The sequence below is a fragment of the Sinohyriopsis cumingii genome, chromosome 17 (assembly GCF_028554795.1).
Source record: "Sinohyriopsis cumingii isolate HCF-2022 chromosome 17, ASM2855479v2, whole genome shotgun sequence".
In the NCBI taxonomy this organism is placed as follows: domain Eukaryota; kingdom Metazoa; phylum Mollusca; class Bivalvia; order Unionida; family Unionidae; genus Sinohyriopsis; species Sinohyriopsis cumingii.
The window spans coordinates 112,341,895-112,486,073 of NC_142977.1; the positions used below are offsets into that span (position 1 = coordinate 112,341,895).

Consider the following 144,179-nt stretch of genomic DNA (forward strand, 5'->3'; position numbering starts at 1 on the left):
TCGTCTTTGATGTCAGAGAGTAGTAATTAGGTCAGCATTCCGATGGTGCATTTATTCTGTTTGATGGATCTCAACAGCCTTTTAAAGAAACTATGAATATCTTGCAAAACGTTTGTTCTATTATCTGAACTTAATTATAACATAACAAAAACAAATGCTATTTGGATTAGAATCAAGAAAGTTTCCAATGAAAGACTATGTCTAGATATGAAACTAAAATGGTCTTCTTCCAACTTTTCATTCCTTGGCATCGATTTTTCTCTGGACACACAACAAATGGTGGACATTAATTATAGTTAGAAAGTAATGAAGGGAAACGATTTCTGGCACGCTGGGCTCAAATACATCTTTCGGTAGTTGGTAATGTAATTGTTGTGAAAACTATCGTTCTGCCCATATTCATACATCGTTTTTAGCCCTTCAAAATCCATCAGCAAAAATGGAAGTATAACTAAATTGTACCATATTTAAGTTTGTATGGGGTAGAAAAGTAGAAATAATTAAACGTGATATACTTGTAACCCCGGTGAAAGAGGGAGGGTTAAATATGATACACATTTATTCATGCGTTAGATATATTAAGGTACGATGGGTAAAAAGATTGCTGTAAAACGAGGTTAGACTGCTTCAAAACCTGGTTAACATAACTGTATTTAGAAATATTAAGGATATCTAGGATTTATTGCGAAGAAAATTAGAAGAAATAGGCAAGCTCATTAAAACCAATTTTTGGAGAGATGTAATTTTGGCAGTATCGAATTGGAAAAAGAATCCGCAAAATCCAAATGACTATTGATCCGCGAGTTTAAAAATTTCTTCTACCTAGAAAGTTCCTACAAATCCTGGAAAGATTAACACTTAATGATTGATTTGATACCTTTTGCAATGTCGCAAAAAACCCGAGGATAACATTATTTTTTAAATACTTTTCATAATATCCAAAATTCCAAAATCTTGGATTAATGCAATCAAGAACCATTTGTCTCACAATATGTTTGATAATCAGGAGGATAAAATAATGAAACTCATTGAAGTTTCTTTACAAAGATAGTTGTTTTTAGAAAGGAAAAGAGGCAACACACTGCAAGAAACGTGGATACAACTATTAAATAAAAATATGAGTAGTGAGGAGTGGTCTAAGATTTATAGCCGGGCTAAATTTGGTCCAAGGGATATAAAGTTGATACCTTTTAATTTTAAGTTAATTCATAGAATATTGTCAATAATAAATGTCTGAAAAGATTTAACATATTAGATAATGACAAACACACTTTTGTTAAGAGTGACAACGAAAGTATTGAACATGTAAGATTGCAATATTACTTAATAATTTTGGTACCTTTTACTAAACGTGTTGCAAATCGTTATCCATATATAGTTGTCCAAAAATATTGTACGTTTGTCAAATTTTTTTTCAAGAAGTAGCAGCAGAGAGGACGAACAGACCCAAGAATTCCGACAAAAAACAAATAAACAAAAATAAAATCATCTCGTAGAAAGGTCCAGATTTTTACAAATAAACGTTTCCTGGGAGGTTTTTATTTTTGTTGAAACCAGCCCCATCAATAAAACCTTAGTTCGAAAAGGTAGCTGAAAAATAAAGTACTCTACGTGTTTATTTATTTTTTGTTTAATTTCCACGGACGACCAACGTTGGTAGGCGCCCTCTCTGCTGCTATTAATTTTAAAAATCAGAAACGTTTAAAGATTTTATCAAGACCCACACGATATCTTGTTCTTGGATCATGTAGATTTATTGTTATAAATCCATGCGGAGTAGCTTGCGCTCGTGAAAAGAAATTTCTGAATTTATTATAATCCATGTCACCACCACACCAAGTTTGATGAATATTTCTAAGTGTGTGTGTGTCTACACCATTAAACACAACTAAAATATTGCAGTTGTCTCTGATCACTTTTGGTATTTTTGTATACCGTTGAGTAACATAGATCACATCTGTATGTTTATGTCTGCCGCGAGAAAATATTCTGGCTGGATTTGATTGTTTATCTAGCATCACATCGTCGTATACAACTAAATTATTAATAAATCCGTCTAAAACATCTACGGATGGTGCTTCATCAATATCGGTTATAAACTCTATAACATCATTACCTTCATCCAGTAATCTTGCATTTTCGTTAAAATCTTTAAGTACATCATAACACCTCTGATCATCAACGGATGCTGCTACCAAATACAGTTTATCCCATTTTAACCATCTCATCATCAAATTAAGTAATAATTGCGTCTTACCCGATCCAGATGGTCCTATGATAATCATTCTGATGGAATTGGGTAACGCAGGGTGGTGTTTAACAGGTTCTCGTCGCCGAGTTGCTGAGAAATCAATTATACCCATATATTTTATATCATAAATTTATATTGTTTACGCTGTAGAGTTAAAACTCCAACTACTGATTTAGCTACGGTTACAACAAAAAACAAAAAGATAGCGTGTGGTGGAAAATGTTCTGTATGCGGTAGAAAGAAATTTTCGTTTTTACCTAATAAGCGCGGTGGTGATATTGCTAATTTGATGTCAAAGTTTCCAGGTGCTCCATGGGCTAAATACCCAGGAGAAAAAACATCTACCAGGATATAATTATTGCGGTCCTGGTACCAGACTTGATATCAGACTTGATAATCAGGATCAACCAAAACCAGGCGAGGAACCAGTAAACGCTATTGATCGAGCTTGTCACGCTCATGATGTAGCTTATAAAAGTGAAAATCTACAAGATAGGCATATTGCAGATGTAAAATTAATTCATGCGCTAGATTCTATAAAAAATAAAAATGTCAAAGAAAAATTAGCTAATTGGTTGGTAAGATCTGCAATGAAAGGTAAACTCGTATTAGGGTCTGGTAATATATAATGGAATTAATTTATTATTCACCAAGAGGATACTGGAGAGGCAAAGCAGCAATTAGTAAACTTGCAGATGCAGCAGCGGTTAAACATTCTACTGCTAAAGCGTGGTTATCCAAACTGGCAATATGGCAAATTTATCTACCACCACCGAAACGAATTCAATACGCGTATTTCGATGTTAATGTTCCTAATGAAGTTCATCAAGCTGATATTTTATTTTTACCACATGATACTGTACGCAGAAAAACATACAAATACGCGTTAACTGTAGTTGATGTTTCAAGTAGGTATAAAGAGGCAGAGCCGCTATCAACGAAAACATCATCTGAAGTAGCCGATGCGTTTGAACGAATTTATCAACGAGGACCATTACGATGGCCACAATTATTACAGGTTGATCCTGGTAAGGAATTTATTGGTCCAGTATCATCGTTGATAAACAACATAATACCAAAATACGACGAGGGCATACTGCAATTCATCGTGATCAGGCAATTGTTGAACGATTTAATCGAACACTCGCTGAGCGGTTATTTGGATATCAATACGCGAGGGAATTTATTCAAGATAAAAGATCTAGCGAATGGGTTGCAAGATTGCCAAGCGTGATAGCTGCATTAAATAATGAGATTACACCAACAACCAACATGAAACCCATTAATGCAATAACAAAAAAAAGTATACCAACACAACGAAAAGATATTGAAAAACAAAAAATATTGGATGATGTTACAGTTAGATATTTATATGAACCGGGTGAACTTGAAGGTGGTAAAGCGAGAGCGACTGATCCTATTTGGAGTGTTACCACACACAAAATATCCACGGTGACAAGATCCTCAGGTAGACCTGCAATCTACAGACTAGATTCAGCTGTTCCTCAACGTGGATTTACACGTGAACAACTACAAATAATTCCCGAGGATATACAGTTACCACCGCGATCACTTAACTAGCACCCAAGGCGCTGGCGCCTCTACGTCGATTACACTCAAGACAGGTCAACATGGTATTTTCTCGTGTATGACCGCGACTATTATCTTTTCTGTCTACGGTAAATTGGGTTGAATCATTACTCGAATACCACCATAACATTATACAATTACAACTTGCACAATGATTATTCTGCTATTGTTTAACTCAATAATAAATTCAACATCAAGATCAAAGTCACGTTTATTTTTTTTATCAGATTGTTTGTATCCGATTAATTTTTTCTTATTATATCATCGTCGATGATGTTAAATTTATCAACGATTTCAGGAATTATAATTTTCCGTAATTGATATTTTTTTTTGACCCTCGATACCGCTAAATAGACTAAATTTGACCACTCGATACGATCGTCTACAATCCAGACTCGTGTATCAGAAATAGTTAATCCCTGGGACGAGTGGATCGTCATAGCGTATCCCAATACCCATGGAAATTTGTCAGCGCGTAATGCATCTTCAACTACACTGATATCAACGGCGACAATATCATTTAATACGAGATTCTGTTTTTCAGTCTGTCCTGGAATATCAACATTAATATTCTGTTTTCGTGTATCTGATGGTCTATAACATAACAGAACAGGCAATTCTGAGTATTTTTCTTTATGCAGTTGAAATAACTGCTGTTGTAAAGCGTCTCTGATTATTTTTCTGCTTGCTACTATCAAATCGGTGGGTCTCCATAAATTTAAAAAATCACTAATTGAGGTCTCTGAGATTACTCCGCGTATTATTTCACACTGAATTTTGTTTGATTGTAATCTGATTAGTTATTTAAACTCCTTTAAATTTGCATCGAGAGCTCTATGATCATCATCTATTTCTTCGTAATAATCAACGAAATTTTTTAACCAATCATGTGGAGATGGTCCAACAAAAGGCGGCGGTTGACCATGATCGCCACACATTATTATAGCGGCATTTTTCGTCAACAACCAATCAAGAAACGTTTTTAATGTATCCAATGATACCGTACATATCTCGTCCCAAATAATTATTTTAGGTATATATATTTTTCTCCCATTCGTTCAGGAGTCCATGTATCCCCGCGCCACCGAAAGAAACTATGATACGTGCATGATTGTACTTGCCGTTGTTTCATCTCGCGTGCAAGTCTATGTGTGGGTGTCAGCACGATCATATCTGAATTTCTAAAAACATTAATTGCTCGAGTCGTTTTGCCGCATCCACCAGGTCCATTGAGATATACTGTCTTATAACTAGTTATTGGATCACTCACCGACGGCGCTTTCGACATTTCTGATATTTTATTACCCTTACGATAAAAATCTCTCATTGGAACATCTGCTGATTCTATATAATTGTGTAATATTTCCTTTTTTGTTCTCCACGAACCCCATCGTTCATCATTACTTGTAAATTTCATAACAGATTCTAAATATTTACTCGAAATATAAATCGAATCTGTTGCGACTCTGACTGCGGTCTCAGGAAATTTATTAATCATCGATAATAAATTTATAGAAACATAAGCCAACATGGAAGATCTTAGATGAGTATACTGCGGGGAGATATCATTTATATATCTAACGATAGTAGCCAATTTTGTTCCGTCGGATAAATAAACACTTTCTCGATTTACAAATATATTTCTCGCTGTTGTATCAGCGATTATAAAATCGTACTCGGCATCATCTAGAATTAATCGTGCGTGATGTCTTTTATGATCATATGCACCACTTTGAGTAAATTTACCAATAATTTTTCTACCGAGATCTTTTGCGGTTTTGAGTTTAATCTCGAGAATTTTAGGAGCCACTTTGATAATATCATCTTCGGAAACACCAGGACATTTTTCCTTAAATTCCTTAATAACTTCATCGAGATTGATAGAATCTGGCATGGGCAACCAAACTTCGGTCTGCGCATGAAATGATATAATTGCCTCACTGACAACCAACGATGTCAGCACCGCACAATCTAGCATATATCGTAATAAAACTATAGGCGCCCAACGTTTTTCACAACAATGTCTGCCAAACAAAACATAACAAATCTTGTGAAGATTTTCGTTAAGCTTGAATGATTCAACACAAGCAAATCCAGTCAGATCAAAATCAGGTAATGATCCATTAATTGCCACTCGCGTTATCTCGTTTGTGGGGTGACCGAATCTTTTAAAGTACACAGAACAATCTCCGTATCCTAGAAAACTTCCTGGATAACATGCAACCATATCAACCGAAATGACATCATTGTAATTATATTTGGTATTCCATAATCCGCCGTGTCCGCATTCGACGCAACTTGCGCGTACGTCCTCGTGTAAATCAAATCGTGTTGGTTTCCATGAATTTTTTTCTCTAGCGAAATGAGGCGCAACAGATGGAACGGTAAAGCAGTTAGTTAGTAATTTGTCAGTATTTTCCGCCTGTTTGCACTCTAAAAACTTCTCCGCAAGATTTTTCATCTCGTCGTGGAGATATTCTGTTCGATATATTTCACCGTTTGGTTTAAGAAGTTGATCAAATCCACCTTCCTCATCACTTTTAAATAACCATACAGGATCGTTTTTACTTATTTCGTTAATAAAATCAAACAGACTCATATCTGAGAGGTAAAATCTAACAGTTCGATTACGTGGAAATATTATTACTGCGCTGGTCCATGCGTGCGCGTTATGATCAATAATATTTATTGGAGCTCCTTTCGATTTATATTTTGATTCGTACAGTACTTCTCCCGTTATTGTCGCTACGGTTATTGGAAATTTTAATAGTTTTCCTAATTCAGCAACATCTTTTATTGTAGCTCCGGTATCCTTAATTGAATCAGCTCATGAGTTAATTTTTTCACGCCTTAAATCAGTTAATCCGTTTCCACGCATCGCGTTTGTAAAGTGTTTTATTACTCGTTCGGCTACACAATTTAACCTTGAAAATTTCATGGGTGCCAGTTTATCAACGTTGGGTTTTTTATTTATCTCATAGATTCCATAAAAAGCCACTGTTACAGGATACGCTCGCTCATAATACGGTTTGTCAATACCCGTCAATAGACCCGGTCTGGAATTTTTACTTAATATGGCAATTTTATTATTACCAAGGACAGGAAAAAATTTGTCACGGATAATCCAACTACCTGTTTCTGTTAGTACAATAAATTTTACTCTGAAGAAATATTTTTGATTGCCCTCGTACTCAGCGATGTAGTTAATGATAGTTGCCGCTCGCTTGTCATTCATTGTGGCGTCCTTGACAGTATTGCGTATAGTCTTGAACGTTGACCATACATGAGATGCACCATCCGTGTAAAATTCTTTCTTGGCGTCGTGAATTTTCGAGATCAAACTTTTATTTTTCGGATCAACCAGATCTTGTACTGGTAAGTCAGAAGATAATCTGTCGAGATTAAATTTATATTTAGAAGGCCTAGTTTGGGATAATCTCTCAAACTCGTTCATATAATTAAAACAAATATTTAAATAAAAAATATTATATATACAATGTCTCAATGCAGATGGTTGATGATCGGTTCAGTAAATCGATGCAATAAATCCTGCAGAAAGGAATTTTGTTGGATGCACTTACAAAGTATACGACGAGGAAGTCTCTGACAATACCGTGTCTGCGATGTGGTATTGGGGTGCGAGGAAAAACAGAATTATGTGGAAAGTGCGCTGGAAAACGGTTCAGAGAACTTAAAAGATATTATGACAAAAAAAAAATAATAGTGAAAACGCTATAAAATCCGTGGAGGATTATATATCAAGATTTCAGACAAACAATGATTCAAACAAATAATATTATTGTATAAATGGAGCAAAATAAATTTGTCCCACATCCCACAATAACAAGCTATGAATCAAATATTAATGGTGTTATCAGACACTGTTGGTTGAAGAGACCGGTTGGTGTTGTTTCTAATACTGGCTATCTAGGGTTCAACGCTGGAGGAAAGAAACATTATTTATGTCATCGATTTACGTATGAGTGTTTCTTCGGAGTGATCAAAGATGGTCTTGTGATCGATCATATTGACGGGGATCCTCAGAACAATAGTTTATCCAATCTGAGGGTTGTCACGCAAAGTCAGAACTCTGCACGTATTAATACTGGAAGATGTAAGACAGTTTCTAGAAGGGTGATTAAGGTTACAAACACAGAAACTGGCGAAGAAATTATATTTCGTTCGATATGTTCTGCTGCGAAATATTTTGATATTCACCCGTATTCAGTACAAAAAGTTGCAGAAAATATATATAAAACCGCTTTCTCAAAACAATATAAGCAGAAAATCACCTTCCAATATCAATAATTATCATCACGTCATTGAATTATTTTTTTTGGTCAGAAATTACTACTTACCTGAAGGGGGATAACTCCGTTGAGCATATTCATGTAACTGAGTTACTTCCCCTTGACCGTATTCACGATCGTAATACATCTATTTCAAACTTGCGATGTATTTTTAAGCATCTACGTCGTAATTAATTACTCGTAGAAAGATATTTCTAACTTACAAACAGAAAAAATAACTGTAGTTACATTGTGTAACAGTAGATCCGTTGCAAAGATTGTTGATGGGGAAAAACCCAGGAAAAATCCCCCAATTATGGGTTTTTCTGGGTTTCTCCACTATATATACTGGCCTCATACGCTGTGTTTTGCCCCTAACTTGCTAGTGTGCGGTCGTGGACTAGGAGTTATGGGGCCGCCTCTAAACTTGCTAGTGTGCGGTGGCAGACTAGGAGTTATTGGGTTTAAATATTGTGTTTTGCCTCTAAACTTGCTAGTGTGCGGTGGCAGACTAGGAGTCATGGGTTGTGCTGTCCTTACATGTTCTGTGTGTCCTCTAAACTTAGTAGAATGCGGTGGCAATCTGCGTGTTTAATGAGGATTGTCTTTACCCTCTTGGGCCTCTAGACCGTTGTTTGACGGGTTAGGGGCTCTCATGAGGTACTGTTTCGTATGCCCGTTGAACTAGGTAGAATGCGGTGGCAAGCTACGAGTTCTGGGTTGTGTTGTCCTTAATTAAGATTTCATTCATTTTATATATTTCATGTCATTCATATATATGTTGTGTTTATTCGTGTTAACATATTATTGTGACACCGCAGGTACACTGGATTAGTTGGTTCTTGCACGATTAAACTTCCAGGGGAAACTTGTGGTGTAAATGTATATAAAATATATCCTTGTTGAACCTGATTTGATTTTCCGAGATCTTTTTGATAGATGCCATCGACTACGTCACAAACCAGATTGACCACGATCGTGCTGGTTATATTAACGATTCCCGGAGATACATGTCTGCCGCCGCCATGTGGATCATTATTATATCTTAAAACAGCTGAAGGTGGTGGCAGTTTTCTCCACGCATCGAGTATTTTAGGAACGTTTTCGTTGATAAGATCACTGAGATTTTTTTTTAGCTCAGTTGTGTCAAATTCTGGTAATGTAAATTTTAATAATTCCTCGGCGGTTTTTTTGTAATGATTGGTAAATAGATCATTAAAAGAATAATTTAATCTTACACCTGTTAATTTACCTCCAGATGTAATTCTTGTGACCGATCTACCAACAATTACTGCATTAGCATCACGAAAATCTGATATAACTTTATTTAAATGTTGTATTGACTCAATTATTTGTTGTTTTACATCATCGCTGTAAAATTGTGTAATAATAGAAAATAAATTCTGTAAAATTTTAAATCGAGCTTGATATTCATCCTTAAATTTTTTACTTATTGATTCAATTACTTCTTTGGTAATTATTTTATTGGAAATTTCATAATTAAAAATAATTCTACCAACGTGATCATTAGCGCGGTTTCCATTAAGATAATTTAATCCGCTTGCATAATTACTCACATTCGTTAGAAAATCATTTAATTTTGGTTCTGGTGATCCTTCATACACCGGGGGAACATCCGGCCAACCTAGTACGGATCTTATCGTGGACTGATAAATATCAACGGCATAATCGGGAGAATGTATCTCAACCGTGGAGGATAGCGTCGGCTCATGAACGTTAATCGATATTATTGCTTCTTTTCCGGTTATTGATTTTATTCTACGTTGAAATTCCTCATTGATTTGTTCGATCTCATAACCACCATTGGGTATTCCAACATCTATCCAGTCAGGAGTACCATCTGGTTTGTTCTTGTTAGCAAATATAAGCGAATTATTTGCTAGTGTACCATTAAATGATTTTGATTTAATATTTGGCCAGCTGTAATATACCCGTAATTGAGCTAATGCTATTTCTTTAACTGGAATTGCAGTAGGAAAATTAATACTAAATTCAGGATTAGTTGAACTTACCGAGATCATCATTATCTTTGGCGGGGTTGTGTTAGTCACGATCTGCTGGAGTAATTCTGTCATTATTAATACTTGTATCTTTAATACCGATACCTTCATGTTATATTTTAGTTATCATTGAAAACTCGAAATCAGATATAATTCCATCACTGAGACTCGCTGATAACAACGAGGATAATTTCGAGTATGCTACCGTCGCTGTGTGTAATTTTATTATGTAATCGGATAATTTTTCGTTCGTGCAAGTACATATTTTTTTGCGATAATATTAAGCACACCTGCAATAGTTGTTGCTGCTGAAATACAAATAGTTACGGCTACTGGTGCCATCATTGTCACCGCTGATAATATAACACCGGTTCCAGCAACAACAGCGGATACTGAATAAACAATCACATCAACGATAACTAATCGTCGTCGATATTTATTTTACTTGTACTGTATATTGTTCGACTTGATCTCTTAGCACTGCCTGCCATTCACGCGCTTGATGGTACCTGTACTGTGCACCGTCCATATATTTTTATGCAGTAACCAATTGAGGTGTTTCAGCTACAAATTCCAAACACCACGAGTAAGATGTTGCTGTTAATTTCTTATCAGCTGCTTCCAGAATAAATATTTCTTCGGTTCCGCTATTTAATATAACAGATACAACCCCGGAAAACCTATCCGTTGAATGACGCCATTTATACGTTGTAAATATTTCAAATTTTGCAGCACTGAACACAGACAACCTGTACACGCCAGTGACTGTTGCGGTATATTTGATAATTTTATTTTGCTGCGACCATGTTGCAAATCCCGATGATACCGTGTATACGATGTTTGTGATATGCCCAGAAGTTGTTCCGGCTGAAATTTTAATCAAATTGGTTTTATTAACGATCTCAGGAATCCCCGCTACGATGTCTTGCTGTGTTCGTTTGATCGTGTCTAGGTTAGTTTTGATATCAACGAGTTTTATGTCAGCGACCAACGGATTACCAAAAAATTCCTCTGCGGTTTCATTAATTTTTCTAAAATTTCTGCGAAGATTTGTGAACGCAGCGTGGATAATTTACCATCTACGGTGTCGACGTATGTTTTTGTTGCTGCGTCTTCGTCGGATGTTGGATCTCTTAAAACTACTATTTTATTTCCGTTCATGCTGAGTTCACCCGTCATTGTGTCGCCGGTGTTTCTCACACGATTAGCAACACTTTTTGCAATTTCATATCTGATGGTTGTAAACGATATACTTGAATCCTTTGATTCTACCACCGTCAGTAAACACAGGAATATTATCTGTAACCGCACCAAGTACTCGTCGAACTATATCATACCATCTGATGTTGCTCGTTTTTAGTTTACCATATCGATCCTGAAAAATAACAACCTCATCTGGGTCAACTCCAGCAAGATTCATGATATCAGCAAGTTCATCTTTAGTTGCGTACTTCGACAGATCAACGTCGCCGGTTTTTTTCTCAACGCGTGAAGATCTTCTTCCGTAAATATCAACCATTATATAAGATCCTTCGGAACCAAGATCTGTTTAAAACGCTTTACGCGCAACAAAGCGGTTGCTTGTATAATCATGCACGACTTTATGTGGCGGTTTGGATGATTTTGATATAGCGTTAAGTACATTAATTGACTCACGGCCACATATTGGCGGATCTGTCATTGTTTGTGTGGGTAGCGTTGAATGCCAAACTTTTGAACCAAAGGTTCTTGCGTGAAGTGGTGCGACATACTTGATAAATTCAACAGGTGGAGCTAACCCGTACGAATCAAAATAAACGATTCCACGTGGATCAACCGCGTATGATACCCAGTGAGTACCGGGTCCTGAATTCGAGTCTAGATTAATAATACCTGTTCCGAGATTGTTTGGTCGGTCAGGCAAATGATCTCGCATAAAAACACCTCTAAAGGCTTTTATTTTTAATTTTTTAGCAACATCAAGTAAATCAAAATTTGATGCTGAAATATCTACCGTGGAAGCCTCAGACCTCTTCCCCAGCGAGATCCCGGTAATCTTAGACCGCGTCCCTTTTTTTTTGTATCCATTTCCAGTTGCTTTCTTTAGAGCCATTCCAGCAGCTGTTCCAACAGCACCTAACGCGGCTGCTTTTGCTACGGCTGGAGCAGCAGCAGCTATTAACGCTGGAATAGCCGCAAGAAGTGGAAATATACCACCTGTTTTAACCATGTCCGTGATGGCACTCGGAGAAAGATGAAATTGAACTCCGGTTTTTGATTCTACGGCTTGATTGAAATGTTTAATCTGATTATTTTTCAACGATAATTTGTTTGGACCACCACCAATCTGATCTCGTTTTAGTGATATTTTAGTTCCGCATTTGTTGGCGGTTTTTGATTGAAGCTTTTTTACCTGACCAGGAGTCAGAGTAACATTAACATGACCATACGACATTTTTATATAAAATATATTTTTCTGAATAATTAAAGATTTTCCACTGGTGCATCAACGACCCTCATCCGACCACTACCACCTTCAAGTAACATGGCTTTATCGCTAAGTATGACCGCGATTGCTCTGTAAGAACCATAAACAACTGGTGGACCAGCCGCGATTTGTGGCAGGGTATTAACACGAGTTCGAAAATGTATATCAACGACAGACTGTTTGGACAAATCAAGATGTTCCAGTGAAAAATAATAAATCGGATATAATGTTGTAAAATCTAATTGTGATATTTGCAGCCCAGTATCGACGTTTTGATCATGTCCCATGAATGACATTAAACGATGATATGCACGCGCTACGTGATTTTGACCAAAATTTAACAATATATCTTCAGCTGGTTCTTGATGTCCATTTATCCGCAAGGAAACTTCATTAACTTCAAGTGTGTCAAATATCACATGTGAATGTTCTTGATTATTTATCCTAGCATTATCTTGTAGCGCAATAAAAATATGTCGTGGTGCAGAAACACCTTGTTGTGATTCTATATGCCATGTAAATAAACCAACAACAGAACTTTGAATAGCATCTGTGGTTACTGTTAACCATGATAACAATGATTTACCGCCTTGATCCATAAAAGAAATTAATTTTTGTTCTTCAGTAATAGATGGAGTCATTACTGGCATCCACAGTGAAAGTTTTGATATATTTACTTTACCAGCATAAGCAACACCAGCACCTCGAAAGATTGCATCATTATCATCACCTTTTCTTACGAGCACAACTGTGTGTTTAGCTCCAAAGATGACCTTTCTAACATTTCTGCAAAATCCAAAGATGTGAGACAATGGAATTGCACATGAAAAATTTCTATTTCCTGACAACGCTGCTTGGCGTGTTGCAAACCCTAGGTTGTAAGTTGCATTAACACTTTTTATGATTTCAAAATAACCTGCTGGTCTACCTTCACGGTCTGGGTTGGCAGCTTCTTGCTGATTATCAACTGCAGTAGCCCGTGGTGTGAGTAACTTGATATATTGATAATTGTTGGCGTTGTCGGTGATATCTTTAGCAAACATCATTGTTGGACCAGCTGATGTTGTAAAGTCGTCAGAATATCTCGCTAGACCAATTATTGTTGTAGCAACATCAACATCCTTCTGAATTGATTCAATATTTTTTCCGTCAATCATATATGTGGCGCTATCAAACAACGCCATAATTCCGTTGTTGACAAAACCAACACGCAGATTGGCACCATATGGCGTATCATCCCCCTTTACAAGTTCACCTTCTACTTCAATAAACGCCTCAGCGGGCAAGAAATATCTACTTGTATCCTGAACCTGTAATTCGATTCTCCCCCGCTGATTTGGTTGTCTTGCGTCATATGAATAAAACTGATAATCACGTACCGATTCATAATTAAGGACAGGTGCCTCCATATCAAATGCTGTGTCTGATTCGCGCTTGGACATTTTATTATAATTACCATTTTTCCAAATGGTGATCTAAATTATTGTCGACGAAGACCGCTTCCTGCTATTAAATTTGCTGTTATATTTTTTTCTGCTTCTTCAGATAATTCTGCAAATTTTGGTTTGCAGCCTGATTTATTATTTTACTGACATCTGCTGACATCACCTCAGTACTTTGTAATTTTACTGGTGGTTGTTGTTTTCGTCGCAATAATCGTGCTAGTCTTTCTTTGATTGCCGAAAACGCCTTACCAGCAACATTGACAATTGCTCCAGGGGCTTTATCACGAACAATATCAATAGCTTTCATTGATAATTGTTTTGCAACGGGTGCCACTTTTGGAGCTATCCTCGTGAATAATCCCTGTATGACATCACCAAGTCCATCTCTGTAAGTAGCTCTATAAATTGGTAATCGTGAGTTCACCGCTCTGACCTGTACAGGTTTGCGATGATTATTATGTATGATCATCTTATGTTATTTGCTATTTATCTAACAACTAGTCATCAACAAGTTCATCGATAAGTTCTCGGTAAACGCCGATATCCATGATACCACCTTGAAATAATCGTCGACAAATATCAGATGCTTCATTAATTAATGTCTGGTGAATTATTTCCGGCACGTTTTCCTCCTACGAGAACGTCTAACCGTGACACATCATTAATGATATTATCAGGACAAACAAAATTATTTCCCAGACCACTTCCAGTTACTTCTTCTTCTGCTGTTTTCTTAAATAACCTTAAGGGTGATCTTTTTTTTGCTGATTTTTTAAGTAGCTCTTTAGACTTTTTTTTAAGTTCCGACCTAAACTTTTCCTGCGGCGAAGAAGATTGCTGTTGTTCTATTTGTTGCAGAGGTGGAGGAAGTTGATACTGGGAGAATTCTTCTTGTTCTAGTTGTTTCAGTCTCTCTCTATAAAGTCTTTTTATTTCTTTATCAAGATTTTTGTATTCTTGACCTTTAGCTTGTTTTGTGTTGTGATATACGCGATATATATATATATATATATATATATATATATATATATATATATATATATATATATATAATAAGATTATCATCACTTACTTTTTCATGACGAGGTTTTAAAATGCCAGATTTATTAAATATACTATTTAATATTACTTCGGGTAATTGTACTTCTTCAATATTTCTAATTTCTTCAACAAACCCTTTCCTAAATTTTGCAATCAATTCTACGTTTTTTTCTACTAGTTCGGGTTCAGGTGCATGTTCTTTTTGCACGTCGGCGACATCAGCACGAAGTTTTCCAATACTTTCAAGTATTTCTTCGCCGACAGGTGTAGGTTGAGCCGCAGCTATATCAACTGGAAGATCTCGTAAAATCTTCTTTGTTTGTTTAGTTCTTTTTGCTATTTTTTCGGTTTGTGCCGCAGTTTGTTCTAATACCGGAAAAATACCCTTTTTCCTCTTCTCATCTTCCTCCGCAATATCCCCCCATATAGTTTTTTCAACAACCGCTGAAGCTTTCTCAGTAGCTGCAGTGACAGGTTTAAACAGTTTTTTAGTGTCCTCTTCATATTCAACTTGTGCTTCTTGCTGAGCTTGCAAGTTTTTTCTAAATGAGTCTCTGACAGGAAGAAATTTTGTAATTGCTTCTAATCGTTCTCGTACTATTCTTGCAGTATGAGATTCTGGATATATCATTATTTTGATATAACAATTTTTTAATTAATATAGCAGCAGAGAGGGCCGCCTACCAACGTTGGTCGTCCGTGGAAATTAAACAAAAAGTAAATAAACACGTAGAGTACTTTATTTTTCAGCTACCTTTTCGAACTGGGGTTTTATTGATGGGGTTGGTTTCAACAAAAATAAAAACCTCCCAGGAAACGTTTATTTGTAAAATTCTGGACCTTTCTACGAGATGATTTTATTTTTGTTTATTTTTTTTTGTCGGAATTCTTGGGTCTGTTCGCCCTCTCTGCTGCTGAAGTGAACAATTGGACATTTAGTGTAATCTCTTGCTTATTTTGGCTAAATATTGCATTTACACTTGCAGATTCAACATGCAAAATAATTCGTTTTATGCTTATAAGCAAATAGTTGTAGCGCGTTTGAACATTGAACAATAAGTTGCTAAGGTAAATAAAAAAGAGGACCAATTTCTTCAAAAATGAAACTCAGTCATGAACATATAACTTGTGCAATGCGGTAAATAGGAACCAATACTGTAATATTGCGAAGTTTGTGGAATATATACACTCTATACTTGTGTCAGCCTATCTAATTTGGGTCAGGAGAGATTGCGTGCAATACGCATGTATGTTTGCGTGTGTGTGTGTGCGTGCGTGTCGTTTCTATTTTTGTGGATGATATTTATTGTACCTGTATTAATTGATAACCAGAAATGTTTAATTGTAAGGTTACCTTGGGATAGTGTTCCCCGACCCAGCTGTCGACCGATTACGGGGATAGTAAAACATTCATTCTTGTTGCAAATGTTGTAGTATACAAAATTTTACATTGGTAGTATCAATGAATGTATTAACTTATGGAGGATATAATTATATATTTCATTTAGAAGAAAAACGTTATGTATATAAAGTAAAATAAATAGAGGTTGAAAATAATCCACTGAGGTATTACACTCTGTAATCGCGTGTCACTAGTACAATATGTTAAACCACCAAGGTATCGCATTGTGAAATGGAGTGTCACTCGTACAATATGTTAAATCACCAAGGTATCGCACTGTGAAATCGCGTGTCACTAGTACAATATGTTAAACCACCAAGTTATCGCATTGTGAAATGTCGTGTAACAAATGGTGCTAATGATAATATGTTATTATTACTAATAGAAATTAGTCATAAAACGATGGTGTAATCGATGTTGAATGTCGACACGACAAATTGCACAACCATACTATAAACTTCATGCCAAGATATAATTACTTAGTATAAAGTTTAATTTGTATTTTATTCTCTCTTAAATTAGAGTGGTGTATAGTTTTTTTTTATAACAATTTTGGTTGAAAAGGAATGTTAAAGATATCAAATACTTTGTGAATATGTAAAAAGACATAATCGCTTTTTTCTTGGAGATTTAGGATGGATTTGCTTATGCATATTTTATATTTCTGTTCTGGTTTCAAGATCAGTAAAAGTTTCATTATATGTGTCACAAGTAAATAACACATTTCGCAACACAATACCTGACATGATAAACACGATTTGGAAGTATGTTTGTAATTATCACAATAATTGATGTTCTTGTTAGCATAATTACAACCATGATTAGATTACAATTTATGCAGATGTAACCAACGTCAAATAATTACATATGAGGCTATTTTGGCACAATTTACTCAAATTATCATGATTATCCTTTCTAAATTCATTTTTTACAAAATAAAATTAACTATAAATGTTTCACGTTGATTGTAGTATAACTAAGAACAAACAAAAGGAAACAAAGGAAAAGAAAATAAAACAAAGAAACAAACAAAAATACCTGAAGAATTGTTCGGCAAGCAAACATCGCCCAGCTTGTAGAGAAGTCAGTTAGAAATTCAATTGGGAACTGCAAGCAGAAGAAGATAAAAAGCAAAATTACTTAAAACAAAAAAATTAGGAGAAAAACAAAACCAGTTGAAACATCATTACTTCAACACCAAATAGAACATGATAGATTTCGAAAAAGAATTCTACGACACAAATTGATTAATTTTCATAAAATAAGTCAAACGTATAATGTTATTGCTTCTGGCTACGCAGGCAAATATCAGGAAGATATATCCTACTTAGATCTATGCAGATTAAACAGTACATATTTACAAGAACTAAGACATTGGTTTCATGTGACATTGTCAGGCTGAGACGCTCTGGATGATTGAATAAATTTGAAAACAGAATTTATACATAGACAAATGACAAGACAAAAGTTCAAGCAACTGGTAAAAGAGCACATAAAGATTTTGAGGTTGAGAAAAAGAACTTCTGTTGTTAGATTAATGAATAAATTAAACCACTTCACTATTACAAAAACATTCAAGAATCTATATGGGTAATCAGATATCACGTCTTTACGAAAAACAAAATAAAAAAGAACGAATAAAAAAAATGATTATAAAAACAAGGAATAAACAAACACAACATAAAAATAATCATCGACTAGACAAAATAAAGAATTATTAGAGAAGAAGAACAATTAAACGTAACTAAAAATTCAAATCTCTAAGAATTCTTAAAAGAACGAATGAGTGAGAGACCAGCTTTGAATAAAAGACAAAGAATGAATGATGAGAAGAAATAAATAGAACAATGAATAAATCAACTACTTCTAGTAACTCGTAACAGAGACAAAATATGTAAAGAGGGACCTCTGAAAAGAAGGTGAAAGATGAGAATCAGAACACAACCTGCATATTGAAATTGATCTGCATTGATCATACAAATTGAAATCTATATCGATTTTCATAAGTTTCAAATTATCAAACATATTATTATTATTATTATTATTATTATTATTATTATTATAAATTTTATTATTAATTACTAAACAAATTATTTAAATTAAGATTAGATGCTTACAGTGACAATAAAAATAAGTTATTTCGTAACGTAGGTTGCGATTTCATTGATGGAAATATAACATCAAAACAGCTAAGATTAGTAATCGCTGGAAATCTGTTAAAACTCGATAGAGTTAGTGGCATGTCCTAGCGAAGAAAGGTGAAAATAAACAAACAAAACTAAATGGTAATAAAGAAAAGAAATGATAATGCAATTATAGCTATAAATAAATATACATTAATATTGGAAAAGTGCATATAGTTAATCATTACGTAGATAATATTAAATATTACAATACTCTTGATAGCGGAATTATTACTTATTGCATAGCACGCAATTTTTTCAACATCGATTTCATCCCCAGTTGTTCTGAGTAAAACAAACTATATACAATATCATGCACCGGCTAAAACAATTGGTATAGCTGGTTTATTTTTACATGAATGAATAATAATTTAAAATATATGCATGGTAATAATTGGATAAATTAACGCCACTATATTCATATAACGTCATAGACATAAATCCAGTAATGCAAGGTTTACTTGGAAATAAAAATTGCAGGATAATTAAACCACGACAACACAGTAAGATAAAATGTTATGATTTCAAATATAATCTGACAACATATATAATTAAACAAGGTGGTGCCATCTTTCTTGCTATTATAACTTTTGTAAAAGCGCTTGTTCTAACAATATTTAGAACATTAGGAAATATACTGGCAGTATTAGGATTGTTAGAGCCACTGGAACAGTTAACTGTGCAAAATGAAAACCAGTTCATGGTTCTTGTTTATCTAAAAGTGAAGCTCATAGAAAAGAATTTTAGCATAATATAATACCATTAGATGAGAAAACATTGAACTTGTAACTCATTATACCATTAGCAAAATATACAGATTTGTTTCCCATTGAATATGACTCTTGGCTAGAGAGCATACCTGAACTAGCATATGCAAAACACGTGATTATCATACGCTATATAATAGTCAATATATAGGTCTCCAGCTTTTTAATCAGATTTTATCTTGTAAACACTGCGAAATGTTCACTACGTAAATTACGTAATAGTGTTTTTGATGTAAACAAACAATGCTATTTGTGACCTAAGGTCAAATAGAGGACTATATAATCTTCTTTATCTAGAAATTATTAATTCGTGCTTCAAGATCGGAGCAGAATCAGTTATATTATTGTTGTGTCTGATAGTTTTTGTGCTGGAATGTATTTATTAAAATGATTTTTAATCATTTTATTTTTCTCTGGAACTGCAAAGTGCTCCAAAATAACATATTTGGAAATATAGACCTGGATTTGTAGTGAATTACAAATAAGGATATATTCTTGGACTGGAAATATCGTGATTAAACAGAAATATGTTGGCACATCAATACGACACAGGCCATCACATGCACATCAACAGTTCCAGGGATTGGATATACTTTGGAATACCAATCATGTTAATTCAGAACTTTAATAACAAAACTAGTCTTATAAACAGTAGGATTATTTGGGATTTAATTCACAATATCGTAAGTTCTTTTTACATTTTTTAAATACATTTTTCATTTTTGTATTCTAGGGAGATAAATTATTTGTTGAATTTTACAAAACGTGATAGTTTTCGCTGTTTTATATTACCTTGTTTAGAACCATATAGTCTTAATAGTACAGTCATAACACCTTCTGCCTCCACTCCTTCTAATTTTATGCTAAGTTGGTGAGGCGTTTAAAGTTTTGTGATCCATAAGTACGATGACTATCAGACAGTAGCGGTTGAACAGGCTGATATTCATTGAAATGCTTGATTTAAATACAGAAAACTACAATATATTTAAGGTTACATTTTATGGTTTTTATTTGCATTTCGAAATTTATTTTAATTTTCTGCAAGAAAATTTGGTGTCTAAGGGGACTGGAGTTGTCGCAATCCAGACTGTCAGTTTTTCTTTGTAAAATGAACTCAAAGTATGACTTATGTTGTTTATCAGTCTTTCCGACGTCATATACGCACTCAGCAACACATATGTTTATGACATTCCCACTTAATGCACGGGCAGTCAGGACAGGATAGATTGTGCATGTGTGTGTGTGTGCTGTAGGTTTTAAAGTAGCTTTAACAATTCATATCACTACGCTGTCGGCAGTGTGGCAGTTTATATATAGGTCTAGCTCTGGGGCATCGTGCCGCAGACTTGTGGCATCATGTCTCACCCATTCACATTATCTCACTGTATTTCATATATCATAGTAGACAGATTTATAATAACTTTGTACCATTAGTTTTTTGTAGCCGAGTACATGTATCATTGTTAGGAAAAAGGGGCAATTGTACTTCAAGAAATCAGTTCTCAGGTGTCTGAGCTATGTATCTACACATATCTTACCCATTGCCATCATATATAAAATCATTTAACCTATATACAGACTTTATGTATCTAACCCTATGATATGAGATATAAAGTCAGTATATATATATATATATATATATATATATATATATATATATATATATATATATATATATATATATATATATTCTAAGTCTATTTAACTAATTCATGAAAAGGTCTTTGGATTGATTTATTTGGCTGGTTTTGTTTGAGCGCTGTGTGCATGAGCTGGTCTAATATATAACTTATATCATTCTAAGTTTGCAAAATAACAGGTTAGATAATGTACTGTGTGACGGTTAAAATACATTTACTCCGACTACGCATCAGATCCACAAGCTTGAGACGTGTTGTGCTACACAAACACACACACACACACACACACACACACACACACACACATATATATATATATATATATATATATATATATATATATATATATATATATATATATATATATATATATATATAGTTGTGATTAGTCAGTTTAGTGTTGATATTCCATAGGGAAATAACCCTTATAAAGTGCATGGGAACTGATATAGGTGACGAATTTTGTATGTGCAACTTGTCTTCGTTTTGTTGTGATGGTCCTGATAGTTAGTAGACATCAACATAAAGATGTGCGTATTTCTTTAATTGTGCTAAATTTGTGATTTTCAACAGACTTACACATTTATATGATCTAAGCCAAAATTCCGTGTTTGCGACTAGTCTTTGAAGTACAAGTTTAAAGCTATCAGTTCCTTTCTGAGACATTATCAAAATGTAAAGATGTAAAATTTTTAGTTAAATTGTTCCTTGGATCCTTCAGTGGTATGGAATGTTGTCTGCGCACCGTGTGCTTGCCTTTTATAATGGCAACGAACTTGTAAGGTCTTCCGAACTCTTTCCTATCATTTTGCAGTTATATTACTTTTAAAGCAGTAAAATATATTTCTACTCAACTAAACGTGATGTGTAAATGATTTAAATTTTATTCTCCAGTTATATTGCCAAAGTTTTTTCTTTTCAGTTCTTGTTTAAACGTTTATACAATATATGACAAATGTTGGTGTAAAATTGGATTAATGTAGCCTTTGAACTCACTCTTTAAAATTAGTAAACATGTATGGTCTGAAAAGGCTATCATTTAATTTTAGAACTTCAGTAGTTATTTAACACTAGATATGAAACACTAGCAACGGAACAGTTTATTGAACATTAGAGGGATGAAACAAAATGTTGAACACTAAATAAGACGGAATAGTTTTTTGAAAACTAGAGGAGATGAAAAAATGTATTAATAAATATGTCCAGTTGAAATGTGGTAAGTTATTGTTTTAAGGTCAATATTTCTGTCAAAATATTAATACGCTTTGTACATGACTTTGCCAGTCGGAATGTAGATATTCTCATTAGTGTGATGTGAAATTTGTGAGCACTGTACTTGAGTACTACAAAAAATGCATATATTATTGAATATCAAATGAAGCTTTGGTGATATACGCTACATATATGATGGATTTGACGTTACGGATTTCTGATCCATAGGTGGAAGTAACGTGGATACCAGTAAACGAATACATAAAAAGATCATCTCTTGTTGTGGAAGTTCTCTAACGGGTATAAAACCACCTTTAACCATCAAACGTGTGAAGTTCTTCATAGTAAAGAGACATGACGAGAAATAATCGAAACCAACTGAGTAATATAACATCATGTAATACATGATAAGTCACAAACTGCAATGCAGGAAAGATCCACAGAAACGTACACATACAAGCAGATGGAAATATATATAGTTAGAGGTTATTTATAGGATAAGCCAGAAAGTGAAAGGCAAGTAATCTTCACCCAACTCCCATCCACCAATGAGCACAAACTCATTCGCAGGTGGAAATATGTACACGAGGAAGTAAAAGTCTAATAACCATTATGACGCCTTTATACCTCGATCGTACATGAATATCCCAAACGATCGAGGAACGTTTTGTATCGGAAACAGAGAACCGTATCTACTAGCGGTAAAGCATCTCGATGATATAATGTTGATCTCTGACATATTCTTTAGATAATAAATACTTTTATATATAATTTCATTTTTTTTATATAAAAATTTAATGAAATGCTAACGGTTTATCACCAAACTGCTAGAAAACATTGATATAACGATTACAACAATGGCCATAAATATTATCATATACAAGTGAACTTCGAAGCTGCTGCGGTGTAATGGTTGAACAGAATAAATTATTCATATCTTGTCAGAATAAAAAAATATATGCAACGCTCAAAACCATTTTTATGTTTAAATCTGCAGAACCAGGTTTGCATATATTATCTGAAACATTTAATCTATCGTTTACTGTTTTGGCTTGCTTATCAGAGGATAACGTCATTACTTTACATTATGGTCAAACACAGTTTTCGAGAAAACCTTGAATTATTCCGTGCATCATCACACTGTATTTCTCATTGGCACCTCTCCAGTATATGTCTGTATACATACATTAGCAGTTTTTGGGCACCTCAGCGGAATCATGGCTATGTGGTGCCATTTAAATGTATTAATAGATGTAAAAATGACAGCTGCACAACAAATTTAGGATGACAACGTCCTTAGTACAATACAATATACATTTTATAAAAGATAAGCTGAATATACACACTGGGGTTAGCGGTGTATAAAGTTTTGCATTTTTATGGTGATTAAATCTCATTTTTTTCTTTTTAAGTATAAAGCTAGGTATTAGAGGTATTTAAGGATTTATGTATTTCCGCTAGCACCACTGAGTGAAACCATTATGTACCTTCGTATGTTATTAACGTGCTGGCCAAATACTCCACCGCTTTTTATCAGAACTAGTTTACCCTCAAGTCTTCTTTCGTAAGAACCAGTCGTTGAGGTTGAACTTTTCTGATTCCGGATGAAGGCCCTGCATTCATAGTTTGCTTGTGTAGGTGAAGAAAGAATTGACTTTCCGGAAACGTTTCCGTTACTATATATTCTAGATGCTTCATAAATGACGTTTCTTGCTTTAGGGGAGAATAAGGCCGCACTCTCATTCTCCTGTGCGCTGCAAATTAGTGGGAATCAGTGGGATTCTAGGTAGGAGTCTTGTATCTAGACCGTTCCAGTTAATGGAACAGGTTGCCTAAGCTTTTGCCTCCAAGAAAAGAGATGCAAAGGCACGTAGTGTACATTCCACCTCGTCGACGTCCTGTCAAATATATAGAATCCTGCTCAAACAGATTTGCTGGAAACCAAGTGATACCATATTTCGCTGAGGCCTTGAGTCCGGTAATGCACTAGGTCATGTTCTGAAGTGGATTTGTCGTTGATGACACCACCTGAGAATATTTCAGAAGGCAGATATCTTGGAGTTGGGTTCATACCTGTCTCCTGGTATAATTTGCCAGTGTTTTCCGATATAATAAGAGCGATCTTTCCAGACAGGGTGTCCAGCCGTGTTGCATTCACTATAGTTATCATGTACAGGAGACTCACGAGTAAAGCATGTGAATACCCCAGATTGCAGAACTTATATCCGTACAGTTCATAATTCCCTGCGGCTGAAGCCTCAAGGGAATAGACACTGGGGCACGATAAACATTTGCAATGGATTCTGGCGGCCCGGGACCAACAGATACGCTGTTGTACTGAGCACACTGAAATGGCAAAGAAAGTATAGGGCTGAAAATAAAAGTGATAGGGAGACGACTGTGAAGGCACTTACTTGAGAGAGGCCATTCTTAGACACGTTTTCATCTCCATGCTCAAAGAATGCAAGACGGAGCAAACGTGAAACAAGGTATTCTATGTTTCGATCTAGAATATAGCGCACCTGCTACTTTTGCAGGATGTCATCAGGAGAATTGTTGGTATCAGATGTGCATGTGGCTCTGAAGTGTGAAATGACACTGTCCATTATTCTTGGAAAGACTCTTGAGAAGACTAATATTAGGCCCGAAATCGATTCCCTTGAATTGATATACCGTATCTCTGAAGGCAAATCTCAGGAATTTCGAAGACAGCTTGTGAATTGTAATAAGGAGACATGCATCTTGAAATTCTAAACTTACTGCAAATTGTCTTTCCCAAACGGCGTTGGTGCCAGTGTCGTTGGTTCCATTTTGGAACTATGGTGACCTAATAAAGCAATTAGAGATCTTAGGTCTAGGACAAGGAGAACGGTATCTTTGGTTTCTTGCATCGAAAAAGATTTATACGATGATGATGGTCTTAAATTTTAGACGTGTGCGGCCATTCGACCATGTACGTCCACTTGAAGGATGGGAAAGGAGACACCATCCAACAAGATTTGACCCTTAATCTGAGTGTAAGAACACTCATTAGGGTTATTTGAAAGTGCGCACTGCGCATTGCTTATTTACTCATCGAGTGGAAACAAGAGCTACCACTCGATGTTTTTCAGCTTGGTCTTCATGTCTGGTTGTTGCAAGGGCGGAACGAGTCACTCAGTTGAAGGACTCCAGAGATCCTAGTTTGTCGATTTGCACTTAATAATTTTGAATTGATGTTAGAAGCTCTGTGCCATTAGTAACTAAATGAGGGTTTTACTAGTTCTAGGATTTTAATCATTGTCACCTTTTGCGACCTGATGGTTTGGGATTTTACAGAACTTATAGTGCCTAGACTATTGAAGGGTTGTTGTAAGTTTCCTTCCGGTTATTGTGGAGTGATATTTTAAGTCAAGTTGGTTACCACCATGTACGGTGGACTCTGATGGTCTGGGCTTATGACCATCTTATATAACTGAGTAGCGATATGACTGAAAATTGTTAAAGCTACGTTAATCCTAATCACACATACACACACAAACACACACACACACACGCACATTTAAATTATTGGGGTAGTCAGTTGGTTCAGGTCCTATTGCTAGTTGCTTTAGGTGCACCAAGCATTGACACCTTTTGTGGCGGTGCCTGATGATCTGGGCTTAGGACCACCTTATATTATCTAAGTTTACTTGAGGTTGGGATATTTGTTCGTATACGTTTTCTCCTGTGATGGTGAAGGAAGAAATGCAAAATGTTACGGGAATGTTAGTTGTTAGTTGGTGAAGGATCGTCTGGTTAGTTTCTGTTTTGTAAATTTTGCATTTGGGTTGACTGATTTTCCCTAGCCAGTGTTAGTTTTATGGCGCTTACACCAGTCTGGACTGTTGTAACTAGGGTGGGGATGTTTTATGGGGTATTCTTAAAGCACAATCTTTGTAAGGCATATTTATTAGATTGCTAAATTTCCCCAGCTACTGTCTAAGTTGGTGCTATACAGCTAGGTTTTTTAATTTAAAACTTTCTGATTGTCGGGATCTGTAGCTAGTGATTTATTTTAAGTGTTGTGTTTCTTTTTTATACGGGATTTTAGTTTAATAATTTATATACCCTCTCCACATTTGTATTTGTTGTCGTAGCTATTAAGGAGGGTCGTAACGACCTCTTCGATTAATTGTTATTTTGTGGCTCGGGTGTTGACGTAAGCATTGCGGATTGCTGCATTTGGATTGACTGATTATTCCTAGTCAGTGTTAGGTTTAAGGCGTTTCCGCCAGTCTGGACTGTTGTAGCTAGGGAGGGGGTGGGTTGTGGGTCATGCATAAACCCGATTTTGCTATGAGGTGTAGTTATTCGATTGTGAAAGTTCCCCAGCTACTGTTTAAGTCGCTGCTATACAGCTAGGCTTGTTATTGAAAACCCTTACGACTGTCGTGAGCTTGCAGCTGGGGAGTTATTTGACGTGTGATGTTTTTGATTGTTTTTTTATTATGTTGCATTTTGTTCTCCTGTTTATACGGGTTTTTGGTTCAATAATTTATATACCCATGCCACATATTTATTTATTGTTGTAGCTATAAAGCAGGGTCTTACAACTTCTCCGACTTATTGCTTGTTGTGACTCGAGTGGTGAAGTGGGCGTTGTGGACCGCTACAGTTACTTTATATGTTGGTAGCTAGGCTTTATATATTTCCTCTTTTCCCAATGGCGCAAAAAAATCCATGATGTTTTTGTATGTGGAGTTGATGTTTCTGTTTCCTGGTAACATCATTTCTGGATATGTTGTGGGAACTTGTAAGCTTTTTTGTTTGCTCTGGAATTGGCGGCATTGTTCGGTGTAACTCGAGTACTCATTAATTTATGTTGTAAGGTTTCTGGTGTGGTGCAGTATGGGCAGTTTATGCACTGTTTGTGACTCAGGCAGATATTAGCCAAAGCTGCAAGCTAGAAGTGTTTTCAACGTTTTAATCTGGTAGCGATTTGAGAATCGTGTAGATTTGGTAGCACTGGAGGGGGATGTTTTTGCTAACTTCGTTTTGGATTAGGTATAGCTTTCGACGCTTCTTGGTCCGCCATTTCGTTACCAGGTATGTGTATATGTAATGGGACGTACATAACTTTATAATTATGTTTTTGCCCATGGGTCTTGAGGTGAAGTAGTATATTTTAAGGCATATTTACCAGAGGAATTTCCCGATTCCAGGTATCGGAGTACGCTGCGGACGACGCTAATGATAACCGCTTTTTGGGTGTTGAAGTCTGTCACCCACTGAGAGCCAGACTGATTTCCATACTGTATAGATGGATTAGTTATCAGTAAGTCCCAGCGTAGTTCCCTTCCCTGGTATCACCGCTGCGGCTGAAGTTTTTTTCTTGTGTGGTTGGAGGTTTTTGAGCCGTCCGTATAGACAGCGTTATAACCCTTGTAACTTTCATGAATTCCAGAGAGAACTTCGACCCTTAGTTCTATGGGTTGGACCTGTTTATTGCCATATTTGAGGGCATTGAAGTTTATTTTCTAGATATTACACTTCCATTGTTCTAGGTCCGGGAATTGTATACTATCTGCTTGGAGATCCGCTAGTTCAAGTTACTTTTGAAGGTCGAGTCTTTTCCTCTCCCTGGTTTAAACGGGGCCAGTTTGTGTCTAAAGGGTTTCTTGCATTTTTCATTGACATCTGTTGTGGTGTGCGATTCATCGCGTATTGATAACCTAGTTGCGTATCGCAGTATTAGTTTTTCCCTTCGAAGTCTGAAGAGCAGTTCCTCTACTAGTATTTTTTGCTCCTCCCTAGAGGTTGTTTTTGAGATCCCCATCACAGAAAGGTAACTATTGGTTCTGAATCCGATCCAGTTTTTTAACATATAGGCGCCAGCCGAGGCATAAACTTGGCACCCATAATCAATTTTTAATCGGATTAGGGTCTTAAAGAACAAGAGTAGAGTGGACTGATCAAATCGGTTTCCTTAAGGTACCTCAAGAAGTTCTGGTCCCTTCCAAATCTAGTTTCTAGCTCAGCGTTGTGTTTGCCCCATGTGAGGTGCTCATCAAAATACATCCCTACAAATTTCGCTACCTATTCGAATTCGATTTCTAAGTTAAGTAACATTCAGGTGGTTTTGTGTTTTCTGTTTACTGGAGAGAACATAACGGCTACTGTTTTGCCTGGGTATTTTAAAACTCCACATATCGGCCTATTTTCCTATCGCGCTTAGTCCCATCTGCAATCCGTTTACGACTAGTGGGGTTGCCGGCTTTGCAGATTCCGTTGTCGTCCGCGAAATGCGATAGGTCCACGCGCGATAAGTTTATTGACTGTTCTTAACGTATTTTTCCTCATCGTGGGTTCTTCCTGGTTATTTGTTTTCCTTATTCGTGTGTAATTTCAGGGGTGTTAGGGTGCCTCGAGGTGAGTAATTTGTCCAGTATTTTACCATGTAGGTGTAAACGTGTAGCTGTTTGTGAATAATGTGTTTGATGACCTCATCTATTACATCTCGGATATCTAATAGTAATTGTGTGAACAGGTTAGTTGGGTTGATGCGGTGGGTCTTAATAGTTTGGCTTTTTATTTCTATGGCTTGATGGCTTGGCGTTCAGTTGTTATTGCTTGCAGGTGAGTTAGGTTTGGATATTGATTCTGGTTTATCTGAGTTGTGCTGGATTGCCTCTGCGTTTTTTATGAAGGGTTCTGTAATGGTATTTGTTTTTTTTATGATGGGTTCTGTAATGGTATTATTTTTCATGATGGGTTCTGTGATGGTATTATTTGTTTTTTTATGACGGGTTCTGAAATGGTATTATTTGTTTTCTTATGACAGGTTCTGTAATGGTATTATTTTTTATCACGGGTTCGGTAATGGTATTTTTTGTTTCTTAAGACATGTTCTGTCATGGTATTATTTGTTTTTTTATGACGGGTTCTGTAATAGTATTAATTGTTTTTTATGACAGGTTATGTAATGGTATTATTTGTTTCCTATGACGGGTTATGTAATGTTATTATTTGAAGGGGTTGTGGAATCTGTCTTGATATTGGTTTTAGCCCATGATTTGGCCCTTGGGTATAGTACGTTATTTTTATCTATGTAGTTTATCATTTCCTGTTCCAGCCTTTCTTTATGGTATTCCCGTGACCAAGTCGAATGGGGTCGCAAAGAGTTGGAGCATTTAAAACGTTTAAATTTACATTCCTGGTTGTGGTGACCCCCACATTTGCTGTATCTTGATTTGAATCTACATTTATTTTTTAAATGCCCCCATGCTTGGCACATGTTACAGAAGCGAATTTGGTTCCTGTAATCTTGTAACCGTAGGCGTATTCCATTTTCTAACTTGATCAATGTTTTGGGTGGCAGATGATTGAATTTTATTAGTACCGAGTAAATTATCTCCCCTTCTCCCCTTTTGTTTTTATTACGTTAACTACATCTAAACTGGTTTTTCTCTCTCCAAGAATGATTAGATGGTTTGATTGTCTAATTCTTTGCTGATGTGGATAATGTATTTGTGGTGTGCTTCCGATGTGGTTGAGATGTTTTGACCTGTAACCAATTTGGTGGACTTGTGAGATGTTATTTTTACTCGGTATGGTTCAATCTGTTGTATTTCCAGGTATTGTGCTACTTGTTACGATGTTGCGCATTGAATGATGATGTAATTTGCTTTCATGTTTACAATTTTAAAGTGCCATCTTTGTTGGTTAGTAGTGTTGATGTTATTCGTCTTTTGCTGATGTTATTAATGTTTTTCCCTATGGTTTTGATGAAAAGTTTGAGTTCTTTGCCTTTCTTTACGTACGGTATTTATTTGTTTTGGTTTTCCCTGAGCGTTACATTGAATTAGCCTATAGAGTGATCTCCCACTGGGGCTGGGTCTGTTGATTCCACTCAAGAATGTGTTGTTGTAATTTTCCCTTTGGGACAGCGATATTGCAGTTGTGATCCTTTGCCTTTTGTACGTGGGCGGTGCTGGTTTGTTTTTGGTATTGTTTTTGGTTGGAATGGTTAGCGCATGTTTGTGATGATTGCGTAGAATTCTTTTCAATGGCCCTGAGTCCTGGTTGATATGAATTGATGTGGCTTTTGTTGTTGTAGTGGTTATGTGATTTTGAGCTTGTGTTTGTCCCTGAGTGCATTTTGTGTTAGTCGTGAGTCTCTTGGTCGTTTGCTTGGTGTTGTTTGGTTCTCCCCACTCGCCCGGTAATGACTGAATAAGTTGGGTGGAGAAGGGGTGGGTCTTTTGGCATTCCTTCGTTAGGAAGTGTGGGACGGGAATTCCCAGGGTTTATCCATGCTCATATATAGCTCTCTCATTTTGGAGTTAGGTGTTGAATGTTCAAATATTATTCCTTCTATCGATCCTTTTTTGTGTGTGTTCTGTGGATGGGGATAGCATTGGGAGGGTGTTGCTCATGTTAGATACTAATTCACCTTTGGTTTGGCTGAGATCCCTGAATATTACTTCGGGGTCATAGTTGTTGACCCTGCCTGTGTAATTTGGTGAGAACGTTATGGGTTATGTGTCGTGTAAGTTTGGAGTGATGTTGCTTTTTGAATGATTCCTACGAAATGTTGCTTCTGATTTGGTTGAGTCCAATGGTGAGGTTGGTGAGTCAAGTCTTTGTTTGTTCGCACTAATTTAATTTTCCTCGAGTCAGTAATTCCGATTGTCAGCGGTGTGACGGGATTATGGATTGCTTCTAAGTATTCGTTGTTTGGGGGCCTTTTCTGCTTAATCATTTTAATATTGTTCATAATGTAGCGATGGCGGATTAAAACGGTTAGTTGTTATGTTGCATTTATGCTAGGATTAGTGTGCACAATTGATCAGGGGTTTTCTTTAACTTTTCTTAATATTTGGATATCTGAACCTTTGTTGAGCTTGCAAGGATTCTACCCTGGTTAGTCTGTGTGTGCAGCAAGACCCCAGTGCTTATTATAACAGACAATCTTACAGTGTTATGCTATACATAAGGATTATGTTCAGGCGTATGCTAGTATGAGTCCTAGCACCTGTTTCTAAGCGAGGCAGAAAATCACACAATACGCACAGGTCCAATTTATTGGAAACAAAGGAATTATATTGGGAACAAATTGGCTCACGGTATGCTAGCAAGAAATATTGCGTCTAAAACATACATCCGCAGAGGGGGTGAACAGACCAATAGTCGAAAAGTGTCGAAAAAATAAAAATAACCCTTCCTACGACGATCGAAAAAATAAAAAGCGTCGACACAAATTTAACCAAAAGCGTCGACACAAATTGAAGCAAAAATAAATCTTCCAAAAGATTTCTCAGATTGGTGTTACTTTACCGTCGTTGTCTTTTTTTGTGCGTAGAATGGTTTATTTTACCACGTGAACAATTTATTGAGGTCGCGCACTCTCTGCTGCTATTAATTTATCCAAATATTTTATCAAGACCCACACGATATCTTGTTCTTGGATCATGTAAATTTATCGTTATAAATCCGTGTGCAACTTGAGCTCGTGAAAAGAAATTTCTGAATTTATTATAATCCATGTCACCACCACATCAAGTTTGATGAATATTTCGCAGCGTATACGTGTCTACGCCATTAAACACAACTAAAATATTACAGTTATCTCTAATCACTTTCGGAATTTGTGTATACCTCTGAGTAACATAGATCACATCTGTATTTTTATGTCTGCCACGAGAAAATATCCTGGCTGGATTTGATTGTTTGTCTAGCATCACATCATTATATACAACTAAATTATTAATAAACCCATCAAGATCATCTACAGACGGTGCTTCATCAATATCTGTTATAAAATCAATAAAATTATTTTTTCTTCATTTATTAATCTTGCATTTTCGTTAAAGTCTTTTAATACTTCATAACACCTCTGATCATCAACGGATGGTGCTACCAAATATAATTTGTCCCATTTCAACCATCTCATTATCAAATTAAGTAATAATTGCGTCTTACTCGATCCAGATGGTCCTATGATAATCATTCTGATGGAATTTGGTAACGCAGGGTGGTGTTTAACTGGCTCTCGTCGTCGAGTTGCTGAGAAATCATATATATACATATATTTTAGAACATGAATTTATATTGTTTACGTTGTAAATCTGAAACTCCAATTACTGATTTAGCTACGGTTACAACAAAAAATAAAAAATAGCGTATGGTGGAAAATGTTCTGTATGCGGTAGAAAGAAATTTTCGTTTTTACCTAATAAGCGCTGTGGTGATATTGCTAAATTGATGTCAAAGTTTCCAGGTGCTCCATGGGCTAAATTCCCAGGAGAAAAAACATCTACCAGGATATAATTATTGCGGTCCTGGTACCAGACTTGATATCAGACTTGATAATCAGGATCAACCAAAACCAGGCGAGGAACCAATAAACGCTATTGATCGAGCTTGTCACGCTCATGATGTAGCTTATAAAAGTCAAAATCTACAAGATAGACATATTGCAGATGTGAAATTAATTCATGCATTAAATTCTATAAAAAATAAAAATATTAGAGAATCATTAGCTAATTGGTTAGTAAGATCCGCGATGAAAGGTAAATTAGCTCTTGGGTCTGGTAATATATAATGGAATCAATTTATCATAGTCCAAGAGGATACTGGAGAGGCAGAGCAGCAATTAGTAAACTTGCTGATGCAGCAGCGGTTAAACATTCTACTGCTCAAGCGTGGTTATCCAGGCAAGCGATATGGCAAATTTACCTACCACCACCGAAACGAATTCAGTACGCGTATTTCGATGTTAGTGTTCCTAATGAAGTTCATCAAGCAGATATTTTATTTTTACCACATGATACTGTACGTAGAAAAAACATACAAGTACGCGCTAACTGTTGTTGATGTTGCAAGTAGGTATAAAGAGGCAGAGCCGCTATCAACTAAAACATCTTCTGAAGTATCTGATGCATTTGAACGAATTTATCAACGAGGTGGTCTGCGATGGCCACAGCTGCTACATGTTGATCCTGGTAAGGAATTTCTTGGTCCAGTATCATCGTTGATGAAACGACATGATGTAAAATACGACGAGGGCATACTGCAATTCACCGTGATCAGGCAATTGTTGAACGATTTAATCGAACACTTGCTGAGCGGTTATTTGGATATCAATACGCGAAGGAATTTATTCAAGATAAAAGATCTCGCGAATGGGTTGCAAGATTACCAAGCGTGATAGCTGCATTAAATAATGAGATTACACGAACAACCAACATGAAACTCATTAATGCAATTGCAAAAAAAATATACCAATACAACGAAAGGATATTGAAAAACAAAAAGTACTGGGTTACAGTTAGATATTTATATGAACCGGGTGAACTTGAAGGTGGTAAAGCGAGAGCGACTGATCCTATTTGGAGTGTTACCACACACAAAATATCCACCGTGACTAGATCCTCAGGTAGACCTGCAATCTACAGATTAGATTTAACTGATCCTCAACGTGGATTTACACGTGAACAACTACAGGTGATTCCCGAGGATACACAACTACCACCGCGATCACTTAACTAGCACCCCGACGCCGATTACACTCGAGACAGGTCAACATCACATTTTCTCGTGTATGACCGCGACTACTATCTTTTCTGTCTACGGTAAATTGTCTTGAATCATTATTCGAATACCTCCACAGCATTATACAATTACAACTTGCGCAATGATTGTTCTGCTGCTGTTTTAACTCAATAATAAATTCAACATCAAGATCAACGTCGCGTTTATTTTTTTTATCAGATTGTTTGTATCCGGTTAATTTTTTTCTTATTATATCACCGTCGATGATGATGCTGGTTTTATTAACGATTTCAGGGATTATAATTCTCCGTAACTGAGACATTTTTCTAATCCTTGATACCGCTAAATAAGCTAAATTTGACCACTCGAAACGATCGTCTACAATCCAAACTCGTGTATCAGAAATAGTTAATCCCTGAGAAGAGTGGATCGTCATAGCGTATCACAAAACCCATGGAGATTTGTCAGCGCGTAATGCATCTTCGACAACATTGATATCAACAGCGATAATATCATTTAATACGAGATTTTGTTTCTCAGTCTGCCCTGGAATATCAACATATTCTGTTTTCGTGTATCTGATGGTCTATAACATAACGGTACGGGCATTTCTGAGTATTTTTCTTTATGCAGCTGAAATAACTGCTGTTGTAAAGCGTCTCTGATTATTTTTCTGCTTGCTACTGTCAAATCGTCGGGTCTCCATAAATTCAAAAAATCGTTCATTGAAGTCTCTGAGATCACTCCGCGTATTATTTCACACTGAATTTTGTTTGATTGTAATCTGATTAATTTTTTAAACTCCTTTAAATTTGCATCAAGAGCTCTATGATCATCATGTATTTCTTCGTAATAATCAACAAATTTTTTTAACCAATCATGTGGAGATGGTCCAACAAAAGGCGGCGGCTGACCATGATCGCCACACATTATTATAGCGGTATTTTTCGTCAACAACCAATCAAGAAACGTTTTTAATGTATCCAATGATACCGTACATATCTCGTCCCAAATAATTATTTTAGGTATATATTTTTCTCCCATTCGTTCAGGAGTCCATGTATCCCCGCGCCACCGAAAGAAACTATGATACGTGCACGATTGTACTTGCCGTTGTCACATCTCTCGTGCAAGTCTATGTGTGGGTGTCAGCACGATCATATCTGAATTTCTAAAAACATTAATTGCTCGAGTCGTCTTGCCGCATCCACCACGTCCATTGAGATATACTGCCTTATATCTAGTTATTGGATCACTCACCGACGGCGCTTTCGACATTTCTGATATTTTATTACACTTACGATAAAAATCTCTCATCGGAACATCTGCTGATTCTATATAATTGTGTAATATTTCCTTTTTTTTCTCACTCCATCGTTCATCACTACTTATAAATTCCATAACAGACTCTAAATATTTACTCGAAATATAAAACGAATCCGTTGCGACTCTGACTGCGGTCTCAAGAAATCTATTAATCATCGATAATAAATTTATAGAAACATAAGCCAACATGGAAGATCTTAGATGAGTATACTGTGGAAAGACATCATTTATGTAACTAACGATCGTACCCAATTTTGTTCCGTCGGATAAATAAACACTTTCTCGATTTACAAATATGTCTCTCGCTGTTGTATCAGCGATTTTAAAATCGTATTAGGCATCATCTAGAATTAATCGTGCGTAATGTCTTTTATGATCGTATGCACCACCCTGAGTAAATTTACCTATAATTCTTCTACCGAGATCTTTTGCGGTTTTTTCGTTATTTTTAAGTTTAATCTCGAGAATTTTAGGAGCTTCTTTGATAATATCATCTTCGGAAACACCAGGACATTTTTCCTTAACTTCCTTAATAACTTCATCGAGACTGATAGAATCTGGCATGAGCAACCAAACTTCGGTCTGCGCGTGATATAATATAATTGCCTCACTGACAACCAACGATGTCAGTATCGCACAATCTAGCATATATTGTAATAAAACTATAGGCGCCCAATGTTTTTCACAAAAATGTCTACCAAACCAAACATAACAAATTTGGTGGAGATTTTCGTTAAACTCGAAGATTCAACACAAGCGAATCCAGTCAGATCAAAATCAGGTAATGGTCCATTAATTGCCACTCGCGTCATCTCGTTTGTAGGGTGACCAAATCTAGCAAAATATCTAGAACAATCTCCGTATCCTAGAAAACTTCCCGGATAACATGCAACCATATCAACTGAAATAACCTCGTTGTAGTTATACTTGGTATTCCACAATCCGCCGTGTCCGTATTCGACGCAACTTGCGCGTACGTCCTCGAGTAAATCAAATCGTGTTGGTTTCCATGAATTTTTTTCTCTAGCAAAATGAGCCGCAACAGATGGAACGGTAAAACAATTAGTTAGTAATTTGTCAGTATTTTCCGCGTGCTTGTACTTGAAAAACTTTTCCGCGAGATTTTTCATCTCGTGGTGGAGAGATTCTGTTCGATATATTTCACCGTTTGGTTTAACAAACTGATCAAATCCACCTTCCTCATCACTTTTAAATAACCATACTGACACAGGATCGTTTTTACTTATTTTGTTAATAAAATCAAACATGTCTCCGCGGTAAAATCTAACAGTTCGATCACGTGGAAATATTGTTGCTGCGCTGGTCCATGCGTGCGCATTATGATCAATAATATTTATTGGAGCTCCTTTCGATTTATATTTTGATTCGTATAATATTTCTCCTGTTATCGTTGATACTATTATTGGAAATTTTAATATTTTTCCTAATTCAGCAACATATTTTATTGTAGCACCGGTATCCTTAACTGAATCAGCCCACGAGTTTATTTTTTCACGTCTTAAATCAGTTAATCCGTTTCCACGCATCGCGTTTGTAAAGTGTTCTATTACTCGTTCGGCCACACAATTTAACCTTGAAAATTTCATGGGTGCCAGTTTATCAACGCTGTTTTTTTTATTTATCTCATAGTTTCCATAAATAACTGCTATTACAGGGTACGCTCGCTCATAATACGGTTTATCAATACCAGTCAACAGACCCGGTCTGGAACTTTTACTTAATATGGCAATTTTGTTATTACCAAGGACAGGATCATATTTGTCACGGATAATCCAACTATCTGTTTCTGTTAACACAATAAATTTTACTCTGAAGAAATATTTTTGATCGCCCTCGTACTCAGCGATGTAGTTAATGATAGTTGCCGCTCGTTTGTCATTCATTGTAGCATCAACTTTGTCCTTGACAGAGTCAAGGCGTATAATCTTGAACGTTGACCATACATGAGATGCACCATCCGTGTAAAATTCTTTCTTGGCGTCATGAATTTTCGAGATCAAACTTTTATTTTTCTGATTAACCAAATCTCGTACTGGTAAGTCAGGAGATAATCTGTCGAGATTAAATTTATATTTAGAAGGCCTAGTTTGGGATAATCTCTCGAATTCGTTCATATAATTAAAACAAATATTTAAATAAAGAATATTATATATATATATATATATATATATATATATATATATATATATATATATATATATATATATATATATATGATGAGTCAGTGCATTTGGCTCATGATCGGCAAAGTAACTCGCTGCAGCAAATCCTGTAGAGGCGAATTTTGTTGGATGCACTTAAAAAGTATACGGCGGGAGAGTCTAGGACCAATACCGTGTCTGCGATGTGGTGTTGGAGTACGAGAAAAAACAGGATTATGTGCAAATTGTGGTGGAAAACGGTTCAGAGAACTTAAGAGATATTATGACAAAAACAAAATAAGAGTGAAAACGCTATAAAATCCGTGGAGGATTATATATCAAGATTTCAGACAAACAATAATTTAAACAAATGATATTATTATATAATGGAGCAAGATGAGTTTGTGAGACATCCTGTTATAACAAACTACGAGGCAAATCGTAATGGTGTCATTAGGCACTGTAGGTTAAAAAGACCGGTTGGTACTGTTACTAATACTGGTTATCTTAGAGTTACTGTTGGGGAGAAAAGATATCTCTGTCATCGATTCACGTACGAGTGTTTCTTCGGAGTGATCAAAGTTGGTCTTGTGATCGATCATATTGATTCAAATCCTCAGAACGACTCCTTATCCAATTTACAAGCTATCTCACCGAGTGAGAATAATACACGTGGTAATAATGGTAAATACTAAAAAATTGCAAGATCAGTTAAGTCTACAAATACGGAGACCAGAGAAAAAATAATATTTCAGTCTACGAGTGCTGCTGGCAAGTATTTTGATATGTGCATGCCTTCAGTACAAAAAGTCGCAGAAAATATAACCAGATCTGCTTTCTCAAAAAATTATAAACATAAAATCACCTTCCGATATCAATAATTATCATCACTAGCAAGTATTATATTTATTAACTATTTATTTAATTATTTATCTTTTTTGTCAGAAATTCTCATTATTATGCTACTTATTTTTCGACTTGAACGATATATTCCTTTTCTCGGTATATGGTCATAATTAGTTCGTTAATCATCTACATAGTAACTGTATCCGTAGAAAGATATTTATGGTTTCTAACTCACAAAATATACGGTTATATGTTTAGATCTGCTACGGTATATCCGTGTATTTTCTGCTCTATTCGTGAAAGATTTAGAACAGCGTACATTTATATATAGACAGCACATAAAATGCATGTATATTTCAACTAAAATACAGAAAACCGAGCGCAGTATGACATGTATATTTCAGCTTACTGAGTGCAGAAACCAGCGTACAACTGTATGTACTCACCGTCTAGAAGTATCGATCGTGGCGGGTTAATTTTAGATCCACAGTGCAGGGATCCTACATATAATTTATTAGTGACTCGATTACAGAAATACGTGCATAATAGTGTTTGGAATTAAAAATCAGTTGCATTTTCCTTGTTCAGTGCAGAAATATATATATATAATATATGTTTGTGTACGTATGTGTGTTTATTTATTTTTCTTTTTTTATCGAGTAATATTTACAACTAAATACTCCCTTTGACTGTGTTTTTCACGGATACATATTTACGAGTGGGAAATCTCGTAATATATATTTCTGATACTTTCTCCCTTCATGATTTCAGGAACAGTTATAGGGAGGATGGAAAAATCTAGCAGTTAATTTAGTATAAGAGGAGTATTGTAAGATCTAGACCGGATTGTTCTATCATAGATGGCGTGGATCATAAGCGGCATAGTAAATAGGGAATTCCCTAATTATTTTTATTATCCAGAAAAATATTAGCTTTATAAATCTAACTTGTTTGGTGAAAATATATTGTATAAACGTATTTCCTTAGTTCAGAATTGTATTTTGAACAAAAATACTTGAAATCAGTTCCTTTTCAATGATTATTAGCTATGTATTAATTTCTAAAACATATGTTTGTAAGAAGGTTCGATAGCTCCGTTAGTAACGTATGGGACTGTGACGCTCGCGGCCCAGGATCGAATCCCATGACTGACAACTGTTCGGTGGATTACGCATAATTGCGATTTTTATAATAATTGGGGGCTCCGCCAAACCCCCCCCCGCTCAACAGAGCAACCTCCTACCATGTCAAACGTTGTATATACATGTTTTTGTATTTCCCACGGGTGATTATTGTGGGTGGGTGTTTCTGTTGAGCGTATATGTTTGTACTGTCCTTAATTAACTTCTATGTTTGTGCCGTCCTTCATTCATTGTATATACTCATTCATTGGATGTATTATAAATACTACGTGTTGTGCCGTCCTTAATTAAGTTATATGTTTGTGCCGCCCTTCATTCATTGTATATATAATCTGAGCTCGCTAAAAAACTCGATTAGGGCTCGTCATTCATAATATATGTTGTGCCGTCCTGAATTGCTCCGTGTATCCTCTAAACTTAGTAGAATGCGGTGGCAAGCTACAAGTTATGGGGTTGTAAATGTGTAAATACTACGTGTTGTGTTCCGTGTATCCTCTAAACTTAGCAGAATGCGGTGGCAAGCTGCGAGTTTAATAGGGATTGTCTTCACCAAACACACCTCTCTTGGGCCTCTAGACCGTTGTTTGACGGGTTAGGGCTCTCATAGGGGTAGTGTTCCGTGTGCCCGTTGAACTTTGGTAGAATGCGGTGGCAAGCTACGAGTTCTGGGTTGTAAATATGTAAATACTATATGTTGTGCAGAGGGATATATTTTTTTCTTTTAAAGATTTATATATTATATAATATATTATATAATGAACCATGAAAATATCAAAGACATTATTTCTGCTATTAAAAAACTAGAAGAAAACGGAATTAATATATCTGATGAACTAAATCCTGAAAAAATAATATCTGATTTTGAAACGTTAGAGGAACTTAAAAATGAAAATAAGCATGTTCTATCATCTCAATATAAGTTCATAAAGCGGATACAGGCAGCTATGTTTCAGTCACTAGCTATGGTGAACGATAATCAAGTAAATGAATTTGTTACTCTTTCTGTTGCAGTAGAAAAAGTCAGATCGGGATTATCCAACGAGTACGAAACGAAAAAAACAATCAGTACCCGCATAAGATACTTAAGAAAAATTATGTCAGCAAAGCAACCCTGAGTAGCAATATTCTGAAATATTATTTTTTTTCTGAAATATTATTTTTATCATAAAATCTGATTGATTGACATAATTTTGAGCACCAAACTACAAATCAGAGACACAATCTGATTGATTTATATACTTTTGAGGAGTACCAATCACTGTATCAGAATTACAAATCTGATTGATTGGCATAATTTTGAGTACCAATCACCCTATCAATAATAAAAGAAATAAAATATTTCACAATAATAATAAAAATATTTCAGAATAATAATAAAATATTTTTTGTAGTATTTTTTGGAAAACTGATTGATTTACACGAATTAGAGTACCAATCACCCCATCAGAATTAATAAATTGATTGATTTACACGAATTTGAGTACCAATCACCCCATCAGAATTAATAAATTGATTGATTTGTATAATTTTGAATACCAACCACCCCGACAGAATTACAAAACAGATTGATTTACACGAATTTGAGTACCAATCACCCCATCAGAATTAACAAATTGATTAATTTGTATAAAAAATAAAATATTTCTGAATAAAATCATATTTCAGAATAATAATAAGATATTTTTTTGTAGTATTTTTTGCAAAGGTGATCAATTTGAGCACCAAACTACAAATCAGAGACACAATCTGATCAATTTGAGTACTAAACTACCCATCAGAGATACAAACTGATCGAATTCATAAAAATAAAATATTTCAGAATAAAAATAAAATATTTCAGAATAATAATAAAATATTTCTTTCCTGAATAAATTGTTTCAGATTATAATAATTATTTACAAAACTGATTGATTTGTATAATTTTAAGTATCATTTACCCCATCAGAATCAACAATCTGATTAATTTACACGATTTGAAGTACCAATAACCCTATCAGACACACAATCTCATTAATTTGTATAATTATGAGTATCAATCACCCTATAAACAATAAAAAATATTTTTATTTATTTTGAAATATTTTATTTAGTCTGAAATATTTTATTTATTCTGAAATATTTTATTTAGTTTGAAATATTTTATTTATTTAGAAATATTTTATTTATTCTGAAATATTTTATTTATTTTGAAATATTATTTTTTTAAGTTGATCGAGTTTAATACAGGAGTGTGCATAATTTAGAATCTGATCTCTGTTACAAATAATCGCGACAATATGTTCTCGACGGAGCTCATCCAACTGTCCTTGTGTTAATAAGAAATCCTCGTTCCCGTATTCATTGATAACTAAATTAACGTTAAATTGCTCTGTGTCTGGAGGTTGTGAAAACGCTGTTCTGATGACGTTTTCAAGTACTTCTTTGTCATGTATAAAAACCCTCACGTGCTGGTACATTATATAATATTTACTTGATAATTCATGGATCTTTAAGATCAAAGATCTACGATACAAGTCCTTAAGATTTCACATACAGATTTATTACAAGCTCTTCTCCACGTAGGTCAATTAAGCGATTAAGGTGGTCTGTGAGCTTAAAGTTTATTCGTCTTAACATATTATTGTGACACCGCAGATACACATGATTAGTTGGTTCTTGCACGATTAAACTTCCAGGGGATACTTGTGGTGTAAATGTATATAAAATATATCCCTGTTGAGCCTGATTTGATTTTCCGAGATCTATTTGATAGCTACCATCGATTACGTCACAAACCAGATTGACCACAATCGTGCTTGTTATATTAACTATTCCCGGAGATACGTGTCTACCGTCTCCGTGTTGATCGTTATTGTATCTGAGAAAAGTTGGAGGTGGTGCTAGTTTTCTCCATGCATCGAGTATTTTAGGAAAAAACTCATTGATTATGTCATTGACAGATTTTCTCCGAGCGTCTGGGTTAAAATCGGGAAATTTGAACGTCGGTATATCAGATATCTTGATTTTATATTTATCAATTAAAAACTTTTTTGAAGCAGGAGATGATTTTAAAATTAGATCTATAATTTTGTTGTGACTGCGTTCCATAGCTTCTGCAATATAATTCAGAATTTCTGTTTGTTTGATAATTTCCCCTCGTGTCTAGTGGGATGTTATATCGAAAAGATACTCAGTGAGGCGTTCACGTAGTTTATTTAGTTGATCTTTATGATCAAGATTGGAAATGTCGATAGTTTTTTTAATTTCTTCTTCATTAATATGGTCACGGAGTTTACCTCCTGGTAAAGATATGGTACCACCATAACCAATTAAATCATCCAAACTAATATCCCAAGTTCGATGTCCACGCCACCACCACCAAATATCTGTCATTGTAACTTAGTAACGAGAGCTATTTGTTGACGTAAAATCAGCTCGTTTTGGTTCAGGTGGTCCTTCATGCACTGGGGGAACATCCGGCCAACCTAGTACAGATCTTATCGTGGACTGATAAATATCAACGACGTAATCAGGAGAATGTATCTCAACCGTAGAAGATAGCGTCGGCTCACGAACGTTAATCGATATTTTTGATTCTTTTCCTGTTTTTGATTTTATTCTACGTTGAAATTCCTCATTGATCTCTTCAATCTCATAACTACCAGTTGGTATTCCAACAACGACCCAGTCAGGTGTTCCATCGGGTTTATTTTTATTAGCAAATACAAGCGAATTATTTGCTGGTGTACCATTAAATGATTTAGATTTGATATTGGGCCAGCTGTAATATACCCGTAATTGAGCCAGTGCTATTTCCTTTACTGAAATTGCAGTAGGAAACTTAATACTAAATTCAGGATTAGTTGAACTTACCGAGATCATTGTTATCTTTGGCGGAGTTGTGTTAGTCGCGATCTGCAGGAGCAATTCCGTCATTATTAGTACTTGTATCTTTAATACCGATACCTTTGTGATATATTTTAGTTATCATTGAAAACTCAAAGTCAGATATAATTCCATCACTGAGACTCGCTGATAACAACGAAGACAATTTCGAGTATGCTACCGTCGTTGTGTGTAATTTTATTATGTAATCGGATATTTTTTCTTTCATGCAGGTGCATATTTTTTTTGTGATGATATTGAAAACACCTGTAATTGTTGTTGCTGCTGAAATACATATTGTTACGGCTACTGGTGAGATCATTGTCACCGCTGATAATATAATACCGGTTCCAGCAACAACAGCGGATACTGAATAAACGATCACGTCGACGATAACTAGTCGTCGTCGATATGTTTTTACTTTTACCGTGTATTTTTCGTCTCGATCTTTTAACGCTGCCTGCCATTCACGCGCTTGATTATACCTGTATTGAGATGCATCGCCGATTGAGGTACTCATTATATTTTTATGCAGTAACCAATTGAGGTGTTTCAGCTACAAATTCCAAACACCACCAGTAAGATGTTGCGGTTAATTTCTTATCAGCTGCTTCCAGAATAAACATTTCTTCGGTTCCGCTATTTAATATAACAGATACAACCCCGAAAAACTTATCAGTTGAATGACGCCATGGATACGTTGTAAATATTTCAAATTTTGCAGCACTAAACACAGACAACCGGTACACGCCAGTGACCGTTGCGGTATATTTGATAGTTTTATTTTGCTGCGACCAGGTTGCGAATCCCGATGATACTGTGTATACGATGGTGGTAATATGTCCGGGAGTTATTCCGGCTGAAATTTTAATCAAATTGGTTTTATTAACGATCTCAGGAATCCCCGCTACGATGTTTTGCTGTGTTTGTTTGATCGTGTCGATGTTCGTCTTGATATCAACGAGTTTTATGTCAACGGTGTGCGAAGCGCCGAATAAGTCTTCTGCGGTTTCTTGATGGCTTCTGCGAAATCTTGCAAAAGAGCTCACATGAACGTCATACTCGGCCCGCAACGTGGATAGTTTACCATCTACGGTGTTGTAGTTGACGTCGACGTATTTTTTTTGTTGCTGCGTCTTCGTCGGATGTTGGATCTCTTAAAACTACTATCTTATTCCGGTTCATGTTGAGTTTACCCGTCATTGTGTCATCGGTACTTTTTTACGCGATTAGCAACACTTCTTGCAATTTCATTTGTGATGGTTGCAAACGACATACTTGAATCCATGTTTTTTCCGCTGTCAGTAAACACAGGGATATTATCCGTGACCGCACCGAGTACTCGTCGAACTATATCATTCCATTTGATATTGCTGGTTTTTAGTTTACCATATCGATCCTGAAAAATAACAACCTTATCTGGGTCAACACCAGCCAGGTTCATCATATCAGCGAGTTCATGTTTAGTCGCGTACTTCGACAGATCAATGTCATCGGATTTTTTCTCAACGCGTGAAGATCTTCTTCCGTAAATATCAACCATTATATAAGATCCTTCGGATCCAAGATCTGTTTAAAACGCTTTACGCGCAACAAAGCGGTTGCTTGTATAATCATGCACGACTTTATGTGGCGGTTTGGATGATTTTGATATAGCATTGAGTACATTAATTGCCTCACGGCCGCATATTGGAGGATCTGTCATTGTTAGTGTGGGTAGCGTTGAATGCCAAACTTGCGCGTGAAGTGGCGCGACATACTTGATAAATTCAACAGGTGGAGCTAACCCGTATGAATCAAAATAAACGATTCCACGTGGATCAACCGCGTATGATACCCAGTGAGTACCGGGTCCTGAATTCGAGTCAAGATTAATAATACCTGTTTCAACACTACTTGGTTGTTTCGGTAATTAATCTCGCATAAAAACACCTCTGAAATTTTTTATTTTTAATCGTTTAGCAGCATCAAATAAATCAAAATTTGATGCTGGAGCGTCTAACTTGGAAGCCTTAGACCTCTTCCCCAACGAGATCCCGTAATCTTAGGCCGCGTCCCTTTTTGTATCCCTTTCCTGCTGCTTTCTTTAGAGCCATTGCAGCAGCTGTTCCAACAGCACCTAATGCGGCTGCTTTTGCTACGGCTGGAGCGGCAGGAGATATGAACGCTGGAATAGCCGCGAGAAGTGGAAATATACCACCTGTTTTAACCATGTCCTTGATGGCGCTCGGAGAAAGATGAAATTGAACTCCGGTTTTTGATTCTAGGGCTTTATTGAAATGTTTAATCTGATTATTTGTCAACGATAATTTTTTGGGACCACCACCAATCTGATCTCGTTCTAGTGATATTTTAGTTCCGCATTTGTTGGCGTTTTTTGACTGAATCTTTTTGACCTGACCAGTGGTCAGAGCAATATTAACATGATTATACGACATTTTTATATAAATATATTTTTCTAAATAGCATGATTAAAGATTTTCCACTGGTGCATCAACGACTCTCATTCGACCACTACCACCTTCAAGTAACATGGCTTTATCGCTGAGTATAACCGCGATTGCTCTATAATCAACACCACCTCCTGTATTTAATGTTGCTTTAAGATGTATATCAAAGACAGATTGTTTTGATATATCAAGATGCTCCAGTGAAAAATAATAAATCGGATACAAAGTTCTAAAATCATGTTGTGATATTTGCAACCCAGTATCAACATTTTGATCACGTCCCATGAATGACATTAATCGATGATATACACGTCCTATACTATTTTGTTCATAATTTAGTTGTATATTCTCTGTTGGTTCTTGTTGTCCGTTTATCAAATATCATATGAGAGCGAGTTTGATCACCTAATCGACTGTGGTTCTGAAAAGCAATAAAAATATGCCGTGGTGCAGAAACACCTTGTTGTGATGCTATGTGCCATGTAAACTGACCGTTAACGTCAGTTTGCATGCTATCCGTGCTTGTTGTTAACCATGACAACAAGGATTTACCACCAGTGTCCATGAAAGAAATCAACTTTTGTTCTTCTGCGATTGTTGGAGTCATTACCAGCATCCACAGTGAAAGTTTCGATAATACTACTTTACCAGCATCACCAAGAGGTCTCCACAGAGCATCGTTATCATCAACCTTTCTTACAAGAACAACCGTGTGTCTAACTCCAAAAATAACCTTTCTAACATTTCTACAAAATCCAAAAATATGCGATAGTGGAATTGTACATGAAAATCTTCTATTGGCTCCTAGCAACATATTTCTACGCACTGCAAATCCCAAGTTGAAATTTTCATTAATACTATTAACCACTGGCCACACAGGAGCATCAGCGGTATCGTCAGTATTTCTTGGTCGTCTTATATTATACTGAACGCTTTCAGGGTGATCAGAATTATCTTTCACAAACATCATTGTGGGACCTGCTGATCTTGTATAATCATCAGAATATCTTGCTAGACCAATTATTGTTGTAGCAACGTCGACATTATTCTGAACTGATTCAATATTTTTTTCCATCGATCATATATGTGACGCTATTAAATAATGGCATGATCCCGTTGTTGACAAAACCAACTTTTACTGCATCTCCGTAATTAGTATTATCCGTTTTTACAATTGTACCTTCTACCTCAATAAAAGCCTCAGCGGGTAAAAAGTATCTACTTGTGTCATGAACTTGTAGTTCAATTCTTCCTCCACGTTGATCTGGTGTTCGTGCTTCATAAGAATAAAACTGATAATCACGTACCGATTCATCTTTAAGGACAGGTGCCTCCATATCAAACGCTTCGTCGGATACGCGCTTGAACATTTTATTATAATTATTTCCGTTTAACACGTTGATTACCGCGTTCGGGAAGTTCCACTTCGGGAGGTTCCACTTCCTGATATCAAACTTGAAATAGTATTCCTTGGTTCACCGAGTCCTTGATCTGCTAACGCTGCCAGTTTTTGATTTGCAGCCTGATTAATTATTTTACTGACATCTGCGGGCATAATTTCAGTACTTGGTAATTTTACTGGTAATCGTGCTAGTCTATCTTTGATCGCCGAGAACGCCTTACCAGCAACATTGACAATTGCACCAGGAGCTTTTTCACGAACAATATCAATAGCCTTCATCGATAATTGTTTTGCAACAGGTGCTACTTTTGGAGCTATCCTTGTGAATAATCCCCGTACAACATCACCAAGTCCATCTTCGTAAATAGCTCTGTAGATTGGTAATCGTGAGTTTACCGCTCTGACCTGTACGGATTTACGATGATTATTGTGTACTATCATCTTATTTAATTTGTTATTTATCTAACAACTAATCACTGTAATCATCAACAAGTTCATCGATAAGTTCTCGGTAAACGCCGATATCCATGATACCACCTTGAAATAATCGCCGACAAATATCAGCTGCTTCATTAATTATTTCTGGTGAATTATTCCCGGCACGTTTTCCTCCTATGAGAACTTCTAACCGTGACACATCATTGAGGATATTATCGGGACAAATAATATTACCTCCGAAACCACTACCAGTAGCAACTGGTGTATCGTGAAATTCTTCTTCTGGAGATTGCGTTCGAGGAGGTTGTTGTTTTTTCTGTTGCTGCGGTGGTGGAGTTTATTTTTTCTGTTGTGGAGGAGGTTGTATTTGTTGTTGTTGCACTCGTGCATGAAATCTATCTATTGCGTCTAATAACGCAATATATCTAAAATCACTGTTTGTAGCTTTATCAAGATCATAGTGTATATGAAATATCCATCTTCGCCAGTTATCACGACTTATAGCATCATTAACATACTCGGATTTTAAAAGTTTTTCTTGCTGAGTATAAAATATTTCGATAAATTCAGCTAATTTATTTACATCCTCAAATTTCTTTATTAAATTAATACTTTCTTCAGTAAATTTATCGTTTATATCAACCCTAGCCCTTGCTTGCTCTGTTTCTGTTTCTGGTACACGATCTTTCGTATCACCTATTTCAGCACGAATTTTACCAATACCTTCAAGTATTTCTTCACCAACGGGTGGAGGCTGAGCCGCAGCTATATCAGTTGAAAGATATTGTAAAATCTTCTTTGTCTGTTTGGTTCCTTTTGCTATTTTTTCAGTCTGCGCTGCAGTTTGTTCTAATACTGGAAAAATACCCTTTTTCCTCTTTTCATCTTCCTCCGCAATATCTCCCCATATAGTTTTTTCAACAACCGCTGAAGCTTTCTCAGTAGTTGCAGTGACGGGTTTAAACAGTTTTTAGTCTTCTTCGTACTCAACTTGTGATTGTTGCTGCGCTTGCAAGTTTTTTTCTAAATGAGCCTCTGACAGGAAGAAATTTTTTGATTGCTTCTAATCGTTCTAGAGCTATCCTTGCAGTATAAGATTCTGGATGTACCATTATTTTAATATAACATAATGATTTAATTATAGCAGCAGAGAGGGCGCGACCTCAATAGAGTGTTCACGTGGTAAAATAAACCATTCTACAAACAAAAAGAAAGACAGCGACGGTAAAGTAACACCAATTTGAGAAATCTTTTGGAAGATTTATTTTTGGTTAAATTTGTGTCGACGCTTTTGGTTAAATTTGTGTCGACGCTTTTTATTTTTTCGATTGTCGTAGGAAGGGTTATTTTTAGTTTTTCGACGCTTTTCGACCTTGGTCTGTTCGCCCTCTCTGCTGCTCATACTAAATGAAATTTGTTTGTTTAAGATAAGTGCATTGATTTATAATACAATAATTCATCGTTGATCAGTGAGATGGTTAGTTATTTAAAATGTGGTTATTAAACATGAAAATGAGTTGTAGCGATAGAGTAAAATAGGGCAGCGAAGAAGTCCTATTGTTTAATGTGCATAGAGTTTTTTATTATACATTTTCACTTCTAATACCCGAAGGTTTAATCATAAATCTCGTACCTGTTTATATGTTATCGATCTTTGTTTTAAGCTTCCAAATGTCTTGCAGAAGGAGTTCTTGCAGTTGTGGTTGGCTGGCTGGTTGGCGGCGGGCGGGATAAAGTGGGATTGACTAGAACAATGGCTAGCCGGTAAACCGGAAATGGCTGTTTGTAGACATGTCTCACTGTACTTCAGCTAATTCTGGGTGTACTGCCTATTAATATACAGCCAAAGGCAAAACGGTGGTTGTATCAGGGTAGTGTTAAAACTATTTCTTCTCTACTGCTGGTGAAACACGTCTGCTCGCTACGAACTGTGTGGGATGAATAGATTAGGATTGATTAAAATCCTGGCGAGTTTATGTTTTGAACATCGGCTCGGACTGGATCTCTGGGAAAGTCTGTAGCGAAGTTAGCTCCTGACGCTAAGGAAGAGGCGCTGAACGTGATCTGGAGTTCCTTCGAGAATATATGCATGATCCACATATCGTCAGGAGAAAGTCATTTTCATTCCGTCGCGAATTTATCTGCTTCTCCCCGTGTTGTACACATAGATGTACATGGCGTTAGTCTCTGCTATATGGAAGTGTTGCCAAATGGACCTGGGACTTAGGTGATATTTATGTCCATAATTGTATCGAAAGCATTGTCTTGACTGCGAGAAGAACTTATCGAAATGCTTCTACGTTTGGCGTACAGTAGGGGTTGTTCTTGTTCCTCTGGTCTTTACTCTGAAACAAAGGCTGAGGTCGTGCAAGTTGATTGTATGCAAGACTTAACCGAACTGAGGCCTGCTTACGAACCTCTACAACGTAGCCGTGGAAGAGCAGATCAGATGACAGCAGCTTCAACTGAAGGGTGGTTGGAAGGTGGTCCTTGAGGAATGCGTATTTGAAGAGAAAAGCATATATCCCTGCCCATTAGAAAGAAACGACTTTGACCCCGAAGGATCAAACGCAGACGACATTGATGCCTCAATGCATGTGACGAAACCAATGCATTTTGCTGAGATGGTCAGCGAATTAAAATGTGAATGCAGCGATGATGAGACAGTATTATCTCCAATCGTTTACTGACTGATTCGTTTGGAATGGCTTTAGGGAACGAAGACTATATCGTTGTCATAATCTGTGACGAGATGTGATGGACTGGACTTGACAATCAGAGCGCGACTCAACGACAGTTTGTGATTGGGGTTAGATATCTTTAACTTTATCGATGCCTTAGGCAGTGTCGGGATTTGACAGGCCCAGTGGAAATAATAGAGCTTATTGTTGTTCCCTGCAAGACTGGCCTAAGACAAGGCATAGTACTGGGGACTGTCTCAGGGAATTAGTCGCTGTCAGTTGGTGACATAGCCTGGACTAGTAATGGAGTACTCAGGCATGTGTCCGTGCTGGCACCCGGAGAACTGAACTCCATTGTATTAGGTACCCGTACCGGTTGTCTGACACCGGGACGGGGTAAGATTTGATATTTAGTTACAGTACCTATTGCCTTTAGGCACCAGTAGAGGCCATGTCTGAGTCAGCATTGACTGTAGCCAATACACCACCGATGGTCAAATCCAATCCTGACGGATAAAGGGCAGTCACATGTTCATGCCATTGCTAGTTTCCATCATGCCCGATACTCAATAAGTTACCCAGTCCGTTCAGGCTTCGGCATAAGCAATGACGGGGCCGGTGTTGATAATGTCGATCAACTACTGTGTTCTCTTTGGTTTAGAGTGGCCCCTAAGCTGGAATTGGTCCTATAGGTCGGAATGTGCGAGGCGACTTCGTTTGCTCTGAGAGGTTTGTGGTCTACCAATGGGTAGAAGCAGAAAAAAGTAGATGTCATTTCTAACACGGCAGGTGCGGTGGAACAGGAAGTAGAGTTTTTATCTTTTATCAGTTTCAACTTGGAAATTATGTACACGTGCCCCGAATCATAAATGCTAACAGACGGACATACAAACCAAACACAGATGGGGACTTGGATGGAGAAAAATCATTCCTTCTGTTTTATATGCTATGTTTTATATGCTATTGTAGAATATTTCTATTCTCATCCGAGAAAGAGACTTTATGTGTTCATGCTGGAATGTATTAACTAATATTACATGTCATGTTGTTTTGTAATAGATAAATATGAGACAAGAAAGATGATACAAGTTTTAAACTTGAGAGATGGAGATCGAGAAATCATTCTCAATGTATGTGACTGTTCACACCCATCGACACAAGTGACATATGCTTTTCTTAAATATGTGAAAGAAAGTCCTTATTGGTTAGGTATTACTATAGTCTGACTATACCTCCCCGTTTGTTTTTACCCCCTACCCAATTCAATAATGGAAACCTTTAATGTGATAAAAAGTGCAATGAACTTAGTCAATCCATTCATTGATTTATAATTTCTAACTTGACTCTGAGTATAGTGGCTACAACACCGTCATCATCTGCGCGTTTCACGCTTAACATACGTTTTAAGTATAATAGACGGACATGCTCGAGATCCATTTCCAGTTCCTGGACAAGTCTATTTTCAGCAAAGGGGTGTATGCACGATTGCAAATGTACATACATATGTCGTCTGCTTCCGATATTTACAATGTCGAACCAAACAAGGGGAAAGAATGACAACACCTAATTTGCCTTCCACGTGGATTTAACAAGCGGTGTAATTTATATGTTCATGTGTGCAAAGGGATATAATTCCAAACTCAACGTTATGGTAATTTACGGCATGATCCGACAGTTATCGAATAGGATGAACTACGTCATGATGATGTCAGATGGTAATAAACTAGCCCATAGTGTACGCAATATGGCGCCATGTTAGTATGGAAATTCCGTTAAGCACGAAAGGTACAGGGGATGCCATTATTAGTGCCATTCTGATCACAGTCAGATGAGAAATTATAAATCAATGATTCAGTTTACTTAGCTCTGTGCACTTTTTATCACATTAATTGTTTTCGTTATTGAAATCGTTAGTGGTGTACAAAGAAAGGAGGATATATAGTCAGACTATAATGAGACATACTATGAGAAAATGCGGATGACATGTATAGTTATATATCATAGAGATATTGTGGATTACATGCATAAGTGTACAACAGAAATTATGTATGACATGTATATGTATATAACATAAGAGAAATTGTGGATGACATGTACAGATTTATTACATAGAGAATTGTTGGATAGCATGTGTAGGCATAAAACATAGAGAAATCGTAGATGACATGCGTAAGTATATAACAGAGCCGTCCATGCTGTTATAGCTTCTATTTGAAGAAAACAATATAAAGGCACGTCAAGCTGTATCAACAAAAGAGTGTTGTGTCTTGAAAATGCCGAATTAAGTCAGAATTAATACAGGTTTCTCAAGAGGGAAAAATGATGAAATCCTGCTCAGCAATAAGTAAGTGAAGTGGATTAAGATACTATTTCCGGTAAGATTAGCCTTTTACTGGCTTGCTAATTTTATTTTACGACTTCGTGAACTGTTTTCACCATGTTGTCGCTGAATGGCAATACAGTGTTGTTTCTAGCAGTCCTTGTCGTTGTTAAAGGCAATTCAAGATATGGACCCTATTGCAAACGCAGCCTTGAACATGAGATACTCGGGAAAGATGAACTGGACGGTCAATGGTGCAAAACAGAGCCATTTAATTTAAAATTGCAAGTACACCATCTCTCTCTCTCTCTCTCTCTCTCTCCATATATAAATATATGTAGATACTTTAAAGCTTTGGTATTTAGCGATTTGACATACCAACATGGACAACCGCACATAGGGGCAAGGATGAAATCTCACCTCTAAACATGTTTTGGTCTACAGCCGTAAAACTTAATAGCTGACCACTACATGTTTGCCCCCGCAACCCCCCCCCCATAAGTCTGCGGGTGCTCCTGTATACCAACAGTATTTGTATTTCAAACTGAGATCTGCCCATGACGCATTAATACGAATGTATAAGCATTGTTTTAACTATATGTTGTCGATTCTATAGATCAACGATGAATTTACTCTGATTAATCACTAGCGACGTAAGAAAACAGCATCAACAATATTAATAATCTCTTCTTTTTTTAAAAAAAAAAAAGAATTATCATGGTATCCTATTTCATTGCAATCCTTCCTGCTTTCACTCATCCCTGTCTTAAGGGGTAAAATACAGACAATATGAAGTGAGAGAGAAAACGAATTTAGGCTTGATGAAACCTTTGAAAGTGAACTTACACCAAGTAACCTACAATAATCTTTGGAATTAATCTACTGTGTTCATAATATCAAGGATAAAATGTAGCAATAGCCTGTCGAGCACTATACGGTAAATCTTTTGGTTACGAGGCACACATAATGTAACCTATTTAGTGCCTTTTGCTTTATTTGTGTTACTTCTTCAAACCTATGCTAAGATTCTAAAAACAATTATCAATTAAATATTAAAATATCCGATGGCCGCACTCCCTCTCCTTCTCTCTCTTTGTTGGTTGGTCTTGGCAGCAGACTGGCTGATCGACCAACAGAGAAAAACATAAGGATTGACAATAGCAAAAATGCCTTAATGCTATTCTTCTTAACCCCAAATAACATCTCTTTCTCTCTGACACACACACACACACACACACACACACACACACACACATGCAACGCGACCGAGAAATTTAGCTATTTTGATATCGTTACTCTTATTATCTCAGTCTGGTTGTCTCAGTCAGGTCATCTCAGTTATGGCGTCCACGCGCTAAGAACTACTTTTAAAACGAAGAAACCCTTGTTGTTTTCTGCTATGCCTGATGGAGTTGTTCTAAAATCAAACAACAACAACAGTTATATAACACAAAACCCCATATAGCAACCTACGAACACACCATATAAAACATTTTGAGACACACACACACACACGCACTTACACTGCTGTGTGGAACGATGTGTGACAGAAGACACTTTCCAGGCACAAAGACTATACACATCACTGACATTAAAAAAATGAAATCTTCAGACTCTCTTAAGAGTTACCACAAAGCCCACATCAACTAGAAATGTTTGTTTCAGACCTGCCTTTTTCAAACTTTGTCAAACAGCCCCCCGCCCCGCAGTACCAGTTGAATAAAAATTGTAAAGAAATTAAAATTCACGCACTTACTCAATACAGTGGTTCATTCTTCAGTCCAGACGCTATTTCACAAGATTTTGATGTAGCGCATCAGCGATTGCAATAGAAATAGCAATACTTGCCATATTTCCAAGGAAAAAATAATAATTTCCAAGAATATCACGAACTAGAAGTTTGAATCGTCACTGAACACTTAGTTAGAAATATATGGTAGTTTGTACCCTGTATTTTGAATGTATCATACCGTTGCTTTTCCAAATTAGAACTGATGAAAGTTAGAAGTTATTCGTATTAAAGATTTTAATTACTTATTTTTATTTTCATATGACACCGATCGATTAAATGTGAAAATATAGTAATAATATCAGACGGTTTTGTGTTTCTATTTTTTCATGCGTAGAACTTGTTCACGTAGGCTAGAAAGTTCGCCCCATTGCCCTCATCAACATATTCGTATAAATTCCGCAGTACTGTATTTGGAAGAACAATAGCCAGTGGCTAAAGACGCTCGTGTCGAAATGATTCCAACACCTAACAGTTATAACTTTTTTGTTGTTGACTTTTTCCCCTTTTCTACGAACGGCACAGATAGCTAGATTCTAATTAGATTATTATTCAGATTTTTTAAAATAAAAAAGGTACAAGACCTGATAACAATTGTATAGAGTGAGAAGCAATGATAAACCCTGATGGATAATTCTGTTTTTAATCTGTTAACTAAGTTTCAAACGAGCAGGGTTATTTTAAAAGAAAACATTTGGCGAGAAAAATAATCTATGTCGGTGTTTGAACCAAGACAAAGCAATCCCAGTCGCTGGGTTACATTGTTTTCTTCCTCTTCGGCAGAGCCTCGTGGAGAGACAAAAACTGTAACCCCTTTATTGGGATTTCAATGTCTCGGTGCAAACCCAAACATAGACTCTCTCTCTCTCTCTCTCATCGTAGAAATATACGTATGAAATCTGTGAAATCACAAGCGTAGGGAGTTTCGTTTGTGTATTGCTACAATGTCTCTGGACCTATGTATGATGGTAAAAGTTAGGTCAAACCGACAAGAGAGAGAGAGAGAGAGAGAGAGAGAGAGAGAGAGAGAGTAATTTTATGGCCGTTAGTAATGTTAAGTAAAGCAGAATAATGACTTACAACTTTAAATACATTTGTGGGTTCGTCATTTCGCTTAGTTTATATTCCACATTCATTTCCATACATTCGCCGGGATGTGCATGCCTGAGCGATCAGTGTTCAAAAAGCTAACCATGTGTTTGTAGTGCTCTACTTTGCTTATTAACCATCGTTCATGTTTAAGTCACAAGTGTGTCTTGTATTTACTTAATCAATGTGAATGAAAATAGAAGCTCAGAAAAGAAAATAAGCAACTTTTCAATTTGCAAGTTGTCTGTGAATAGTCAATGGACACAAATGGCGCAGAACTTCATTTTGTAGCGAACGCACAGGAGAGGTATGTGAAGAGTTCATTCACACTGTAAATACGCAGTTGCCTGTGGCGAATCTTTACTCCGTTTAAAGGCAAGTATTTGTATCTGAATGCGATAAAAATAAAATAAAATGTGTGTATGGTATGTATGCTGTATCTTCAATATACCACTCGTTGTATAAGTTTTGGAAATAAAGGAAATTGGCAAGCCTTGATTCCTTTTTTAAAAAATGTATACATCTCGTGGTATATCAATGATACAGGGTATATAGGGTAGAGGGGGACAAAACGCCTCCGTGGGGTAAAACGCCCCCAAGCCATCCTGACGCCCCTGCGCTAGAAAATGACCTGGTCTTTATACAGCAAGATTGCCCAGGTTACACTGGCCTTGTGAATGGCGGCCATTGTTGGATGCAGCCGCAAGCATGGTTTTTGTGCAAGAATATTACTTTTTTGGCATCTTCCTGTAAAAATGTTCCATCCATTTGTTTGCAGTATTTTTGACTGAAACTACCTAAAGAAAACAGGGTATGTATGTTTTTAAACAACATAGTATAGAGATGCATTATGTATAATATTTCATGATTCGCAGCTGTTGTTAATTCCACTTATTGTTAAATTATCATTGATGTACGATAGGGGCAAAATGCCCCCTACAGGGGGCGTGTTGCCCCATAACTGTTTAAATGTTGTACACTTTTTAACTAACCGTTCATATGCCTGAAATTATTCTATGCTTTTTTGCAGATGGTGCGAACTTACAAAAGGAAAACTGATCGAGGAAATTATGGGGAAGTAGCTCTAAAACCGTCTCTTGAAGCAATTCATTCTGGAATTTTACTGAAAGCTGCTGCCAGGAATTATGGACTTCCAGCTAAAACTTTGCAAAGACATATAGATTTGAAGGTTTCTCAACCTGGAGTGTCAAAACTGGAAAGTAAGACTACTGTTTGCAAGCCTGCTTATGAGTTACTTCTACTTGAGCACATCCAGTCCATGGAAAAAGGCATTATTTGGACTTACCACAATTGACGTACGGCGTTTGGCATACGACGTAGCGGTTCATCTGAATATTATAAAAAACATCCATTTCAAGGCAACGCAACAGGTATTGTTTGGCTGAAAGGCTTTATGAAAAGACATCCAAATCTAGCCATCAGAGCTCCAGAGGCAATCAGTGTCAGCAGAGCCATGGGCTTTAACCGGCCACAGGTAGTTAATTTTTACCAAGTATATAAGGAATCTCTTCACGCAACACTGATGGTCTCAGAATATGGAACATGGATGAAACGGGCATTAGACCTGTCCACAAGCTAGTAAACATCATTGCATCAAAAGGTGTTAGATCAGTTGGTAAAGTTACAAGCGGTTAACGTGGTCAAACTATTACTGTAATATGTGCCATGAATGTGACCGGTACCTTTGGATTGCCAGCATTTATCTACCCACGTAAACGAATGGTTCCATTACTGATGAATGGCGCACCAGCCGGATCACTAGGCTTGTGTAGCCCAAGTGGGTGGACAGTCAGTCATATTTTCTTTCAATGGCTGGAACATTTCACTTCTTTTGTGAAATCCACGAAGGACTGGTAAGGTTATGATCATTTCTGACAATGCAAAAACAATAACTGAACCAAGCAAAAGGTTGAATTTCTGTTAACTGGTAGTTCTACAGCCACTGTGGATGGGTCGGGTAATCCAGTGACAGACCAAACAATTTATACTCGGTCACCTGATAATCAACAAACACATCACTCTGTCATCACCGTCGAGGAGACAGGTAATCGGAAAATGTTTGACGAAGCTATTCTTGCTGGAAGAACGGAATGTGTTACCTTGGGAGTATCTGATAACGAATGCAAAAGTGCAGACGATTCAGCATTTATGAACATATTGCTTAAACTTTCGCCAAAGCCTAGAATATACAATCAGCGCACAAGAAAGCGAAAGGCAGAATCAGTCATGAACTTAACATCATCACCATATAAAAAGATGCTTATTGAAAAGCAAAGAAAGACGATAACAAATACAAAAGGCAAATGTTATCGGACTGTATAGGCAAGCGGGAGCAAACGGAATGAAACCAAAGTTTCAAAACAGAAAGAAATGCAGACTAAAAAGAAGCAGACATGTAGAGAGGACAAAAAGATAGGTAGAAAACCATCTAAGACTATGAAGACAACTTGTACAGAGGACCATGAAAAGGGAAAAAAGGCTTCGTGTCCAAAGTCAGTTGCTAAACATGATCTTGCCTTGTCAGCAAACACAACATATACTAAAGACAACATTTGTGGAAACTGCGAATTTGAGTATGGAGGAAGTGATGATCCCTTAATAAAAGATTCCTGGTCGCAGTGCAGTAAATGTTCCAGGTGGTGCCATGAATCATGTGGCACCACCCTCAATATGCAATTGTTCTGTGCTAAGTGTGAATAATAAAGAATTTTCCAGAAGCATTCACTACTTTTGGGCTTTGTCTTTTTCTTCATTAGTTATGGAAATTAGGGGCTATTTAGATTTGAGCATTGTTGTAGCTGCCTGCTTTTCCGCATTGTTGTGTTAACTTGAATGATGCAACAGTATGTAGTTTTAGCATATTTGCCATATATAAAATGTCCATATAGGAATAATCCTTGATTTTACAGTTCAATAGTATTGCTGTAGTTTTACAGACTTTTACATATGCCGAATGCATTGTGGGGCAAAATGCCCCGGAGGGGGCTTATTGCCCCACCATAGGGGCAAAATGCCCCTTTATAAAGTTTTACCATTTTTCATTTTTCTCGTAAATAGTTTCTTCGTTGTAACCAAACATCATTCCATTATGTTAGACGTAAAGCATACTGTAAATAAATTGTCCAATTGCGAACACAATCATGTAAATCATGCCATAAATTACCAAAAGTTGTTAAATGGGGCGTTTTGCCCCCCCTCTACCCTATGTCTGTATGTATATATATATATATATATATATATATATATATATATATATATATATATATATATTGATTATTTTACGTCTACATCAGTAAAGCAGAATCACTAAAATGATGTAATGAAGAGCAATGTTTTCCACCGTGTGCATGTAAAATATTAATTTCACAGTTTTCAATCACAGAGTAACAATAAAAAACACAGAAAAGACACATCATAGAATATAAACAGCATGGACTATTACTGTCCACTGTTTCTAGTTAATTGTCTATTTACAAAGGTTATCATGATAAAGGTAGAGCACTTGGGTCTCTTGTGCAACTTAAAGTTGAAGCGAACGTAAGTCTACACTCTGTTCAGAGTTTCATTCATTTGAAGTAATTGATTTCTTTAATTTAGTTAACTTAATTAAAACAAAAATCGTTAATGACATTGCGGTTTTGTAACATATATCAATTTGCTTCATTCATACAAATTACATTATAGAAATATAACGTATTAAAACCTAATTTTGCCTTATTGCATCCATCAGACCAGACATCGATCCGGCCACCGTTATCAAACTCTTCCCGGGCTTGTTTCACACAGAGACGGAGCTGAAGGCAATTGAAAAGAAAGAAGATGAATTCCGGAAGCAACACATGTCGTTTGTGACAGCAGACTACAAGGAAATCCTCTCTTTACCAGGAGATGGATCATATTGTTGTGTGACGTAAGTATCCACTCTACCACTCTAGGTCCCGTTAGTATGAAAGAAAATATATATGTGGATGAGAGGTCAATATACATTATTTCCTGTTCTGTTTGCTCATTGTTTCATTTGTTCATTTTGTTATTTCTTCGTTGTTGTTTTTTGTTTGCATTTTGGTATCTGGAGCATTTCGATTAGGAATACAATACTTTTTTCCAGCCCTGGTTAGGCTTTTTGACATGTCCGTATGTCGGGATCTACTTTTAGCTAATTAATTAGTATCCACATCTATCTCCAAAGAATCTTCTATTATGTATGACGGTTAAACTTTCTTTTACATCGATTAAAAGATCCTAACAACACAGTCGAAGCAACAACTTAGTTGAGGTAAGAACTCATTTGAGGCAACAGCTCAGTCGAGGTACCCAGGTTTGATACTTTATAGGGCATTTCAAAGATCCTAACAACTCATTCGAGGTAACAGCTCAATCGAGGTACCCATTTTCCATAGCGTATAGGGCATTTCTGAGAGCCTAACAACTCATTCGAGGTAACAGCTCAATCGTGTTATCCAGGACTTATGGCGTATAGGGCGTTTCAGGGATCTAGCATCTCATTCCATGTCCTTTTAGTCTATAGCGTATAGGGAATTTTAAGGTAGAATAAACTAGAGTAGGTGGAGGAACCCACCAACTGCGTATAGGCTGCAATTTACTCTGATCTCACAAACACCGGATATTAGCGTTGAAAAAAAGTGTTGCTATAGTAACCGAAACACTCTTTCACGATTAAAAATATATTTTTATATTGTACTTGTGCTTATTTACTGCCTAATTCTAGTTCAATAATAATAATAATAATAATAATAATAATAATAATAACCTTTTCTTTATTCATGAAAGGATCCATCGTCTATCTGGGCCTCATCGAATTTGCATATTATGTTATACTCAAGTCATTCGCACACACAGGATTACGCGCTTCACACGCACACAGACTTAAAAGTGGAATAATTTATATAACTAATAGTGGTTAAAAGGTATACATCGTGTGGGAACTGGCAGTGTACTGAATCCTACACGCTTTCTCAGATTATTTGTTAACTGATTACGTCTGAAATATAATACTGTAATTGGGTGAAAGACTGGTTTGCGCGATACTTCTACTCACTGAAGTAATTCTTTCAATTTTAGAATACACAGTCCTTTATTCATCATCATCATCATCATCATCATCATCATCAGTTATTCGATGCTTTTTATGGTATATTGATTATTCTACTTGACGATGAGCTTGAGTTTTTTTCTTTGTCTTTACCTAGTTTTTGTATCATCCGAATTAAACCCTGCTTGACAATTATATATTGATTTGCTCCGACTATTACCAATACATTTCTTATGAGAACCCTTTTACCATTTATTCAGGAAACAAGAACTATTTCCAAACGCGACACTGAAAAACATACAAGGAGAGTTACGATATGTGGTAAAACTGACAGTTAATGGTGCAGAACAGCTGCAGTACATTCCTCATGGAATATGCATGTATGTATTGCCATCATGGAATCTTTTAATTTAAGTACAGGATCGTTATAACGCGATATCGCTTATAACGCAATGGTAGCATGGCTCACATTTTAAATTTAATGTGACCTCTCTTTTCAACATCTCTACATGCTCTCGGAAAAGCGGATCATTCGTATCCTTAGCATATAATTAATCCCAGCACTGCATTTAATGTTGCCTTAGCTTTAGAATTTTCTAAAACATAATGCTCTGTTATATTTATTAACGTAAATAAAGAAAGGCTACCAAGTTCAGACAAGTTAAAAGATTTCTGAATGCAGTCGGCATTGTTTAATGATTAGAGGAAGTAAACGCGGGAAACAAAACAAACGATATATGATCAAGAGGTTAGTTAAAACTGATGACATTGAAATTTCAATGCACATTTTCTATGGGGAAGTTTTTCGAAAATTAGTTAACGTGATCTCGCTTATATCTCGATGTTATTCTTTGGACCCCGAGCGTCGCGTTATTACGGGTTTTTACCTGCATTGTTTTTCTAATGGAATCTGCATGTATGTCTTGCTATCCTCATGGAATATGCATCAACCTGTTGTTGTCCACTTCGTTTATTTGTCTTCGCTTGTTTTTCTTCATGGGCATAATCTTTTAATCAGTAAACCAGGGATCATGCGATCAACTTCTTGATTCAATTGACTTGATTTAAACAGGTTTATTTGCCTCAAATTAAGCGCATATGTGTAAAATCATAACAGCAAATAGTATAAAAGTTTATTTAGATGGCCTTTTGAATTATGTCCTACACTATTTCTAGCTACTTAACTAAGAAACGGAATCATATAAAATTTTCAGCATGTTTTCAAATTTTCAGCATGAGTTTCCATGAGATTCTAATCATTTGAAAAGAATTTATATCAATCATGTGGCAAGTCTTTCTCTGAGAAGATATGTAAGAGTTATTTCCTAAGCTAGATGTTCTGTTGAAAGTGAAGAAATATATTATCAATCTAAAATTAAAATTAAATTAAAATCTCTTTGTCTGTGGTTAGGTAAACTTGATGAATGTCACGAATAAAACCAATAAATTGGAATCGCGCTTTTGAGTTGCAACTAGACATAAGACTGGTAAAACTGGCGATTTGGGTGTAACATTTACTAAGAAAGGTACAGGAATCTGCTGCTTTGATGCAGGATACATTATTATTATTATTATTATTATTAGTATTATTTTTGCGAGGGTTATTATCTTGTATCGATGTGGCTTTTGTTGTTTTGGAGGAGAATGGTGTTCATTCTATGCATTTGTCATTTCTGGAAATTACAACCATATAAGTGTCTTCTTCTCATTTTTGTAAATAATAAATATTAATTTGATGACTCGCTACAAGACCAAAAACAGTGCTCAAAATGTACACTACTCAATGAATAAGAGACCCGTCAGGGTAAAAGGTATTATTTTATAAATGAAGAAAATACTCTATGAGTTAGAATAGGACGATTAGAGCAATACCGCGGTGAAAACGGTAGAGCAAATAAAATGCTAATTCTAATAAGTTTACACATCATAAATGATGACACAAAACAAAACTGAGATAGATAAATTTATCGGTGTTTAGATATTTGATACAAATGTTTCACGGGTTGAACATGAAAGCAGTATTGATGATGCCAATAGATAATTTCTAACTTGTAGAAGCTCACTGCAAATCGTTAATGGGGATACCCTACGGTCAATGGAAATCCCAGTCAAAAAGGTCATGGGAACGTTACGGACATTTTTTTTTGGGGGGGGGCACGAGACAGATGCCCCCCCCCCCTTAATAAAAAGTATTTTATGTTTGTGTGTTTCCCTCTCAGATATGTTGTATGTTCTATTTATACAGAATTTTGTATCAGTTTTTGATGGGGTATTTATTTTCCCTAGTGTTATCTAAAGGGTTGTTCGCCCGAGCCTGGTTTTATTCACCTTGCTCGAAGTCCTTTCCCTTGTAATTTTTGTGGCCTTCGCTAGAGGTCTTCTAAGTCTCAGTGTTTGCTATGTGTATTAGTGCTGTATTGTGTGTATGCTATATTTTCTGTATGTTTGAGACAGCAAGTAAAAATCAAGTTTTTTGTTTCTTTTTCCCCCATTTGTCTTATTTAAATTCTTTGGATTTAAAATCCATTACAATATATTTTATGTTATTTAACGTTAATTTATTTTCAATTTAGAATTTTGGCGATCGGAACTGTGTGATATATTAGATTATGGGAAAAATATTTTATTGTTTTATTCAAGTGGTAATATGTGTCGTTCCTCTCAATACGTGCTAAAGAAGGAAACAGGTAGGCTGTGCTCGATTCAAGGTCCACACATCTTTATTCCTTGCATTTCTTCCGAATCGAGTTAGGTCTCCTATGATTATTTAAACTATTTCTTTACAAAATTCCAAAAGTTGTTTAATCACTACAAGGTTGTAGGTTGGTCAACCATACAGTACGGGAGCTGTGTGGTTGGAGAAAGAGAGAAGAGTCAGTGGGGTTGTACTGTTGTATTTTTGTTTGTGTTTGGTCTGTTTATGTTCTACATGGTTTTTTTTTTCAAGACTCTTTCATAGGCCTGTCCACTTCGCGTAGCGCTCTGTGACAGAGCCCCATGATGTCAACCCCTTGTACTTTCTCCATATAGATTCCATGTGAACGTTACGGACAAGCTTTTTTCAGACCTCCCTGGGAACGTTTACGGACAATGGGAATTAACATGGGGAATATTGGGACTATATACGGACAATAGGTGAGGTGACTTCACGATAATGAAGATTGGTAACAATGATGCAACAATGTTGCAAGGGGCTGAACTCAATCGCGACTAAAGAGCCCATTTTTCCATTTCCATCTCTACACTGACACAAGTTCTTCCTCATCATCAATTTCTTCTTCTTCTGAACCCCTCTCGGCTTTCTCCTCTTGTTTGTTTCTTGTCTTTTCTCTGCGGGCATTCTGAAGCCCAGTGTCCTTTCTCCTGACAACGATAACAGGTAAGTAGTGAAGTGGGGCGATATAGCGTCAAGGGGAATTAGCATTACAAACCACCCTGGGCCTGTATAGCGTCTATGTAAATTTAACATTAACCACCCTGGGCCTGTATATCGTCTATGTATATTTAACATGGGCAAAAACCCCATGGCCTGTATAGCGTCAAGGGAATTTAACATAGGAAAAAATCTTGGGCCTGTATAGCATCAAGGAAAATTTAGCAGGGTGGGCCTGTTGAACGTCAAGGGAACTGGAACAGGGTCGGGACCCTATTTTAATACGGTCCCGACCTTATGGGTCTATGGAAATGGAACAGGGAAAAATTGAAACAGGGAGGGTCTCTATTTTTTAAAAAAAAAAGAAAAAATGGGGGGGGGGCAATGAAATTCAAGATCCTTTCGAGACCTATGAATGGCCCTGAAAAGGGATTTTGGGTTTCTTCTTCTTCTTCTTCTTCTTCTTCTAACTCCTCCACTTCTTTAACCATCTTCTCACTTTTGCCACTATTCCTGTCTTCTTCTTCTCCTTTTCTGGCATCCAGTCAGGATGGCCTAGAGCTCTGAACTTTTCCTGAACTTTTATCCAATTCTGATTGAGCCTCTCAAACTCTTCCTTTTTCTTTAAATTTTCCTTATCCTTTCTTTCTTTACTCCATTTCTCCTTTATCTTCTTTACTTCTTCCACCATCACTTTTCTGATTAGTTCTTCAGCATTCTTCAGCTTTTCCAGACCCCTTTTGACAAAGGGCCAATCTGACCATTTCACCATTCCTTCCAAAAAACACCTTACTTCTACAACATTATCCAAGGCCTCTTTTAACATTCCAATTTTGATATAGGGAGGATTAATAAACCCTCTCAACTTCTTCACTTCTTCTTCTATTAACTCCTCTATCTTCTCCTTGGCTACTTTTAGTTTGTTAGCAAAGTCCAGACTGTTTCTTTTCCTCCATTCTCTTTCAATTCTTTCCACTACATATTCACTGTCTATCATCCAATAGTATGTTTCCTTTAAGTTGTTGAACAGGTCAGATACAGCTACCATTTTCTTTTCGCTTATTCCGTAGAATGGCGCTAACGACGAACTTTGTGGGTTCTTATACGAAATGCGCGGAAGGAAAACATCCCCCTAAAACCAAAAACTTATATTACCTAGATCATCACTTAAAACGCGCGGACGTGAAGGAAAACATCCCTACTTTTCTCATCTCATATTATCTACTATCCACATACGCGAAGCAGCAAAAAACGAACCCAAAATCTACCATTCACACACGCAAAGCATTAAAATCAAATCCAAATCTACTATCCACACAAACGTACTTGATCACTTACAAAACCCAATAATCTACTATCCACACAAACGTACGTGAGCGCTTACAAACACAAACACATACACTCACACTAGGAAAACAGAGTCAGTGTTTATATTCACACTACTCTACATACACACATTGGCAAATCGATTACTATTTCTTTTCTAAAGGTTTGGGTAGCCCTGAAAAGGGCTGTTTTTTAAGAACTCCACTACACCTGGTTAATGATGGCACCTTCCAGGCCTGGCACCACACACGCATCTTCTACTCCAGTCTCCTTTCACTCTTTCGACTGGGAGCGCAGAGGGAGGATAATTGGCTTCAGCTCCCCAATCCTCTGTCTCTGGAATATTGTAAGCCATCCTCTCTCCTATTTTCTTTTCCTCCTTTTCTTTTTTCCTTTTTTGCTCCTCTTCCTCTTTTATTCTCCCTTCTTCAACAATGGCCTCCGCAGCCAGCTCATTCACTATACGCCTGGCATATTCCAGGTGCATCTGGAGTTCTAGAAGTTTTACAATCCATGTATTCATTGTCTTGCTGTTAACAGGTTAACGATGGGTAGCCCGACTGCCGACCAGTTTTCAATTTATACGAAAAGCGCGGACTTGAAGGAAAACATCCCCTAAGACAAAACTTATATTACCTAGATCATGACCAAACAACGCGCGGACCTAAAAGAAACACTCACTCACTTTTTTACTACCCATTACTAATTAAAAAATTTTCATTAATCACTTAAATATACTATCCACATACGCAAGGCAATCAAATCAAACCCAAAATCTACTCTCCACTCACGTCAAACAGCAAAAGAAAACATTATCATTATCTACTATCCACACAAACGTACTTGAGCGCTTACAGTCACAAACATACAATCACACCAGAAAAGAGTGAGTTTTTATATTCACACTACTCTACATACACACATTGGCAAATCGATTGTTATTTCTTTTCTAGAGATTGGGGTAGCCCTGAAAAGGGCTGTTGTTTTTTGTTTGCTATGGCGATCTTTTATGTTCTAAGAATGTGACGTCCTCTGACGATAGGCTTCCTCCCAGGATAAGGTCTGCTTCTTCGGAAAGAGAAGAACTCTTTGGTATCGATACGACAGTCGACAAAGCCTCTGTTAGGTTCAAGTTGCTGCTGCTGTTGTTGCTGTTGCTGCTCTCTCTGCTGTTTCTGAAGTCTGTACTTCTCTGTCCATTCTTCTTTCTCCCTGTTAATTTCTTCTCTGAAGAGATCTTCTATCATGTCTTCAGTGACTTTTAACATTCTCCCATTCTCTATCTCTTCTGGCTTCGGTATCAGACTGTGTCTGACCCTATGCAAATTCACGTAGGCTTCGTTTAGCTTAGCTAGTCTGGAGCACATCTTCGTAGGAGGATGAGTCGATAATGGATGGTTAGACTGGAGACTGCCCCGGTTTTAAAGTCAAAGCGCGGACGTGAAGGAAAACATCCCTACACGGTTTTCGAGTCGGACCGTTCAATGAGTGTCATGAGAGGGATAGTAAGAAGTTAAAGAGCATGAATCAAGATTCCTATAGCAAAACAAACCACAAAGACATTTTTTTCTTCCAAACACAACATTTTTTATTCAAAATCACTTAACACTAACAAACAACTATAACATTTTTAACAATAATCAAACAATATAACATCAAACATTTTTTTCAAATCACAAACATTTTTTTTCAACTAACACATTATTTTGGACAGGGCTGACAACGTTGTGAACGAAATTGTGATTTCCACTGTTGGAAGTCATTAGGCCATTGATGAACACTACGTTTCCTAGCTTGAGACAAAAAATAAGCATAATGGTCACAAAACCATTGATCTACTTTCACATCGTTTCTAGAAGAAGAACGAGGATCAAAATGAGTCACTAAATGTTCTAAGGAATAGCCCAGGGTGCGATGATGCAGAAAATACACACAATATTGTCCACACACCCAGGAATCGGTGTCTTGTAATTTCACATTATTGAATCGGGTGGTCTGAGCATTTCTTCTCATAAAGTCAATGATATCGTCTTCCAAAGGGGGCAATCCGTACGAATCGAAATATTCCACACATCCTTCTTGAGGAAAGTAGACGGCTACCCAGTGGGTTCCTGGGAGATGACTGTGGTCCGTGTTGATCACGTAAGCTAGATGGTCTTGAGGTTTGCGATGAGAGAGTTCATCTTTAGCACAGACGACAGGATTCCAAGAAGCAGTGTACGAACTGTGCTTCAAAAGATAATAACGTTCCCAGGTATCCATTTATTTGTGTGGTTTTCTTTTTCTTCACAGGTAATGATAAGTGATCAATTCGATCCTGACTTTTTCCTTGAAAATGTCTGAGAAGTAAAAGGCGTTTAGCTCCGACTTCTTACTCTGGTCAAAGATAGATTCAATGCGACGGCACTCCAGAGACGTTAATGGAGGAGATGAATGTTTATCCAAACCTTTATACCACTCATTCGACACGAATTCTGTCTCGATGAGACTCCAAGCTTTGTCCAGATATTCGTCCAATTTTTCTTCTTGACTTAACATCAGACATTTGTCGTGTTGAATTTGACTGGGATGATCGTTGTAACATCCATAGCACCCTTCCTTGATCAATTCTTTCATTTTATCTGCCAGGACTATAGCAAAACAGGAGACTAAATGGGCTTCTTGTTCTGGCCATCTCGACTTCATCATGATAACTTCTTCGTCTTGGGATTCTTCTTCTTCTTCCACGGTCTCCTCACATTCCATGTCCAAAGTTTCTCCACTAGGTAAAGAGGGATAACAGTCTTCCATAGCTTCTAATAATCTAGAATGACTTCTCTCAAACTGTTGATTTCTATGGTATTATCGAATTCTGCATACAGGATGACGTTGACCGTTACATCAGGGGCTCGGTCTTTAAACTGAATTTCTCCTCGAATCTGACGAGATTTTATAGGGTGGAAATGTCCCTCGTAGCTGCCTTGGTCTGGAGTGAAATCAAAAGCCCACAAAGCGTAACCTCCTGCATAATCGTCGTACGATATGCCGTGACTGGTGTTAGTTCCTAACTGACCGGTAGCTTCGTACAGGGACAAGTACGATCTTAAGTAACTCATCTTGGCACTAAAGTCAGGTTCAAAAGGTCTGGTACACAAGGTCTTGCCATCTGGACTGACTTCGATCTTGGACACGCCGAAGTGTTGAAAGTTGAAAGGATTTTTATCGACAGCTCCGTTGAAGGCTGTATTCTCGACGATACCAAGGATTAAACGTTTGGGTAGCTGTCCTTGAAAGAGATGATCTTCGATCATGGATCGCTGTCCAGCGGGAATGGTGAAGGTTTTCACTTCTACGCGTCGTATTGGATACTTGGCGGTCGTTCTGCTCAACGTGTGACTGATGTCGTTTCCCACTTTAATACTTCCACACGTCGTACGTAGAGTCTGGCTTCTTGGATAATGGTTCTGTAATCGGCAGTTGGAGACATCAAATGGAAAGCGGCACTGCTGAGATTCAGTCTCAAGCGAACATCCACTCCGTTCACCAAATACTTTTCTTGTAACCACATGTCCAAATGCAAACGATCCATCAGTTCTAAACTACGACTTAGTGCAATTTTCTTTCTTCCTTCTATAAATCCCGATAGATTTTGAGCATCCCCATGAATTGTAGTGCTGTCGAACTTTGCACCTAATGCGTCAGGTTTCCATACCACACAAGCATTAAGATGAGTGTTTTTGGCTTCTTTTCCGTACGTCAAGAGATTTTCCAGGTACGCTCGGTAAGGGTAAGTATCCATGCTGCTGCTGACTAGTTTGTTATTCAAATACAAGTCCACTCCACTGAACAAGGAATGTATGAAATTGTTGACGGGAGCTACTCTGGACATATTAATGAGATCGTCACCGTCTGCTTCGGTTACTTTGACTTTCAAGTACAGGTAACTGCTATTCAGATCGATGTAATCTTCGGGTTGTCCTTTGATTTCAAACTCGATGGGAGCGGAATCCATCAAAGAGGAGACGGGATGAAATCTCACCCACTGAGATTCTTGCATGGTCATCATGGTGGGCGGCATGGCAAACAGATCCAGTTCCGACTTGGAACAGGCGCAAGATTCTCGATGCATCATTTTTCTGTTTCTCAATATTTTAATAATCGAAAACGTCTAAGTCTCAAACGGTTCTTCTTTTCTTTGTCTTTCTAGCTTTAGTCGTGTGAAGTCTGGTGAAAGGGTGTTTTCTTCTTCGTCTGTTTCTGCCTTGTCCAACTGTCTCGTCAGGGAAGTTGGAATGCCTGACTCAGTAGGGTTCAGAGCATTTATAGGAGAAATGACCGCTAATTCGTCTTTTTGTTGTTCTACCATCTTCCTCAGCTCCATGTCCCCGCCCATCATGGCAAACAATTCAGGACAAAATAAGAAAGACATGATTTTACCCCACTCAGGAAATTTAATCAGAAAGCGACGAGCTACTTATTCCAGGGTGACACTTTTTTTGACACTCTCCAAAGCTTTAAGAAACACGACATTAAATCTGGAGGCAATGGTGCTGACCAAATGTTGACCACTAAAATAATAGCCTGGGGAAATTATGAAGCGATAGGTCGTTTTCTGAGTTTGTGAGTTATATATTTTGTTATCATATTTGACGTTGGTATTCAAGTACTGTTGCATTTGCTCGTCATAAACTTCGATTGTAAAAGAATTTTGATTCGGAAGGACATTGAGGACTTGGGTCGGGTGAATGATTTCCACTAAAGCCACTTCCCAATAGGCTTCGTGATCTAATTGGATGGCCTGAGGTAATTTGGCCGTGTAACAGCACAACGTGTTCATGGGAAACACCTCCATGGAACTGTCACTGGGTAAGGTTAAGTAAAATTGGTTGTTAGTGTGACTCATACTTCCAGAGTTCTGTGGTTGTCCGAGGGGTTACTGGAAGTTAGAGGAGTGTCTCCGCCCAAAATAGGGTTGTTGTTGTTGTTGGAGTGGTGACTGACACTGGCACTGGACACAAGGTTCCCGTCCGTTGTTCCCGTTGGAAGAGAATTTCAGGGAGGGATTGGGAAGCAGGTAACCGATGCAACTGCTCAATAAAATGGTCCACAATTGTTTGTCTCCTTGTTGCAAACTCAAATTGGCAATGGCTGCCCCAATGACACAATACACCACGAAGATTTGGCAGAAAAAGACGATTTGCGTTTTAGGCACACGTTCTCCACACCACACCCACAAGGGTTGTTTCTGTAAATCTTGCAGAGAGAACTGGGTGAAGGAGTGGTCGACGTAGCTGCGTCTGTGTGAAAGGGCATGATGGTCACTTCTTTATATAGTCGATGACTTGCGAAGCGTCGATCCAAGAATCAAAACTGGGTGGATATCCTTTCCAACGTACTTTGACTTCTTTGACACGTCGTTTGCCCACTTTACGGGTTCTGCGTTTGAGAATGCTTTCGATGTCGTACACGTCGTCTTCTTTTTTGGTGACACGTTGTAACTCGGGCAAAAAAACGTTCCTTTGAGCACTTCTCCGTTCATGTCTTCCAATTTATAGACGGTAGGATGACGGCCATGCACTCGTCCAGTGACACGAAACAATTCGGTCGTCCATTTAGGTAAGTAACCTTTGTCGAAAGTGCGTTTGGTTTTGCCAATGTGTACCCAATCTCCTACGACCAACACACCACTTTTCTTGGGGACAGCTCTCGTCGGGGACGTACCAAACAGGCGCTCAAACAACAGCACTTCGTTGTCGGGAGTCACTTCTTGCGGGGCACGTCCAATGCTTCGATGGTAAGATTGGTTGTACGCTTGCACCAGGTGCGGTAAGATGTCGATGTACTTCAGAGTGTGGTGATGCATAAAATATTTCCACATGCGTTCTTTCAAAGTACGTTGAAAACGTTCCACGATGCTGGCTTTGGTTTCAGGATTCCCGGTGGTAAAAAAATGAATGTCACGTTTCTTTAATTCTTTTTGGAAAGCTTGATTCAGAAATTCGGTACCTTTGTCCGTTTGTCATCGAAGAGGGTGACGACCGCTTTGTTTCAACACTCGTTGCAGGGCTCGCACTAACTCACTGCTCGATTTGGAAGTCAAGGGCACAACCCAGGCAAATTTGGAAAAGACGTCGATGACACAAAACAAATATCTGTAGCCGCGATTGTAGCTGGCCAAATGAGAGACATCGGCTAAATCGGCTTGATCGATGCCTTCCACTCGGGTGCGACTTCTGGAAAACTTGTTTCGAATGGGTTTGTGTAAAGTGTAAGTAGCTTGTTCTTGTAACCATCGTTGCACTTGAGGTAAACGGAGACTTTTCAGTCGCGTTTTGGCAGCACGATACAATTTTTGAACTCCTGCGTAACCTACAGGATGTTATGGATCGTAGTAAATGCTGGCTAACACCATTTCCATTTTTTGTGTGTTAATAAGTCACGCACTCTTCGGTGATGCTACTTTGGGTGGGACGAAAGGGTGGTTTGGAAACGGATTGACGTGTCCGATGGGCTATGGGAGTAGAAGTCGAAGGTAGTGGTGGAGGTGGCAATGGAATGGCTTTGGTCTTCTTTTCATTTTTCACTTCTGGTTTCCCTTCTTTCTTTTTCACCTCTGTCGAAGGAGGAGTGGACAACATCTTTTTAACCCAAGCTTTCATTTCTTCTCGTTGGGGTGTGGGGAACGGGGTCAACAAGGATGCTGCAATCTTACTAGACATGGGAGCTGCTGACGGTGTTTGAAACACTTCTCGTATCTCGTCTTCCTCAGGCTTCGTGGGGTACGTGGGGTAGCGTCTCTGGTGACCCCTGGGGATGGTAGTAGTGGTGTTGGTAGTGGTGATGGTGTGGGGGATGGACTTTTCATCCAGGTCTTAAGAAGAGCTGTTTCGTCTAAAGCTTTCTGGTGAAAGAGTCGCAGTCGTTGCAAGAGTTGCCCGTACTTTTGCGATTTTTCTGTTTCGGACAAATCTTGGCGATCCATCAAGGACTGCAATTCGTGATGTAACTGGGACATCTCGCTCAAATTGGGATTGGGAGATTAATGCGGGGTGCGTTGTTTTTGCCAACGATGGTATTCCATCCATCGTTTGTAAGGCACTAAAGCTAGTTTTCGTCCTTCCATGGGATGTCAGGGGTTAATTCTGAGATCTTCGGCCTCCAGAGGGCCTTTTTATCTTGCTCCCACCAGTCCTCCCAACATGGTTCCCAAGACTCCTTTCAGCAATGGAACTAATAAGAGGGGTACAATTCCTCCACGTTGGACCAACATCTTCTTCTTTTGACGAATGGGAATTTTCTTTTGAACCATTTGGCGAAGAACGTGACGATGTTTGCCTAAGCATTGTTTCTGGTGTTTGGACAAAGGGATCGTGCCTTTCAACACGTTCAAACAACATTCGCACACGGTATTGATGACCTCTTTGGAGGCTGTTTGAATGAGTTTTTTTCTTAGAGGTGGAGAAGCTTTGGACAGTACAGATAACATGTCCCCATGTTTGACTAAACGAGGAGGCAGTCCTTTCCTTTTCTTTCCTTAGGGTTGTTTAGAAGAGGGATGTTTTCTGGAGTGTGACATCTTTGAGTCTTCAGGAGCACCAAAATACTGATACCCCTACTTGGTCACACACCTTTTTTATACTGGAACGCGTCGCCACTGATTGTCTTTACGTCGTATTAACTTCAGGACAGGCACGACACGTCGTGCAGGGGTACGCATGGAACTAAATCGAGCCAGTTCTTGCTGGGACAAATCCGGTAAACTTTGTAACATGCCCGATCTTTCTTGAACTTTGATTTTGGGAGAAGGTACTGTGTGAGCAGCGGCCACTGCCACTAAATTGGAGGGTCCTGCCACTGGGGAAGTTCTTGGTGTCATCAACGGAGAAGTTCTTGGTGTGATGAACGTCTCCAAGTACTTCTCAGTTCTTGGTGTCATCAACGGAGAAGTGAATGAACCTGGGGATACCGGAGACGCGGTCACCGCCGTTGCAGGTCGTGGTTTGCGAGTGTAAGTTTGCGTCCTGGCCGAAGTGCCTCTCTTGCGACTAGTTTTCTGTGGACATTTTTTTTTTTGGGGGGGGGACTTTTTCTCTGCTTCTTTTTCTGGGGGTTTTTCTTTATCCGGGGTGGTGACTGGTAAGAGGAGGGTCCCGCCACTGGAGAAGTTCTTGGAGACACGGGTCTCCTTGGGGACCTGATATTGACACCGCCGTGGCTCTTTTCCTTCTCCTTGGAGCTTCGTTGTCTTTTTTCTTGGGGAGAACTTTGGGAGCATTAGGATCCCATCTTAAGAGAGAGCGAATGATGACCCCTCCTAGAGTACCGCTCCCTCCAGGTTTCAAAATGATTTTTTGTTTGTTTTGAGTGTCGATGCGAGGATCGGCCAGTTGGGTCAAAGCGACTTTGTTTCGATCAAAAAAGCGTTTGGTTTGATGAGGAATCTGAATGATCCCTTGTAGTAATTGACGTGTTGTCACCGTGAACCATCGTGAGACTTCTTTGAGACTAGCTTCTAAGACACGAGCCCGTATTTGTGGATTTTTTTCTCGTCTGATGCCATACAAAGCACGAATAAATTTGACGGGAAGATGCGACTGAAGGGACGTCATGTTCAAACTGTGTGAGACAGACGAAAAGTGTCTGAGGTTTTAATAGATTTTTTTGAGTGCAATTAAGTCGAGGACGGAGACGTGTACAGGACAGGCCCTCCGTCTTGACACCAGTGGTGAAACAATTGGGTACGAAATCGCAAATAATCGAGGGTAGTAGGTTTCAAATCGACGAGTAAATAGGCGTGTGGAGTTTGAGTGGCATCGTCATACGCCTGAGTCAGCCAAGGGGTTTCTAATTGTCTATCTAAGACTTGCACTTGCGATTTATCTCGAGGGCTTTTAAACAAGACCACGTAATGCGCATTGAGACTGATGGTGTGATGGGCTTTACTTTGTTGAAACAAATTTTGGGTGATGTAAACGACACTGGCATTACGATGATACCCTTTGCGCGTGAACCAAAGTTTAATTTCTTCTTCGTCTTCTCCTAACATGTCTTCGAAAATGACCAAATGGGTTTGACGGGAGTCAAAGACGATTCCGTCGTCTTCTTTAGGAATGCCACAAACACGATGGAATTGCCTTGACTTTCTCGCAAGAGGCTGTACGCCGATTGCCACTCTTTGTAACACCATACGATGCGCTGAGGTGATCGATCGATCAAATGATGTTTATGTTCGATCAAACGTTTGACAAATTCGGTTTTGCCTGAACCGCTAGGTCCAGCAATGAGCATGTTAAAGGGATGGCGAAGATACAAAGCTTCCCAACTGGCATGATCTAAGTGTTCGTCGATGACTTTGACAGTGGAGGAAGAAGGAGCAGAGACAGCAGAGGTAGCCATAGTGTTAGGAATGTCACTTGTGACACGAAAACAGACCAGACAAGAGTTTATATACTTTTTTCAGAACACGTTTATTGAATGTTTTAAACATGAACACGAAAGACAAAAAGACATAAAAGCCAAAGGCTTAAGTACAACGATAAAAGGGACATGAAAACCATCAACGTGGAATAGAAACAAGTTTCTGTACAACATGTTTTGGGTAATGTTCTGACCAGTTCTATAGGGGGTAAGGTCATTCAAGTGTTCTCCCGAAAGGGTCTTTCAGGCATGTCCACGACAGTCCTGTCCTGAGTAACGGGTTCTTCTGGCACTCTCACTAACACAGGTTGAAAAGTTACTTTTTTCTTTGGAGGTTGAAAGGAAGGATCACAACTCTCGTGCATACTGGGCCACTTCTTGGGTCCAAGACTCAAAACCCCCCTTTTTCCAGGCACGTACATCTGTCGAATGGGTGTGTAAGTCACAAGTTATACACACATCGTCATACGGTAGCTAAAAGTTGACGAATCTTGTTTTCCCGTAGAGGTCGAGAAGTATCCAGATGAAAACGCAAGGCTTTGTGCAAAAGGAGTCTCTCGTGACCATTTAAAAGCACCACTTTCGTGTTGAATGGGGTGGTAAATACTGTTCGTAAAGAGTCCACAAGGAATCGGCTGGTAAACGAAATCCTAGAAAACAAGTCACTAAGACACACACTATGCGTCGTCCCAAATTGATTGGATACAGTTCTTGTAATAATTGATGGTAATGATCCACGGTTTGAATATGGTCATTGAGTTCCTTCCACGGAGTCTGTTCAATCACATGTGATAAAAGTCGTGGCATGGATTCCTGTTTTTATACTCTCTTTATTTCGGAGGGAATAAAGGTACATTCTAACTAGAGATCTTCGTTCTCCAGTTGGGAATCTAAATCTTGCATACTGTAACCTACCCTTCAGAGTTCGTTTAGAAGTTTCCTCTTCCGCTAAGCAGATTCCACGCAAAATATGTTGGTAATCCTTTAACTCGTCTTCCTCAATGCGTTGCTCTAGGTGAATCTCGAAGTAACCAAAATGATGAACATTTCGTTCATTCACTAACTCAAAATGTTGAACAAGGTCTGACCACTGAAACAATTTCTTTCGAATCAGTCCTCTTATACCATTCAGGTTCCAGTGGTTAAACATCTGGTGACGTAACGGATGCAATTGTTCTTTACGTTTCACTTGTATTTTGACCAGCTCTCGGTAAATGCGTTCTCTCAACTCCACAGGCAAAGCACGAATGTTCTCTTGTAAAGTATCCATGAATAGGTCATACTAAGTCCTCTTTCTGACACAAGAAATGTACCGTTTGCACAGACATGGTTTTAATTCAGTGTCGAATCGAAATCGTTTCATCACTAATTTACACATTACAATTCATTCAGAAGTTTCCTCTTTCACGAAGTTGACATTGTGTAAAAGATGTTTTTAATTCGTTAACTCTTCCTCTGGAATTTGATGCAGTAAGTTTACAATGTAGTACATAGAATCATCAATAGCAAACCAATTCTTTTTTAAACCAGGGGGTCGTTGATCAATGTCTGTCCAATGGAACACTTTCAATTCAATCAGTCCTTGTATAGCATTCAGGTACCAGCGGTTCAAACACCGGTGACGTAACGGATGCAACTGTTCTTTACGTTTCACTTGTATTTTGAACAGCTCTCGGTAGATGCGTTCTCTCAACTCCACAGGCAAAGCACGAATGTTCTCTTGTAAAGTATCCATGAATAGGTCATTCAGTACAATTCACAATCTTCTCCTAGAGCAAAATTAATCCACATAGTAAGTAATTTCTGACCACTGCCATTGAGGGTAACGTCCAAGAATCTCATTGAATTCTTTTGATGTAAACGGTCTAGAGTGATATAATAGGATGAATGCACACTTGACCCAGATAAATCTAACACACTGGTTGACTTTTTTCACTTTCCTCTTGTGAATTTCTCGGCACAAAAGTTCTACAGTCACCCATTGAGATTTCACTCTGGCAAGTCCCTGCCAAACTTCCTTGTAAATCTTCTCTTGAAGTTCTTTAGGTTATGATTCAATATCGTTTTGGAAATGGAGTTTAAATACTGGTCTCGGTGATGTCCAACATTTAATTCCTAACCAATCTGGTTTCTTCTTCTCAAACGACATGGTAAGTTACTTCAGTGTCTCGGTCCCACTAAGGGTAAGTAATGACAATTCGGTGACCATTGAGCACGTTGTAGGTAGGCCGAATTTTGTGGTTCCCAGTGGTGAAGTGACACACCGCAACTGAAGCACTTGACTTTATCCCCTTCGCCCAAGTAGAAAAATCCGGCTCTGGCTAATTCTTCGGAGGTTGGTCCTCCCAGATACTTAGGCCATTATCCTTTGAACGATTGAAGACGATTTTCAAAGTCGCAGTATTCCGACAAACGCACAGGAAACGAATATTCGTCTTTCACAGGTTCGTTTCGATGAGGGTTGGGTGACATGGACAGGAGTTTGCTCAGGGCTGGATGACATCCATAGAGAGGTAGACGTGAAGGTGGACATCCACCTTTAAAACGAAACCCAGTAAAGTGTCCAAGAGGACGAGCGTCATCGCTTTGACACGCACATCATCACTTTCCATGATGTGGGTAGTGAGAACAAAGTTCCCATGATGCTTTACGGCATCGCTAAGGTCAAAACGTACAGCATCGTTCCCATGGCAAGGCTCACAATCGCATTCTACTTCAGAGTCGTACACTTCTAACAGTTGGTATCTCATGTCCATGGCTTTGAACAATTCTACGCTGCCCCAGGTTCCCGTCAAGGCCCGTTCTTCCTGGGTGTGCTGACAAGGCTGATCTTGGTTGCACGTTTCGGCACAAGTACGGCACAAGGGAAACATCAGTTTGCCTTGACAATGGTGAGGTAAGACGGGATGGTAGAGGTTCGTGGGAGGCAAAACTTTGCACTTGATCAAGCCTTCATATTGTCGAATGTTGACCAGGTCGATATGTTCCGTCAACAAATGTGGGTGCCCTGCAGGAAAGTGACAATATTTGCACACGTAGGGATACAGCGAACACACGTCCAAGTATCTGATTTCTTCTCCTTTCTCTTCGTCGGCTTGGTACAGCAAAGAGGTGGCATTGGTCCTTCCTCCGTACAAACTATCCCTCGGGTTCAGGGGGTCCATGAACTGGTAACTTTCCACGATGCGTTTAAACTCGGGATCGGTTTTCAAACGGTGATCGTACTCGTGTTCCCACATTTCCACTACTTGGTATCCTTCCTGTTCTAAATTTAGGCGTCGCTAACAAGTGGCCTGGTACAAGTCTTCCATGGTTTGATGTAAAAACTGATTTGTATTGCCACGAACAGGGTAACAGACGGGGCATCCGTGAAATAAGCAACCGTTAAACTCGTAAACAATCTTGGGGTTTTCTAAGTCCCAGCCATCGACCGAATGCGTTCCAATGGTCTTTTCGCCCCCTCCGTTGCGGTCATGCTGAATCCATTTGTCTTCCTTGTCGCACAAGTAGTGTAACCAGCGTAGGGCTTTGACCGAGTATTGACGTTTGACATAGGTGGTCGTTTGAGGACTGATGACAGCCACGGTGTTTTCAGGCATGAATCGTTGTCGTTACACTATGGAACATGCTTTGGCAATGGTGCAAGCTTCTTTCAAAGGATCGACCCCTCCGTGTTCCATGTAAAGTTCTCGAAATTTTCCACAGCATCGCCGTAAAATGTCCACGTCGGAACTACAATACTTTAACATTTCTTCCTGAAAGTCGAAACGGTCGGAGACATGGACCTTGTACCAAGTGTAGAAAGCTTCTCTTTCGGTACGCATGTTGTCGGGGTCGTATTGGTGAGCCCCAGGCAAATGGGATAGAACGGCATGTTGGTTGGCTTCGGTATTGAAAAAGTATGGAAAGGAATAGTAATTTTCAGGGTTGACTAAGGGTGGTGAACTTTGTTTAGAGGAAAACTCTCTGGGTTTGGATTCTGGTTCACTCATGTCCTCTTCAAAATCACTGGCATGAATTTGTGCCAAGACTTCAGCCCTGGTACGAGGCGATAGATCACGTTTCTAGCTCTTACTTTCTTCTTCTTTCTTCTCAAATGAATTGGATCGTTTGATCTTGGTAGGAAAACGTCAAATGACTAAAATTTAAACACTATGGGCTACTTTATAGTCATGGCAGACCAACGTATATAAAGGGTATGTGTCTTGTCCTTTCACAATTCATTTCACTCTCAAGCCGAGCACAAATCGAACGTTTCATCAGAGCGTTGCGAGGGGTCATTAGAAAATTTTCTTCAGACCAGTCGTCGGACTACTCACCTTTCTTTCGAGATAAAAGTCAAGATACTTGCTATATCTGTCAGAAGAAAGGGCATTGGTCTTCAGAGTGTCCAGACCGTCAAAAAAGAAAAAAAATAGGCTAGAAGAGACAAAAGTCAAGATACCTGTTATCATTGTCAAGAAAATGGTCATTGGTCTCCAGATTGCCCTAAGAAACAAGAGGAGTCAGAAGAAGAGAGGGATTCTGAAGAGGAAGAAGAAGAGAAAGAAGAAGAAGAAGAGGAAGAAAGCAGAAAGGTAAAGAAAAAGAAACAGGAGAAGAAAAGAAGAAGGAACGAAAGTGAGGATGAAGAGGAGGAAAAGACTGTGACGGTGAAGAAATTTAAAAAACAGAGAGAATGAACAATGAGACAGAAGAAGTTTATGAACTTTTTAAAGTGTTATGTTGTGAATTGTGAATTGAATTGTAAAATTTGTACCAGAATAGAAACTCTATAAAACGTAAGTGTCTTTGGGTTTTGATTTTAAAATAAGAACCTACACTCACACACTCATACACAGAAACGTACTATAGGGGTAAAATGTTTTTTTTTAGTTTTAATGAATGTTGGCAACTGAAAGACTATCTCTTTTCGAGAGACATGGGTGGCCCTGAAAAGGGCCTTTGGGGGTAGGGGTGAGTTTAAATAATCGACTTTAACTGCCTTAAGCCTTTGCCACGGCCAAGGCCTACTTCTGGACTGCGTACTGTTGATGATGATGATTGTGTTGAAATCACTAAGGGTGGTTCGGTAGGCTTAGTCACAGAGTTGGAGTGTTTAGCTCGGGAAGGTCGTATTCTCTTGGGTCGTAATAAAGAAGTCTGATACATTTGTTTCAGACTTCTTAACTCCGCTAAAATGTCTAACAGTACCGTGACCGTTTGACTTTCACACCCTCGTTTCTTTGCTGCTGCTTCTTCTTGTTTTTTTCTTACCTCTTCTTCTTGCTGCTGTTGCTGTAGGAGAAAAGCTTGTTCCGCTTCCTTTTGCTGTTGTATAAATTTCTCCAATTCTTCTTTCTGTCTCTGTCCAAAATTTTCCACGTGCGGTAATAAAGGAGAAGGTGCCGAAGGTTCCGGAACAAGTTCTTGCGAGGTAAGAAAATCCACAAAATTCCAATTCACCTCTTCTGAAAGTAAGTCCGAGTTCCCTTGGGTAGTCTCCATGGCTGGTGCACCCCAATTTATCGTTTTCTGAGTTTCTGTCATGTTGAAAAACTGTCTCATGGATTGACTGCGCACATGCGCTAGCAAATCTATATAGGACATGTGACGTCACAGACTGCTCTCTTCGGATTGGACGTGGGCTGACTGAATTTTGTAACGCGTGTTTGGATTGGTTAGCCAACTCAATCCGTTTCAATCCTTCCTCTCCCTATAAATAAGAGCCGTTTGCTGCATTCCTTCACCTGTTCTCGACACCCCCCCCCCCAACATGTGGACCACAGTCGAATCATCAACCCTTGTGTCTTCCATGATGTTCCGGACGGACATACCGATGTATGTCCGATCCAAGTGGACAGTTGTCAGTAGGACAGACACCCGCCTGTGGATACGAAGGATATATGTGGAGAGGCAAGGAGGCCTCAAGAGAGTCTTAGTATATGGCCCTGCAGTCAGGCGCAGCTTGAGAAGAAGAAGAAGATCTCACAGATGCCCTTTGTGTTAATATTAAAGATATATTAACATAAACCCAAAGGCCATTTTCAGGGCCACTCATAGGTCTCGAAAAGATCTTGACTTGCATTGCCTATTTTTTTTTTAAAAAATAGAGACCCTCCCTGTTTCAATTTTCCCCTGTTCCATTTCCATAGACCCATAAGGTCGGGACCGTATTAAAATAGGGTCCCGACCCTGTTCCATTTCCCTTGACGCTCAACAGGCCCACCCTGTTTAATTTCTTTTGACGCTATACAGGCCCAAGATTTTTTCCTATGTTAAATTCCCTTGACGCTATACAGGCCCAGGGGTTTTTGCTCATGTTAAATTTACATAGACGCTATACAGGCCCAGGTTGGTTAATGTTAAATTTACATAGACGCTATGCAGGCCCAGGGTGGTTTGTAATGCTAACTCCCCTTGACGCTATATCGCCCCACTTCACTCCTCAGGTATCTTGACTTTTTTCTTGCTTTCTTGGACGAAACAGATATTCTGGAGACAAATACCCATTTACTTTGCAGATATAGCAAACTTCATCAGCATGTATACACTTTCGTATGACTTTCATCAAATCAACGACCAGAAGGGTAGGTTTTGTTGCAACTTTCGCCTGTGAATTATGCTTTCGTATGACTCTTCGCAAATCTTTGACCAGATTGATCTGTGCTGACTCATCCAATTTCTTGATCGTTTGAGAGTTGAATGAATACTCTGGCTCTAAGGCACTCTCTCTATACGGAGGTACCAGCTGCGTATGAAACCTAGTCAAATGAAATTTTGCAATGAGATGAAACGGTTTCATTGAGAATGTAAGAGGCAACGACGTGCCGTATCGCCTCACATAAGAGCTGAAGTGTTAGCTCAAATCCGTGCCAGCGATTTCGAGGTCGATGTAAGTGAGCTTGAATCAACGCTCTCCACATATGCTACAAGACCAAGAGTCATGAATCAACCAAAAGAAATTCGCTCGGTCCATAAAAAATATTGCCACATTTGAGAAACGCAAAAACGAACTTCCAGAAAATTGAGAACGACGGCTTACACCTACAACGTGAAATGTAAAGAGTTCAAGTAGTGTATTAAACTTAGTTAAATAAATTTTTTATAATCAAGACGAAACGATATATTTTCCAAGGAGAAAGCAGACACCAAGCGACAATGGCGATCCGTGTCACACAACACTTTTCAAAATGTGTGCATTCGTTCACAAGATGACTCCAAATTTCAATTTTAAGTAGAGAACGCTTGTTAGCAGCTTAGCCTGGGTTAGTGGTTCTTCCCGTTGTGTTTTCGCTTCTTACTCCACCAATTATACTTGCTGCCATACATAGCCTATCATGTGCTGAAAAATGTCGTTAAGCCCAAAACAACGATCTTTATCTCATGTGGAACCACTGCCTGTTTCACCAAATCTAAAAATTTGCTCTTTATTTAGTTAGATTAGTAAACAATCAGAAGTCATAAAATTTCCAGGCTTCTTTTCATCATCGTACATTATTATTAGTATTATTATTATTATTATTATTATTATTATTATTATTATTATAACTATTTAATTATTATTATTATTATTATTATTATTATTATTATTATTATTATTATTATAACTATTTAATTATTATTATTATTATTATTATTATTATTATTATTATCATTTTATCGTTTCGGCCGAGCAATTCAATATTTTTTTCAGGAAGCACTATTAGTACATCCCAACGTTCTTATTTTGTACTCATCTTCAGTGAAGTTGACCAATAGGTCTCATGTCATTTTATCATCAGTTTATTTTAAAGACATTTCTTTTAATTTTTAGAAATTCAACATCAGTCATTGGTTTATCAATACGTAATATTAACATGTGTGTCAATATAAACTTTTCTTACTGCATCACTTCCACTAGTTGATTGTACTAATTTTAGTATGCATGATTATTAAAATATAGATTTCGTACATTTAAAATGATCTTGTATTTCAGTCAATGCATTTATCTAATTCATTTTGCACAACTGTGAGGTTATTCTTTTTGGCTCAGAAGGACTTTAGGCAGAGTTCTATAAATTATATAATACGACTATTGGGGGATTCCTAAGCAGATCAATAAATTATGGATTTAGTTTAGGAAAACGTTCAGATTCTCAGACTCAAGGAGTCATCACCTGTCTTCCAAAAGAAGTCAAGGCCAGAAGATATTTAAAAAGCTGGAGACCTATATCACTCATAAATGTGGACTATACGATAGCTTCGTGAGCTATTGCAACTAGGATTAAAAAAGTTATTCCATCAATAACCAGTGATACTCAGAAAGGATTTATGAAAGGCAGATTCATTGGAAAAACACAAGGATATTATGTGATAACATGGATCAACTAGGGAATGAAACTATATATGGTTAATGATTGTTAATGGACTTCGAAAAAGAATTGGACTCAATTACCTGGAACTTCATGTAAAAGGTTTACAATCTTTTAACTTTGTTGATTCTGTTTGTAAGTGGTTTAAGCTGGTTTGTAATAACTCTAAAAGTTGTGTTATAAATAATGGAAATATGTCATTATTTGTTAGATTTGAAAGAGGATGTCGTCAAGGGCATCTTCTTGCACTTTATTTATTTTTATTGAGATTTTAGCTATAATTATATAGAAAATGCGGGAACTAGTCTTTGATGTCAGAGAGTATAAATTAGGTCAGCATGCCAATGGCGCATTTATTCTTTTTAAAGGATCTCAACAGTCTTTTAAAGGAACTATGAATACCTATCTTGCAAGGCTTTTGTTCTATAGTGTGAACTTAAATGTAACGTAAAAACAAGTTCTATTTGGATTGGAATCCAGAAAGTTTCGAATGAAAGGATCGGTCTAGATATGGAACTAAAAGGGCCTTCTTCCAACCTTACACTCCTTGGCATCGATTTTTCTCTAGACACACATCAACTGGTGGAAATTAATTATAATTAGAAAGTAATGAAGGCAAACGAATTCTGACAAGCTGGGTTCAAATACATCTGTCGGTAGTTGGTAATGTAACTGTTGTAAAATCTCGTTCTGCCCATATTCATACATCGTGTTTATCACTTGAAAATCCATCAGCGAAAATGGAAGCAGAACTAAATTGTACCATATTTAAGTTTGTATGCGGTAGAAATGTAGAAAGAATTAAACGTGATATACTAGTAGTCCCGGAGAGTGAGGGAGAGTTAAATACGATACATATTCATTCATTCATTAGGTATATTAAGGTACGATGGGTAAAAAGATTGCTGTAAAACGAGGCTAGACAGCTTCAGAATCTGGTCAATACATCTGTATTGTGACATATTAAGGATATCTGGAATTTAGAGAGAAGTAAATTAGAAGAAATAAAACCAATTTTTGGACAGATGTAATTTTGGCAGTACCGATTTGGAAAGAGGATCCGCAAAATCCAAATGAGTATTTATCCGCGAGTTTGAAAATTTTGTTCCACCTAGAAAGTTCCATGAATAAAAAAACTGGAAAGATGCCCGACATTTAATTACTTGATAATTTATTTGATGATTGCAGTAATTTAAAACCATTTGAAATGAAGCAAAAAAAATAAATAAATAAAAATTAAAAAAAAAATATATATATAAAACAGATGCGAAATGTTTTGAAATACTTTTCATAATATTCAAAATTCCAAAATCTTGGATTAATGCAATCAAGAACCATTTGTCTCTCAACATGTTTGATAAGAAGGAGGATAAAATAATGAACTTGCAAAAACAATACTCACTCTAGTTCCTTTACAAAGGTGTTTGTTTTTAAAAAGAAAAGAGGCAACGCACTGCAATAAACGTAGATATAACTGTTAAATAAAAATATAAGTAGTGAGGAGTGGTATTGTTGTTGTTGTTTTGGGGTTTAACGCCATTTTTTAGCACACGATAGGCTTTGCATGGCGGCCAGTATTAATGGTGGAGGAAGAACCCGGGAAAACCCTGGGAAGAACCACCGACCCACGAGAAGCTACTGGCAAGCTTAATCTGGCCGAATCCTAGACTCGAACCCACGCAGACAGAGGTGAGATGGCAGTGATCCGTAACGGAGAGCGCTTTAGACCACTCGGTCACTCGGGGCCCCTAAACTTTGTATTAAGGATATAAGGTTGATATCTTTTAATTTTAAGTTAATTCATAGAATATTGTCAATAATACATTTCTAAAAAGATTTAACATATTAGAAAACGACAAACGCACTTTTGTAAGAGTGAGAACGAAAGTATTGAACATCTACGATTGCAATATTACTTCATAGCTTTGGTACTTTTTACTAAACGTGTTGCACCTCGTTATCCATATATAGTTGTCCAAAAATATTGTACATTTGTCAAAAAGAAGAAACATTTTTGGGAAGTGAACAATTGGAAATTTAGTGTAATTTCTTGTTTATTTTGGGTAAATGTTGCATTTACTCTTGCAAATTCAACATGCAAATTAATTCATTTTATGCTTGTAAGCAAATAATTGAAGCGCGTAAGAACATTGAAAAATAAGCTGCTAAGGTAAAGAAAAAAGAGGACCAATTTCTTCAAAAATATTTCTCACTCATGAACATACAACTTGTGCAATGCGGTAAATAGGAACCAATACTGTAATATTGTGGTAAATAGGAACCAATTCTGTAATATTGCGGTAAATAGGAACCAGTACTGTAATATTGTGGCAAATAGGAACCAATACTGTAATATTGCGGTAAATAGGAACCAATTCTGTAATATTGCGGTAAATAGGAACCAATACTGTAATATTGCGAAGTCTGTGGAATCTATACACTCTATACTTGTGTCAGCCTACATTGTGTTAGGAGAGATTGCAGGCAATATGCATGTGTGCATGCTCGCGCCGCGCGCGCGCGCGCGCGTGTGTGTGTGTGTGTGTGTGTGTGTCGTTTCTATTTTTGTGGATTATATTTATTGTACCTGGATTAATTGATAACCAGAAATGTTTAAGTGTAGGGTGACCTTGGGATGGTGTTCCCCGACACAGCGGTCAACCTATTACCGGGATAACAAAAATGTTCATTCTTGTTACAAATATCGTAGTATACATGTTTTACATTGGTAGTACGAATTAATGTATCAACTCGTGGACGATATAATTATATATCATTTTAGAAGAAAAGTGATATGTCTATAAAGTAAAATAAATAAAGTTTGAAATTAAATTATTACAATATGCTCATCCACCGAGGTATTAAACTGTGTTATCCGAGTCACTAGAATAATATCCCAATCCACCGAGGTATTACACTATGTTATCGCGAGTCACTAGAATAATATCCCGATCCACCGAGGCATTACACCGTGTTTTCGCGAGTCACTAGAATAATATCCCAATCCACCAAGGTATTACACTGTGTTATCGCGAGTCACTAGAATAATATCCCAATCCACCGAGGTATTACACTGTGTTATCGCGAGTCACTAGAATAATATCCCAATCCACCGAGGTATTACACCGTGTTATCGCGAGTCACTAGAATAATATCCCAATTCACCGAGGGTAGTGAAAGGGGTGAGATTAGCGACAATGAGAATTAGCATTACAGACCCCCACCGGGTAAGATTAGCGACAATGGAAATTTAACATTAACCACCCTGGGTAAGATTAGCGACAATGGAAATTTAACATGGGCAAAAACCCTGGGTAAGATTAGCGACAATGAAATTTAAGATTGGAGAAAGGAAAAAAAAAGGAAATATCCATTCTAGGGACAAAGGCATTCGAACAATCAAAAAAAAATAATATCGATTCTAGGGACCAAGGCAATTGAACATGGGGAATAGAGTTTGGGTCTGTCTAGGGACAAGGGGAATTGAACATGGGGAATAGAGTTTGGGCCTGTATAGGGACAAGGGGAATTGAACATGGGATTTTTTTTTAAAAAAAAATTTGAAAAAAGGGGTAGGCAATGCAAAGTCAATCTCTTTTCGAGAAATGTGGGTGGCCCTGAAAAGGGCCTTTGGTTTCATCATCATCTTCTTCTTTTATTTCCTCCACTTCTGTAGCCGTCTTCTAAATTTTGGCATCATTCCTTTCTTCTTCTTTTCTGTTTCCGGTATCCAGTCCGGGTGACCCATGGCTCGGAACTTCTGTTGGATTTTTATCCAGTTAGCGTTCAGTTTCTCTAGTTCTTCCTTTTTCTTTCTATTTTCTTCTTCTTTTCTATCTTTTGCCCACCTGTCCTTTATTTTCTCCACTTCTTCATCTATCAGCTTTCTCATCTTTTCTTCCCCTTTTTTCAATCTTTCAACACTCCATTTGACAAAGGGCCACTCTGACCTTTTTTCTATCTCTTCCAAAAACCTTCTTAATTCTTCTACCTTCTCCAGGGCCTCTTTTAATGTTCCCACTCTGACATAAGGGGGATTTATTAGCCCTGTCAGTCTCTTCACTTCTTCTTCAATTAATCCTTCTATCATCTCCCTGGCTAATTTTAGTTCGTTCACATAGTGCACACTGGTTCTTAACCTCCAATCTCTTTCCAATCCTTTCAACTCCATATTCACCATCCACGATCCAAAAATAAACATGCCTTAAATCATTGAACAGTTGGGACACTTCCATCTTCTTTTTTATTCTTTGTAGAATGGTTTGAACATCAAACCTTGTGGGATCTTATAGTGAAAGCGCGGACGTGAAGGAAAACATCCCCTACTTTTCTCATTTCATATAATATACTATCCACATAAGTGAAGCAACATTTATCAAACCCCAAATCTACTATTTACACACTCAAATCATTAAAACTAAATCCATAATCTACTATCCACACAATCGTACGTGAGCGGTTACAAAACCCAAACTATACTCTCCACATACGCTACGAAACAATAAACAAATCCATAATCTACTATCTACACAATCGTACGTGAGCGGTTACAAAACCCAAACTATACTCTCCACATACACTAAGAAACAATAAACAAATCGATAATCTACTATCCACACAATCGTACGTGAGCGGTTACAAACACAAACACAAACACACAAACACATACACTCACACTATGAAAAAAAGAGTCAGTGTTTATATTCACACTACTCTACATACACACATTGGCAAATCGATTGTTATTTCTTTTCTAGAGTATTGGGTAGCCCTGAAAAGGGCTGTTGGTTTTTAACTCCAGATGCACCTATCTAATGCTGGCACCTTCCTGGCCTGGCGCCACACACACATCTTCTTCCCCAGTCTCTTTTCACTCTTTTTTGGGGAAGAGCAGAGGCGGGATATGTGGCTTCAGAATCCCAATTTTCTGTCTCTGGGATTCTGAAGTTTCTACTCTCCTTTTCCACCTCTTCTTTTTTTCTTCTTTCCTCCTCCTCTCTCATCCTTCCCTCTTCGACAATGGCCTCCGTGGCCAGTTCGTTCAACAGGCGCCTGGCATATTCCAGGTGCATCTGGAGTTCTAGAAGCTTTACAATTCTGGTATTCATTCTCTTCATCAATCAACAAGGGTAGCTAGATTGCCCAGCGAGTTTCAATTTATACTGAAAGCGCGGACGTGATGGAAAACATCCCCTTAAAAACATAAAATTGATCTTACCTAGATCATGACCAAAACAACGCGCGGACCTAAAAGAAACACTCACTCACTTTTTTATACTACCCATCACTATTCTAAAACAATTTCATTAATCACTTCAATATACTATCCACCTACTCAAAGCAATCCAATCAAACCCCCAAATCTACTCTCCCCACACCTCAAACAGCCAAAAACATGATCTTGATCTACTATCCACACCAACGTAGGTGAGCACTTACAAACACACAATCCTATACACAAACACATACCCTCTCACTATAAAAAAAGAGTTAGTGTTTATATTCACATTACTCTACCTACACACATTGGCAAATCGATTAATATTTCTTTTCTAGAGTATTGGGGTAGCCCTGAAAAGTGCTGTTGTTTTTTGTTTGCTATGGCATTCTTTTTTAGTTTCTAAGAATGCGACGTCCTCTGAGGATAGACTTTCTGATGATAGGTCTGCTTCTTCGGAAAGAGAAGAAGAACTCTTGGTGTCGATACGACAATCGACAAAGCCTCTCTCAGGTTCAGGTTCATGCTGCTGCTGCTCTGTTGTTGTTGTTGCTGTTGCTGCTGTCTCTGAAGTCTGTATTTCTCTGTCCATTCTTCTTTCTCCCTGTTCACTTCTTCTCTAAAGAGTTCTTCTATCAGGTCTTCAGTGATTTTTAACATTCTCACATTCTCTATCTCTTCTGGCTTCGGTATCAGATTGTGTCTGACCCTATGCAAATTCACGTAGGCTTCGTTTAGCTTAGCTAGTTTGGAGCACATCTTCGTAGGAGGATGAGTCGACAATGGATGGTTAGACTGGAAACTAACCCGGTTCTTAAAGTCAAAGCGCGGACGTGAAGGAAAACATCCCTCTACGGTTTTCGAGCCGCAACGTTCAATGAGTGTCATGAGAGGGATAGTAAGAAGTCAAAGAGCATGAATCAACATTCTTATAGCCAAACAAAAGACAAAGGCATTGTTTTTTTCAAAACACAACATTTTCTATTCAAAATCAATTAACACTAACCAACAACTCTAACATTTTTAACAATAATCAAACAATATAACATCAAACATTTTTTTAAAATCACAAACATTTTTTTCAATTCACACTCTACTTTAAACAGGGTTGACAACGTTGTGAATGAAATTGTGATTTCCACTGTTGGAAGTCATTAGGCCATTGATGGACACTACGTTTCCTAGCTTGAGACAAAAGATAAGCATAATGGTCACAAAACCATTGATCTACTTTCACATCGTTTCTAGAAGAAGAACGAGGATCAAAATGAGTCACTAAATGTTCTAAGGAATAGCCCAGGCTGCGATGATGCAGAAAATACACACAGTACTGTCCACACACCAAGGAATCTGTGCCTTGTAATTTTACATTATTGAATCGGGTAGTCTGAGCATTTCTTCTCATAAAGTCAATGATATCGTCTTCCAAAGGGGGCAATCCGTACGAATCGAAATATTCCACACATCCTTCTTGAGGAAAGTAGACGGCTACCCAGTGGGTTCCTGGGAGATGACTGTCGTCCGTGTTGATGACATAAGCTAGATGGGATTGAGGTTTGCGATGAGGGAGTTCATCTTTAGCACAGACGACATGATTCCAAGAAGCCGTGTACGAACTGTGGTTCAAAAGGTAATAAAGTTCCCAGGTATCCATGTTTTTTTTCTTCTTCACAGGTAATAATAAGTCATCAATTCGATCCTGACTTTTTGCTTGAAAATGTCTGACAAATAACCGTTTCTTCGTTTCGTCTCCCCACTCTGATTCAGGACAGCTTCGATACGATGAATCTCTTGAGTGGTTAATGGTGGACAAGAATGTTCACGCAAGTCTTTATACCACTGATGCAACACGACTTCGTCCGAGATGAGACTCCAAGCTTCGTCCAGAGACTCATCCAATTTTTTTTCTTGACTCAGCATCAGGCATTTATCGTGTTGAATTTGACTGGGATGATCGTTTTGACATCCATAGCACTCTTTCTTGATCAATTCCGTCATTTTTTCGACCAAGTGTTTGGCAAAACAGGAGACTAAATGGGCTTCTTGTTCTGGCCATCTTGACTTCATCAAAACTTCATCGTCTTTGTCTTGGGATTCTCCTTCCACGGTCTCCTCACATTCCATCTCCAAAGTTTCTCCACTAGGTAAAGAGGGATAACAGTCTTCCATGGCTTCTAATAGTCTAGAATGACTTCTCTCAAACTGTTGATTTCTATGGTATTATCGAATTCGGCATACAGGAGGACGTTCACCGTCTCTGGTAGATTTGTAGTAAACTGAATTTCCACACGAATCTGGCCGGATTTTATAGGGTGGAAATGTCCCTCGTCGCTGCCTTGGTCTGGAGTGAAATCGAAAGCCCACAAAGCGTAGCCTCCTGCGTAATCCTCGTACGTTATGCCGTGACTGGTGTTGGTTCCTAACTGACCAGTGGCTTCGTACAGGGACAAGTACGACCTCAAGTAATTCTTCTTGTCAAAGTTAGGTTCGAAAGGTCGGGTACACAAGGTCTTGCCATCGCGACTGACTTCGATCTTGGACACGTCAAAGTGTTTAAAGTGGAAAGGACTTTTAGCCAAAGCTCCATTGAAGGCTGCATTCTCGACGATACCAAGGATCAAACGTTTGGGTAACTGTCCTTGGAACAGATGATCTTCGATCATGGATCGCAGCCCCGTAGGAATGGTGAAGGTTTTCACTTCCACGCGTCGTATGGGATACTTGGCGGTCGTTCTGCTCAACGTCTGACTGATGTCGTTACCCACTTTAGGTAACACTTCCACGCGTCGTACGTAGAGCCTGGCTTCCTCGATGACAGTTGTGCAAGCACTAGTACCTATCAAATGGAAAGCGGCACTACTACGATTCAGTCTCAGGCGGAGATTCACTCCGTTCAGCAAATACTTTTCTTGTAACCACATGTCCAAATGCAAACGATCCATCAGTTCTAAACTATCTCCACTTTTGATTCTGTCTCTTCGTTCTACAAATCCCGCATTGTGTTATTTGGTTGTATTAATTTCGAATTCTTCAAACTGGCCTGCATCGTTAGCTTCCCATACCACACAGGCATTGAGATGAGTGTTCTTGGCGTCTATTCCGTACGTCAAGAGATTTTCCAGGTACGCTCGATAAGGGTAAGTATCCATGCTGCTACTGACTAGTTTGTTATTCAAGTACAAGTCCACTCCACTGAACAAGGAATGTATGAAAATGTTGACGGGAGCTATTACCTCATCACCATCTAGGGGCGTATTATCCTCATCGACAACTTTGACTTTCAGGTACAAGTAACTGCTATTCAGATCGATGTAATCTTCGGGCTGTCCTTTGATTTCAAACTCGATGGGAGCTGAGGCTGTCAAAGAGGAGACGGGGTGAAATTCCACCCACTGGGATTCTTGCATGGTCATCATGGTGGGGGGCATGGCAAACAGATCCAGTTCCGACTTGGAACAAGCGCAAGATTCTCGGTGCATCATTTTGTTCTTTCTCAATAATCGAAAACGTCTAAGTCTCGAACGGTTCTTCTTTTCTTTGTCTTTCTAGCTTTAGACGTGTGAAGTCTGGTGAAAGGGTGTTTTCTTCGTCGTCTCTTTCTGCCTTGTCCTTGCTGAATGCCTGACTCGGTAGCGTGCAGGGCATTTATAGGTGTTTCTCGTCGGCCCAAAAGGTCTTTGCCCGTTTGCAGCAAGACATTTTTGCCTGACCTCATGAAGGCTTCTTTAGGGTTTTGTTTGTCGATGATGACATTTTGGAGAAATTCTTTGCCTTGTATCAGTGCCGCATCTTTCAAGGCGTGCAATCCGCGTGTCACCATCGGTTTCAAGACTGGGGCCACCGAACGAAAGGCCGATTTCAGCATATCTCCTAAACCGTGTCCTCGCTGTCGAGCAACCCCTCGGTACACTGGATACATGACTTACGAGTCGTGAGAGAACCGTTTTCGAAAATGGAGTTTCACCGTGACTTTTCCTTTGGTGAATGGAATATTTTGTCCTAAATCTCCTTTTATAGCAATGTTGACCTTGTCAAATACGACTTACTGACAGGCAAATAGTGAGGATGTACAAATTCGCGATGGACTTGATAAGTGTTTCCACCTTCCTCGTCAGCGTTCGTGGCAGAATCCACTTTGAAAGGAATGACACACAGTAACGGTACGGAGGTGTGTCCCACCACGTTTTACTCCACCACATCGGAGTACACAAAGATCAAATTCAGTCCTTGGTTCAGTTCTACCGGGTCACGAAATAACTTGCTAAAAGACTCGTTCTCGTAAACGATTGGTAATTCGTTTTTCTTGATCATGGCCATTCTCATGTCCATGTCTCCGCCCAACATCTCAAACAATTCAGGACAAAATAAAATGGACAGGATTTTACTCCCGTCAAATTTCATCAAGAAGCGACGAGCTGTTTTGTGGTATTCCATGGTGACACTTTTTTGACACTTTCCAAAGCTTTCAGAAACACGACATTAAACCTGGAGGTAATGGTGCTCACCAAATGTTGACCACTAAAATAATAACCTGGGGGAATGAACAAGTGATAGGTGGTGTACTTTTGATTTCTTGTGCCAGGGGTTTTCTTGTCATATTTGCCATGGGCATCCAAGTACTGTTTCATTTGCTCGTCATAAACTTCCACATCAAAAACATTTTGATTGGGAAGGACATTGAGGATTTGGGTCGGGTGAATGATTTCCACTAAAGCCACTTCCCAATGGGCTTCGTGATCTAATGGAATGGCCTGAGGTAATTTGGCCGTGTAACAGTACAACGTGTTGTTGGGAAACACCTCCATGGAACTGTCACTGGGTAAGATTAAGAAAAATTGGTTTTGGTGACTCATAATTCCAGAGTTCTGTGGCTGTCCGAGGGGTTACTGGACGTCAGAGGTGTGTCTCCGCCCAAAATGGGGTTCTGATTGTGGTTGTTATTGGAGTGGTGACTGGCACTGACACTGGACACAAGGTTACCGTGGTTCCCGTTCGAGGAGAATTTCAGGGAGGGATTGGGAAGCAGGTAACCGATGCAACTGCTCAATAAAATATTCCACAATTGTTTGTCTCCTTGTTGCAAACTCAAATTGGCGATGGCTGCCCCGATGACACAATACACCACGAAGATTTGGCAGAAAAAGACGATTTGCGTTTTAGGCACACGTTCTCCACACCACACCCACAAGGGTTGTTTTTGTAAATCTTGCAGAGAAGAACTGGGTGAAGGAGTGGTCGACGTAGCTGAATCTGTGTGAAAGGGCATGATGGTCACTTATTTTTATAGTCGATGACTTGCGAAGCGTCTATCCAAGAATCAAAACTGGGTGGATATCCTTTCCAACGTACTTTGACTTCTTTGACACGTCGTTTGCCCACTTTACGGGTTCTGCGTTCGAGAATGCTTTCGATGTCGTACACGTCGTCTTCTTTTTTGGTGACACGTTGTAACTCGGGCAAATAAAACGTTCCTTTGAGCACTTCTCCGTTCATGTCTTCCAATTTATAGACGGCAGGATGACGGCCATGCACTCGTTCAGTGACACGAAACAATTCGGTCGTCCAGTTAGGTAAGTAACCTTTGTCGAAAGTGCGTTTGGTTTGCCAATGCGCACCCAATCTCCTACGGTCAACTCTGCACTTTTCTTGGGGACAGCCCTCGTCGGGGACGTACCAAACAGGCGCTCAAACACCAACACTTCGTTCTCGGGAGTCACTTCTTGCGGGGCACGTCCGATGCTTCGATGGTAAGATTGGTTGTACGCTTGCACCAGGTGCGGTAAGATGTCGATGTACTTCAGAGTGTGGTGATGCGTAAAATATTTCCACATGCGTTCTTTCAAAGTACGTTGAAAACGTTCCACGATGCTGGCTTTGGTTTCGGTATTCTCGGTGGCAAAAAAATGAATGTCACGTTTCTTTAATTCTTTTTGGAAAGCTTGGTTCAGAAATTCGGTACCTTTGTCCGTTTGCCATCGAAGAGGGTGACGACCACTTTGTTTCAACACTCGTTGCAGGGCTCGCACTAACTCGCTGCTTGATTTGGAAGTCAAGGGCACGACCCAGGCAAATTTGGAAAAGACGTCGATGACACAAAACAAATATTTGTAGCCACGATTGTAGCTGGCCAAATGAGAGACATCGGCTAAATCGGCTTGCCATTGATGATCGATGCCTTCCACTCGGGTGCGACTTCTGGCAAACTTGCGTCGAATGGGTTTGTGTAAAGTGTAGGTAGCTTGTTCTTGTAACCATCGTTGCACTTGAGGTAAACGGAGACTTTTCAGTCGAGTTTTGGCAGCACGATACAATTTTTGAACTCCTGCGTAACCTGCAGGATGGGAGGGATCGTAGTAAATGCTGGCTAAGACTTTTTCCATTTTTTTGTGTTTGTGTGTTAATAAGACACCCACTCTTGGAGGATGCTACTCTTTTTCTCTTGGGGTACTTTCTTGGATTACAATGCTTTGCGTGTGCGACCGGCAATAGGTGTTGAAGAGGAGGATGTCTGAGCGGGGGATATCGGTTCTTGTCTTCACTTCTGTCTTCACTTTCTTTTTCTCTTGTGATGAAGAAGGGGTCGCATCATGTTTTTAATCCATCCAATTCTAGAGGTAGGTGGTATTGTTAACTTGCGTACTTTTTCTGGTTGAGTTTGAAACCCTTCCTCTTCTTCTTCTCCTTTTTCTGTCTTGGTCACTGGTAGTGGTGGTACTGGTACTGGTGATGGTGCTGGACTTTTCATCAAGGTCTTAAAATCTTTCAGAGTTGGTAGAGCTGTTTCGTCTAAAGCTTTCTGGTGAATGAGTTGCAGTCGTTGCAAAAGTTAACCGTACTTTTGCGATTTTTCTGTTTCGGACAAATCTTGGCGATCCATCAAGGACTGCAATTCGTGTTGTAACTGGGACATCTCGCTCAAATGGGGATTGAGAGGTATATGCGGGGTGCGTTTTTCTTGCCAATGATGGTATTCCATCCATCGTTTGTAAGGCACTAAAGCTAGTTTTCGTCTTTCCATGGGGTTTTTAAGGGTCGATTCTGCGATCTTGGGACTTCCGAGGGCCTTTTTATCTTGCTCCCACCAGTCCTCCCAACATGGTTCCCAAGACTCCTTTCAGTAAGGGGCCTAACAAGAGGGGTAAAATGCCTCCACGTTGGACCAACATCTTCTTCTTTTGACGAATGGGAATTTTCTTTTGAACCATTTGGCGAAGAACGTGACGATGTTTGCCTAAGCATTGTTTCTGGTGTTTGGACAAAGGGATCGTGCCTTTCAACACGTTCAAACAACATTCGCACACGGTATCGATGACCTCTTTGGAGGCTGATTGAATGAGTTTTTTTTCGTAGAGGTGGAGAAGCTTTGGACAGGACAGATAACATATCCCCATGTTTGACTAAACGTGGAGGTAGTCCTTTTCTTTTCTTTCCTTGGGGCTGTTTAGAAGAGGGATGATTTCTGGAGGGTGACATCTTTGAGTCTTCAGGAGCACCAAAAAACACTGATACCCCGACTTGGTCACAGGCCTTTTATATACTGGAACGCGTCGCCACTGGTTGTCTTTACGTCGTATCAGTTGGAGGACAGGCATGACACGTCGTGCAGGGGTACGTAACGGACTAAATCGAGCCAGTTCTTGCTTATACAAATCCAGTAAACTTTGTAACATGCCCGATCTTTTTTGAACTTTGATTTTGGGAGAAGGTACTTTGTGAGCAGCAGCCACTGCCACTAAATTGGAGGGTCCTGCCACTGGGGAAGTTCTTATTGGGGTCATCAACGGAGAAGTTCTTGGTGTGATCAACGTCTCCAAATACTCTTCAGTTCTTGGTGTCATCAACGGAGAAGTGCATGAACTTGAGGTTGCCGGAGACGCTGTCACCACCGTGGCAGGTCGTGGTTTGCGAGTGTAAGGTTGCGTCCTGGCCGAAGTGCCTCTCTTGCGACTAGTTTTCTTCTGTGGACTTTTCTTTTTCTGGGGGCTTCTTTTCTTTTTCCGGGGTGGCGTCTGGTAAGAGGAGGGCCAAGCCACTGGAGAAGTTCTCCTTGGGGACCTGGTCTTTTTCTTCTTCTTGGAGCTTCGTTTGACTTTTTTCTTGGGGAGAAGTTTGGGGCATTAGGATCCCATCTTAAGAGAGAGTGAATGATGACCCCTCCTAGAGTACCGCTCCCTCCAGGTTTCAAAATGATTTGTTTTTTGGTTTGAGTGTCGATGAGACAGACGAAAAGGGTCTGAGGTTTTTATAGATTTTTTTTGTGGAATGAAGTAAAGTCGAGGACGGAGACGTGTACAGGACAGACCCTCCCTCTTGGCCCCAGTGGTGAAACAAGTGGGTACCGAATCGCAAATCCTCGGGGGTCGCAGGTTTCAAATCGACGAGTAAATAGGCGTGTGGAGTTTGAGTGGCATCGTCGTACGCCTGAGTCAGCCAAAGTGTCCCTAACTATTTGGCTAAGACTTGCACTTGCGATTTATCTCGAGGGCTTTTAAACAAGACCACGTAGTGCGCATTGAGACTAATGGTGCGATGGGCTTTACTTTGTTGAAACAAATTTTGGGTGATGTAAACAACACTGGCATTACGGTGATGCCCTTTGCGCGTGAACCACAGTTTAATTTCTTCTTCGTCTTCTCCTAACATGTCGTCAAAAATGACCAAATGGGTTTGACGGGAGTCAGAGACGATGCCGTCGTCTTCTTTAGGAATGCCTTCCACAAACACGATGGAATCGCCTTGACTTTCTCGCAAGAGGCTGTACGCCGATTGCAACTCTTTGTAACACCACACGATCCGCTGAGGTGGTCGATCGATCAAATGATGTTTATGTTCGATCAAACGTTTAACGAATTCGGTTTTGCCTGAACCGCTAGGTCCGGCAATGAGCATGTTAAAGGGATGGCGAAGATACAAAGCCTCCCAACTGGTACGATCTAAGTGTTCGTCGATGACTTTGACAGTGGAGGAAGAGGGAGCAGAGACAGCAGAGGTAGCCCTAGAGTGAGGAATGTCACTTGTGACACAAAAACAAACAAGACAAAAATTTATATACTTTTTTCAGAACACGTTTATTGAATGTTTTAAACATGAATACGAAAGACAAAAAATACATAAAAGCCAAAGGCTTAAGTACAACGATTAAAGGCACACGATAACCATCAACGTGGAATAAACACAAGTGTTTGTAGAACATGTTTTGGGCAATGTTCTGACCAGTTCTATAGGGGGTAAGGTCACACAAGTGTCCTCCCGAAAGGGTCTTTCAGGGATGTCCAAGACAGTCCTGTCCTGGGTGACGGGTTCTTCTGGTACTGTCACTAACACAGGTTGAAAAGTCGCAAGGCTCACAATCGCATTCCACTTCAGAAGCCCCACACTTGAATTGTGCTTTGCTAAACTTGTTTTGTGTTCCTCTGAAAGTATTCATCTTGTTCACTTGGTCTTAGTAGTCACAATGAACCTTCGATCTTGCCTAGGGTTCCTTTTTATGTACAGACCAATACCGACGTGTCCATACGGTAAGGTGAAATGATTGGGAAGTCGCACTCGCTTCTGGTACACGATTTGATAGACTTTTTCCAAGGGTCGACTGACGATGTGGTGAGTGGGTAAACGTACAATCTTGTTCGGTTGATAGGTGGTCACTTTAAAGTGTTCATCCTCTCCGGATTGCAAGGCTTCTTTCAATACCCCAAAGTTGACCACACGACTGGTACGATAATTCAGAGTCAATCCTTTCACTTTGCACGTCGTGTGCACTTCTTGTGGATCCCTGTATTCGTAGCCGTAATTTTTTGGACCGCCACTGACGAAACTTAGAATCTTGTCGTCGGGATGCTCGTCTGTCCAGGCTCCTAAACGGTCTCCTTCGATGTCAGGGTGCTGTTGACTCGGGTGATGGATGTAAATGCAACTGTCCGTGTCAAAGTACAGGACACCTTCCTCTAACAGTTCTAAAGCTTCGTACAATTTTAAGCGAGCATGAGCTGTCACGTAAGCCGCAATGATGACATTTCCAAAGGGGTCGTCTTGTACAAAGTCCAGATCTTCTTCGTAATTGACCAAGATCAAATCCTCACGAACGACGTCCACGTGTTTCATGTATATGGTTTTGTCGTGAATCATCTGGAAGTAGCGGGAAGGTTCTGTCAAATATTCCGTCTTGGGTAAACACGGTCGTTGTGCCATTTTACCCCACAAGCAGTTTAACATCACTTTGGCAAACGATTGCCTGCCTTCGTTTTTCTCGATGTGGTCTAAAGAGATGCCTTCTTGTTCATAGTATTTCTCTTTGAATGTATTTTCGTCTTCGAAAGTGTGACACCAGGAAGGATAGCCGCTGGCTTCTTGTTTCAATTTCAAAAAGGCATCCACGTAGTCTGCGAAAATGCCTTTCTTATTGGCGTCACCCTTGTGGTATTGTTGTGTCTTGGGAAAGTGGCAAATTTCGTACACTTCTAACAGTTGGTATCCCATGTCCAGAAATTCCACGCTAACCCACGTCCCCGTCAAGGTTCGTTCGTCCTGGGTGTGCTGACAAGGTTGGTCTTGGTTGCACGTTTCGGCACAAGTACGGCACAAAGGAAACATCAGTTTGCCTTGGCAATGGTGAGGTAGCACGGGGTGGTATAGGTTCGTGGGAGGCTAAACTTTACACTTGATCAAGCCTTCGTATTGTCGAATGTTTTTCAGGTCGATGTGTTCCGTCAGCAATTGCGGGTGCCCTGCAGGAAAGCGACAATATTTGCACACGTAGGGATACAGCGAACACACGTCCAAGTATTTGATTTCTTCTCATTTCTCTTCGTCGGCTTGGTACAGCAAACAGGTGGCATTGGTCCTTCCTCTGTACAAACTATCCCTCGGGTTCAGGGGGTCCATCAGCTTGTAACTTTCAACGACACGTTTAAACTCGGGATCGGTTTTCATACTCGTGATCGTACTCGTGTTCCCACATTTCCTCTACTTGGTATCCTTCCTGTTCTAACTTTAGGCGTCGCTGACAAGTGTCCTGGTACAAGTCTTCCATGGTTCGTTGTAAAAACTGATTTTTAGTGCCACGGTCAGGGTAACAGACGGGACATCCGTGAAATAAGCAACCGTTAAACTAGTACACGATCTTGGGGTTTTCTAAGTCTCAGCCATCGACCGAATACGTTCCGATGGTCTTTTCACCTCCTCCGTTGCAGGCATGCTGAATCCATTTGTCTTCCTTGTCGCACAAGTAATGTAACCAACGTAGGGCTTTGACCGAGTACTGACGTTTGACATAGTGGGTCGTTTGAGGGCTGATGACAGCCACGGTGTTTTCAGGCATGAATCGTTGTCGATACACTAAGGAACACGCTTTGGCAATGGTGCAAGCTTCTTTCAAAGGATCGACCCCTCCGTGTTCCATGAACAGTTCTCGAAATTTTCCACAGCAACGTCGTAAAATGTCCACGTCGGAACAACAATACTTTAGCATTTCTTCCTGAAAGTCGAAAGGGTCCGAGGCGTGACCCTGGTACCAAGCGTAGAAAGCTTCTCGTTGGTCGGTACGCATGTTGTCGGGGTCGTAATAGTGAGCCTCAGGCAAATGGGGTAGAACGGCGTGTTGATTGGCTTCCGTATTGAAAAAGTGTGGAAAATAACCTTTAGCAATTTCTGTCATTCCAAACGTTTTAGGCATTCGACTCAAAGGCATGGCCAAGTAACTCATCGAATCTTTAAACTGTACTTGTCCCACTTGCATGAAAATGATTTTGTCTCCGTTCAAAGTGACTTTAGGACGTTCGGTGCCTTGTTCCGTATAGTATCTCAAAAGAAACTGTCCATCGTATCCGGAGAAATTGTGAGCCATCACTGTGGCATGACGATGACAATCTCCGTAACGTTCGATGTCCTCTTGGCTCCACGTCTTGTCGATGTGGTCTAAGACCCATTGGGCAAAATCGGCTAACGTGTTCGGTCCTCGATAGATTTTTTCCCGTCCTCCGGGTATCTTCCTGCAGTGAGGGCAGTGACTGAATATAGGTTCCTGAATGCACTTCTCGCACGCTCGATGAGCCACGCAGAAATTAGGAATGTGAATGCCGGTCTCTTGCATGCATTCGAAATCGAAAATGATCAAATTGCCTTTCTTCTTGTGACCGTCCTCTTTCTCTGGTGGGGGTTGGTATTTTTGAACGTAGCATTGGTGTTCCAAGTCCACGATGTGGTGACAAATGTGACATTTTTTCTTTCCTGAACATACGTGTGCCTTGGCATTATTGGTACGTAGGCCTTGTCCACACGTAGGGCACAATCTCAGCAGTTGACAAGCACATTTCTGCTGTGAACCTTGCGTCTTCAGATGTTGGTGGTAACAGGCAGGGCTGACAAACGTGCGCAGACAAGCAGGACAATGTACTCTTTCTTGTCCTTCGCTCAGACAGGGTGGAGAGGCCAAACATCCTGAGCATTTCCATCTGCAATGTTTGTGTTGCTCTCGATTTTTATAGCCATAGTCACATTTCTCACAGTAATAACTGTATCGCAGGAATCCAGTGATAGTGGTAATGGTGTCGAAATGGTCATCGTGATAATAGACATGAATGTATTTTCCGTCCTTAAAGTCTTGGCCTCGAAACAACAGAGGTCCGCGCATTTCTTGAGGGTGCACTTTCAAGGTGTAGAATGGAGCTAGGACATCTTGCAATTTTTGCATCTCAGGAATGCCACAGGGTGTGTCTTTGGACAGTCCGGCTTGTTGTAACAGGAGTTCTGCTTCGTTTCGTTGTTTGGCTCGGTCGGATCGTTGAATAGTTTTCCAGGCTCTTTTCCATTCTACCGTGTTGTTCTTGTTGGCATATGTTCGTCCCACAACGATGGCTCGGGCTAAACACATCTGGTCTTGAGAATTGTGAATTTGGACGAGACTCTTTTTGCTGTTGCGAAGGTCGTTCACCAATAACACCTTATTGCGTTGTCCGGTCCTTTGAGGAGGAGAGACGTGGGCCATTTTCAGTGTGGCTTTTCCATCGGTGATGTCAAACTGGTCATTATATTGTTGTACGTGTTGAATCTTGTCCATGATTTTGGAAGGGGTTAGTTCTGCGGGTCTGCTAAACTCGATCCAAACAGGGATTTCAAACCGTCGTGATCTATGGATAGTGTCAAGCGATCGTCTTCTTTGGGTTGACATTGTCGCTTGAGCGCGGTGAGCAAAGAATCCCACATCTCGGTGATAAACCCTTCTGCTTTCTCTAAGGGTACGTCGGACTTGAAATCTTTAAACTTCACTGTGTAGGTGGAAGCCGTGGTTCTAAATTTTCTAGAGGAGCGCTTTTCCGTCGCTCGAATGGAATAGTACTTTTCAGGGTTGACTAAGGGTGGTGAACTTTGTTTAGAGGGTTCGGATTCTGGTGCACTCATGTCCTCTTCAAAATCACTGGCATGAATTTGTGCCAAGACTTCAGCTCTGGTACGAGGCGATAGATCACGTTTCTGCCTCTTACTTTCTTCTTCTTTCTTCTCGAATGAATAGGATCGTTTCATCTTGAGTGCAAAACGTCAAATGACTCAAGTTTAAACACCATAGACTAATTTATAGTCATGGCAAACCAGCGTATATAAAAGGGTGTGTGTCTTGTCCTTTCACTATTCATTTCACTCTCAAACCGAGCACAACGATGGAAGAGACTGCCCAGATGGAACGTTTCATCAGAGCTTTGCGAGGGGTCATTAGAAAATTCTCTTCAGACCAGCCGACGGACTACTCTCCTTCCTTCCGAGATAAAAGTCAAGATACTTGCTATATCTGTCAGAAGAAAGGGCATTGGTCTTCAGAGTGTCCAGACCGTCAAAAAAGAAAAAAAAACAGGGGCTAGAAAAGACAAAAGTTAAGATACCTGTTATTATTGTCAAGAAAAAGGACATTGGTCTCCAGATTGCCCAAAAAAGAAACAAGAGGAGTCAGAAGAAAAGAGGGATTCTTCAGAAGAAGAGAGAGATTCTTCAGAGGAAGAAAGCAGCCAGGTGAGGAAAAAGAAACAGGAGAAGAAAAGAAGAAGGGAAGAAAGTGAGGATAAAAAGACTGTGACGGTGAAGAAATTGAAAAAAAGGAGAGAGTAAAAAAAAAGGAAACAGAAGAAGTGTATGAACTTTATAAAGTGTTCTGTTGTGAATTGTGAATTGGATTGTAACTATGGAGAAAAGAATACATTAATTATATAAGGTAAGTGTCTTTGAGTTTTGATTTTAAATAAGAAGCTACACTCACGCACTCATACACAGACACGTACTATGAGGGTAAAATGGTTTTTTTGTTGTTGATTTTTGAGTTATTGGTAAATTGAAATTGTATTTCTTTTCGAGAGAAGTGGGTGGCCCTGAAAAGGGCCTTTGGTTTTTTTTTTGGTGTAGGGGTGAGTTTAAGCAATCAACTTTAACTGCCTTAAGCCTTTGTCACGGCCGAGGCCTACTTCTGATGATGATGATTGGGTTGAAATCACTAAGGGTGGTACGATAGGCTTAGTCACAGGGTTGGCGTGTTTAGCTCGGGAAGGTCGTATTCTCTTCGGTCGTGATAAAGAAGTCTGATACATTTGTTTCAGACTTCTTAACTCCGCTAAAATGTCCAACAGTACCGTGGCCGTTTGATTTTCACCCTCTTGTTTCTTTGCTGCTACTTCTTCTTGTTGTTGTTTTCTTCTTACCTCTTCGTGTTGCTGTTGCTGTTGCTGTAGGAGAAAAGCTTGTTCCGCTTCCTTTTGTCGTTGCATAAATTTCTCCAATTCTTCTTTCTGTCTCTGTCTAAAATTCTCCACTTGCGGTATTGAAGAATGAGACGAAGGTTCCGGAACAAATTCTTGCGAGGTAAGAAAATCCACAAAATCCCAATGTACCTCTTCTGAAAGTAAGTCCGGGTTCCCTTGGGCGGTCTCCACTGCTGGTGCACCCCGGTGAATCGTTTTCTGAGTTTCCGTCATGTTGAATCACTGTCTCGCATCGATTGACTGCACACAGGCGCTAGCGAATCTATATAGACCATGTGACGTCACAGACTGCTCTGTTCGGATTGGATGCGGGGTGACTGAATTTTGTCACGCGTGTTTGGATTGGTCAATGAACTCAATCCGTTTCAATCCTTCCTCTCCCTATAAATAAGCGCAGTTCAGCGCAATTACTCACCTGTTCTCGGAGCCTCAAGATGTGGACCGACGTTCAATCTTCCACCCTTGGGTCAACAATGATGTTCAGGACGGACATACCCATGTATGTCCGATCCAAGTGGACTGTTGTCGATAGGACAGATACTAGTCTATGGATGAGAAGAGTTTACATAGAAAGACAAGGATGCCTCAAGAGGGTACTTGTGTATGGACCTGCAGTTAGAAGGAGTTTAAGAAGAAGAAGATGTGACAGATGCCGTCTATGTTAATATTAACAAAAAACCAAAGGCCCTTTTCAGGGCCACACCTATTTCTCGAAAAGAGACTGACTTTCCATTGCCTACCCCTTTTTTAAATTTTTTTAAAAACAAAATCCCATGTTCAATTCCCCTTGTCCCTATACAGGCCCAAACTCTATTCCCCATGTTCAATTCCCCTTGTCCCTAGACAGACCCAAACTCTATTCCCCATGTTAAATTGCCTTAGCCCCTAGAATCAATATTTTTTTTTCGATTGTTCGAATGCCTTTGTCCCTAGAATGGATATTTCCTTTTTTTTTCCTTTCTCCAATGTTAAATTCCATTGTCGCTAATCTTACCCAGGGTTTTTTTGCCCATGTTAAATTTCCATTGTCGCTAATCTTACCCAGGGTGGTTAATGTTAAATTTCCATTGTCGCTAATCTTACCCGGGGGGGGGGGGGAGTGGGGTCTGTAATGCTAATTCCCATTGTCGCTAATCTCACCCCTTTCACTACTACCGAGGTATTAAACTGTGTTATCGCGAGTCACTAGAATAATATCCCAATCCACCGAGGTATTACACTGTGTTATCGCGAGTCACTAGAATAATATCCTAATCCACCGAGGTATTACATTGTGTTATCGCGAGTCACTAGAATAATATCCCGATCCACCGAGGTATTACACTGTGTTATCGCGAGTCACTAGAATAATATCCCAATCCACCGAGGTATTACACTGTGTTATCGCGAGTCACTAGAATAATATCCCGATCCACCGAGGTATTACACTGTGTTATCGCGAGTCACTAGAATAATATCCCGATCCACCGAGGTATTACACTGTGTTATCGCGAGTCACTAGAATAATATCCCAATCCACCGAGGTATTACACTGTGTTATCGCGAGTCACTAGAATAATATCCTAATCCACCGAGGTATTACATTGTGTTATCGCGAGTCACTAGAATAATATCCCGATCCACCGAGGTATTACACTGTGTTATCGCGAGTCACTAGAATAATATCCCAATCCACCGAGGTATTACACTGTGTTATCGCGAGTCACTAGAATAATATCCCGATCCACCGAGGTATTACACTGTGTTATCGCGAGTCACTAGAATAATATCCCGATCCACCGAGGTATTACACTGTGTTATCGCGAGTCACTAGAATAATATCCCAATCCACCGAGGTATTACACTGTGTTATCGCGAGTCACTAGAATAATATCCCAATCCACCGAGGTATTACACTGTGTTATCGCGAGTCACTAGAATAATATCCTAATCCACCGAGGTATTACACTGTGTTATCGCGAGTCACTAGAATAATATCCTAATCCACCGAGGTATTACATTGTGTTATCACGAGTCACTAAAATAATATCCCAATCCACCGAGGTATCATACTGTGAAATCTCGTGTCACAAATGGTGGTAATACTAATATGTTTTTATTACTTCTACCTATTAGATAGTTAGAAAATGAGTGTAATCAACGTTGAATAGCGACAAGGTCGATTATAAACGCATATTATAAGCAGCATGCCAATATATCATAAATAATTAGTATAAAGTTGTATTTTATTCCCTATTAAATCAGATTGGTGTATAATTTTCTTTCATAATTGTTTTGGTTGAAAAGAAATTTTAAAGATATTAAATTCTTTGCGAATATGTAAAAAGACATAATCACTTTTTTCTTGGAAATTCAGGATGGATTTACTTATGCATATTTAATATTTCTGTTCTGGTTGCATGATCAGTAAAAGTTTTATTGCATGTGTCACAAGTAAATAACACATTTTGCAACACAATATTTGACAAACACGATTTGGAAGTATGCTTGTAATTATCACAATAATTAATATTCTTTTTAGCATAATTATAACCATGATTGGATTACAATTTATGCAGATGTAACCAATGTCCGATAACTGCATATGAGGATATTTTGACACAATTTCTTCAAATTATCATGATTATCCTTTCTAAATTCATTTTGTACAAAATAAAATTAACTATAAACGTTTCACGTCGATTGTATTATAACTCATTGTATAAAATACATATATTTATTTTAAAAAGTTTTGAATGAATTCATATGGTCTAAAATAATTAACAATGGTTGGCAGACCTGAAATTTGATGAAACAAACAGAAGAAACCAAAGGAAAAGAAAATAAAACAAAGAAACAAACAAATACCTGAAAAAGTGTTAGGCAAGCAGAAGTTGCAGAAAAAAACCAACATCGCCCAACTTGAAAATAAGTCAGTTAGAAATTCAATTGGGAAACTTCAAACAGAAGTAGATAAAATGCAGGCTCAATTAAAACAAAAAAGTTAGAAGAAAAACAAAACCAGTTGAAACATCATTACTTCAACACCAAGTATAACATGACATATTTCGTAAAAGAATGCTTCGATACAAAGTTATTACTTTTCATAAAATCAGTCAAACATGTAATGCTATAGCTTCTGCTGCTCAGGCAAATATCAGGAAGATTTATGCAGATTAAACAGCATGAATTTACCAGAATTAAGACATTGGTTTCATATGTTTTGAAATGGCCCACTCCAAAATCAGTTACCGCAGTGCGGAGGTTTCTTGGGTATTGCAGTTATTATAAGCGGTACGTAGGGCACTTTGCTGAAATTGCAGCTCCCTTACACCAGCTAACGACAAATAATTGTTTTCCGCTGGACAGAAGAACATAAGGCGACATTCTAAAAACTACGCAAAGCGCTTGCCTCTGCACCAGTGTTGGCTGTACTGGACTTCAATAGTCCCTTTATACTTGACACAGATGCGAGCGGTGTAGGCATATGTGCTGTCCTGTCCCAGAAAATATATGGAAAAGAAAGAGTAGCAGCTTACGCTAGTCGGTGTCTGGACAGGACAGAACGCCATTGTTGTGTCACTCGTCGTGAGCTGTTGGCCGTCGTACATTTTATTCGCCATTTTAAGCCTACCTTGATGGCACAAATTTCAAGGTACGCACTGACCACAGTAGCCTCTGATGGCTCGTGAGCTGCAAAGAGCCCGAGGGACAGTTGGCTCGATGGCTGGAGCAGTTGTCAGAATATGGTTTTGTTATAGAACATCGCCCTGGAACTCGACATGCTAATGCTGATGGTTTGAGTCACTTACCGTGCAACGGTTGCAAATGCTGGAGCAAACGTACCGTGGGGTTCTCTGCTATACGGCTAGACAGTGGGAACTATTTTGGAGAGATATAGATACGAGATGCTACGTTATCACGAGTTATTATTTGGGTTGAGGCGCAACAACGCCCTGCTTGGAAAGAAGAATCTGGGAATAGTGCAGACGCTAGGGCGTTGGGGGGGATACAAATTATTAGAGATGTCAGACGAGACGCTTGTGCGAGTTTGGCTAGATGTTTCCGGCAAGCCAGTTGAAAGTTTCATCGTCGTACCATACAGCTGGAGGCGAAAATCCTAAAGCAATGCCATGATGGAGCCGCCGGGGTACAATCTGCATATTGCCCTTGCCTCAGTACTGAAACTACTCTTCTAAAAGTAGTTAATGACATTCTCTCTGCGTTGGATAGCGGAAAGCTTACAGTTCTCACCCTCCTTGATTTGTCTGCAGCATTTGACACAATAGACCATGATATGTTACTTCACCATCTCCAGCATGTATTTGGCCCAGTTGATCTTTGTTGTGGTGTTCCACAGGGGTCTGTTCTTGGTCCTGTTCTCTTCATTCTGTACACTCAGTCGCTCTCAAGTGTCATAGATCATCATCCGATGTCTCACCAATTGTACGCTGATGACACCCAAATATACAAATCTAGCCACCCAACTGAAGTTGATGCTACCATCCAAGGTGTAGAGAGGTGCATTTCTGATGTGAAATCATGGATGACATGTAACAAGCTGCAGATGAATGATGATAAAACTGAGGCCATTCTGATCACAACACAAAGACTTTCTCATTCACATCCTTTACCTCAAACAATAAATATCAGCAACACCAACATTAAATTCACACAATCAGTACGAAACCTAGGTGTTACTCTGGACAGTACTCTCACATTGAACCAACATGTCATGAACATATGCAAGGCTGCATATCTTGAGCTGAGACGCATCAGCTCAATTCGCAAATATCTTTTAGTTGATGCCACTAAAACACTTGTGTGTTCATTAGTACTTTCAAGACTGGATTATTGTAACTCAATTATGTCTGGTTCATTTCAATATCTGCTCCAGAAACTTCAAAAAGTTCAAAACACAGCTGCTCGGATCATACTTCGAGTACCACGATCAGAGCACACCTCCACGCTGCTCTGTACTCTACACTGGCTATCCATTCGATCCAGAATCAAACACAAAATTTGTTCTCTGTGGTACGTTTCACTGTCTGACTCTAGTCCAACAGACCTATCCGACCTCACGCATGTGTATACACCAGCAAGATGCTTACGCTCCTCTTCTGACAATCGTATACTCATTATTCCCACTATGAAAACAAAGTCATATGGACAGCGGTCTTTTGCATAGCAGGGCCCAGCAACGTGGAATGAATTGCTCACTGAACTTAGACACAAAGACACAGTGATCCCATTCAAGAGTGCTGTCAAAACTCACTTATTTCGACTGCAAGAACAAACTTAAAGACCTAATAATGTTTCCTACCTTAAATATTCTCAGCATGTTTTTTAATGTTTTCTAATTTCATGGTGTTTGTTTTTGTAATCATATCATTATATGCTTTTTATCTTATATGTGTTGTCTAATGTTGTAAAGCGCTTAGAGCTTCTAAAGATTATGCGCTATATAAAGTCCTCATTATTATTATTATTATTATTATTATTTAGGTGTCGACAAAACCCTCAGTAAAGTGCGCCAACGTTACTCTTGGTCCGGTATGAGGGATGATATTCGTGACTACTGTGCTCCGTGCTCCGTTTGCGCTCAGCACAAAAGGCCCAAGCAGAAGCGCCGAGCGAAATTTCAGGGCATAACGGTTGGGGAAGCAGGAGAGCTAGTAACCCTGGATATTAAATTATTTTAAAAAAGCAGTTAGGAATAGACAAATGACCAGAAGAAAGTTCAGGCAACTGTTAAAAGAGCACATAAAGAGTGTGAGGTTTAGAAAGAGCTTCTGTTATTAAATTAATGAATAAATTAACCCACTTCACTATTACAAAAAAAACATTCCAGAAACAATATGAACAATCAGTTACCGCCTCCACGCAAAAAACAAATTAAAAAAAGAAAGAAAAAAAAAAATAATAAATAAATAATAAAAATATGGAAAAACAAACACAAGATAAAAATATTCATCGAATAGATAAAAGAAAGAATTATTAGAGAAGAAAAGCAGTTAAAAGTAACAGAAAATTCAAATCTCTAAGAATTCTTAAAAGAAAGAATGAGTGAGAGAAAACATTTGAATAAAAGACAAACAATGAACGAAATAGAAGAAATGATCGAATTATAAATAAACAGAACAATAAATAAATCAACTACTTCTAGTAACTCGTAACAGAGCCAAAAAATGCAAAGAGTACCTCTGAAAAGAAGGTGAAAGATGATAATCAGAACACAACCTGCATATTGAAATTGATCTGCATTGATCATACAAATTAACATCTATATCAATTTTCATAAGTTTCGAATTATTGATCAAATTATTATTATTATTATTATTATTATTATTATTATTATTAATTACTAAACAAATTTTTTTAAAACTAAGATGCTTCAAGTGACAATAAAAATAAGTTATTTCGTAACGTAGGTTCCGACTTCATTGATGGAAGTTTAACATCAAAGGAGCTGCGAGTAGTAATCGCTGGAAATCTGTTCACACCCGAGAGAGTTAGCGGCATGTCATCGTGAAGAAAGGTGAAACCGAAAAAAATAAAATAAAAATAAAATATAAAAAATAAAATAAAAAATAAATAAATAAAAGAGCTGTGGTTATATTATAGATATATAGAGATCACATTGAATTAGAACAGTTATTATATATATCATACAAAAGCGAACCAAATGATAATAAAGAAATGAAATGATAGTGCAATTATAGCTATAAATAAATATACATTGATATTGGAAAAGTGCATATTGTCGTTCATTACACAGATAATATTCAATGTTACAATATTCTTGATAGCGGAATTGTAAGTTATTGCATAGCACAAAATATTTACAACATCGATTCATCCCCAGTTGTTCTGAGTATAATAAACTATATACAGTATCACGCACCAGCTAAAACATTGGTACAGTTGGCTTATCATTACATCAATGAATAATATTTTAAAATATCTGCATGGTAATAATTGAATACACTAACGCCACTATCTTCATATAACGTCATAGACATACATTCAGTAATGGAAGGTTTACTTGGAAATAAAACTTGCAAGATAATTAAACCAGACAACACAATAAGATAAAATGTCATGATTTCAAATATAACCTGACAATATTTATGATTAAACAAGATGGTACCGTCTTTCTTTCTATTATAACTTTTATAAAAGCGCTTGCTCCGACGAAATTTACATTATTAGGAAACATACTGCCAGTATTAGGTTTGTTAGAGCTACAATAACAGTTAACTACAAAGCGTGAAAACCAAGTCATGGTTCTTGTGTATCTGAAAGTGAATTTCAAAAAAAAGAATTTTAGCATAATATAATACAATTAGTCGCCATACATTGAATTTGTAACTCATTACGCTATTATCAAAATATACAGATTTGTTTCCCCTTGGATAAGACACTTGGCTATAGAGCATACCTGACTGGTTCAATATTTTTACCATTTGCAAGGATGTACACTAACGTTTTGCTATGCAGTGTACAGTTTAAGCACGGTTGTTACTCTTGCAGAAAGCTTAAAACGTAAAGGAATCAGGTATTATTATTATTAATATTGGTGACTCTATTTTGTAGGCAAGGAGGACAATGCACAGGTCTGTGTATCCAGGAGTACAGAACTCATCCAGTGCTGGTATATGATTTGCAATCCAATCAAAACCCGCCGATTAAGTTTGAGTACTTCAACATTCCGTCGTATTGTTCGTGCAAAAATGTTTCCGAGAAATAATACATTCGAATATCGCGCAATGTTATTGTACGCCTTCTTTGAAGCTTGTATTGTTGTCGTTTTTGGGAGACACTGTCTTTTATTCGAATTACATTAAATTAAAGTCTGTATATCTCTTCAATAGCGTTGCATTTTGCTTTCTACGCCCTACCCCCCGTCCCCGGTAAAGTTTTTAGGGTGTTACGAATCTATGATCTTAAACTAAGTAAGAGAAAAAGCACAACCAACAGGTTTATAACATTCAACAAAAACAAAACCATCATTTTTATAACATTCAACAAATAATTTTATATCTAGAACAGAAAGTGAAAATTTAAAGGCATTTTAAATTCTATCTAGATCATCCTTTAATATCAGAAAGTAAAAAGTTTTAGAAAGAATTCCAGTATTCAATGTGATGATATGCCAATAGCCTTCATGCATCTCAATGATATAATCCAGATTATCATAGAATGAATCCACAATAATTCCAAATAGAGATTTGGTTCTAGAGTCAATGAGTCAATGAGCACTTTGTACATACAATAACTAATTTAATACAAAAGATTCCTCTCACATTATACCTGAACATAAATGAAATCAATGTTCGGAAGAAATAATTGTGTTGGAAACAACTTTATATTAAAAGCTAAGACGCAATAAAATAACCAAGATGTCGGTCATTTCCCATCAAATTTATACACAAATTCGCTTCTGGAACATTGTAAATTTCTAGCAAAAAGCCAGACCTTAAATTCAAACAGAAGTAAACCTCCTATCAAAACCTTACAACCATGATCAGAAGCAGGCATTACGTATATAACCGTCAAAGGTCAAAGGCTATGTCAACGTGTTTTCATTATCTTAAAGTAAACTCTACTGTACAATCATGGAGAAAGTTGGTTTTCTAATATGTTGTTTACAAATGAACCTTACAATTTGCAATAATTGACAGAACCTCAACACACATGGGTTCTTCCGTCTCTCGTATGACATTGGTAAAACGTTTAGGGCAAATGTGTCATGAGTTACCATTGTATGAACATCTTCTCCATAAACATATTCTAGTTTCTGTCCTTTCGTTGAGTTGTCATCATATATTTATAGGTCACTGCATTTGTATGGGAAAATATGAACGAGTTTTTCGAATGGAAATACTGCACGACCTTGGGAGTGCAGTATATCCATCCGACAAAACGAGGTCATATTTTCCCATACAAATGCAGCAACCTTTCTATTATATGCTAATTATTTAAATTCTACCTAATGCTTAATTATATTAACAAAATACACTACACTCAACAAAGTAACTGAATGTATTCCGCATTCCAAACTAAATACACAAGCGCATATTCATCATTACACAATAACAGCATTGTTACTGCGCACATAACTCCGCCCAGATAAATTTGAACTTAGTCGCTCGCTCGACGTAACTTTCGAAAGAAACTGGCGTGTCTAGTTAAAATTGAAATTTGGAGTTGTATTTTGAATGAATGCGCATTGCAACAACTTTTCCATTTGATCTGAATGAATAGATTTTGGTATTTTTTTCGATTCTACGAAATTTCGTGATGATGGACTGAATTTATATGTGATAATTCCACATGAAATACATCGGATTGGAGAAGCGAGGGAGATGCGTGTTGACATCTGTAACTGTGTTTCTGTTTCTCTCACTGAATGTTTGAAATCATAATGTGGGAAAAACATGAAGTCTTTCAATTGCAATTATCAAAAAGACGCTATGGAAATTAATGGTTATTTCAATTTGAATGAAGTAAGGATGATGTAATTGCACTTATCATCGAAATTACAGTATAATTTCGAAATGTATAATCAAGATTGAGAACCTGTGACATGGCTCAAGTAATTCGGATTTGCAGAATTAAGAAGGTACATTTTGAGGAAATTCAGGATGTAAAAATGTAAGTTTATTTTTTCCCATTCTTATCACCAGCTAAAAAGGACAGTATATGACTTGCCACTTATATGTTATTTGTAAGGACACTTTCTTAAGTCTGTTGCATACTGTAGCTAGCCGAAATCCGAAACATTGTATTAACGCGTAATGTGCCAAAGCAGCTGTTATGTGACAGTCCACTAAACATCTATTTTAGTTCATTCAGAAACAAATTTAAACCTTCACAACGTAAAGCGCCTCTTACGCGAGTGTACATGATTTGTTTACAAATCAAAAGTGCTTGTGTCTGCGTCCATTGTTTGTTTACAATAGAAAGTAGTTCCTTTTCTGCACGTGGATGCTATATGTGTATTGGCGCGCGAGTTCAGTATGTGGTAATATTGAACGATTCGGACAAAGTTAACGGAGAATAAAATGAGCATATAATAATAACTTAATACAGCGGTAATAGGAACTAGAATCTACGAAACACAATGTGATTAATAGAATGAACTGCATATAAACTAGAATATGCAAACACGTGATTATCAATTTGATCTAAATCTGCAGAGCGTAAGTATTCACTATAAAATTAATGTCCCGATATTTGCTGCAACAGGCATTTCAGCATGAAGTACTGTTATGTATATTTAGTTTGCATTGTTTGTTATTTGTTATTCATTAAATGAGATGGATTATAGTATTTTGGACTTGACTTTGTCCAAAATCAAGTTCATTTTCTACCTGACCTGAATGACTGATTTTGATTTTGTAAAGAATATTATTATTTGAATTTGTGTCCAGATCATTGGAATTTCCTTATGAATGGCGGGTATACCTGTTGTTTTCCACATTTTATATTATCATCATCATTTTAGCAACAGACCGTCTAATCGTAACTATGATTTATCTTGCAAACACTGCGAACCTCCCAGAATGAAATTTTTCATTACGTAAATTACGTAATAGTTTCGTTTGTAAAAAAAAAATGCTATTTTCGATCTAAGGTTAAGTAGACTACTTTATAATCTTCATTATCTAGGAATTATTAATTCGTGCCTTAAGATCTGAACAGAATCAGTTGTATTATTGTTGTGTCTGATAGTTTATTTTGGCTGGAATTTATTTATTCAAATCATTTTAGGGTTTAATTAATTTTTTTCTTCTCTGGATCTGCAAAGTGCTCCAAAATAACATTTATAGAAATTTAGACCTAGATTTGTAGTGATATGCAAATAAGGATATCTTCTTGGATTGGTATTATCATGATTAAAAAAAAATCTGTTGGCACATCACTACGACACGGGCCATCACATGCACGTCAACAGTTCCAGCGTTGGATATACTTTGGAATACCAATTATGCTTATTTAGAACTTTAATAATAAAACTTATCGTTTAAACGGTAGGACTATTTGGGATTTAATTCGCAATACCGTAAGTTCTTTTTATATTTTTTAATTTTGTATTCTAGGGACATAAATTATTTGTTGAAACTTACAAAACTTGATGGTTTTCGCTATTTTACGTTACTTTGTTTAGAACCATAGAGTCTTGATAATACAGCCATAACATCGTCTGCCTCGGCTCCTTCTAATTTTATGTTAAGTTGGTGAGCCGTAAAAAGTTCTTTGATCCATAAGTACGATGACTCTCAGACAGCCGCGGTTGTACAGACCGATCTTCAGTGAAATGCATGATTTAAATACAAAACAAATTCAACAGATTTAGGGTTATATTTTATATATTTATAATTTATTTCGAAATTAATTTTAATTTTGTACAAACAAGTTTGGTGTCTAAGGGGACTAAAGTTGCCGCAATCCTTCTGGCTGCCAGGTTTTCTTGTAAAATGAATACAAAGTACGACTTGTTTTAGATGTGTATCAATCTTTCCTATAACATATAGGCACTGAAGCAGCGCCTATCGTTATGACTATCCCCCTTTATGCACAGGCAGTCCGGACTATCCTATCCTGGTTATGTATGAGTTGACCCTGTCGAGAGGCAAAATTCTTTAAGTGTGTGTTTGTGTGTGTATGTGCGTGTGATTTAGGTTTTTAACGTAGCTTTAACATTCATATCGCTACTTTATCTGCAGTGTGGCAGTTTATATCGATATCTAGCTCTGGAGCATCATGCCGCAGACGTGCGGCATCATGTCGCACCCAGTCGCATTATCTTGACACCAGACTGACTAGTCCTAACACTAACCTCTTAATGTCGAGCGACAAGGGAGACACCTGTTAGTGCCATTTTAATATGTCGATGGTATGACTCGGCCATGGTTCGAAACCGCGACTTTCCGCATCTGAGGCGGACGCTCTGAACAGTTAGGGAGAAAGATCAGTTGCACGACGATCGATGAGAAAGTCATAATGCCGAGTGCCAAGCAAAGGAGCTGTAGGTACCATTGATACAAGTCCTTGTTATGACTCGGTCGGGGTTCAAAGCTGCGACCTCCCACATCGAAGGGGGTCAAAAGTTCGTTTAACCGTGTACGCTTAATCAAATAAATCGAAAATTTCAGAGTGAAACAGAACAGTGAAATTCATGCGTCAAGGAAGTCTCAAATATATTTGCATGGAAAAAGGCCTATATTCTGCACTTCTGCTTTAAATATTGATATGAAGACTACCAATATAAAGACTACCAATGCAAAGACTACCGATGCAACGACTAACGATGTAAAGACTACCAATTTAAAGACTATCGATGTAAACACTACTGTTATATAAAAATCACCAATGCAAAGATTGCCGATATAAAGTCTATCGGTGAAATGACTATCGATATAAAGAATAAGTCTGTAAAAGACTTCAGATATAAAGTCTACCTATGTAAAGACTACCGATGTAAAGACTAAAATAGACATAAAGAGAAGAAATTCAACGTATCTTTCATCTTCAGAGCAAACATGTGCAGTGCAGATTCGATGAATTTCAAAGGGATAACATAGTTCTCTATGACAGTAAACAACTACAAAAGGGTTGAGTAAACGAACATAAGTGTTTGGAGGTTGGGCTTTCTTTATGTGACTGTATTTCATATATCAGTGTAGCCAGGTGTATAATAAATTTGTACCAGTAGTATTTTATAACCGAGTACATGTATCCTTGTTAAGAAGAAGGGGCCAGCGTACTTTTAGAAATCAGTCATCAGGTGTCTGTGCTATTTATATACACATATCTTTCCCATTACCATCATATATAATATCAATTAAGATATATACAGATTTTATGCATCTAACCCTATGCTATGAGATAAAATGTTTATATATAGGGTTAGATATAAAGTAAGTATATCTATATATAATCAAATATTTTAATGCTGCGATGACAGAGACAATAGTCGGAAAGTTGAACAATCCTAGCATTCTGGAGGAGATTGCATCATGTTATCTACATGAATGCGCGTCTGGAAAATCTGAACACAGTTTTATCGCTTCTTCACAGTGTGCATTATTTGAAGCAGATTGTGAATGTGTAGATAATGAAAACCTTGTGCGGCTACAAGTTCTACTGTGTCTACGGATATTTATATACTTTCTATACAGGCAAATCAGAAGTTGACTGCCAGGAAACATGACACTGTCTGGGCTGTTATTCACCATATTCACCATATTAGCTTGGAAGTTTCTCCGAAGAGGAAGATACTGATGCTTTAAAGTTGATGCTTACATACATTTCAAGAGGACATTATTTTTGACATAGAATGTGCACATTTCGTTCTTTATCGACGCGCGATAATTTCGAATACCGGCATATTGTGTTATTAAATTGACGATATAATACTCGCGATAAAACTGTCTCACATCTACCTGGTAAGTAAATGTGATAAAAAGTAACAAACGAACTCTAGTATTTTATAAATTAATATTAGGCATACTGCACTACTTCTACTAGTTTCTGACTAACAATTACCTACTGAATTCAATACCCTCACCTCCGGTAAACTGCTTTAGTAATATTTCTATTTCGTTTCCTGGGTAGTCGCAGCATGAGTAATTGGAAGTTACATGTATGTGACTCTTCATCCGTTTGAAGCCTTTACTTTTCTTTGTCAACAAATAAGCACCTAGCTGACATTGACGATTGTCATTGACCTTGAGCTTCAAGCATTTCAAGCATGACTGATTACAAACTTTTGACAATTTATAAAGAGGGGTTGACCAAATGGACTCATTTTGCATTAGGAAAGAGTGAAAGGGATGGGAAGATCGATGAGTCATTTGCTGTGTGCAGACTATGTGAGGCTCATGTTAAGTTTTCCGGTGGAACCACAAATCCATCCTACCATATGAACAAGCACAATCCCGGGATAAATGGTAATTACAAGATGATAGACAATAGATCATCGATTACTACTAATACGAGTTCATCGTGTGAAGATAATTCGGATCTTTCTGAAGCTGAAACATTGCTGCAAACCTATAGATCCTTACCAAACCTCTTTGACGCAAAATACCCACTGCATTCTTCACGTGCTTTAATAATAACTGACCAGGTGTGCAATTGTATCATAAGGACCTGCGTCCATACCAAATAGTTGATTTACCAGAGTTTAGAGACCTTTTACATATACTTGAACCCCAATACGATGTTCTAGGTAGAAAGCAGTTCGCAGAGTTGATCATTCCTTAAAAATATCCTCAAGCCATGGCACTGGTAACATAAGACCTACGAAATGAAATGCTGAAAAGGTTACATTGACAACAGATAAATGGACGTATAATTCAACCGAATCATATCTGATAATAACGTCAAATTCATATTGATAACGACTTGAAGCTGATAAACTATGTTCTTCACACTTTCCTCATGTACTATGAGCACACAGGTGAACATATAGCTGCAGTGACTCACTAATAGGGGAATACAGTCTATTTCCCCTCACATATTGTATCACATAATGTACCTTACATGGACAAAGCAGGGACTCTTTTATCACAAGAAATTCATTTGCTGAACAAAGCTGTCTAAAGATCAGCCGCATTGAATTCTCAGGAGGATTCGTCGAATTGTTCGGTTTATCCATTCCAATACGACTGCATCAGCTAAAAAGAGAAGCCATGGCTGAATTGCTAGGCCTACCGGATTATAAGCTCATGGTTGATGTGCCCACTAGATCGAACAGTATTTATGACATGATTTAAAGATTTCTTGAAATGCAATGTGCAATAATTGCAGTTTTGAGTTCCCAAGATCTTGCTAAAATGATAGAGAAAGATGTGAACACATTGTCAGATGATGACATTTGCCTGGCATATGAGGTAATGGCTTGTCTAAAACCCCTCTAAAGGGGTGACACCAAATCTTTGTGCTGAGTCATCTCCAACCATTTCTGTTATCATGCCTCTTTATCGTAAACGTATTGACAGCATTTTCCAACATAGCGATGATGACTCTCTAGTAACAACTCAGATGAAAAGGGCTGGTTGATGATCTTCAGGATAGATACACACATCAAGAATAAACTCAACATTGCAACTGCCGTGGATCCACGTTTTAAAGACTTACTTTTTATCATTAATGCACGAATGTATGAAATCTTTACTAATAGTTTGCAGAATGCATCCGAAATTATTGCTAGTGTGAAGGCTGAACATGACACTGTTCACTCATCTGTGGGTGATAGTTGGCAGTCAGAATTGCCACCTTTGCCACAGCGACCCAAGTAGTTATGTGTGCCTACCCTTCTGCTAAGCATGCTCAACCAGTTTGCAAGAAGCTCAAGTCAGACATTGGTGCAAGTGATATGATAGATAAAGGTACCCGTTTTTCTGCCATGCAAGAACCTCTTGGTGATGTCTACATAATAGGTGTTGAGACTTCAAAGACAAATTAAAAAACTAGAAAAAGAGCTTAGGAACTAGTGTTTACGTCGATTTCCTTGAATTCAAATACTCTTCAATGGTGGATAAATCACGAGCAGAGATTTCATTGATTAGCTAAGCTTGCTCAATCCTTATTGTGCATCCCATCAACAAGTGTCCCTTCTGAGAGGATGTTCTCCACTGCAGGAGATGTAGTAAATGCACAACGATCAAAACGTAAACCACAAACTGTTCATTGTTAAGACAGAAATCTTAAATTATAACTCTTTTTGTTTATATGTTAGATTGCAACTATTGGACTGCATTTTATTAATATTTTGTACTGTATTTTAATTATGCAATTAAATAATTTTAATTGCCTTTTTCCAGTTGGCATTCCATTGAAGTCAATAAATTAACAGTAATATTAAGTCATTCTTAAATCAATATATTGCAACAATATTGCAATATTTCGCTTAATATGGCAATATATCGAAATATGAGTTTTAATTCAATACCCACCACTACAAGTTGATAACATCAAACTATTGGCGAGACATGTAACTGATATCAAACAATATTCGTGCTTGTGGTCCTGTTAATTTAGGCGGCTGCTTGTGTCATGGTGATAGCAATCAAACTGAGGGTTTAAAATAAGCAGTGTTGTTGTAGCTTCGTTGATATGACGTGTTTGATAGTTTTTGTCGTTTTGTCTCATTGCGATCGTTTTTCTTGATGGTTCTTCCTTTGTTGGTTTTGAAAGGATCATCTGAAAATATATTGGACAGGTGGGCATAATTATTATGTTGATTACTACTTAACAAACTCCTTGTAACAAATCAGAAAAAGCAGAAAGGGCTGGGAGAAAGAGATATTTTAGTTTTCATATTCGATAAGAAGATATACAAGAAATGCTAACGTTTGACAACTTCGTTGTAGGCACACACCTGGTTAAAATGGCTACCGATTGCATACATTAATCAGATGAACCTTTGATCGATCCTGCAACTTGACGTCATGGAATGATTGATTCTTTAGCGCTAGTTTCCTTCTCTGACTAGAAGCAGATACACTCATTGAACCTAAATTTAGTTATAGCTAAGATACTTGAATTAAATAACGATATACCTAAAAATATTTCCCATTGGATGAGGCGTTTACTTAAATAAATAAGATATTTATTTGTTGAGTTGATTTAAAGAAAACCAAAGCACACATTCTACCTAATTTCCATTTCTCACGCGAAATTGAACATTGATAAGAAAACAAAAGATCTTTGAAACTGTTTGTATGCAGAGTGTGCAGGGCATTCAAATCTACCACTAGACAACACAAATTAGAAAAAATGATTCCAGTTTGGAACAGTAACATCTTATTTACATTTCTGAACTTTACTCAGTTAAAGCCACTTCTGGAAAACAATGTGAGAGCACAATGAAAATCGGAACATGACATGTGTCATATTTATGTGTGTACGTGTTTATCCCTTAAGAACGTATAGAAAAGTCAACAAAATGGTATAAACAGCATTAGATTCCTTATATTACTTTTTAAAAACATTCCAATATCAAATGCATACCAACCGTGAGAAACAGTTGTGCGCCGAAACGTAGAACCAATGTTCAACCTGATTACATCAATGGGCAGAAACCTAAACACGCAATAATGAGCTACTACTGTGCCTCAGAGTCACGAATGTCACTGATCTCTGGTCAAATATGATATAACCGTTGTCGTAAGGGTTAGTACGTGTTAGTTTCCTATACTGCCGTGTGCACATCAATGGGTTCCATTGTTGTTTATTCTCTCAGTTGTGTCTAGTCACATTCATCTCCAAAGCATCAACCAAGCCACTACCGTGTTATTGCGGATACTACCATCGACAGTACGACACTTACATTACGCAGTGAGGCTGATTGGTGGAATATGAGAACAGTGTGAAAATGTTATATTTTCCATGTATGTTAATATCAAATCGCTATTGCATGCTCTAACAATATGTTTGTGAAAATATCTCTTGGAGTACATGAGCAAAAATAGATTTAAATACATTAATATATGGATATGAAACTTGTTTTACAAAAGATGAACAAAAATATTACACATCTTCTTTTTAAATTAGCTCATTTTTGTCGCTTTGTTGTGTATGTGTTTATCTCTTAGGAACGTATGGAAAAATAAAATGGTACCTAAACAATATTAGATTCCTTAAAATAGTTTTATTTCAAATCAAATATTCAAATCTCAAATGCCTCCGAACCGTAAGAAAAACTTATGTACCCTAAAGTAGAACCAATGTATGAATTGATTTCATCTTTGAGCACAAAACGAAACGTGCAGTTGATGTTTCCTTGTACACAATAACAATAATGAGGTACTACTGTGCCGAAAAGTTACGAATGTAACTGATCTCTAACGAAATATGAGACAATAGTAGGGATTGTACAATAAAGGTTAATATATGTTAGATTCATATACTGCCGTGTACGTATCAATGGGTTCCATTTTTGTGCATTCCCTCTAGTGTGTCCAGGCAACAAAAAAACCAAGGATACTAACATCGTCAGCACGACATTTACATATCATAGGGATGTTTATTAGTAGAATATGAGAACAATGTCAAAATTCAATCGTTTCAAAGTATGTTTATATAAAATTGCTTTTGTACGCCCAAACATCTATTGTACATTAGCAACAATAGATTTTAAACCATCAGTATATGGTTCTTAAATTTGCTTTTTGAAAGACGAAAGAAAATATTACACATCTTACGTTTTAGATTAGCTCATTGTGTTTGTTCTTGCAGTTGAAATGAGTTTTGAGAGCACTCTTGAATGTGATTACTGTGTCTTGTGTCTAAGTTCAGTTGGTAATTCATTCCACGTTGCTGGCCTCTGGTATGCAAAAGGACGCTGTCCATATGACTTTGTTTTCATAGTGGGAATAATGAGTATACGATTGTCAGAAGAGGAGCGTAAGCATCTTGGTGGTGTATATCAATGAGTGAGGTCGGATAGGTATGTTGGACTAGAATCCGTCAATGAAACGAAGCACAGAGAATTGTATTGTTTGATTCTGGATCGAATGGAAAGCCAGTGTAGGCTACAGAGCAGTGGGGAGGTGTGCTCTGATCGTGGTACTCTAAGTATGATCCGAGCAGCTGTGTTTTGAACTTTCTGAAGTTTTTGGAGCAGATATTGAGATGAACCAGACATAACTGAGTTACAATAGTCCAGTCTTGAAAGTACTAAGAAACAACCAAGTGTTTTAGTGGCATCAACTGAAAGATATTTGCGAATTGAGCTGATGAGTCTCAGCTCAAGATATGCAGCCTTGCATATGTTCATGACTTGTTGCTGTAATGAGAGTATATATATATCGGAACTTATTTAGGTGACGAATTTTGTGTCTGCAACTTGTCTTCGTTTGTAGTGGTTTTCTGATAGTTATTAGACTTAACATAAAGATGTGTGTATTCTTTAATTGTGCTTCATTTGTGATTTTCAACAGACTTACACATTTATATGATCGAAGTCGAAATCCCATGTGTGCGACTAGTCTTTTGAAGGGCACGTTTAAAAGTATGGGTTCCTTTCTGAAACATTATCAATATGTAAAGATGCAATATTTGTAGTTAAATTGTTCCTTGGATCATTTTGTGTTATGGAATGATGTCTGCTCACTATGTGCTTTCCTTGTATAATGGCAACGAACTTGTAAGGTCATCCGAACTCTTTCCTATCATTTTGAAGGTATATTAGTTTTTAAGCAGTAAAATATATTTCAACTCAACTAAACTTCATGTGTAAATGATTTAACGTTTATGCTCCAGTTATATTGCTAAAGTTTGTTTCTTTTCAGTTCTTATTTAAAAGTTTATACAATATATGACAAATGTTGTTGTACAAATTGAATAAATGTAGCCTTTGAACTCACTCTTTAAAATTAGTAAACATTCATGTATCGTCTGAAAAGGTTATCATTTAATTTGAGAATTTCCGTAGTTATTTAACACTACATATGAAACACTAGAAACGGAATAGTTTATTGAATATTAGAGGAGAATGAAACAGAATATTGAACATTAGAGGTGTGAAACAAAATGTTGAACACTAAATAAGACGGAATAGTTTTTTGCAAACTAGAGGAGATGAAAAAATTTACTAATATATATGTCAAGTTGAAATGTGGTAAGTTACTGTTTTAAGGTCAATATTTCTGTCAAAATATTACGCTTTGTACATGATTTTGTCAGTCGGAATTCAGATATTCTTATTAGCGTGATATATCGTATGAAATTTGTGAGCAAGGCACTTGAGTACTACAAAAATTCATATATTATTGAATATGAAGTGAAGCTTTGGTGATATCATACGCTACTTATATGATGGAATTGACGTAATGGATTTGTGCTCCATGAGGATACCAGTAAACGAACACATGAAAAGATCATCTCTCGTTGTGGAAGTTCTCTAACGGGTATAATACCACCATTAACCATCAAAGGTGTGAAGTTCTTCATAGTAAAGAGACATGACGAGAAATAATCGAAAGCAACTGAGTAATGTAAAGTCATGTAATACATGTAAGTCACAAACTACAATGCATGAAATATCCACAGAAAAATACACATATACACACATACATGCAGATGGAAATATATATAGTTAGAGGTCATTTATATGATAAGCCAGAAACTGAAAGGCAAGTAATCTTTACCCAACTCCCATCCACCAATGAGCACAAACTCATTCGCAGGTGGAAATATGTACATGTGGAAGTAAAAGTCTAATAACCATTATGACGCCTTTATACCTCGACCGTACATAAATATCCCAAACGAGCGAGGAACGTTTTGTATGGAAAGAGAGAACCGTATCTACTAGCGGTAAAACATCTCGATGATATAGTTTTGATCTCTGACATATTCTTTTGATAATACATACTTTTATATATAATTTCATTTTTTTTTATAGAAATTTAATGAAATGCTCAAGGTTTTTCATCAAACTGCTAGAAAACATTGATATAACGATTACGAAAATGGCCATTAATATTATCATATACAAGTGAACTTCGAAGCTGCTGCGGTGTAATGGTTGAACAGAATAAATTATTCATATCTTGTCAGAATAAAAATATATATATATACAACGCTCAAAGCCATTTTTATGTTTAAATCTATAGAAACAGTTATGCATATATTATCTGAAACATTTAGTCTATCTTTTACTGTTTTGGCTAGCTTATCTGAGAATAACATCATTGCTTTACATTATGGTCAAACACAGTTTTCCAGAAAACCTTGAATTATTCCGTTCATCACCATACTTTATTCCTCATTGGCACCTCTCCCGTTTATGTATGTAGACATACATTAGCAGTTTTTGGGCACCTCAGCGGAATCATGGAATCAAAGAATCATATAATGCAATACGGAGCAAAAGTGAAACAAGGTATTTTATGTTTCGATCTTGAATATAGCGCACCTGCTACTGTTGCAGGGTGTCATCAGGAGAGTTGAAAGTATCAGATGTGCATGTGGCTCTGAAGTGTGAAATGACACTGTCCATTATTCTTGGAAAGACTCTTGAGAAGACTAATATTAGGACCGAAATCGATTCCCTTGAATTGATATACCGTATCTCTGAAGGCAAATCTCAGGAATTTCGAAGACAGCTTGTGAATTGTAATAAGGAGACATGCATCTTGAAATTCTAAACTTACTGCAAATTGTCTTTCCCAAACGGCTTTGGTGCCAGTGTTGTTGGTTCCATTTTTGAACTATGGTGACCTAATAAAGCAATTAGAGATCTTAGATCTAGGACAAGGAGAACGGTATCTTTGGTTTTTTGCATCGATTAAGATTGAGACGATGATGATGATCGACCATGTGCGTCCACTTGTGGGATGGGAAAGGAGACACCACCCAACAAGATTTGACCCTTGATCTGAGTGTATGAACACTCATTAGGGTTATTTGAAAATGTGAACTGCACATTGCTTGGTTTCATGTCTGGTTGTTGCAAGGGCGGGAAGAGTCGCTCAGCTGAAGGACTCCAGAGATCCTAGTTTGTCGATTTGCACTTAATAATTTTGAATTGATGTTAGAAACTCTGTGCCATTAATAACTTAATGAGGTTTTACTAGTTCTAGGATTTTAATCATTGTCACCTTGTGCGACGGAGCCTGATGATTTGGGATTTTAACGAACTTATAGTGCCTATACTATTGAAGGGTTGTTGTAAGTTTCCTTCCGGTTATTGTGGAGCTATATTTTAAGTCAAGTTGGTTACCGCCATGTGCGGTGGGCCCTGATGGTCTGGGCTTATGACCATCTTATATACTTAAGTAGCGATATGACTGAATTTTTTTTTAAAGCTACGTTAATCCTAATCACACACACACACACACACACACACACACACACACACACACACACACACACTTAAGTTAATGGGGTAGTCAGTTGGTTCGGGTCTTATTTCTAGTTGCTTTAGGTGCACCAAGCATTGCCACCTTTTGTGGCGGGGCCTGATGGTCTGGGCTTAGGACCACCTTATATTATCTAAGTTTACTTGAGGTTGGGATATTTGTTCGTATACGTTTTCTCTTGTGATGGTGAAGGAAGAAAAGCAAGATGTTACGGGAATGTCAGTTATTAGTTGGTGAAGGATCGTCTGGTTAGTTTCTGCTTTGTAAATTTTGCATTTGGGTTGACTAATTTTCCCTAGCCAGTGTTAGGTTTAAGGCGTTTTAGGCGTCTGGACTGTTGTAACTAGGGAAGGGATGTGTTGTGGGGTATTCATAAAGCACACACTTTGTGTGGCATATTTATTAGATTGCTAAATTTCCCCAGCTACTGTCTAAGTGGGTGCTATACAGCTAGGTTATTTATTTAAAACCCCTCCAATTGTCGGGATCTGTAGCTAGGTAGTGATTTGAAGTGTTATGTTTCTTGTTTATAAGGAATTTTGGTTTAATAATTGATATACCCTCGCCACATTTGTATTTTTTGTCGTAGCTATAAATAAGGGACTTAACGACCTCTCCGACTAATTGTTATTTTGTGGCTCGGGTGGTGAAGTAAGCATTGTGGATTGCTGCATTTGGATTGACTGATTATTCCTAGTCAGTGTTAGGTTTAAGGCGTTTCCGCCAGTCTGGACTGTTATAGCTAGGGAGGGGTTGGGTTGTGGATTATTCCTAAAGCACATTGTTTGTGAGGTGTATTTATTCGATTGTAAAATTTCCTCAGCTACTGTCGGGAGCTTGCAGCTGGGGAGTGATTTGACGTGTGATATTTTGATTGTTGTTTTTTTTATATATTTCATTTTGTATTTTTCCTCTGTTTATACGGGTTTTTGGTTCAATAATTTATATACCCATGCCACATATTTATTTATTGTCGTAGATATAAAGCAGGGTCTTACAACTTCTCCGACTTATTGCTTGTTGTGGCTCGAGTGGTGAAGTGGGCGTTGTGGACAGCTACAGTTACTTTATATGTTGGTAGCTAGGCTTTATATTTTTCCTCTTTTCCCAATGGCGGAAAAAAGTCCATGATGTTTATGTATGTGGAGTTGATGTTTCTGTTTCCTGGTAACATCATTTCTGGATATGTTGTGGGAACTTGAAAGCTTTTGTGTTTGCTTTGGAATTGGCGGCATTGTTCGGTGCAACTCGAGCACTCATTAATTCATGTTGTGAGGTTTCTGGTGTGGTGTAGTATGGGCAGTATACGCACTGTTTGTGACTCAGGCAGATATTAGCCAAAGCTGCATGCTAGAAGTGTTTTCCCCGTTTTAAGTCTGGTAACGATGGGAGAATCGTGTAGATTTGGTAAGATTGGAGGGGATGTTACTGCTAAGTTCGTTTTGGATTAGGTATAGCTTTCGACGCGTCTTAGTATGCTTTTCGTTACCAGGCATGTTTACATGTCATGGGACGTACATATTTCTATAATGATGTTTCTTGCTATTGGTATTGAGATGATAACCGCTTTGTGGGTGTTGGAGTCTCACACCCATTGACAGCCAGACTAATAGCCATACTGTATAGATGGGGCAGTTATCAGTAAATCTCGTCCCCAGCGTAATTCCCTTCCCTGGTATCACCGCTGCGTCTGAATTTTTTTCGTGGTTGGAGGTTTTTGAGCCTTCCTTATAGATAGAGTTGTAACCCTTGTAATTTTCATGAATTTCTGAGAGAACTCTGACCCTTAGTTCTAGGGGTTGGTCCTGTTTATTGCCATGTTTGAGGGCATTGAAGTTTATTTTCTGGATATTATACTCCCATTATACTAGGTCCGGGTATTGTATACTATCTGCTTGGATATCCGCTAGTTCGAGTTACCTTTGAAGGTCGTGCATTTTCCTCCCCCTGGTTTAAATGGGGCCAGTTTGTGTCTAAAGGGTTTCTTGCATTTTTCAAGAACATCTCTTGTGGTGTGCGATTCATCGTGTATTGATAACCTAGTTGCGTATCGCCGGATTAGTTTGTCCCTTCGAAGTCCGAAGAGCAGTTCTCCTACTAGTATTTTTAGCTCCTCACCAGAGGTGTCTTCGAGATCCCCGTCACAGAAAGGTAAAAGTTGGTTCAGAATCCGATTCAGGTTTTTAACATAGAGGCGCCAGCCGAGGCATAAACTTGGCACCCGTAATCAATTTTTGATCGGATTAGTGTCTTATAGAACATGAGTAGAGTGGACTGATCCGCCCCCCCCCCCCCCCAATCGGTTCTCTTAAGGTGCCTCAAGAAGTTCAGGTCCCTTCCAAATCTAGTTTCTAGGTCAGCTATGTATTTGCCCCATGTGAGGTGCTCATCAAAATACATTTCTAGGAATTTCGATACCCTTTCGAATTCGATTTCAAAGTTAAGTAACATTCACGTGGTTTTGTGTTTTCTGTTTACTGGAGAGAACATAACGCCTACTGTTTTGCCTGGGTATTTTAAAACCCCATATATCGTCCCATTTTCCTATCGCGCTTAGTCCCATCTGCAATCCGTTCACGACTAGTGGGGTTGCCGGCTTTGCAGATCCGTTGTCGTCCGCGAATTGCGATAGGTCCACGCGCGATAAGTTTATTGACTGTTCTTAACGTATTTTTCCTCATCGTGGGTGCTTCCTGGTTATTTGTTTTCCTTATTCGTGTATAATTTCAGGGGTGTTAAGGTGCCTCGAGAAGAGTAATGTGTCCAGTATCTTACCATGTAGGTGTAAACGTGTAGCTGTTTGTGAATAATGTGTTTGATGACCTCATCTATTACATCTCGGATATCTAATAATAATTGTGTGAACAGGTTAGTTGGGTTGATGCGGTGGGTCTTATTAGTTTGGCTTTTTAATTCTATGGCTTGATGGCTTGGCGTTCAGTTGTTATTGCTTGCAGGTGATTTAGGTTTGGATATAGATTCTGGTTTATCTGAGTTGTGTTGGATTGCCTCTGCATTTTTTATGACGGGTTCTGTAATGGTATTTGCTTTTTTATGATTGGTTCTGTAATGGTATTATTTTTTATGATGGGTTCTGTAATGGTATTATTTTTTATGAGGTGTTCTGTAATGGTATTATTTGTTTCTTATGACAGGTTCTGTTATGGCATTATTTGTTTTTTAGGACGGGTTCTGTAATGATATTATTTGGTTCTTATGACGGGTTCAGTAATGGTATTTGTTTTTTTAATGACGGGTTATGTAATGGTATTATTTGTTTCCTATGACGGGTTCTGTAATGGTATTATTTGGAGGGGTGGTGGAATCTATCTTCATATGGGTTTTAGCCCATGATTTGGCGGTTGGGTATAGTACGTTATTTTTATCCATGTAGTTTATTATTTCTTGTTCCAGCCTTTCTTTATGGCATTCCCGTGACCAAGTCGAATGGGGTCCCAGGGAGTTGGAGCATTTAAAGCGTTTAAATTTACATTCCTGGTTGTGGTGACCCCCACATTTGCTGTGTCTTGGTTTGAATCTACATTTATTTTTTAAATGCCCCCATGCTTGTCACTTGTTACAGAAGCTAGTTTTGTTCCTGTAATCTTGTAACCGTAGGCGTATTTCATTTTTTAGCTTGATCAGTATTTTGGTTGGCAGATGCTTTAATTTTATTAATACTGAGTAAATTATCTCCCCTTCTCCCCTTTTGTTTTTGATACGTTAACTACATCTAGACCGCTTTTTTTTCTCCGCAAGAATGCTTAGATGGTTTGATTGTCTAATTCTTGGCTGATGTATATATGTTTTTGTGGGGTGCTTCCGATGTGGTTAAGATGTTTTGACCTGTAACCAATTTGGTGGACTTGTGAGATGTTATTTTCACTCGGTATGGTTCAATCTGTTGTATTTTCATGTATTGTGCTACTTGTTTCGATGTTGCGTATTGAATGGAGATCTAATTTGCTTTCCTGTTTACAAATTTAAAGTGCCATCTTTGTTTGGTTAGTATTGTTGATGTTATGCGTCTGTTGCTGATGTTATTAATGTTTTTCCCTTTGGTTTTGATGAAAAGTGTAAGTTGTTTTAGGTGTTACGTGCGACGCTGTGGTCGTTGTAGATTTGGGTACGTTTATTTGTCGCCTGTGTTAACTTCTGGTTTTTATTGGTTTTGGTTTCCCTGGATGTTACATTGAATTTGCCTATAGAGTGATCTCCCACTGGTTCTGAGTATGTTGATTCCCCTCTAGAATGTGTTGTTGTAATTTTCCCTTTGGGACGGAAATATTGTGGTTGTGATCCTTTGCCTTTGTAGGTGGGCGGTGCTGGTTTGTTTTGGGTATTGTTTTTGGTTGGAATGGTTAGCGCATGTTTGTGATGGTTGCAGAGAGTTATTTTCAATGGCCCTGCGTTCTGGCTGCTATGAACTGATGTATATTTTGTTGTTGTAGTCGTTATGTGATTTTGAGCTTGTTTTTGTCCCTGAGTGCGTTTTGTTTTAGTCGTTAGTTTCTTGATCGTTTGCTTGGTGTTGTTTGGTTCTCCGCACTCCCGGTAATGTCTGAATAAGTTGGGTGGAGAGGGGGTGGGTCTTTTGGCATCCCTTCGTTAGAAAGTGTGGGAGGGCGATTTCCCGTGATTGTTTATGCGCACATATCATTCTTGAAGTTCTCTAATTTTGGAGTTAGGTGTTGAATGTTCAAATGTTACTCCTTCTATCGATCCTTTTTTTGTGGGTTCTGTGGATGGGGATATCATTGGGAGTGTGTCGCTCATGTTAGATACTAATTCACTCTTAGTTTGGCTGAGATCCCTGAATATTACTTCGGGGTCATAGCTGTTGACTCAGCCTGTGTAATTTGGTGAGAACGTTAAGGGTAATGTGCCGTGTAAGTTCGGAGTGATGTTGCTTTTTGAATGATTCCTACAAAAAGTTGCTCCTGATTTGGTTGAGTCCGATGGTGAGGTTTGTGAGTCAAGTCTTTCAATGTTTGTTCGCACTAATTTAATTTTTCCTCGAGTCAATAGTTCCGATTATCAGCGGTGTGACTGGATTATGGATTGCTTCTAAGTATTTGTTGTTTGGGGGCCTTTTCTGCTTAATCATTTTAATCTTGTTCATTTTGTAGCGATGGCGGATTAAAATAGTTTGTTGTTTTGTTGCTTTTATGCTGGGATTAGTGTGCACAATTGATCAGGGGTTTTCTTTAACTTTTCTTAATATTTGGATATCTGAACCTTTGTTGAGCTTGCAAGGATTCTACCCTGGTTAGTATGTGTGTGCAAGACCCCAGATCTTAATATAACAGACGCTGTTACTATGCTATACTATACATAAGGGTTCTGTTCAGGCGTACGCTAGTACGAGTTCTAGCACATGTTTCTAAGCGGAAAATCTCACAATACGCTCAGGTCCAATTTATTGGAAACAAAGATATTATATTGGAAAAAATGGCTCACGGTACGCTAGCAAGAAAGATGGCGTCTAAAACATAATAATTGAATTTTGGTTGTTGAAGATAAATGCTATGATTTATAATACAATTATTCATCGTTGATCAGTGAGATGGTTAGTTATTTAAAATGTGGTCAGTAAACATGAAAATGAGTTGTAGCAATAAAGTAGAATAGGGCAGCGAAGAAATCCTATTGTACTTCAGCTAATTCTGGGTCTACTGCCGATTAATATACAGCTAAAGGCAAAACGGTGGTTGTATCAGGGTAGTGTTAAAACTATTTCTTCTCTACTGCTGGTGAAACACGTCTGCTTGCTACGAACTGTGTGGGATGAATAAATTAGGACTGAGTAAACTCCTGGCGAGTTTATGTTTTGAACACCTTCTACTGGCCTTTTGTGAGTAGGATTTTGTTTAATATGTTGCCGCAGGATATCGGCTCGGACTGGATCTCTCGGAAAGTCTGTAGCGAAGTTAGGTCCTGACACTAAGGAAGAGGCGCTGAACGTGATCTAGAGTTCCTTCAAGAATATATGCATGATGCACAGATCATCGGGAGAAACTCTTTTTCATTCCATGGCGAATTTATCTGCTTCTCCCTGTGTTGTACAAATATATGTACATGGCGTTAGTCTCTGCTATATGGATGTATTGCCGAATGGAACTGGGACTTAGGTGATAATTATGTCCATAATTATATCGAAAGCATTGTCTTGACTGCAAGAAGAACTTATCGAAATGCTTTTACGTTTGGCGTGCACTAGGGGTCGTTCTTGTTCCTCTGATCTTTACTCTAAAACAAAGGCTGAGGTCGTGCATGTTGAGTATATGCAAGACTTTACCCAGCTGAGGCCTGCTTACCAACCTCTACAACGTAGCCGTGGAAGAGCAGATCAGATGACAGCAGCTCAACTGAAGGGTGGTTGGAAGGTAGTCTTGAGGAATGCGTATTTGAAGAGAAAAGCATATCTCTCTGCCCATTGGAAATTAACAACTCTGACCCCGAAGGATCAAACGCAGACGACATTGATGCCTCAATGCATGTGACGAAACCACTGTATTTTTCTGAGATGGTCAGCTAATTAAAATGAGAATGCAGCGATAATGAGGTAGTATAATCTCCAATCATTTACTGACTGATTTCTTTGGAATGGCATTAGGGAACCGAGACTATATCGTTGTTATAATCTGTGACGAGATGTGACGGACTGGACTTGGCAATCAGAGCGTGACTAAACGATAGTTTGCGTTTGGGGTAAGATATTTGTAATTTTATCGATGCCTTAGTCAGAGTTGGGATGTGACAGGCCCAGTGTAGATAATGGAGCTATTTGTTGTTCCCAGCAAGACTGGCCTAACACAAGGCATAGTGCTGGGGACTGTCTCAGGGAATTAGTCGCTGTCAGTTGGTGACATAGCCTGGACTAGTAATGGAGTGATCAGGCATTTGTCCGTACTGGTAGCCGGAGAACTGTACTCCACTGTATTAGGTACCCGTACCGGTTGTCTGACGTCAGGATGGGGTAAGATTAGATATTTAGTTACAGTACCTATTCCCTTTAGGCACGAGTAGAAGCCATGTCTGAGTCAGCATTGACTGTAGCCAATACACCACCGATGGCCAAATCCAATCTTGACGGATAAAGGGCAGTCACATTTTCATGCCATTGCTAGTTTCCATCATGCCCGATACTCAAAATGTTACCCAGCCCCTTTAGGCTTCGGCATAAGCAATGACGGGGCCGGTGTTGATAATGTCGATCAACTACTGTGTTCTCTTTGGTTTAGAGTGGCCACTAAGCTGGAATTGGTCCTATAGGTCGGAATGTGCAAGGCGACTTCGTTTGCTCTGAGAGGTTTGTGGTCTACCAATGGGTAGAAGCAGAAAAAGGTAGATGTCATTTCTAACACAGCAGGTGCGGTGGAACAGGAAGTAGAGTTTTTATCTTTTATCAGTTTCAACCTGGAAATTATGTACACATGCCCCGAATCATAAATGCTAACAGACGGACATACAAACCAAACACAAATGGGGACTTGGATGGAGAAAAATCATTCCTTCGGTTTTATATGCTATTGTAGAATATTTGTATTCTCATCCGAGAAAGAGACTTTATGTGTTCATGTTGGAATGTATTAACTGATATTACATGTCATGTTGTTTTGTAACAGATAAATGTGAGACAAGAGAGATGATACAAGTTTTAAACTTGAGAGATGGAGATCGAGAAATCATTCTCAATGTATGTGACTGTTCACACCCATCGACACAAGTGACATATGCTTATCTTAAATATGTGAAAGCAAGTTCTTATGGGTTAGGTATTACTATAGTCTGACTATACCTTCCCGTTTGTTTGTACCCCCTACCCAATTCAATAATGGAAACCTTTAATGTGATAAAAAGTGCAATGAATTTAGTCAATTCATTCACTGATTTATAATTTCTTACTTGACGCTGAGTATAGTCGCCATAACACCGTGATCGTCTGCGCGTTTCACGCTTAACATAAGTTTTCAATATAATAGACGGACATGCTCGAGATCCATTTCCAGTTCCTGGACAAGTCTATTTTCAGCAAAGGGGTGTATGCACGACTGCAAATGTACATACATATGTCGTCTGCTTCCGATATTTACAATGTCGAACCAAACAAGGGGAAAGAACGACAACATCTAATTTGCCTTCCACGTGGATTTAACAAGCGGTGTAATGTATATGTTCATGTGCGCAAAGGGATATGATTCCAAACTCTCAACGTTATGGTAATTTACAGAATAATGCGACAGTTATCAAATAGGATGAACGACGTCATGATGATGTCAGATGGTAATAAACTAGCCCATAGTGTACGCAATATGGCGCCATGTTAGTATGGAAAGTCCGTTAAGCATGAAAGGTGCGGTGGATGCCAGTATTAGTGCCATTCTGATCACAGTCAGATGAGAAATTATAAATCAATGATTCAGTTGACATAGCTCTGTGCACTTTTTATCACACTAATTGTTTTCTTTATTGAAATCGTTAGGGGTATACAAGCAAAGGGGGATATATAGTCAGACTATAATGAGACATACTATGAGAAAATGCGGATGACATGTATAGTTATAAATCATAGAGATATTGTGGATTACATGCATACGTGTACAACAGAAATTATGTATGACATGTACATGTATATAACATAGAGAAATTGTGGATGACACGTACCGACTAATAACATAGAGAATTGTTGGATAGCATGTATATGCATAAAACAGAGAGAAATCGTAGATGACATGCATAAGTATATAATACAGTCGTCCCTGCTGTTATAGCTTCTATTTAAAGAAAAACAATATAAAGACACGTCAAGCTGTATCAACAAAAGAGTGTTGTGTCTTGAAAATGCCGAACCAAGTCAGAATTAATACAGATTTCTCAAGAGGAAACAATGATGAAAACCTGCTCAGCAATATGTAAGTGAAGTGCATTAAGATACTATTTCCGGTTCGGTTACAAGCTGGGCTGAGATATCTACCAAGTGCAATTTGCTCATAAAGATTAGCCATTTACTGGCTTGCAAATCTTATTTTACGATTTCGTGAACTGTTTTCACCATGTTGTCGTTGAATGGAAATACAGTGTTGTTTCTAGCAGTCCTTGTCGTTGTTAAAGGCAATTCAAGATATGGACCCTATTGCAAACGCAGCTTTGCACATGAGATACTCGGCAAAGATGAATTGGAGAGTCAATGGTGCAAAGCAGAGCCATTTAATTTAAAATTGCAAGTACACTATCTCTCTCTCTCTTTCCTTATATATATATATATATATATATATATATATATATATATATATATATATATATATATATATATATATATACACTTTAAAGCTTTGGTATTTAGCGATTTGACATACCAACATGGACAACCGCACATACGGGCAAGGGAGAGATTTCACCTCTAAACATGTTTTGGTCTACATCCGTAAAACTTAATAGCTGACCAGTACATGTTTGCCCCCGGCCCCCCTCCCCAATAAGTCTGCGGGCGCCCCTGTATGCCAACAGTATTGGTATTTCAAGCTGAGATCCGCCCATGACGCATTAATGCGCATGTATAAGCATTGTTTTAACTATATGCTGTCGATTCTATAGATCAATGATGAATTTACGCTGATTAATCACTAGCATGGTACCCTACTTCATTGTCATCCTTCCTGTTTTCACTCACCCCTGTCTTAAAGGATAAAATACGGAAAATATGAAGTGAGAGAGAAAAAGAATTTAGGCTTGATGAAACCTTTGAAAGTTAACTTACACCAAGTAACCTAGCAGCAGGGAGGGTGAACCCTACAAATTTTAGGGAGTTCCAATGTCGATATAAAGTCTCCACAAGGAAGGGTTTTCAACCAGAAATAACGTCGACTACGTTTCAAGAGTAATTCTCGGAGAGATCAGCCTCTTTCGGAGGTCCTCCTGAGTTAGTCCAAATGTGGTTTCTGGTTGAAAAACCCATCAATGTCGCTTCAATTAGAAAAAAATGAACCTAGTTGTTGTCGTCGCCCTCCCTGTTGCTATGAATTAAAAATTACTATGCCAAATAATGGTACATTCGGAATCTTACACAGCTAGACTAAATAGAGAGCGATTAGAAGCGATCCAAAAATTTCTTCCTGTCAGAGATGAGTTCAGAAAAAACTTACAGGCGCGGCAGGAAGCACAAGTTGAGTACGCAGCGGAAACGGAGCAGTTATTTAAGCCGGTCACTGCGGTTACTGGAAAAGTCTTAACTGCTATTAAGGGACTTGAGAAAGAGCCAGAGGAAAAGGAAGAGAGTTTAATTCAGGTATTAAAACAGACTGCTGAAAAAATAGCTGCAGCTCAGCCTCAACCCAAAGAAACATCTGAAGTTGCTATTGGTAAACCCTCCAAAAAAAGGAATTGATTTTAGGGAAAAATTTACTGAGGAAGCTATGCAAGAAATTCAAAAATATAAATTGAAACCTAGGTTTGGTGGGTTTGCTGCTAAAAGTTATCATTCCAGAGATCAATTTTTAAAAAAGTAAATAGTGGTACTTGGAACAGGGTTAGGGTTAGGGTTAGGGTTAGGGTTAGTTAGGGTTAGGGTTAGGGTTAGGGTTAGGGTTAGGGTTAGGGTTAGGGTTAGGGTTTAGGGTTAGGGTTAGGGTTAGGGTTAGGGTTAGGGTTAGGGTTAGGGTTTAGGGTTAGGGTTAGGGTTTAGGGTTAGGGTTAGGGTTAGGGTTTAGGGTTAGGGTTAGGGTTAGGGTTAGGGTTAGGGTTAGGGTTAGGGTTAGGGTTAGGGTTAGGGTTAGGGTTTAGGGTTAGGGTTTAGGGTTAGGGTTTAGGGTTAGGGTTTAGGGTTAGGGTTTGGGTTAGGGTTAGGGTTAGGGTTTGGTTAGGGTTAGGGTTAGGGTTTAGGGTTAGGGTTAGGGTTAGGGTTAGGGTTAGGGTTTAGGGTTAGGGTTAGGGTTAGGGTTAGGGTTAGGGTTAGGGTTAGGGTTAGGGTTAGGGTTTAGGGTTAGGGTTAGGGTTAGGGTTAGGGTTAGGGTTAGGGTTAGGGTTAGGGTTTAGGGTTAGGGTTAGGGTTAGGGTTAGGGTTAGGGTTAGGGTTAGGGTTAGGGTTAGGGTTTAGGGTTAGGGTTAGGGTTAGGGTTAGGGTTAGGGTTAGGGTTAGGGTTAGGGTTAGGTTTTAAAGGTAGGATGGGAGTTTATAAACTCCCACGTGCACTGGCCTAGGGAGAATTAATCGCGTTACCTCTTTATTTTGTTTCTTATTAAAATGTCGCATAGGTTTTTGTTCTTCCGATATGCTGTAACGAGCTTTTGATGATAAATCAGAGGGAAATTTATCTGAATTTTGCCGTACGCTTCTCTAATCAATTTGGCGGCAAGAGTTGCTTTAGTGTTATATGTGATGACAAACGGCAAAATGTCTCCCATTTCTTCGTGCAAATTAAGACCGAATGGGCTAGCGGTTCCAAGTTTTTTGATCCAATAAGCCTCTCTTTTTGTGAGATTTTCCTTATTTGCCAGCATTTCAATGGGAAGGATTGAACAGTCATCCAAAGAGTGTCCATCGCTATTAAAATGATTGGAAATGGATTTATTTTCTTTATGAATTATATCAAAGCGGTGTCTCGTGAAACGATCTCTAAGTGTAAGAGTGGTTTGTCCTACATATTGTTTACCACATGCATCGCATGAAATTAGATAAATGATATTCCTGGAGTCACACGATACGTTTTGTTTGATTAAAAAAGTTTGATTATTCGTATGACTGGTGAAACTGTTTGTTTCTTTAAAAAATGGACATGTAGCGCATCTTCGGCCTTTACATGGCATAGCTTTCCCTATAGTATGCATGTCTCCCCTTATTTCATTTAAAGTAGTGTTTTTGATTTGTCTTAAGAATCGTTTGGAGTAGCCCCTGTCCCTCAGAGTTCTGAATAGTGTGTTACTGGCCCTCTGAAAGTCCTCATTTCTTGTACACAGCCTGTGGAATCTAATTATTTGCGATTTAAGAATCCCCATAAATGTATGTCTAGGATGGAACGAGGATTTATGGAGCAACTGGTGTGTGTCGGTGGGTTTAAAATAGACTTTAGAGTCAAGTTTTCCAGTCTTTTCGAAATCTGGCCCTTTAAAAATGGTCGTATCTAAAAAATCTACCGAATTCTCCATTACATTTGCCTTTAATTTGACCGATGGGTGGAAATTGTTTAAAATCGAGAAGAACTGATCAAATTTTTTTCGTGAAAGTGTCCAAATCAAAAAGATGTCATCCAAAAATCTAAGGTAAACAAGTGGGAGATAATTACACTTTTTGAAAACTTCTTTCTCCCATTCGGCCATAAAAATATTTGCATAATTTGGGGCAAATTTCTTCCCCATGGCGGTCCCTGAAACTTGTAAATACCATTTTCCATTGAATTCAAAATCATTGTTAACCAAACCCAGATTCAACAGTTCTAAAATTTCCAGGTCTGGTCTTTTCGGGTCGGGGTTACTCCTGAAACAATTCCTTACTGCTCCTAAGCCTGCCATGTTGTCGATATTAGTATACATGCTTTCTACATCTAAAGTAACGAGAAGGCTGTTTTGTGGAATTTTGATATGCCTAATTTTATCTAAAAAATCGTTCGTATCTCTGAGACATGCTGGATGTTTCGTGGCTAAAGGTGCTAAAAAGGAATCTATGTATTCAGATATTCGATAAGATTCGCTCCCCACATCCGATACGATCGGTCTACCCTGAGGAATTTTGAACGGAATATACCAAGTTTCTGGTTCTTTATGAATTTTTGGCAAAGTGTACATGTGTCTCGGTCTGGGATTCTCGGGTGGGGTTAAGTAAGCTGCTTGTTTCTTATTTATGCATCTATTTTTCAATAATCTGTGTACAATCAGTGTAATCTTTTTACCCGTTTCGGGATAAATCGGGTTTTGTATTTGTCTGTAATGTTTCTTATTACTTAGTTGTTGTTGTATTTCCTGTATATAATCCTCTGTGTCTAAAATGACTGTGGCCGAACCTTTATCGGCTTTTCTTATCACAATATTTGTATCTTGTTTTAGAGAATTTATGGACGCTAATTCTTCTTGAGTTAGATTTGGTTTTTCTTTATCAAATTTCCATCGTGAAATTTGTTTAAAAACTTCATCAGTAATGTTTCTAATGGTTGAAGGAAATGTAGAAAGTGGAGGGCACCATTCGCTTTTTCCCACAAACGGGACACTCACCGATTTGTTCTTTAAATGAAAGAAATGAGTTATCATCAATTTTCTAGTAAATTCTTTCACCGGTTGAGTGATTGTCGCTACATCCACATATCTCGGAGTCGGAACGAATTTTAGTCCTTTATTCAAGAGTGAAAATTCTATTTCTGTGAGTTCCCTAGAGCTCAGGTTTACAACTGTTTTCCCTAGTTGTTTTACTATCTTTTCCCTACAGTTTTCTGTACTTGTTGAAAAACCTGCTGAGAAGCGTGCATCTGTTCGTACCATCTGTCCAGAATCCACTGTGCCGATTTCGGGCTCCAGTGAATTCCATCCAGACTGAACGACATTTCGTCCCTTTTCCCGGTGTATAAAGCTTTCACTCCCTCGATTTGAATTTTGGATATAGTTTCGTTTAATTTCGATAGATTGTATGCCTCTGTAGGTTTCCTAGATTGAAGATTTTGCGAAATTGGAATTTTCGCTATAAAAATCTCCGAGTTAGGAAATCTACCCCTAGTCGTTCTGAGCAGGTCTTTCATTGATTGACTTACTTTATCTGTGTTTGTGTTTTCTCTATCATTAGTTCCTACGTTAATAATTATTCTTCTGGGTTTTTCTTGATATCGATAATTCTTGACTAATTCTAGCACATGTTTTATTTTAGCCCCGGGGTACGCCTCTACTTGTACATTTTTGTCCGTCACATTGGTGAATCGAGAAAGATTTGAGTCCCCGATTATCAGATCCGCACTAGTAATCTTCGGTATGTCCCAATCCGATTTTGGACCAGCGTGTCTCGTTACTCTGCCCGGTTTCCTCGGTGAACTAACGATGGTAGCGTACGTCTGCTTCGGGATAGTCGGTGATGTACCCTGTGGTCCTGCTGGGGATAACGACTGGCGCCCTGGTGAAAGACTACGTCTTGGTGATGGTGACCTAGATCTTACCATTTTATCCAATAAATTCATGGCAGGGACAGACAGACACCTGGACAGTCGATGTATAGAACTCAATGCCGCCGTTGCTCCGTTTACCAGGGGGCTTGATGTATTGTTGTCCATTCTCTTCTCCAAAGATTGTCTTACCTTTTTGGGGGGCGATTCCTGTTTCTTGTACCTTTTGGGGGTGTAAATTCGATTATCCCTATCACTAGTGTCTGAAATGCGTCTTTTTGATGGTGTCCGGATCAGTTGTGAGTCCAAAATTTGCAATGGCTGAAACCGATTACTCAGCGTAATTGTGGGTTCCAGGGGATGCTTTTTAGGGGTCGTTTTGCGTGGGCTAATAAAGGGCGACTTATCCGTTGTAAGAGTTGTTATATGGGGACGAAGGTTGGTGTTTGCTGTATTTCTATTGTGCTTATTAGGCGCTATCGGTAAAAGTGATCCTATAATCGCTTTGTATTCCTGGATTGTTTGGAACCGCAATTTCTTCTTTAAATTATTTTTCCCCCAGTCAAGCGCCTGGTTGGAAAAGGACCTAATGGTAAACTCGGAAAAATTTAAACCAACAATCATTCCCATAAGTTCTGAAATTCTGTCTTTGTAGTGTGTGCATAGAGTCTGAGCGACCTTAGTGGCCCACATTCTATTTAATCCCTGTAAATTACTCCTAAGTGTGGAATTAGACTGAGCTGGTTTCAAAAAGTTGTCCAAATGTTTCACCTGTTGTTCAAATCCGTTTGTACGAGTTGTACCTAAAGTTTGCGGTGTCAGAATTTTCAGATGATGCAACGCCTGTAAAATTTGATAAAAGAGCTTGATGAAATGGCCATTTGGATTATGGCCTTCCTGCCTTTTATCCATGAACCCTCGGCGCCCACCTCTATTCATTTTCAAACCGTGATTTCGATACATTAAAAAATGAATGAAATTATCAAAAGATGGCGAAACTCATAAAATAAAACCTGAAACGAAATTATAGGAAGCAACAAATGAATGAATATACAATGTACGATAAATATAGCTGAAAAAAATGTCCTCTGGATCCCAGGACTTTGTGACTGAAAATATTATCTAATCATTCGGATGAAAAAACGTGTACTTATCTTTTTTTCGGCAGTTGTAAAGGCGCTCGATCCTCTGTCCTTTCTTTCCTCCTAAGAATTAATCCATTCGAATAAAACACAGAAATGTTTGGCACAAGGCTCTTGCTACGCCAAAAAGGGCGATATTAAACTCGTCTTTAACCTTTTAAGCGATTTGTCCACTTGGCTCCAGTATTCACTTATGAAGGGTCCAAAATCCCTACAGAGCGATGATGAATTTATGCACGTCTCTGTGTGAATCGAATCAATCTGAAAATCAATTAATTATGTTAAACTTTCTCCAATTGACCTAAAATGCCAATTAAAGATTTTAAAGAAGAAAGTTGGCAATTAATAAAAAAATTTTTTTGTTTTTTGTTTTTTATAGTTTTTTTGGTTTTTTGTATTTTTTTAGATTAATTATGTACAACAATGTCAATAAAACATGAAATAGTGAAATAAATTCCTGTCAAATAATAAGAACATCAAGCTACTACCCGTATCGTCACTAGGCCTTTCGGCGTATTGCCTTCGTCAGGTGACTCGAACAATCTGAAGGGCTGTGTGTGATGCTCGGGTATATATGCTCGGACCTTATCTCCGCCCCCCTCCCCTTTACCTTGGTCGGCTGCTTTCATCTTTCAATGCACTTTGAGAGCAAGTTTTTTTGCGCGTGCCGCTAGAGTCTATTCCAATTAATTTAATTAGTGCGCACCTGTCGGGTCGGCGTAAACAAAAGGATTAGTGCACACCTGGCAGCAGCAATGAGTAGTACCTGAGCGGTCACTTGCCAAAAAACATGTGTACACCTTATCATTGTCCCATTGAAGCCCAACTAAGAGTCGGTTTGAGTACTTATATAATTAAAATCAATCCGATCATGCCGACTGCTACCAAAGTTTAGAAGTTATCCCTTTTAAATTTATAATTTTAAATTATGGTCCAGAAAAAATTAATCGGAGTTAAATAATGCTCTATTTTATATGTAATAAGTCGACCTCCAGTAGTCTTACCGTTAAAAGGACTTGCAATAATGAAAATAAAATTAAAATCCAAAATCCCCTAACGATTATACACATTGATAATCAGAACAGTGGTATCAACAATCATTATCCTAATAAGGAAGTATGCATATATAAACCCTATCTGTTTTACATCACACAGCCCCTGGGTAGTAGCAAATATTAATATATTACGGGTTATGTGTTTTACTAGGGAGTGCTGTTTACTACCTTTCACCGAGCCCTAGGAGACTGTTACGATGACAAACCAATCTAACACTTAGTATCTGTGATTATCAAATTTGATATGATCAATCTATATACTTTCCGATCAAAGTTAGTCAATCAAACGGAAAATACAGGATTGTACGGAGGATGCGAAACCCTGGCACTGGCTGAGTTAGGTTTTAAAGGTAGGATGGGAGTTTATAAACTCCCACGTGCACTGGCCTAGGGAGAATTAATCGCGTTACCTCTTTATTTTGTTTCTTATTAAAATGTCGCATAGGTTTTTGTTCTTCCGATATGCTGTAACGAGCTTTTGATGATAAATCAGAGGGAAATTTATCTGAATTTTGCCGTACGCTTCTCTAATCAATTTGGCGGCAAGAGTTGCTTTAGTGTTATATGTGATGACAAACGGCAAAATGTCTCCCATTTCTTCGTGCAAATTAAGACCGAATGGGCTAGCGGTTCCAAGTTTTTTGATCCAATAAGCCTCTCTTTTTGTGAGATTTTCCTTATTTGCCACCATTTCAATGGGAAGGATTGAACAGTCATCCAAAGAGTGTCCATCGCTATTAAAATGATTGGAAATGGATTTATTTTCTTTATGAATTATATCAAAGCGGTGTCTCGTGAAACGATCTCTAAGTGTAAGAGTGGTTTGTCCTACATATTGTTTACCACATGCATCGCATGAAATTAGATAAATGATATTCCTGGAGTCACACGATACGTTTTGTTTGATTAAAAAAGTTTGATTATTCGTATGACTGGTGAAACTGTTTGTTTCTTTGAAAAATGGACATGTAGCGCATCTTCGGCCTTTACATGGCATAGCTTTCCCTATAGTATGCATGTCTCCCCTTATTTCATTTAAAGTAGTGTTTTTGATTTGTCTTAAGAATCGTTTGGAGTAGCCCCTGTCCCTCAGAGTTCTGAATAGTGTGTTACTGGCCCTCTGAAAGTCCTCATTTCTTGTACACAGCCTGTGGAATCTAATTATTTGCGATTTAAGAATCCCCATAAATGTATGTCTAGGATGGAACGAGGATTTATGGAGCAACTGGTGTGTGTCGGTGGGTTTAAAATAGACTTTAGAGTCAAGTTTTCCAGTCTTTTCGAAATCTGGCCCTTTAAAAATGGTCGTATCTAAAAAATCTACCGAATTCTCCATTACATTTGCCTTTAATTTGACCGATGGGTGGAAATTGTTTAAAATCGAGAAGAACTGATCAAATTTTTTTCGTGAAAGTGTCCAAATCAAAAAGATGTCATCCAAAAATCTAAGGTAAACAAGTGGGAGATAATTACACTTTTTGAAAACTTCTTTCTCCCATTCGGCCATAAAAATATTTGCATAATTTGGGGCAAATTTCTTCCCCATGGCGGTCCCTGAAACTTGTAAATACCATTTTCCATTGAATTCAAAATCATTGTTAACCAAACCCAGATTCAACAGTTCTAAAATTTCCAGGTCTGGTCTTTTCGGGTCGGGGTTACTCCTGAAACAATTCCTTACTGCTCCTAAGCCTGCCATGTTGTCGATATTAGTATACATGCTTTCTACATCTAAAGTAACGAGAAGGCTGTTTTGTGGAATTTTGATATGCCTAATTTTATCTAAAAAATCGTTCGTATCTCTGAGACATGCTGGATGTTTCGTGGCTAAAGGTGCTAAAAAGGAATCTATGTATTCAGATATTCGATAAGATTCGCTCCCCACATCCGATACGATCGGTCTACCCTGAGGAATTTTGAACGGAATATACCAAGTTTCTGGTTCTTTATGAATTTTTGGCAAAGTGTACATGTGTCTCGGTCTGGGATTCTCGGGTGGGGTTAAGTAAGCTGCTTGTTTCTTATTTATGCATCTATTTTTCAATAATCTGTGTACAATCAGTGTAATCTTTTTACCCGTTTCGGGATAAATCGGGTTTTGTATTTGTCTGTAATGTTTCTTATTACTTAGTTGTTGTTGTATTTCCTGTATATAATCCTCTGTGTCTAAAATGACTGTGGCCGAACCTTTATCGGCTTTTCTTATCACAATATTTGTATCTTGTTTTAGAGAATTTATGGACGCTAATTCTTCTTGAGTTAGATTTGGTTTTTCTTTATCAAATTTCCATCGTGAAATTTGTTTAAAAACTTCATCAGTAATGTTTCTAATGGTTGAAGGAAATGTAGAAAGTGGAGGGCACCATTCGCTTTTTCCCACAAACGGGACACTCACCGATTTGTTCTTTAAATGAAAGAAATGAGTTATCATCAATTTTCTAGTAAATTCTTTCACCGGTTGAGTGATTGTCGCTACATCCACATATCTCGGAGTCGGAACGAATTTTAGTCCTTTATTCAAGAGTGAAAATTCTATTTCTGTGAGTTCCCTAGAGCTCAGGTTTACAACTGTTTTCCCTAGTTGTTTTACTATCTTTTCCCTACAGTTTTCTGTACTTGTTGAAAAACCTGCTGAGAAGCGTGCATCTGTTCGTACCATCTGTCCAGAATCCACTGTGCCGATTTCGGGCTCCAGTGAATTCCATCCAGACTGAACGACATTTCGTCCCTTTTCCCGGTGTATAAAGCTTTCACTCCCTCGATTTGAATTTTGGATATAGTTTCGTTTAATTTCGATAGATTGTATGCCTCTGTAGGTTTCCTAGATTGAAGATTTTGCGAAATTGGAATTTTCGCTATAAAAATCTCCGAGTTAGGAAATCTACCCCTAGTCGTTCTGAGCAGGTCTTTCATTGATTGACTTACTTTATCTGTGTTTGTGTTTTCTCTATCATTAGTTCCTACGTTAATAATTATTCTTCTGGGTTTTTCTTGATATCGATAATTCTTGACTAATTCTAGCACATGTTTTATTTTAGCCCCGGGGTACGCCTCTACTTGTACATTTTTGTCCGTCACATTGGTGAATCGAGAAAGATTTGAGTCCCCGATTATCAGATCCGCACTAGTAATCTTCGGTATGTCCCAATCCGATTTTGGACCAGCGTGTCTCGTTACTCTGCCCGGTTTCCTCGGTGAACTAACGATGGTAGCGTACGTCTGCTTCGGGATAGTCGGTGATGTACCCTGTGGTCCTGC

At 38.2% G+C, this 144,179-nt stretch overlaps 1 protein-coding gene across 2 annotated transcripts; it reads left to right on the forward strand.

Annotated features, from left to right (window-relative positions):
- The first annotated feature begins 51,709 nt into the window (after positions 1-51,709).
- LOC149779682 (uncharacterized) lies at positions 51,710-110,639 on the forward strand. Of its 2 annotated transcripts, XM_089940524.1 has the most exons (4): positions 51,824-52,737; positions 59,083-59,262; positions 60,666-60,785; positions 110,365-110,639. In XM_089940524.1, the coding sequence occupies exons 1-4, from the start codon at positions 52,571-52,573 to the stop codon at positions 110,516-110,518; spliced, it is 621 nt and encodes a 206-aa protein (XP_089796650.1). In that variant the 5' UTR covers positions 51,824-52,570; the 3' UTR covers positions 110,519-110,639. The 2 variants fall into 2 exon arrangements, with proteins under 2 accessions (XP_089796651.1, XP_089796650.1); XM_089940525.1 differs by lacking the exon at positions 60,666-60,785 and having other exon boundaries at positions 51,710-52,737.
- The last annotated feature ends 33,540 nt before the right edge of the window (positions 110,640-144,179 follow it).

What these genes read in the sequence shown, in the direction of transcription:
- LOC149779682 (XM_089940524.1), top strand. Translation starts at nt 52,571, where the DNA reads ATGTTGTCGCTGAATGGCAATACAGTGTTGTTTCTAGCAGTCCTTGTC. An exon ending in GGATCATATTGTTGTGTGAC is followed by an intron (nt 59,263 to 60,665) that starts GTAAGTATCCAC and finishes CCATTTATTCAG; the next exon opens with GAAACAAGAACTATTTCCAA. An exon ending in ATTCCTCATGGAATATGCAT is followed by an intron (nt 60,786 to 110,364) that starts GTATGTATTGCC and finishes TCTATTTTGTAG; the next exon opens with GCAAGGAGGACAATGCACAG.